The following is a 144,179-nucleotide window of genomic DNA, read 5'->3' on the forward strand; positions in this document are numbered from 1 at the left end:
GGAGCGTGTGTGCCATACACCGTATGTTCACACAGTCCATGACTGTCTCGACAGCGGCGGTAACGTTGGCTCCATTGTCGGTGACAATGAAGCCGCGGGAGAGGTGTGGACACCCGCCAATCCACTCCTCTATCTGGCGGTCGAGTACGGCCGCCACCTCCTCCGCGGTGTGCCTCGTGTCCATCGTCTCCACGTGCAGGACGGCCCACCTGTGCCGTAGTGCAGCGGGAGCCGCGCCGGACCCGGAAGCATCGCCCGCGGAGGTCCCCTCACTCTCCGGTCCCCACCAGTGGGCAGTGAGGGCCAGGAAAGAAGCGTGCATCCCACTGACACTGGTCCAGAGGTCAGTCGTGAAATGCACGCTTGTCCCGGCCGGAGCTGCACGCAGCTCGGCCGACACGAGCTCCCTGCACCGGCGGTACAGGGAGGGGACCACGTTCCGGCTGAACGTGGTCCTTGAGGGGATGACATATTCGGGAGCCAGGTATTGGAGAATCCGGCGGAAGCCGTTGTTCTCGACCACCTGAAACGGCTGGTCATCGGTGGAAATCATCTCCCCTATGAGGCGGGTGAGGTGATGATGGTCCACGCGAACAATACGCTGGCTGCCCGAGGACTGCGTCCACCGCTGGACGGGCAGTGTAGCCTGCCTGCTGGCTGGCACACTGCCGCTGCCCGCCCTAGTGGCAGATGCACAAGGCGCACTAGCGCTGCCAGCCTGTCCCCTGAGACCTGGGTGGTGACGCTCTAGGTGTCTCCACATAGGCGTCGTACCCAGGTGCGCAGGGTCCCTTCCACGGCTGACAAGCATCCTGCAGTGGACACAGCGGGCGTGGAATGGGTAATCTTGAGGGACCTCAAAATGCACCCATGCACCACTGCCCTTGGCCTCCTGCGCCCTGGGCGCCGTCCTAGGCCGTTTCTCGCAGGGTGGCTGCAGTCCTGGGGGGGGGGGCGGCCGCCGCTGCCTGCCCACTGCTGCCACCCAACCCGCCCCTTCCGCCCTCCACAGCGGAGGAAGGGCCCGGCTCAACTGGCATCGGAGAGGCAGGCCTCTCCTCCACCACCTCGCCAGACCGCTCCCCACCAGAGTGTCGGGCTTCACGAGGGGGGCCCCCACTGAGCGGCGAAAGGATAGGGGGAAGGGGCCCCAGAGGGAGGGAGAACCTGGCTGCATCGCTGCCAGCCGCACGGTCCTCACCGCCCTCTACCTGCTCTTCCAACTCCACAGTCTCCTCCACCTCAACAACTGGCGGTAGCTCAGCAGCACCTGGTGCCGCCGGCGAGGAGGGACCCGCCACAGCCCTAACGGTGCCTCTGCCTCTGCCGCGATTGGCGGCAGCAGGCGTGGGGAACTGAATCCTGCGCACCAAAGATGGGGCCGGAGCAAAGAATTCTCCAATGGGGAGAACTGGGGTGTCCTCAGGCTCCCCACGTCCTCTCCCTCCCCGTGCCGCAGGCGCACCCCGCACCTGGCCTCTCCCACCTCTGCCTGCCAGCCTTGAGCGAGCCCTGCCCGCCACACGGCGCTCAGACATGCTGCTAGGTCAGAAGGAGGGAGACTTTAGGAGGAAGGCCAGACAGGGTCAAAAAAATAATTTGGAGGGGCTTAGGGGCCAAAAAAAAGGCAGCTGATTTGGAGGCGGCGGGGGGGAAGTTTGTTTTCAAAAAAGGAAGCCAATTGGGGGGAAAGGAAGACTTTTTGATATGGGGGGGGAAGCCAATCGAAGTGAGGGGGAGGGTGTCCTTAATGAATTTGGGAGTCAACCACCAAGCCAATTGGGGAGATGGGTCTGGGAGGGTTTTTTTTAGAAAAATAGGGGGTTAAAGGGTGGAACCCCGGTGTGGGAGGGTGGCACGGGCAGTTGGGTGGAGTAGTTGTGGTGTGGGTGGCAAGTTTTTAACTTTTTTGGGGGGGGGGAGAGTGGATGGGGGGAGGGCACAGCACCTACCGGGGGTGGGGGAGGGATGCAGTCAACGCTTGGGAACCTGCAGATCAAAGGAGGAAACCCTTATTTAGTGAACTTGAACACAAAGTGTGGGTTCTGGGGGGTGGTTCTCAAGTAATGCTCCTGTGGGGGGAGCATCAAACTCAATGCAGCCTATGTAGTGACTCTAAATTGCACACAACCAAAACCAGAACCCAGTCACACCAACACAGAGGTTGAACCCACCCACTCTGTGACTCTGCCTGCCCAATGCCATGGCAAGCAAGCAGCAGCAAACACTTGATGGCAGCCTCATGGATTGAACATCATGATCATCATCATACGTGTGTATTGGCCCAGCATGTAGTGGCAGCATCAGAGCCCAGCCAGGACCCCACTCAGACTGCCCCAGAGGCAAGGAAGCACTCTGGCATGGCATGGGCCCAGCATGTAGTGGCAGCATCAGAGCCCAGCCAGGACCCCACTCAGACTGCCCCAGAGGCAAGGAAGCACTCTGGCATGGCATTGGCCCAGCATGTAGTGGCAGCATCGCATCAGAACCCTGGACCCCACTCAGACTGCCCCAGAGGCAAGGAAGCACTCTGGAAGGCACCTGTTCAAAAACCACCTGCAAGACGCATGCAATGCAACGCAACACACAGCAGCAATTTCTTTATTGGGCATGGGCATGAAGACACAAGTTTTACAACAGTACATCTCCTCTCCAAGGTTCCCTCCCTGCTCCCCACACCCAAATGCATTTCAGAATAGGGGTGTCCCTATTTAAAACCGCCAGCTAGGGAGAGAAAGGGGCAACAAAAGGTGCACAATCGCACACGCACTAACCCCTCTTCTTCCGGTCCTTCTCCTGCCGCTCACTGCTGGTCACGGATTCGCCGCCGCCAGCCAGCCACCCTGGGCTGAGACACAGCAGGGCGGCTGCACGAGGCACACAGGCAACCGGGGTAGTTCAACAACGATGGAGGGGCAGAAGTGAGGAGACAACACTATTTGTGTCGCTCAACTCACCCCCAAGCAGAGACAAAATCAACCAAAAACTATAAAAAGAAAAAAAAAACCGATGGCAGCCGCCAGGTGGGTAGGCTACTGTGTGCGGCTGCAGCTGTGGGAGAGGAGGTGGAAAGTGAAGGGGAGCAGAGAGAGAAAAGACTAAGAGAGAGAGAAAAGAGGGGGGGGGCAGGGACAAAGAGAAAGAGAGGAGAGAGAGAGAAAAGAAAGAGAGAGAGAGGAGAAATAGAGAGGATAGAGAGAAAGAGGAGAGAGGAGAAGTGCAGCGCAGCAGGGAGGGGGGATTCAGGTGTGGGGGGAGGACACAGCAGTAGCAGCGGTCCAAAGAGGTGGGGGGAGCAGAGAGGGTGTGTGTGGTTGGGGGCTAGTGTGTGGCAGGGGGCCTGGGGTAAGTGGAGAGAGTCAGGGGCAAGGAGAAAAAGAGGTGGGGTGGGGGGAGCAGAGAGGGTGTGTGTGGTTGGGGGCTAGTGTGTGGCAGGGGGCCTGGGGTAAGTGGAGAGAGTCAGGGGCAAGGAGAAAAAGAGGTGGGGTGGGGGGAGCAGAGAGGGTGTGTGTGGTTGGGGGCTAGTGTGTGGCAGAGGGGTGTTGGGGGGAAGGGGAGGGGGCAACAACAAACAGCAAAGGAGAAACTGGAACAACTCGGGCAGCAGCAGCGATTAGGCTGGATGGGGTGGTTGGGGGAGGAGTTGGGCCTGGGCTAGGGTCTGGGAGGAGGGAGGGTGGGGGGGGCAGGCAGGGGGGGGAGGAGGAGGAGGAGGGTAGCAAAATATATAAAGCAATATATATCAAGAGAACACAAGCCAGAAGTTTAAAAAAAAATGAAAAGAAAGACTATAATAACCAGCAGAAAAAACTTGGGGGTGGGGGTGTGGGGAGGGGGAACCAAACACAGACTCTGAGGGGGGCCACTAAGTGAACAGAGACAATGAAACCACAATTGCTGCAAATTAATAATAGCAAATGAATAAGTGGAACCAAGCAAAGAAAACTGGACTCTGTTTGGCAGCAGCAAACTTGGGAGAAGGCTGGATGGGGTGGGGTTGGGGTGGGGTGTGGTTGGACTTGGAGGGGCAAGTTGGGAGCAGGGAACCAAAACTGATTATATGGGACAACAAGAAACAACAACAGAATCCTCTGGGGGTGGGGGGGAGGGATTCAGGGAACCAACTCGCAGGGCAGCAGCAGTCAGCAGAAACAAACAAAATGGTACAATTTAAGCAAAACCAGCAAGCAATATATAAATGAAACCAATGCAATGCAATGTGAAAATCAAAAAGTTGGACAAAAACAAGGCAGGACAAAGAGCAATAATTAATGGAAGAAGTTTTAAAGCAATGAGGATGCAGTGGGTGGGAGTGGGGGAGGGGGAGGGTAGGCCCAAAGGATGAGAAGGGAAAGGGGGGGAGGGGGGGAGAAAAGCAGACAGACAAGGAACAGGGAAAATTGGGGGAAATTAAGAAGAAAGTAAAGTGAAGTAACACACAGTATACAGACAAGAGACAGACAGAGAGAGGAGACACACAGAGAGTCACAAAGGGCAGGTGGACAAAGGATTAGACAGAGCACACACAGAGAGACACAGGACACAGTCAGGACTCACAGAGACACCAGAGCAGCCAGCAAAGGGCAAGCAGGTCTCAGAGATGATCCCACAACTGCAGCCAAGAGAAGTTTCCAGAGAAGAGGCTTGGGTTTATATAGGTTTGAAATTCCCTCCTTTGGGAGCCCCCACCTTTGCACTCCCCCCACGGCCAACAGGGTGCCAGCTCTCAACAGTGCAACAGCCAAGCAGCCTACCAGACCAAAGGACTCATTCTGGCCAATCAAGGATCAATAGCGCAGCCAATACAATGCCTGGAAATAGCATCACAAAATGGATGCAAGGAGGAGCAAAAGTTTCAGGAAGGAGACACAAAATGGAGGACAGACTTGGAACTTTAAAGAGACACTCCAGAGACTCAATTTCATTCCCGAACCGGTTCGGGAAACCCGAGCCGGTTCGGTGCCGAACCGGCTCGAATTCGGTCCGGCTCGGTCCCGGAAGGGCCCGATTCGGTCCGGGATCGAGCCGCCGGATCCGGACCGGTTCGGGACGAACCGGTCCGGATCCGGACCGAACCGCACATCCCTAACGACCAAGTCCGTGACCTCAGTAAGGGATTCTACTGGACAGTGGGGTGATCGGTACACCAACAGAAGTCCCAATCTATCTCTGCTCCCCAAACTCAAGTACACACATTCAATATGGTCTGATACCCTGACAGGGACCCTGGTAAGGGAGATGTTATCCTTATAGACCACAGCCACCCCACCTCCCCACCCACGTCCCCTCACCTGCTCCTCTACAGAATATCCTGGAGGGAGAAGCTGGGACCAAACTGGACCACTAGCCTCCCCCAACCAAGTCTCGGTAATACATACCAGGTCGGCCCCTTCATCCATGATCAAATCATGGATGAGTTTAGATTTATTTTGGACCGACCTGGCATTACAGAGGAGCAGGGAAAAGCTATGTGGGTTGTTGGCAGTGCTCCCTGAGGTCAAAGAGCTGGCAGGATAGCTGGAAGGGGAGACAGCTAATAAATTTCTGACTACCCTTCCCCTGGAACGGCCCACTGACCTGCCAACGTTACTTCTTATATTCCCCACCACCACCGGGATAGCTGCCCCATAGTCAGCGAAGGTGCCTCCTTTCCCCCCATCTCCAAACGAACCCAAACACATTATAGCAACTTCAACCCAAGTCTAAAACAGCTTAAAACTGATTAAATGTAAGCCCTTGCCCTTGTTCTCCCCCAAAGTGGCTCCCCCAAAGGGGCGACCCCCTTTGGTGTTGCCCCACCGGTGGTGGGCCTGCTGCCACAAGGAGCCTTCCTATAAAGCCCAAAACTGAGCAGGTGACCCAAGGAACAGCTGAGTCACTCAGGGGCTGGTCCCAATCCTGCCCCCACTTCCCACAGATGTTAACCTGAGGCTGCAGCCCCACAGGGAAAGCAAAAGCAGGCAGGCAACAGCAGAAGGGACCCCAGCACCCACCTGGTCTCTCACTCCAGGCAGCACTGGGTGGGAGATGGATAGACTCTCCCTTTCCCTCTCTACTGGGCTTCTCATGAGCAGTCCTACCCATGTAGGGCTCTGCAAGCCTGGGAAGGTCTCCTTGTGTGCATGACCTTACCTTTCCCATAAGTGGTAGGCTTCACAGAACACTAGAGGGTCAGCATTTCATGCAAATATTCAGAAGTCATGCAATAGGCCAGGTCAGTGAAGATCTCACCCAGTTTGCTGGCCCACCTCAATAAACCTTGACAATGGTTCTGAACAGAGGTCCTAGATCCTATTTCGATATCTTTTCTTTGCTCCTATTCCAGAACTCTATGAGTAGAGAATATACTGCTAATGTTTTTGCCTTTGTTGTTATTTAGCAGCATTAAGCTACTTTCATTTATTGCAACTCATACTGGAGGAGAGTAATGGGGAATAAAGCATGCACAGTGGAAGAGTGAGCTGCAATATAATACAGGGGAGGTATTTAGCTTAGTAAATACTTTTGGGTGCAGGAGAAGAGCCAACACTGTGTTTGCAGAAGCTAGGTGCCTGCAATCTTTGTAACAATTAGATTTAATGGGACACAAGCGCTTCTTTCCTCCACATCTCCTCCCTCCTCCCCTTTTCTCTCCCTCAGGCTGAAGGAAGGGAGGTGGGCAGAGGGGGATAGGAGAGGGTCTTTGACGTCAGACTTGCCCTATAAAAGCCCAGAAGGAGAAGGGAAAGCAACGCTGCATGCTGAGGCAGAGCACCAGCAAGGATGCCGACCCCCAACTCTTCCAAAGGCTTCCGGCGGGCAGTGTCAGAGCTGGACTCCAAGCAAGCTGAGGCCATCATGGTAAGGAAAGACCCTCTCACCCCTTGAGTCTAGCCACCTTGTAGTGACAGGCAAGAGAGCAGACAGAAGAGAAATCAACGTTGATTTCTAGAGCATCATTCTATTAAAGGAGCTCCTGAGGGCTGGATAAGAACAAGCCATTTGAAATCTTTTAGGAATGGCTACTAGAAATGCATACACAACAACAATATAGCTGTCAAAAGGGGGAAAGCACACATAAAGGCAGAAATAAGATGCTAAAGACATATGTGTTGCAAAGTCAGCTGTTTAAACTAGAACAATAAGAGTTAGGCTCAAGCTACAGTCACAGCGAGGGGCTTTATTTACTACCGTCACTGTCTAAAGCTAAGGAGTTGTGCTGGTTTTTTCCCCTTTCCTAGCACTGAAGTGAGATTTGTTTTATTCCATTGTAATGGAAATGAGTGCCTTTTTTTGTGTATCGAGTCCACAATACAGTGGGAATTCAGACCAACTTGGTTTGGGTAACTATGCAATACTGTAATCCGTTCATTTCTCCCTCCATGACTTGGGGTTCTCATTATCTGAGTTAGGTCACAATTTTGCATACTGCAGCTGGACAAGGAGAAAAGGGGACAAATCCCAAAATTTTTTTGCTACCTGAATTTGGCTGAGCTGAAAGCCCTATCCAGACATTATGCTGTACGAGTGTACAGATATCTGTACACTCATACATGTTCTTGTGTGAATGACCATACTTGTGTTCACTGTAAAGGTGAACATAGGTACAGGCTCCCTGAAGTGTATGGCACAATTAGGAAGTGTACTGCTCTACCTGTGTTCAACATAACATGTGGATAGTGGCACCTGTGTACAGATCTCTGCCTGTGTACATTGTACATGTGCTATACAAGTGCTGAACATAATGTGTGAATGGGGTTGCAAATCTTGCAGACTTTGCTAGTCAGGCTGACAATATATAATTATTGATTTCCACTGCCTTGCTTGCTGGGCACAGATCCTGTAGGCTTCTTAACTCCTGCATTCCTCACAGATGTCAGTGAGACTATGGCCCTACTTGGGCATAGTTTTAAAAATCCTGTATGTGACAGCCATCCCAAAGTGCACCACAAGTCCTGCCCTGGCAAGTCACTCACCCCTCCGTGCCCTTCCCCGTTACAGCAGTGTTTGCCTGAAGAGGCAGACATCATAACCATGATGGCGGACATTTCTGTGATCAGCCAGCTTAGGTGTCCAAACCTGCTGATCATGGAAATGCCCACCATCATGGTTATGATGTTTGCCTTTTCAGATGGACACAAACATAACCATGAAGAGTGCAGTTGGAGGGGTGAGTTTGGGACGGCTGTCCTCCTAGAGAGTCTTTTTTGAAATCTGTATAGGGCTCATGAATTCTTCATCACTTGATGACTGCTCCATCAGACAATGACTTGCATGTGTGAGTGGGTCACACAGATCTAGCACCACTGTTGGAGCTCATCCTAAGTAATGCTTTTTCAACAGACTCTCTGGGACAAACTACCTATTATGAAAAGTGTATGCTTATTTCTTCCATGCTTGTTTTTGTTTTAATGGAAATAGCAGCTGTGCCCCCCACCAATGTTCCCTTTAACAGGGATTCCCAGATGCTGTTGACAACAACTCCCATAATCCTTAAGCAAAAGCCATTGCAGCTGAGGATTCTGAGAGCTATAGTCAACAATGTCTGGAAATCCCTGTTACAGGGAACACTGCCGCCCACCCCATTGATTTGGATTGGGACTGCAGTGTGGGGAAGGGGCTTTAGCTTTTTGTTCCTATTAGCACCAATAGGAGCTTTTCTTCTGGGACTAATAGGTGTGTGTGCTGCAACACCTATTAGTCTCAGAAGAAAAGCTCCTATTGATGCTAATAGGAATTTATTTCTAGGGCAAAGAACAGTTGGGGGTGGGGGTGGAGAATCTGGATCTGGACCATTTTTGGAACAAAAAGGCTGATCTGGACAGGGCAGTGGTGGGAGCAAAGAGTTAAAGCCCCACATGCTTTGGTCCTGATTCCAATGGCCTTCTGCAGCTGTTATTTATGGTAAGAAAAAAACACCAATGTTCTAAGCACATGCGTCTCATAATGTGTAGTTTGATGCTTTATTCACACATTCAAAAGCTGGTCATCAGTTACATTCAAGTGTACAGAAATGAAGTGGCATGTATGCCAGCATGAACCAGCCCTCTGAGCCTGCAGTCTGCAAGTTGCTTAGTATTCACATACATTTCAAGGGGCTGTCAGATAGACTACTCCAGGAGGAGCAGCTTGAGAGTTGGAGGCCATACACATTGTCCTGAAAGGACATACATACATTGTCCTGGAAGGTTTCTTTCTATAGCTTTTCCCACTTTATGTTTGGATAAAGGTCCCTCTAGAGAAGGAAACCAATTGTTCAATGAAATTATTTGTAATTATTCTTATAAGATTCAGACTGCCTTCTTAACAGTTTCTATGTAGCATGGTAGGGCACTTGAGGGACTTCTTATCTTACCACTGGAATGCCTTCTGTATCCCCAAAGGAATGACTAAGTTAGTGAAACTTTGTTCAAAGACATAGATTAGGGTGTGCATGAATGGTTCATGTCGAATCGGTTCACCTCGAACCAGGGCCAGTCTGTTGGTTCAATTGTGGACTGAACTGGGGGCGGTTTGGTCCATGATTGAACCAAACCAGGTTCAGCTTGGGTGACCCCATGATAAAGGGGTCGGGTGGGGGCAGCAAGCAGATAAGTAAGTTGCTTTCCTGGCCGGCACAGCTACCGGTGCTGCTGCTTGCCCTCCTGGCGGCCCCAAGCAGCGTGGCTCCCCCCTCTTTTACCAAGCAGGCAGAGCAGTGAGAGCTCAGTAAAATAGGAGGGTGCGCATTGTTTGGGGCATCTGGGAGGGCAGCTGCGCTGGCCAGGTAAGCAGTTTACTTACTCACTCATTGCCCCCACCCAGCCACTCCTTATCCCTGAAAAGGTCCCCCACCCCCTACACTTGTAAAGGGGAATTCTCACTGGATTTCCCCTTTAGAAGTATATCCTCCAAACTGGTTCAGCCCGGTTTGATGGTTGGACCTGAATGGACCCGATTTTGGTGGACATGGAACCGGGCCGGTTTGGTTCTAATCCAGTTCAGATTTGAACCGAATCAGCCAAACCGGTTCCATGCACACGCCTAGTTTAAATCTCCAAGAATTTTGGACAGGACAAGTTCATGGTGGATTCTGCCTTTGGACTAGTAGCTCAGTGCTGACTGCAGAGCTAAACAAATCGTTTCTGACATGGAAAGTCCCTTCTGTGTAGAAAGTATACAATTTCTGCTGCAGGTAGTGGCATATGACAATCCTGACACATGTAAACTGTAGAATGTATACACCCTGAGAAGCCACAACCAATTGTGGCTGCCCATCATGTGTTGACATGGTAATTTACATGCATTTTGGAACATCACATTGGCATCACTTTTGGAAATCATACAATTTCCTTCATGGAAGTGACATTTTAATAAAGAATTGGTAATGGCTGCAAAGATCAATGCAACTAGTTCTGTGAGCTCAAGAGAGATTTCAATTTGCTTTTCTTGAACAGCTTCCCCTCTTCATGGCAAACTGCACACTGGCAACTGAGGGAAGTTCCAAAAGCAGCTTGCATTATGGCATGAGAGTCGGTTCAAAGACAAAAATCCCACTAGGCTAGCACAAGCCCCTTGAGTGAACTTTCACAGCTCTTTCAAACACAATTTGTACAATCCTAAATCACAGCTGATATTTACCTTTCATGGTTTATGATAAAACAACAGCAAGATGAAAGTTACAAAGGAAATTTTTATTTGCATTTAACTTAAAACAAGATTAAGCTGTATTTTCCCAAATGCACAAGGTATGTCTCAGCACTTTGAGTTTTATTTAATTAAGTGAGGTTTTACTTTCAAAAGCACTCTGGTTTCCTGATTTAATAAGACTTTAGTCCATCTCTACACTGCTGCCTCCCTTCAAAAGAAATCCCTGAATAGTTTTTTCTATTCTAAAAACTACATAAAGAAGGGAAATGCATGAGAGCTATTTGAGGTTATGCTTCAATATGTTTTAAAACTAATATGATCTGTAAAACAGGGGTCAACTTTTAAATTCAGTTTCAGGGAACGAGAAGCTTTGTATTTCATTTCACTCTCTGACTTTTCTTCCTCTTTTGTCACATCTTGGTCAACACTATGCATTTTAGAAAATTACACCCTAGAATAATTTTGTTTTCAATAGCATGGAAAGGTAGGTAGAAGAGAACGGGGGAGTCTAAACATATTGTCATGGGTAGTTTGGAGAGTAGGTTATTACCTAGACTGCATTCACATGTAACCACAGTTGAACAGGCCTGCGGTTCTGAGGACGTTACGTCTGAATGTGGGCAGCCCAGGTTATGCACGGTGACGAAACTGAGGGTTCAGATTTGTAACTCCAATCTGAACCCTTGGGTTGTAATGAGTTTCACTTCTGCAGCCCAAGGTTCCAGGCAGCCTGCAGTATGTCCAAATTCAGAACCACAGGCTGTTTCCCCTGGAACCGGAATTGAGGGAGGAAACTTCTCCCTCAACTCTGGCATGATTGGCTGTGCAGGCTGTCCTTCAGTAAAGCCCATACAGCCAGCTCCCCCACTTCTCTGCAGTCTTTCTGTCTGTAGAAAGACTGCTGTCCAGTATGTCTGAATTCGGAGGGGGTGGTGGTGCAGAATTGGACCTGCAGTTCCATGTTACATCTGAAGGTGGCCCTAGTCTTAGACTTGGAGGTCTAAAACATCCAATAAATGCAAAAACATAAACATATTTAGAAATAAAAATAAATGTTTTCATCTTATAACAACCTTGTGAAGTAAGCTGGGCTAAGAGAAAGTGAATTGTCCAAAGCCATTGTGGGTAAGTGTGAGTTAGAACCCAGATTTCCCAGTTTAAATCTAGTACTCTATCCACTTTACATACAACATGGGCTCTCCAGTCAGGGCCTTTAGCTGTGAGCAGAGTGAACCTCTGCTTCACTGTACCCACTAAAATGACATTCTGTTGATGCAGATGGGAAGCATCTGGGCAGCTATACTGCACTTGCATTCAAAAATGCAACATAATTCTGTGCCAGTGTTAGGTGAATGGGATCATTTGCAAAGTCCTAAGAATGCTAAGAAGTCTAGTAATAGATCAACTTGAATCCAAACATTCTAGATTCAGCGGCTAACATCCTAAAACGTCAACTAGTTTCACTGCTGGCACAGTGATGGGGGCAAATTTTGATGACCTCCCTTTTCCCAGGAAGTACAATGTGCCATCCAAAAATATGTTCCTGAGGAACATATCCTGAGTATTTTCAAGTGACACAGAGGACTCCTTGGGGAAGGGGAGGTGACTGAAATCCCCCCACAACAGACACGGTAGCAATGGTACAGCATTAATTTGAAATGGTCAGACACACTGGTGCTATACCAGTGCGTCTCCTGTTCCATTGGTGCTTCATGAATCAGTATATCAGCCACTGTCTTGAAGAAGAGTTGCTGAAATTATTCTCACTACTTCAGAAGTGAGGACTATTTGCCTTTTGGAATGCAAACATTATTTCACTTGCATTGAACTTAGGGATATAAGCACAATATTAGGAATATTAGGACAATAATTGGTAAAGGTCTTTGGTCCCCAAATGGCTACTACATGACCTTTAGTGGAGTATTATCTTGAAATAATGGTCCTGAAATGTACTACTAGTAACAAAACAAATATACCTTCTGTGTTGCTGTTGAGTTTTTTATTTGAAGCACCTACCTAATAGGGTTGCATTTCAAAAAGATAAAACTGGATTTCTGATGCTGGCATGGTATGAAAAGAGGCATATCTCTATGAGCTGATTTGCATTAGTGATGATACATTTCTGTCTCCAACAGGAAAAACAATATGCCCTCAAACACTAATGGAAGTACAACAGATTTTAGAAGCCATATTTTATGTACAGGGAGGAGTGGTTCAGGTTCTTCAGTTCTGTGATTTTTTTAAAAAAAGCATTTTCATAGGATTTAGCAGTCATCACAGAGTTTAGCAGAAACATGCCGCTATCTGTAGAATATTAAGCATCATTTGGACCCAGTGGCCAGTATATGGAAGGGTGTGTCCATAATTCTCCCTAAATTTGTACCCACAGACATATGTTCACTGAATCAACACTTCCTCCACAGTGCTAGGTTGGGGCTGAAGCTTGGTGAGAGTATATGCAGATGGTCCCAGGTTCAATCCCTGGAATCTCCAAGGAGGGCTGGGAAAAACTCCCATCAGAAATCCTGAAGAACTGCAGCCAGTAAGGATCAATGATACTGAGTTAGATGGATCAGTGTTATAACTTGGTATAATAAGGCAGCTTTCTTCTCTCGCCAGAAACAAGGCAATGCCCCAACTGTAACTAGCATTATGGAAATTATTCTAATTCTTTTGTATGATTCATGTCTATCCTACCTTCCTCCATGTCTGACCCAAGGCAGGTTACAGTTCAATAGACCAATGCTTATAGCAAAATGACACAACCATATGAACATAAGAAGAGCCCCTAGCCTAGCATCCTGTTTCCCACAGTGGCCAATCAGATGCCTCAGGGAAGCCCTGAAGACATACTCCCTCTTCCATCCTTGTTGCCTGAAACTAATATTAAGAAGAGGCATACTGCATCTAAACCTGGCGGTATCATATATCCATCAACGCTAGTAGCCATAGCCAATGATACACTTTTCCTCTGATTTTGTTTTACTGCACTGACTCTTCTGATGGCACCTGCTACATTCCTTGCTGCACTACATTTCTGAGGCATACAGAATCTCGTGGAAGACAAAGACCCTTCATTGAGCTGGAATGCCATGCATCAGCGCTCTTTACGCTGTACGCCTTGCATGGCACTGGAGGGGATGACTTTGTGAGTGTTAAATGGCTTCCTGGTTGCCTGTGGAGAGAAAAGAAATACATGGTAGCGGTAATGAATAACTGGTAGGAGCTGTAACAGGCAAGTCCTATGTCTGGGTGCTCATTTAGGGTTGGCAAGTATGTGTGAGAAAGGGTGCTGCATTAGGTTCTCTTCCACTCTGCATGCCCTACTCTCCACTCTCCCATTGTCAGTCCCCTGTAAAGTCCTGAAGAATCACCTGTTGGGGGAGATACTGTCGTCACTGAGACAATACTCACTTATCCAATAAAGGGTGTTACACTGGAACTCTGTTCGAGTGTGTATTGTGTGTATTCTGTTACATGTGTCCTGGCTGAGATCCTGCAAGCAAGAATCAGTCAGGATTTCTTTGGCTAACAATACATAGAACAGATGTTCAGTGCTAACCAACAGTTTTGTTTGTGCTCCTATTAGCCTGCCCCAGGGCATGGCAGGAGCTTAACTGGAATGGATGGGGTGCGGGGGTGGGAGGTGGGGGGAGTCCATCTGCATAGTGTCTTCTGTGTCTTTTGTGTGAGAGACATTGCTATGACCTGTGGAATGAGGAAGGTTTGTTTAGCCAGAATGCAGATTCCCCATACGGCACTGCGTGAGGAGGCACTCAGCGATCATGGATACTCGAATGTGCTACTCACTTTGGGGAGTTTAGGGGAGAGTTGATGGAAGATGTTCAGAAGTCATACTTTAAAATGTGATCTCCCTTTCAACTGTGGGCCATGCTTTGGAGGGTTCTGGGAGAAGACCAGTGTTGTTCATCTCCCCTTTTCGACTTGCCTGTTTCTTATTGGTGCAAAGTGCTCCCTTTCACTAATGTTCCCCATCATGGAGTTCCTACTTGTGTGCCCACAGTTGTACAGACATGCAGGCACAGTCGTGAAATGCATCTTAATATATGCACTGTCTTTTCTTATTGGAGTTTAGTCTTGCTAATAGTGTGCCATGGATGGCTGTTGTGCTAACCAGACTACCATTCTCCAGGGTGTTTGGGCAGAGCAGAAGCCACGAAGAATGGAGGACTGTCATCAAGGGTTCTCAATTAACTCGAAAGGGCGTTTAAAAAACATGTGCCACCTTCTGCTGGTTCAGCATTGGACCATAGTCAGGGGTGGATCCAGCCTCTGACTGGATATTGAATTCTAACTAAGCTCTGCTCCTTCCTTCACATACCGCTTATCCTATCAGTCATTGCTCCTTGCACTGATGGTATAGCAGTAACTCTGACATTGTGTCTCCCCAGAGGAGTGATAACATTTTGTTCTGCCAGCACAGAGGAATTTAGTAACGATCCTATCCTGGTCCAGTGGGTATAACTCAAGAATAGGCTCACACTGCAAGGCTATGAACTAATGCAATCTTTACTAGTAAGCCCCATTGAATTCCATGGGTGTTACTTTTGAATACATAAGTGTACAGGATCATGCAACATGTGACAAAAACAAGTTGGAATTGTATGTGGTAAAGGTAGTTGATTGACGTGAAACCTAGAGAAGCTTATATCCAGCTCAAGTTCCCATGACCTCATGCTGTTGTTGTTTTATTTCTTAATACCTAAGTCATACCTGAAATCATTTTTCTTATCTACAATGTAACAATAAAATGGCAAATACAGCAAAGACTACAAGCTTAATGTTAGCAGCATGACCGGCATTTTGGCTGAAGGTGAACAATTCTTATTTCTGAGCAGGGGAGGGGCTATCAGACAGGCAGAACTGAGCATGGTTTGTACAGTCATCCCACAACTGTTTCTGTTCACAGCTGGTTTTTATAATATTTCTGAAACCTGTATTTACTTAACTACTTACTTACTTACTTATTTGATTTCTATACCTCCCTTCGAAAAATGGCTCAGGGCAGGTTACATTTTTAAAAAACCCTAAAATCAATTAACTATTAAAATAAAAAACTGGAAAAACAGTTTTTTACAGGGTATAACAAGTGGTGACCATAGGACTGTATACAACTGTATACAATGCAGACAACAATTCCTCCATTGCACCACTTTCAAGTGTCCTAGAAAGCATCGCTTCTAGTTAAATCCTTTCTTTATAATGATTAAAAAGAAGTCTCAACTTACCAAGCAAAATGAGGATCTTTTCAGGTCCACAGAGAAAAGAGCAAAATTGAATTCACTTCCTGTGAAACAACAGTCTTAAACACATCAGCAGTAATCCTTTGCCCTGTACAACAGCAAGTTTTAGAACAGCTGTGATGTCAGTGGCATTTGTGGCTGAATTTCAGCTTAGCATGCCTCACTGAACCAACAAAGCCGAATCTGAATGTATGTTTAGGGAAAGTCCTACCTTGCAAGATGACTGATACATTGATCCTAAGCATATATACTAGAAAGTAAGTTCTACTAAAATGTAATCTACTACTTATTTATTGAGATTATTACGTCATTACTTTGTTATTACTGTTACTTTGGCTACTTACTGCAAAGTTAATTTGGCTTTAGATCCCAGTCTGAAGCAATAATATTTCAGTCAGGATTTTTCTAAGCATATATTCTTGTTACGTATACTTATGGCAGCAACTGTTATTGTATTCTATTTATTTATTATTGTATTTAAAATATTTCTATACTGCCTAAAACTTGCATCTCTGGGCAGTTCACAATTAAAATCATTTAAAACATCAAATCAATTAACAATTAAAATCGTTTAAAAGATTAAAAACATTTAAAACCTATTATTAAAATTATTTAAAAACAATAAATCTAATTAAAAGCCTGGGTGAATAAATGTGTCTTTAGTGCCTTTTTAAAAGTTGCCAGAGATGGGGAGGCTCTTATTTCAACAGGGAGCACATTCCAAAGTCCAGGGGCTGCAATGGAGCAGGCCCGTTCCTCATTAGCCACCAGACGGGTTGGCAGCAGCCACAGGTGAACCTCTCCAGATGATCTTAGCAGGCGGTGGGGCTCATGACAAAGAAGCTGTCTCTTAAATACCCAGGGTCTAAGCTATTTAGGGCTTTATAGGTAATAACCAGCACCTTGTACTTTGCCCAGATATGTATCAGCAGCCAGTGCAATTCCTTCAACACAGGAGTAATATGGTCTCTCTAAGATGACCCAGAGATCAATCTGGCCGCTGTGTTCTGAACAAACTGCAGTTTCCAGACTATGTACAAAGGCAACCCCACACAGAGCGCATTCAAGTAATCCAGCCTAGAGGTTACCAGCAGATGTACCATTGTCTTGAGGCCATTCATCTCAAGAAACAGATGCAGCTGGCGTATCAGCCGAAGCTGATAAAAAGCACCTCTGGCCACCGTCTCAACTTGGGATGCCAGGGAGAGGTTCAGATCCAGAAGCACCCCCAGACTGCGTACCTGTTCCTTCTGGGGGAGCGACCCCATCCAGAACTGGCAGATCAAACTTGTTTTCCGAGTTTTGACCCCGCACAATAAGTACCTCCATCTTATCTGGATTCAGCCTAAGTTTGTTACCCCTCATCCAACCCATTACTGCCTCCAGGCAGGCATTTAAAGAGGTTATGCCTTCTCCTGATGATGTTGACATGGAGAAATAGATTTGGGTGTCATCAATATATTGATAACAGCCTGCATCAAATCCACTATGGGAGCCCAGCCCAGTTTCCACCGTGTGTGTGAACAGCTAGGAGTGGTGCAGCTCTCGGTGGCAAGCCCACTTAATCCCTTGCCCAATGAGGTTAGCAGCATGGCTGCGTGCTGTGGTGACTCATGAGGAGACCCCCAACCGTGAGGCTACAACAAGACTCCCAGCATCAGGGGGCTCCCCAGAATGTCTATGCACTTGCAAGGGACCCCGATCCCCCGATCCCCGCCATCCCAACTGGCTCCATGATGGAGCCGGTAATCATGTGGGTGGCAGATCCAGCCACCCAGGGCTAGCTCCTTGCTCATCTGCAGGGAGAGTGAGTCAAGCCCATTCTCCTGCAGAACCATCTTAGGCTCTTCACACTGCTCGTGTGGAGAGCCTTTAAGACTGTAAAGAACTTGGAAAATTTTGTACGTTCTTTTTATATAGTTAGGGCCATACGTGTGATCTATTTTCATAGTGTATCCTGTAATGTAACTTCTGTTAATAGTGTAACTTATTGTCATACTGAGTAGACTTGCTAAAGAATACACAGAGTGATCATGGCTGGAAAGAAAATCTTGGAAACCAGGTTTTCTCAAATCCATGATCACTGGGCTATACTGGTTCTTTACTTAAGTCCTCCTCAGTTTGTTCCTGGAAGACTTTGAAGTGAAAAGGACGAATAACTGTTTCCCGGGCTGTTATGTAATACTGATGTCTTCCCCTCTTACATTCTCACAGTCCCCACAGTTCATTGGGAGGCGGCAAAGCCTCATTGAAGATGCCAGAAAGGAGAGAGAAGCTGCCGCTGCTGCCGCTGCTGCCGCTGCTGCTTCTGAAGCTGCAGAATCAACTGAAACTCTTGTTTTTGAAGAGAAGGATGGGATGGCCATGTTGAACCTTTTATTCACACTCAAAGGAGCCAAGATTTCAATGCCATCCCGTGCACTAAAAGTATTTGAGGTGAGCAGGTGATGTTGTTCTAGCAAAACTAAGGGCACATGTTTTGGTGGAAAAGGACAGCCTGTTCCATACAATATTAAGCTGCAGGCAAGTCTAGAGATTCGTATGAATGATAAATCCAAAGTCAACATCTCTACTATCAAATTATCTCTTTTCATTTAGAAGGAATCAGAGTATGCTCCACCTATGCAATGCAAAATGTACACAGTGCAGTCTTTGCTGATAACAGAGCGCCATCTAGATGACAGTCCTTTGTATTAATATAGCCTTTTATTCCAGGATATGGAACTAGAAAATGGTTATGGAGCGATATTAGTATTATTATCTATATATATATTTCTTCAGGGTGTGCCAGGGAAAATGCGTCCCGGCAGCCCAGCTGATTGGCTAGGCTGCGAAGGCGCCTGATTGGCTGGCACACCCAGGAGGAGGAGAATTGGCCACTGTGAGCCATGGCCGCTGGTGGGCCCGGCCTGGCGATGGGTGGTGGCTGCGGGCCCGGCCCGGCCGCGGTGAAGTGGTGGCGGGCCCAGCTGAGGTCCGAGGTGGTGAGGCGGCTGGGCGGCGGGCAGCGGGCGGCGGGCGGCGGGCTTTGATACCAGGGCAGAAGGTGGGGGTGGGGGGAGAGGTGGCTGGCCTGCCACTGGCCACAAAGACTGGCAAGCAGCAGCAGCGGGCACAGCAGGCCACAGAGGCAGCATTTAGTGTGGTGGGCCCACCGGCGGGACAGGCTGCGGAGGCAGCACTTGGTGTTGCGGACCCGCCAGCGGGACAGGCCACGGAGACGGCTCTCAGCCAGGCACACTGGCCAGGCCAGGAGGAGCCCGTGTGAGACTGGGGTGGGAGGGAACCGGGCGGTGGGACTTTCCTGTTCGCCACCCGGGAGGAGGAGCGGTGTAATTAGAACTTACTTCTACTTACTTAGAAAGTAAGTAGAACTTTTAAAAATGTGGGGGGGGGTGCAAGGGGGAGGGGGAGTTCAAGGGGGAGGGCAAGAGGGAGGGGAGTGCAAGGGGGAAGGGGAAGGGGAGGGGAAGGCAAGAGAGAGGGGGAGGGGAGGGGAGGGCAAGAAGGAGGGGGCAGGGGGGAGGGCAAGAGAGAGTGGGGCTGGGGGAGGGCAAGAGGAAGTGGGGCAGTGGGGAGAGGGGAGGGCAAGAGGGAGTGGGGCTGGAGGGAGGGCAAGAGGGAGTGGGGCAGGGGGAGGGCAGGAGAGAGGAGCAGGGGGAGGGGAGGGAGGGCAGGAGAGATTGAGGCAGGAGGGTGAGTGGGAGGGGGGTGAGAGAGAGGGGTGGGAGGGGAAGGGAGGGCAAGAGAGAGTGGTGTGGGAGGGAGGGGAAGAGAGGCAAGAGTGTGGGGCAGAAGGGAGGGAAGGAGAGTGGGGCAGGAGAGAGGAGGGAACAGCCAGCTCCAAAGAGCGCACAGATACTCTGTGCGAGTTGGCTAGTTGTTGTTGTTGTTGTTGTTATGCTGCAATGGAAAAAGAATGGGAAAATTGGGAAAATAAACCCCAAAAGGGTTTATGATCTAGAAAACACACAGGAGACACCAGCAACCGCCACTGGGAGGGACACTATGTTGGGCTAAATAGGAACAATTACTCTTCCACTGGCTAAATGATAGCCACCAGTTTAAAAGGTGCCTCTTTGCCCAGTTAGCAGGGAGATCTTGCTTTCCAAGTTCCAGACCTTCTTCAAAGTAACTGATAGCTGTAAGACTGATGGAATAGGTTTACTTCAGGAAGTTCCTGCTTGGTCCATGATTCTAGGGCTTGACAGTTGGCTGTGTATGTCCATAGGTCCTGGGATCCCTTGTTATGCTTTCTTTTGCTCTCTGCTTTTCCACCTGGCTCCAGTCTCCTAGGTACGTTTCTGTATGTAACTTTCCCTGTCAGTCAGGATGAGGGTTTTTCTATACTAAGTTGCTTTCCTGTTCAAGCAGCCTTGGGCTTGCAATCCCTTCACAGTTCAATGCCTTCTCTCCAGGGCTGGTGAGATCAGAAGTTGCTTGAGGAGTGGTGCAAAGTAACTATGCCAGCTGCTTCCAACCTGGGGAGAAGAAATGGGGCTACTAGAAAATGGAGTCTGGTCAGATGTGGCTCGCCACATATTGACCCTTACTTACTTACAGGATGTCCAGAACGTAAATGCCCATAAATAATTATGAGACAGATACTAAAGTAGGGAAAGAATTTTAACAAACTGAGTAGAAAGTTAGAAACAAATCTAAAGCCCTCTGTATCCTACATTAAAAAGGAATGTCCTTAAGGCTATGACTATTATTCTAGAGGAGGAATAACTAGCTGTTTCCATAATTGCCATAGAAAGCTCAGAAATATCTTGGGAGATATATATAACAAGGTCCAAAAGCCATTCATCTCCCACTTTGAAGAATTCTGAATGTTTCCCAGCATGCACCTGCACAACTGAAGACAGGGGGTGGGGGAAGCCTATTTTACATTCTGTTTAAGAGTATTAACTAGAACCATCCAAGAGAGCAATCAGCTTGTGAAGCTTGCAAGAGAACCTTAGAATAGGTTTGTTTGCAAATGGCATTTAGATCTTTCAGGCAAGATTTACATGACTGGAAAAGCTCTGCCCATTTGTCGTGAAGAGAGCTGAGGCCAAGCAAGCACCAAAGCATGTCAGGCTTCCACTGTGAAAGATTCATTTCCCCAGCCCCTTCGGCACTGCAGGTTCAAGATATGAAAACAGACGGGTGTAATGACATTTGCCTCCTGATGAAGCAAGCTGTGGGGAGGCTGGTTTCACTCGGCTGTTTTACATTACATACAACTCAAGCAAAGGTAATGCAATCAGATCTGTCAGATTAATGCTCAGGTATTGATTGTTGTGGGGGGCAATGTTATAGAGATATATTAGAAGACATGGGGCTAAATTGAATTTGTTGGTGACATTGCCTCTGCTTCTCTCTCTCTCTGTAAAAATTGAAGCCTTTCCTTCACAGAATCTTGAAGGAGAGAGCAGATTAACTTCTAAGAAATGGAATCAAAGCACCAGTTTTCAGAACAGAAGAGAAAGGGTTAAGATGCCATCAGGAATTTTGCACTAGAGCTGACTAAAGTTTATTTCAGATAAACTCGGCAATCATGAAAAGTGACAGCTATGGATTTGCAGGGGAGAATCACTGAATGGGAGGAAGGGCATTAAGTAGGGATGTGCATTTCGTTTCGGATACAAAACGTTTTGTGCACAAAACAGGCCATTTTGGCTGTTTTGTAGCCAAAACAAAACACTCAATGCTCAAAACAGAACATTTTGTAGCCAAAACAAAACGGCCCTGTTTCGGATACAAAATGTTTTGTTGTGTTGGCTGATTTGGAACTCAATTTTGCAATTGTGAAAAGTCTTTCTCCTTCAGTCTCCATTTTGAGTTTTGACATCTCTTTGAATTTCCAGCCCTTCCAGCCCGCAGACTGGCCAGCGAAAGCATGGGCTGATCTGCTGGCAACTGCCTCCTTATTCCTTTTAAGCAAATTTAAGGGTAAATTTTACCCTCATTGGCTAGTGGGGCAGTGTGCATTTACCCTCATTGGCCAGTGGGCCAGTGTGCATTTCATTGTTGTTGTTTCACACTGTTGTGTGTAGATCAATTGCAATTCGGGCGGGGGGGGGATGTGGATGTGCATGACCTTTGGAAATCTGCCTGATTTTTTTGCAAAGCTCTGCTGTTGTTGATGTGTGATGTTGATGTTATTTGGGGTAGATTTGGGGCAGAAAGAGGGCTTTGGGGGCAGAAGAGAGGCTCAGATAGTAGTGCCCCAATGGGTGCCTGCTGCTAGCAGTGTGCCCGAACCGGTCCGGCGGCCATTCCAAAGAATGGCCGAACTGCCGGACCGGTCCGGCCCTGCCTGGTCCGGGTCCGGGTGGGGGGTATGCCTTTAAGGGCGGGAGGGCTTGCTTAGCCCTCCCGCCTCCTTGCCCCCGCCAGCGCCCGTATTGAACAGTATAGGGGCGCTGGAAACCAGCCGCCCCCCCCGCGGCGGCGGCGAAATAACCCCCAAAGTCAGCCAGCCAGCCAGCCCTCCCTCCCTCCCAGCTAGCTGCCCTCCCACCCACCCACCCACCCACCCGCTCGCTCACCCGCTCGAATACTGGATAAAAAACGAGAGGAGCTCTGGCACGGAGCTCCTCTCGTTCGGAAGGCCTCCTGAAGAATGGCGGCTTGCGCGCGCGCGCATGCGCGCACCGCAAAGCACACCGTTCTCCGGAGGCCCGGTCTACCCGCCGGGAAAGGGCCGGGTAGACCGGGCCTCCGATCGCTGAGTAGACCGGGCCTCCGATCGCCGGAGGCCCGGTCTACCCAGCGATCGGAGGCCCGGTCTACCCGGCCCTTTCGCGCCGGGTAGACCGGGCCTCCGATCGCTGAGTAGACCGGGCCTCCGGCGATCGGAGGCCCGGTCTACTCAGCAATCGGAGGCCCGGTCTACCCGGCGGGAAAGGGCCGGGTAGACCGGGCCTCCAATCGCTGGGTAGACCGGGCCTCCGGCGATCGGAGGCCCGGTCTACTCAGCGATCGGAGGCCCGGTCTACCCGGCCCTTTCCCGGCGGGTAGACCGGGCCTCCGGAGAACGGTGTGCTTTGCGGCGCGCGCATGCGCGCGCACGCAAGCCGCCATTCTTCAGGAGGCCTTCCGAACGAGAGGAGCTCTGTGCCGGAGCTCCTCTCGTTTTTTATCCAGTATTCGAGCGGGTGAGCGGGTGGGTGGGTGGGTGGGTGGGTGGGCAGCTAGCTGGGAGGGAGGGAGGGCTGGCTGGCTGGCTGACCTTGGGGGTTATTTCGCCGCGGTGGCGGCAGGGGGGGGCGGCTGGTTTCCAGCGCCCCTATACTGTTCAATACGGGCGCTGGCGGGGGCAAGGAGGCGGGAGGGCTAAGCAAGCCCTCCCCGCCCTAGAAACAAGGCCCCCCTTCGGTGCCGGTCCGGACTTCTCCGGACCGTGCACATCACTACCTGCTGCCACCCAGATTCCAAAGGAATTGGGGAAAGGGCTGATTTTCAAAGAATTTATGAAGTTGACATGTCTTTGGGGCAGATTTGGGGCAGAAAGGGGGCCTGAGGGGCAAAACAGTGGGTTGGGTGGCAGTGCCCCAAGGGGTGCCTGCCACAACCCAGATTCCAAAGGAAAAGGGCAAAGGGCTGATTTCTTAGGAATTGCTGAAGTTTACGCTTCTTTAAGGTTTTTTCCACCTAGGGAATAATGGAGGTTTCAGCAGACCCATAACTCCACCTGGGGGGCACTGGGGTGGTCAGGAGCGAGTGGTGGTGTAGTGCACACAGGGTGCCAACCACCCCCATGGGTTGCTAACCAATGGGGTGCTGGGTTCTGTTGTTTCTGAGGTGTTCTGAGTGTAGATTCTCTGGTAGCATATGAGATTTTCAACGATAAAACATGAATCCACTCTCATATGCTACCAAAGAATCTGAATCTACACTCAAACATCTCAGAAACAACAGAACCCAGTACCCCATGGATTAGCAACCCATGGGGGTGGCTGGCACCCTATGTGCTCTACATGACCACTCGCTCTGGGCCACCCTGGTGCCCCCCAAGTGCAGTTATGGGGCAGGAATTATGGAGGTCCATCATTCCCTATGGGGAAGAACTTTACAGACGCGCAAACTCCATTACATCTTTACAAATCAACCCTCTGCCCAATTCCTTTGAAATAATTCTAGCAGCTTCCTTGCCCCCACTGGGCACTACCACCCACCCTACTCTGCTCTGGGCCACCCCTTTCCCCCCATGAAGCTATACTTTTGCTGAAACCTCCATTCTTCCTAATGGGAAAAATCCTATACTTCAAAAATTCACCAAAAATCAGCCCTTTGCCCAATTCCTCTGAAATTTGGGTGGTAGTTTCCACCCATTGGGCACTACCGCTCCCACCCACTAGTTTTTCCTCGGGGCCATTTTTTAAAATCCAAAACGTTTCAGATTTGTATTTTGCAATTTCGAACAAAGAACAAAACTGGGGTGTTTCGGATTGGCTGATTTCGAACAAAGAACAAAATGGGGGTGTTTCGGATTTGGGCGAAAAACAAAACAGAAACAAAACAAAATGCACAACCCTAGCATTAAGCCTTTTCCCACTCAACACTTCCCCCTACAACTTCTCCCCCCGTTTGTTTTCCCCAGCTGAGGTTTAGTCTGAGGGAAAAACCAAGTTCAGCAGTGGAGTTGCAAGGGGAAAGTTTAGCATCCCTCCTCCCTTCCAATAATTGTCCCCTGGTTATCACTCCAAAACTTAGTGCTGTTTTGCTGGGGAGATGCAGCATATGAAGTTTCAAGACACAAGACCGAAGCAGAATGTGTGACCTGATTTTAGCACTTCACTTTAAAGCATTCAGCACCTTGGTCAGAGCATAGCACTGAATCTTTTCAGAAACTATAGAAAAGTTGCCTGCTTTCTCAGAAAATTCCAGACTGTGATTTATCTTGAAAATAGGCCTTTTCTCTGCTTGTAATGCTCAGTTCATATATATTTTCTCTGTAAAGCTGTTTACTTGCTGTTGATGGGGTTGCCAGCTTCATGAAAATTTTGGAAATTTCCCCCCAGTTTTTTCTCCCCCTGCTCCAATATTTTTCACCATATTGAACCATTAAAATCTCCAGAATTACTTTCAATTAGGGATGTGCAAAAAATTTCGGGCACAGAACGATCTGTGCCCGAAACGAACAATTTCGGGTGATTCGGGGCTGAACCGAATCACCCCTGATGTCCTCCCATAGTTTTTGGGCACGAGCCGAATCACCCGAATTTCGGACCCTAAAAATTCGGGTGATTCGGTTCATGGTTGATTTTTGGCGATTTTTAAAGTTTTAGTGACTTTGGGGCAGTTCAGGGGCATAGCATAGGATCTGGGCAAAAGGAGTGGGGTGGGGTGGTAGTGCCTAATGGGTGCAGGCTACCATCTCAATTTCAGGGCGATTGGGCAAAGGGCTGATTTTTTTGGAAATTTCTGAAATTTTCATGTCTTTGGGGCAGATTGGGGCAGATTGGGGCAGAAAGTGGGGCCTGGGGCAGAATAGTGGGGTGGGGTGGTAGTGCCTAATGGGTGGAGGCTACCACCCCAATTTCAGGGGGATTGGGCAGAGGGCTGATTTTTTGGGAATATTTGAAGTTTGGGTGTCTTTGGGGCAGATAGGGGGCAGTAAGTGGATCTGCCCCAAAGGAGTGGGGTGGGCAGGTAGATAGTGCCTAATGGGTGGAGGCTACCACCCGTCCCCAGTTTCAGAGTGACTGGACAGAGGGGTGAATTTTGGTGAATTTATGAGGTTTGTCTTCATAAGGTGAAGTGTGCTAAATTGATTACTTCCTCATATTCATAGTAAGTGTGAAAAAGTGAAAGTGGGGTCATGAGAGTTGTTTAATTGAAAAAAATCTCATTTGCTATGATAGAATGAGAATTCACACCTCAGAAGTTTTTTCTGAGGTGTGAATTCTCATTCTATCATAGCAAATGAGATTTTTTCAATTAAACAACTCTCATGACCCCACTTACACTTTTTCACACCTCAATTACTATGAATAATATGAGGAAGTAATCAATTAGGAAGATTAGGAATATGCAGAATGTTCTGACCGAGAAATGCTCCAACTCGAAATGGGCCATTTCAAATATTTCTCACTTGAAACAGAACATGCTTTAAATAAAGGGTCTGTTTCAAGCTCAGAGCAGAACCACCCCATTTTCATCAAATCATTTCAACGTTCTGAGCACCATTTTGGATGCCTGATTTTCCCTTGCTGATTGGTTTTCTGGCACTGGCTTCTGACTGGCTTGTGATCTTCTTGCTTCTGGTTGGCTTATTATACAAATCAAGTGTTGCCATGGACAAATGTGCCCTCATTGGCCTGGGAGGAAGGAGGGAGGAATATTTTTGGAGGGAACTTCAAAATGTAATCAAAGGGACTGGGAGGCAGAGAGAGTGTTTGTAGTGTCTTGAAGAGGATACATCAGGAGAGGAGGAAGGAATCAAGGGAGCTTTGATTTTGCGATTGCCTTTTCTTAGCTCTGAATATAATATGCTGTGATATTGTTGCTATAACTATCTGGTTTTGCTGGATTTTAGTTTGACAAAGGCAGAACTTGGGTGCTTGCCTTCCTTGAGTTGTGGTTTGTTTTGTTTGTGAGATAGGCCACCTTGGGATGTAATGTGGAATCGTGGGTTCAGTGGACCCATGGGTTCAATGGACCCGTGGGTTCAATGGTCCATGTTCAATGGACACCCTCTCTCTGCTCTCCCATCTCCATTTGGATGAAATGGAGAACTTCCTCTCTGCAGACTCACTGAAGAGAGGGAACTGGCTGTGTGGGCTTCCTTAGAAAAAATAATAATAGTGAAAGACAGCCTGCACAGCCAATAGCAGCTGGAGCAAGGAAAGAGCTTCCTCCCTCAACTCTGGTTGCAGAGAGGGAAACAGCGGTGGTAGTGTTCAGACATAATGCTGGCACTGCAAAACCAGAAGTTGAGGCGGCAAAATAATATTCAAACTTAAGGACCACATTACAATTTGGAGAGGGAAACTGGGTCCATTTCTTGAAAAAACTGTGGTTGCCTGCATTCGGACATACAGTTAATGAAATTGGAGGAGAAGGGACTTCTGGATTCATTTTATGTGTGAAAGCACTCATAGTGTTGTGAGAAATGGACAGTGGCAGCTCTCTGTGTGCTATTTCTTGGTGATTGCTGTGATGAGCTCCATGTCTGGACTTGAGACTAACTTGTGCTTCACTCACTGCTCTGGTCTGCTGTGCAATCCACATTGCAAGGTGTACTCAGTCAAAATGTGGCTGAAGTTGCTCTAGTTGATCTTGCTGCTAATGGTGCTGCTGTGGCAGCTGTTGCAATGCTAGGAAGTCAGAAGTCATAGCTGTGTGAGAGAGCAACTTGTGCCAGTGATGTTACTGCAGCGCAGGCACTGTGCCTGGCAGTGGATTCAGGGCCAGTGATTCTTTTTTGGCCCTTTTTGGACTTTTTTTGAAATGTATGTTCTGCATTGGGAGGGACAGAGTCTTTTTTACTGTGTGCTTCTGCAGTGTTTTTCAAGGCAGATGTAGTAAATCGGTCAGGCTAGCCAAACAAAGCATAACAGAGGCAGAAGCAGAATAGCAAAGTCTAACAGGAATAAATTCTCCAAACCAGGTCCAGTCCGAGTCAATCCAATAAATGCAACAGAGTCCAAAGTGAAATCACAGGCAAGGTCAACACAGTCTAGGGTCCAAACACGGTCAAGGTAATACACAAACACAGCCGATTAGCTCACAGGAAATTGATGTTGCTATCAGCAGGGTAGCTATGTTACAGGTGTCAGAAATAGGCTGATCCCTGGTGCTGTTAATTAAGAGTTGCTGAGTTAGCAGCTTTGCCTGTTGTTCTATGCATGCAGCTCCTTAACTCTTGCTGTCTCTTGGACTGGTGCCTCTCTACAGCTGAGACTGGTCGTGCCTCCTCCACAAGAGCTGCCTCACCTGGCTCTAACTCATCTTCAACTCCCTGTGCATCAGACCCACTCTCCTTTGCAACTTCTGGTCCTTGCCTACCCTGCTCTGCTGTCAGCTCTTTCTCCACTTCCAGCTCCTCCTTGGAGTCTTCCAGCATGCCCATGACTGCAGAGTTGCAAAATACATTGCAAATTGCAAGGCAAAACTTGTGTGTGCATTCTGTGAGTGCAGCTTGTTCTGGCCATAGGGAACAGTGAGGATACTCAAAACACCCCATTGTTCCCCTACCACTCAACCAACCAACCCACAAAAGAAATGGGCAAGTGGGCAATATTTAACACATTTTTAACCTTTCCCCCAAGCCCCTATATAATCCTATTGGGATTTGGGGGAAAGGTTAATTTAAAAAAAAAAAAATCACTTGCTTGCTTGCCAAAATGCAAAAAATAAAAAAATAAAAAAATCACTTGCTTGCCGATTTCTTCCATGGGTTGGGTGGTAGGTAGCAGCCATCATGCCCTACCACACAACCCACGTTGGTGTCCCTAGGAGCTACCCACAGGGAACAATGAGGTGTACTGAATTTACCTATTGTCAAAACACTCAAAACATTTTATTTCATTTAACATATTTATATACCACCCCAAACCTGCATCTCTGGGAGGTGTACAAGAAAAACAATACAAATTAAACAAAACTTTGAATGATTAAAACATTACAATCATTTAAAACCCAGCATTAAATGTATTAAAATTATAAATTGAACTAAAAGCCTCGGTGATCAAATATGTCTTCAGCACCTTTTTAAAAGTTGCATTTGAAGTTGAATCAAATTTTGAATTTGTTCTGTTGAAACAACTGGTCGGACTGGTTGTTTTGACGGAATGATTGGGCTGTTTGTGTTTTGTTTTGAGCTTGAAACAGTACACAAAATTCATCTCGTGCACATCCCTATTGCAGATTGATGCTGAATCCTAGAGACTCTAAGCCAGTCCTGGATGACTAACAGTGACAACCCAACTCACTGGGTGGTTTTAAAATAAATAAATAAATAAATAAAGAGGACTTGCAGAATATATAAAGGACAGTAAAGAAGATGCACTTAAAATGGTCAATAATGCGAAACTATTCAACACCAATGAAAGAAAGCAGGCCTACAAGAAAGAACAAGTCAAGAAGTGAGCAGAAAAATGGAAAAATAAGCCACTGCATGGTCAATATTTGCACAATAGAAGTGGAAAATCAGACATCACCAAGACCTGGCAATGGCTTAAGAATGGCAACTTGAAGAAAGAAACAGAGGGTTTAATACTGGCTGCACAAGAACAGGTACTAAGAACAAATGCAATAAGAGCAAAAGTCAAGAAGTCAACAACAAACAGCAAGTGCCGCCTTTGTAAAGAAGCAGATGAAACCGTGGACCACCTCATCAGCTGTTGTAAAAAGATCGCACAGACTGACTACAAACAAAGGCATGACAAGGTAGCAGGGATGATACACTGGAACATCTGCAAAAAATACAAGCTACCTGTAGCCAAAAATTGGTGGGACAATAAAATTGAAAAAGTGGTCAAAAATGAAGATGCAGAAGAAGACCAAAATAATCCCAGTGGTAATTGGTGCCCTAGGTGCAATTCCAAAAGACCTTGAAGAGCACCTCAACACCATAGGGGCCACAGAAATCACCATCAGCCAATTACAAAAAGCAACTTTACTGGGAGCAGCCTATATTCTGCGACGATATCTATCATAACAGCAAGAACATTGATAATAAAATACAGCCATCTCAGGTCCTTGGGAAGGACTCGATGTCTGGATAAAACAAACCAGTCAATAACACCTGTCTGACTGTGTAAACAAGAAATAATAGCAGCAGCAAAAACATTCAGATATTTATAAAAAAAAGCAATGAGCATGTGGAGTACACAGTTTACAATCAATGGCGAGACACTTGGGCAGGTTAGCATTAGAAGAGGCATTTTCCAAGGGGACTCACTATCCCCTCTCTTGTTTGTAATCACCATGACCCCACTTTCACAAAAACTAAACAAAACAGGCCTCGGATACCAAATATCTAAAACATCAAGTCAAATCAACCATCTGCTGTACATGGATGATTTGAAGTTGTATGGAAAGTCCCAGTCAGAAATCAAATCACTGCTAATCACTGTCCATATATTCAGTAGCGATATAGCAATGGAGTTTGGACTAGACAAGTGTGCTGCATTAATAATGAACAGAGGAAAAATAAGAAAAACAGAAGGAAAAGAACTGCCCAATGGAAGCAAGATCAAGAACCTGGAAGAGAAAGAACATTACAAATACTTGGGCATTCTCCAGGCTGATAACATCGCACACACTGAAGTTAAAAGAAAGATTGGAAGTGAATACATCAGGAGAGTTAGAAAAATCCTCAAGTCCAAACTCAATGGCGGGAACACCATACAAGCCATAAACACCTGGGCTATACCTGTGATCAGATACACTGCAGGAATAATAGACTGGACCCAGGCAGAGCTAGAGACGCTGGATCGTAAGACCAGGAAAATCATGACCATCACTCATGCTCTGCACCCCCGCAGTTGATGTCGATAGGCTATACCTCCCTCGCAGCTCAGCTGGAAGAGGAATGCTGCAAGTCCATCAAACAGTAGAGGAGGAGAAAAGAGGCCTTGAAGAATATATCAAGGACAGTGAAGAAGATGCACTTCAAATGGTCAATAACGTGAAACTATTCAACACCAATGAAACAAAGCAGGCCTACAAGAAAGAACAAGTCAAGAACCGAGCAGAAAAATGGAAAAAGAAACCCCTGCATGGTCAATATTAGCACAATATAAGTGGAAAATCAGACATCAGCAAGACCTGGCAATGGCTTAAGAATGGTTACTTGAAGAAAGAAACAGAGGGTTTAATACTGGCTGCACAAGAACAGGCACTAAGAACAAATGAAATAAGAGCCAAAGTCGAAAAATCCACAACAAAGAGCAAGTGCCGCCTTTGTAAAGAAGCAGATGAAACCGTGGACCACCTCATCAGCTGTTGTAAAAAGATCGCACAGACTGACTACAAACAAAGGCATGACAAGGTAGTAGGGATGATACACTGGAACATCTGCAAAAAATACAAGCTACCTGTAGCCAAAAATTGGTAGGACCATAAAAGTGGTCGAAAATGAAGATGTAAAAATATTATGGGACTTCTGACTACAAAGAGACAAACATCTGCCACACAATACACCAGATATAACTGTAGTCGAGAAGAAAGAAAAACAAGTTAAAATAATCGACATAGCAATACCAGGAGATAGCAGAATAGAAGAAAAAGAAATATAAAAAATAGCCAAATACAAAGATCTACAAGTTGAAATTGAAAGGCTGTGGCAGAAAAAGACCAAAATCCCAGTGGTGGTAATTGGCGCTCTGGTTGCAGTTCCAAAAGACCTTGAAGAGCACCTCAATACCATAGGGGCCACAGAAATCACCATCAGCCAATTACAAAAAGCAGCTTTACTGGGAACAGCCTATATTCTGCGACGATATCTATAACCATTGACAATAAAATTCAGCCATCCCAGGTCCTTGGGAAGGACTCGATGTCTGGATAAGACAAACCAGTCAATAACACCTGTCTGACTGTGTAAACAAGAGAGATAATAATAAAAAGTAGTAGTTAGCATTTATATATTGTTTTGTCCTAAATATATCACTATACATTACAATATACATCTGTGCAACAACCTGTAAGTTAGGCCTGTATTGTTATCCCTGTATTACAGCTTGTGGACGGGGACTAGGGGAGATAGCGGCCTTGCCTAAGGCCGCTGAGTGGACTGATGGCAGAGGTAAGGTCTGAATGGAGGCCTTTCAGCTTGTAGAATTTTTCCCAACCAATGCACTATACTAGCATACATAAATAATGTACCTCCTGCCCAAAAGCACTATCATCACAACAGTTTGCCGTGGACTATAAGGTGAAGGTCCCTTCATTGTGATTAAGGCAATTCAATTTAAGCTCTTCTTTTGTGACTGGGTGGAGGTTCCATGCACTGCCCGTGCATGCAATTGTGAGAGAAAGGAGGACAATACTTGGCTGGGAAAGTGTTGCTTGCAGAACAGCAGCTTTCTGGGATTACAGTTTCCTTTGTGAAGCAGTTCTGACCCTGACATCTTTCCTTATGCTTCCTCTAGCATCCAGAAGTTGCGCTGGCTCTCTGCAATGATTGTTGGCAGAAGGGGAGCAGATAGGGACAGATCAGCTTCCTCTAGCTGCAAGAAGTCTTTTCTAGCTGGACGGACAACTTGCAGAACTATTCTTGGCATCTTGGAATGTGGAGGGAGGGACAAGATGTGCAGGATGAGAGCTGAAGCTGCTACTAGTGCTGCTGTCCTGCTAATGAAGTGTGTGTATGAGGACCTGCAAAAGTGAACATCTGGAGAAGGTGTAGAATTAAAAGGCTTGGAGATTAACTCTTTAATCATGATGATTGATACTCATAATAAATTAAATCAACATTGATGCTTATGGAATGTGTTTTTCTTCAGAAAAATGCAGCCCATTTAAAATGAGACGTACGTGCAAACCTAAATACTCATTTGAACTGCCAATTGATGCCCATTTGACAGTTTGGTGAATTTTTTTCAAATTATGGAAGCAGTGCTTTTGCAGGGGTGGAGCCACCATTGAGCGGACGGGTTCAAAGAACCTGTGCTGCTGCCAACCAGGGGCTATGTATGGCACCCCAGCCACACCCCCTTGCCTGACATCAGATGCAGGGGGCACGGCTTCACTCCAAAATGGGGTTGTGTGGCCCCGTGTGGAAGCGAAGCCACGTACCCTGCATCTGATGTCAGACACAGTAGCGTCTGGTGTCAGATGCAGGGGGCGTGGCGGGCAGGGCACTGGTGGGAGGAACACGGACCACCAGCTGGCTTCCTTTTGCCATTGTGCTTTTGCTCTGTTTAAGGAAATGGCAAGCCAAGGAAAAGGCAGGCATATTTCTTCCCACCATGATGATCAGTGGAGAACAGAAAATAAACCATTGCTTCTGATTTGTTGCTCCTGTTATGTAAATAACCTGCTTACTGTGCTTATAGTGCATTGTAAAAATGCAGTTTATGAAAATGTCATTGTTGCTGTTTTATTTCAAGTTATTGCCTTTCACCTTCTCTTCCTCTAAAGACATTTGAAGCCAAAATCCATCATCTAGAAACAAGGCCTAGCAAGAAGCTGCGAGAAGGATCTGGGGATCTAGAATACTTTGTGCGATGTGAACTCCACAGCTCTGACCTGAGCACCCTTGTCAGTTCTCTCAAAAGGGTTTCAGAAGATGTAAGGAGCACAAAAGAAGACAGCTGTAAGGAATCAGTAGCTTATTTACTGAAACATGACTGGGGATTGTTTCACATAGGACCTTTCCCCCCTGCATGGAAATGGAACTCTGTAAATGAAAAGAAATCTCATGGGTGAAATGTCCTTTTAAGCCTGTGCTTTTCAGATTGCTTTTAAAGATAACTGGAGTGGTACGAAGTAAATGCACCTTTTGGAGTGGTAATCATGAGGGCTGGGGTGAAAATTAAGTAGGAAAGGCAAGTTAAGGACTTTTGAGCAAGCTATTCTGGGTCATATTAACCAAATTACAGGTATCAGGATTCATTTGGATCAGGTTATGATATATTGCTTCACTAATATTAAACAAACAAACAAACAAACAAACAAATAAATATTATGAAGCTTTTCTAACTGACCTCATTGCCCACCCTGCCTCTGCCAGTTGTGACCTAAAAGGAATGGGGGCTATTTAAGGGCACCTATGCTTACTTGCACCACTCCTCAGCCCAGCAGTACAGTATGTGTGTGTGTGTGTGTGTGTGTATGTATGTGTATATACACACACACACACACACACACACACACACCTGCTCCAAGGCTAATGTGGGTTAGGGGGTAAAAATTCTTACTTAGTCTCAAAGGGACTAGCTGTGCTGCACTGCATGACTGGAAGGCATGTTTCAAACTGAGCAGAAAGGTGAGTAAACTAGCTTATATGTCATTCCATTACTGCCCACCACTGGCTGCTAAAACTGCCCACATGTGGCTATCCATAGGGCATATCTCATGTCTCTCCTGCGTGTCCACAAAATTGCTTTTCTGGCCAGCAGCTTCATTGTGGTCAGGATAACAGGCCTTGTATGATTGCTTGCTGGAAGGCTATCCAGTATTGTTTATTCAGGGCAATAAACAATAAACAATTTGCCTGCCCACAAATGCTTAATACCTATATAAATCATTCAAGACAAGAAAACTTGAAGTGCACTGTCTCCAAGGAATGATACTGCCCCCCCCCCGCAAGTTTACAAAAGTATGACTAGATGACTTCTTCTGCACAGGTATACAGCAAGGTCATACAGCAAGGGTACACAATCCCAAAAGAAGGGGAACGTGTAGAAAAACACTTTTTAAAAATTCATAGAAATATGTGGGAACAGACAGGTGGAAATAGTGTCACGGATCATTATTTAAAATATTGATACCACACCTTCTTAAATCTGCACAATGTGGCTTACAACCATATACAAGAAAAACATTAAAATTTAAAAAATTAAAAGCATTAATTATATCACAGACTTATTCAATAGATCTTTGTGGTACTCACTCAATTAGAATAGCAATGAATTTTTCAAGATACAAAATATTGCACTTGGAATACTTGGAAAATGCATCAGTCCCACAGCAGAAGATGTGCAATCCTGAGGGAAAATATGTGGCCTGTAAAGCAAATGCATGTTCAATCTGCATTTCTGATTTTTCAGAAAGGTCTTAACAAATATTAACATATTTCCACCAAATGTGCTCTTTATCTAGATTCTCAGTTCCTTGCAAATGACTACATTCAGAATGCCTCAGTTTAAAAGCCAAATGCTTTTTCTTGCAAACGTGGCAATGCTTTTGAGGCCAACTGCTCTCTTCAGTTCAGTACAGGAGCCTAAATAGGATTTAAAAGATATCCAGATCACCTTCTCTGAAAGCAGAGATTTCATGTTTTCCCATTTGTAAGGGTTTGAATTCTCTCTCTGAAGTCCAAATGCCATACGGTAAGATACACTGTACATGCTGCTCTTACCAGTTAATTCAATAGGCTGCTTTCTGAAAGCTGATCCTTATAGACATTTTATTCATATGTATCTGTAGAGAGCAAATGATGGTCAGAAGTGCTTATAAAACTGTCAGAAGAACTCATAAAGAAGGGAGGAGCATGGAATTCACATGTATGATGAGTTGTACTGAGGGTGACATTATTCCAAAGTAATCTGGAGCTCTTTCCTGTAATCACAGGGGACATTGCAGACTGCAGTTCTGAACGGAGTTCAGAAAGTGGATACGCAAGTGGCCTGTGCCATTGCTTCTTCTAAGTAACATTCAGAGCCAAGTAGTCTGGGTTAGGAGCATGATGCAATTTCTGATTATCTCACCTCATGTCCTCTTCTTCTCTTGGGGCTGCAGTTCATTGGTTTCCAAGAAAAATCTCTGAGCTTGACAGATGCCACCATTTGGAGACCAAATTTGACCCCGATTTGGATCTTGACCACCCGGTGAGTGAATAAGTTTGCTGCCATGAATCCTCAGGCTCTGAAGCATGCTTCCTCTCTCTGTTCAACTCAGACTCCCTTTTAGACACCTCCTTGTGGAATAGTTTGGACTGCTCTTCTTCAGACTAGACTCAAGAGCGGAAGCTGTCATGGCACCTATAGCAAAGATATTGCTCAATGAAAGAGTGTTCAGATTGAGGGAATATGTCATGCTCATCTGTTAAGAGTTTCCATAGAGTCATTTAAATTTGGGCTCCACAAAAGTAAGAAGAGAAGCATCTTGTGTTGACTTGTAGGACATACTAGCTCTGGGTACCAACGTGGGAGACCCATTTTACAAAGAAGCAGCTGCCCAGTGAGTGCATCCTTGCCTCTCCATCTTGAACAACCTAGAATAAGAATTGTCCGTTGCCATTATGAAAACTGTTCAGTGCAAAAAAATGTAAGGTAACAGTCTTGCTCTGTTCTTTCCTCCAAGGGATTCTCTGACCAAGTATATCGGCAACGAAGGAAAATGATAGCAGAAATTGCCTTCCACTATAAGCAGTAAGACTGGCTGCATTGCATAGCATCACTTGCTCAGAAGTCCATGCATACACTTATCTCTCTGCTCTCCATGTGTTGCCCTTTCTTCTCTCTGTTGGTGCTTCTCTTTCACTCTCTTGCTTCATGTTTTCAGTGCGCCAGAGTTGCTAATTCCATAGAGCTGTCACAGTCATCATCACTGAAGAGCCCAATTCAACATAGCTAAGCACCCAAAGACATTAAAGCAGCTCTCATTGAAGGCAACCATTTCAGCAATACTTAATGTGCTTTCATTGTCCTTTGCACTGAATAGCTGTGTGATATCACCATTACCATTACTGCAGCAACAGAAAACTTGCAGATTTAGAACGTTACACACACCAACCAAAATGAAATGAATGCAATTAAATACTGCAAAATGCAGGTTTCAGTGCTGGTTTCTTCTTTTCATATTCAGGATCTAGATTTTGTGGCCAAACTTGAAACTGAAGGATTGAAAACCTAAATTTTATTCTTCTTTTGCACACTTTTCACCCACCATCAATTGCATTTCTGATTTAAAACTGAAATATGTTTTCTACATTCATAATAACTTGTCATACTGTATAATATGTATGAATGGCATTTCCTTATTTTAAATTGGTGGAAGAGACTATAATGCCACCAAAATGACCACAACAAAGATTTAGAATCAGACTAGAAGGATGTTAAATATCATCTTCCTGGTTTTTCAAAAACTATTTTCTTTTAAACAGCAGCTGTGGATGAGCCCCATCTGGATTGGGATTGTGGCATTGGTGCATGGGGGAGGGGATTAATCCTTTCCCCCTGCACCAGTGTGGGCCCCTGAAGCTACTGTTTGCCCCAGGAGGGAAGCTGCTATGGGCTCAAATAGCAGCTTTCATCCTGACCTAGGGCAAATAAAAGCTTTGGGAGCCTGATCCGGTTGGCCTCCCCAGAGCTGCTTTAAAAAAAAAAAAATTGAAAAAATGATGATGCATTTAATGCCTCATCTAGTTTGACCAATGATGGTCAAACTAGATGAGCTTTAGTTTTTTAGCTTTTGTGCAAAATTTGCACTCCTCCAAACACAAACTTCAAGATGACCTCCTCAATGCATAAAAGATATTAAAATAACTTACAAATTTTGCTCAAAACATGTAAGCTAAAACAGAAACAAGCAAACATTTCTGTGTAATGCACCATCCTCAACAGTATTCCCTATATGGCGTGTGCATACTCACACACTTTTTGATGTCTGCTCAGTTAACCTTAGATCCCACTCAGGTTGAATCAGGGAGGGCCCACTCTGAATGCACATGTGCACACATTGCCTTGATAGTGCCACCCAGAACCAAATGCATTCCGCACAGAGATGAAAAAAAAAATAAAAATAGAGGGAGCACTGAGCCTCAGTGCATGCAAACTGATGGCACTTACATACAATAGCTTACATACAAAAGCAGCAAATGGATTATAGACACATGAGGGAAGAGAGAGCTGACCTTTTGCCAAGAAGATATTAACTCTTTCAGAGGCCAATGTATCTCATGGCTTCTCATCCTTAACATTAATATTAGGTTTCAATTGTTCTTTGAACATTGCTTCCTTGATCTTATTAAATTCCCTTCAACTACAAATATTGATACTTTTGTTTTGGTCGCTTTTCCATTGTGTTCTTCCTTCATATGTATTGCCCACAGTTTTGTTCAACTTCTATTATGCTGCATATCAACCAGATGTTCTTCATATCTTTTCATTAGTGGTCTTCCTGTTTCTCCAATACAGAACGCCGCACATTCCACACATTCAACTTTTTACACTACCTGCTTGACCTTACACCAGCCCTTATCCTCCTCACAGACAGAACAATGCCTCCCTTCACATCTGTTACCATACAACCGGGATTTAACTAGATGTTGTTTTAAGGTTTTATTTACTGTACAAACATTAGCCTTCATTCCATGGAGCTCTCCTCATGATTGGTGAGAAGAGCTCTGGGGCGGTCTGTGGGGGAAGGCGGGTTTAATTTACCTTCCCTCCATACAATCTCCGTGCCTTCCCTGGGTGGGCGGATCTCCCACCCAGATGACCGATGGCTCACCTGGCAGCTCCAGGGGTCAGGGTCCGCCATGCATTGCTCCATCCCACCCCCCCCCACGTGTGCAAGCAGTCGCAGCTGACACAAAATAAAAAAAATGAAGGGAGCGCTCACTCCCTTAACCTCATATAGAGGGAAGCTACTTTGGTGGGTTTGCTGCCGTGTAGCCGCTGGGATTGGGCCGGCTCCCGGCACTTCACACATGCACGCAAAACTGGGCTGGGCTCCCTTAGCCTGGTTTTGCCTGCATGTGTGAATAGCCTCCATGTCTACTCAAAATTTTCTGTACTTGCCATGTACATCTGTCTGTTACAAAAGGTATTTTTAAGACTGGCCATCCTTTCACAAACCTTACATTCTTACTCCTGAATAGTGGAAGTTTATAACTTCCACTACTCAGGAGTAGGAGTGTAAAATGTGTGACCTTTATTTCAGGTCAGCTCTCTCCTCCCTCTTTTGTTTTCCGTTTGCTGCTTTCACTTCTTAGCTATTGTATGTAAGTGGCTTCGGTTTGCATGCTAAATGCTGTATTACACGGAGGATGCTGTATTACACCGAAACGTTTGCTCAGTTTTGTTTTAGCTTACATGTTTTGTGCAAATATCTTTTAAGTGTTAAAGAGGTCTTTTTGAAGTTTGTCTTTCATCAGGCACAGGACCAAAGCTCCTTGAGTGGTCACGGAGATTTCTCATGAAACAGAAAATCAGGACTCCTTGAGGGGCTTGAATTGCATAGCATGTGTGTGCAGCAGCAGATACCTATTGATCAGGCACGGCTCGTGAACTCTCCTCCGGGGCAGTGGTGGTGGGCTTCTTTAAGGTAAACAGAGCCAGTGCTCCGTGCCGCCCAGCAGCCCCTGCGGCGGAGAATTGCCTCCGCCACTCACCTGGCTGCTGGTGGGGGCTCACCTCCGCGGGAGCCAGGTGAGTGGCAGAGGCGATTCTCCGCTACAGGGGCTGCTGGGCGGCACAGAGCACCAGCTCAGTTTACCCTTAAAGAAGCTGCTCGCCACCCCCCCAGAGGAGAGTTCATGAGCCGCGCCTGCTATTGATACCTATTGGCTATTGTTGGTGGACAGCTGTTGACAGGCCATGATCCACCTACCAACATAGGAAGCTGCTTTATACAAAGTCAGATCATTGGTTCCATCTAGCTCAGTATGATCTACACTGACTAGCAGGAGCTTCTCCAAGGTTTCAGGCAGAAGTTTTTTGCAGCCCACCCTGGAGATGCCAGGAATTGAACCTGGGACCTTTTGCATGCAAAGCAGATACTCTGTCACTGAGCTATGGCCCTACCCACAAAGGTGGCAAACATGAGTCTCCCATCCAGGCACTGACCACACCAAGACCTGCTTAGCTTCAGCAAGGTTACTGTATCGTATGCCCTTAGACCATGCCCTGGGATCCAAAGAGCCCTGGCATATATAAGGCATAACTTGTTTGGGATTTTTCCTCTCTATTTCTCCTTTTCCTGATAGCATCACCTTATGCGTCACTGGAGACCACTTCGGAAGTTCTCCAAAGTTTTATAGGCACCTTGTTCATGGTTCAGGGACTGCTTCCAGAGAGTAGGAACTCAACACCCTCATAGCTCATGGTGGAGCTTACTGCGTGGCCCTTTGGAATGAGGCCTGAATCAGGTATTGCCCAAAGTATTGCACTGCCTGAGGTGAGGTACCAAATACTGCCTTACCCCACACCCCTGGGGGCCCAGCCCCCTTTCAAAACCAGTCCTTGCAAGTGGCATAGGGGGTCGGGAGGAGGAAAGGGCATTGGCAGACTCCTTTTCTCTCCTCATGCTTCTTGCAAGGTTTGCAAGGATTGTGAAGAGAACTGCTCCTGGCAAAGCTTGCATGGGTCAGATTGGTGCCAGAGCGCTGCTCTGATGGCAGTGCGGGTGAGGGGGTGGCATCCCACTGCCTGAGGCCACACTTCACCTTGCCTCAGGGAAGGACTGCCCTGCCTGAATCTTTGTTAGGTCTTGGAGGTGACCCAAAAATATACCCCCAGATTTAAATAGTACGATTCAATTACTTGTAATTAGATGAGTTTAGAAATCAAATCCATAATGATAATAAACGAGTCTTACTCAATCAGTGGCAAGTACTAGGGATGGGATATTGGGCAGAACTTGAGAGTAAAGGAAGTTTTCTCTCTCTCTTGATGAGTCTTTTTGGCAGGTTTGCTTATTTGTTTTTCATATTTTTATTTTTATTTCCCCTTATATCTTCGATAAGAGAAGTGTAAGTGTGTGTGTGTGTGTGTGTGTGTGTGAGAGAGAGAGAGAGAGAGAGAGAACTGTGTGGACATAGCATGCTTGTTTGAGCTTCCTGTTTAATATGAAAATTAATGTTTGCCCTTCCAGCTTTTCTGATGTTATTTCCATGTGCGAAACATCCTTTTACTAATCTTTAACTATCAGGGTGGTTGAAGCATGTTAAGGGATTAACATGCTGAATAACAGAATCAGAGAATTTTAAAATTGGAAGGGCCCTTGGAGGTTTTCTAATCTAATCCAGTATATTATATGATCCAGATTATATGTCCTAAAACCCACACTTTACACTCTGAATGATGTGGGCACCTGCCTCAGGGCAGGTTTGCTTTCATTGCTACTTTCTTTTAAAAAACTGTTCTGTACTCATACATACTATGCGTAGGTTTCCAAATTTACCTCTGCCACCATGAAGGCTAGAAACTTGAGCTTTAAAAAGTGATATGTGTCCCAAATAAATATGCCTTACAAACTTCCCATCTCTCTAGTAGGCATGGCTTGGTCTACAGTATAATTTTAAACATCGCCTTCTAGATGATGTTTGTTCATTGTTTTAGTGTTGTGATTCTAAATACTATATGCCTTATTTTGTTATATTGTGCTCTGTGCCCATCTCAGGCATGCCTGGATAAAGACTGAACTTAGTTATACATTACAGTGTTGACCCCTAATGCTTGCTTCATTATTACTTTGTATCTTCTTCCTTATCCTTTTCCTTTCTCCTGAATTTCATTTTACAGTGGTGACCCAATTCCTCGAGTGGAATATACAGCAGAGGAGATCACCACCTGGTAAGTGTGGGTGGATCCTTCCTTCCTGTCAAAGTGGATATTCCAGAAGACTCTCAGCTATATTTGTCTCCCACACTTTTGGTGGGAGATTTCATGCATAGGTTTGCTCACACCAGCTCTCAGCCTCATTAATTGTCATCTGTGGTTCAGGAAGGAATTCTCCCCCAGACTGGAGTGGCTTTTTGAAATTGCCTCCTATGATTAGGGCCAGCCCAACCATAAAGGAAAGTTAGGCAAGTGCCTAGAGCACCAAACTTCCAGGGGCACTTGCCTCATCTCTGCAAAATTCCTGGGGACATAGCAGCTGCCTGAACTTTTGGGGGAAGCTCAGTGAGGCAGCTTAGCAGCTTGCCAGCTGGAGAGATCCCTGGTGTTCCAAAGGACATAAGATAGTAACATCTATAAAGGAGAAGAAATAAATAAATGACAGGAGTTTAACATGAATATGATAAAAGTCTTCTCGTTCACTTAATTTACTATTGTTATATTTACTAGTATACTGCTCATCATGCAAACAGGCAAAATGCATGGATGTTTTAATTTGTTTGGACAGGGGGAAAGAAATCCTTGGGTCAGCACTGCCCAGAGTGCACTTCCCTACATCTGGAGCCATATGCCACACCAGCTCCTTTCTGCTTTCTGCTTGTGTGTTGGATGGGCAGGAGGTTGGACTAGAAGAATGTGTATAATCTAAGACCACACGAGACCATGCCTAGCAGCCCCACTCCTCTATCCAGGCATTGAATGGAACATCAGAGGGGGAGCTTACACATGTATGAGTGGAGATGTGTAGGCTCACTAGAGCAGGGGCTCCCAGTGCATTCTAGCTGGGGAACTCCTGCTCTAGAACCTGATCGTTCAGGATTTCAAATCAGGTGTAGAGTCTAATCCAGGGGTGTCAAAGTTATCTGGCCACAAGGGCTATTTAAGTAAAACTGTTCATATGGAGGGCCACAATGTACATCCATCTATCTATCTATCTATCTATCTATCTATCTATCTATCTATCTATCTATCTATCTCAGGGTTTCTTAACTTTGGGCCCCCAGATGTTGTTGGATTACAACTCCCATTATCCCCAGACATGGCCTTTGTGGCCAAGGATGATCCGAGTTGTAGTCCAACAACATCTGGGGGCCCAAGGTTAAGAAACCCTGATCTATCTATCTATCTATCTATTGATAGCTACAATTGTGTTTGATAAGTACATCCTCTTCCCAGCTCTTTCTCTTTCCTTCCCTCCCCTTTCCTTGCCCACGGTCCCATCCCAGAGTCCAGAGATGACACCCTCTTCTCGCCTCCCTCCCTGGGCTCCCCTCACTCCCTGGGGCATGCTCTGCTTGCCCATCCACTCACCACTACTGCTCTTCCTGCAGGAGCATGCTTCCAGCAGTTTCACCCACTCAGTTTGTCTGGCATTGCAGCTCACTCACTTGCCCCATCCCACCCTCACTGCTGCTTATCTCCACAGCACGGTACTTCTCCACTTCCTCTCCTCCATTCAAGCATCCTACAGGAGCTCCAAAGAAAAGACTTACAGAAGAGCTTCAAGGAAAGGACTGACAAAAGTGCAGTGCTAGGGAGACAAGCAACAGTGAGCTACAGAGGGACAGGCAAGCAGCATCAAGAGACAGACTTGATGCTTGAAACAGACATGAAACAGACTCCAAGCAGGGGAAGTAGCTGGATAAACACTGCTACAGTAAAACTCCCCCAGGCAGGAGGCAAAGCACAGCCTGGGAGGAGGAGACTGTTAAGGGAGAAGAGAAGAGAAGAGGGGCATTGCCTGTGGACTGCAGCCCAGGAAGTGAAAAAAGAGGTGGGAGGGAAGCAAGGAGAGGAAAGACCTCTGCCCCATTTCACTCTGTTATGTGTGAATGCAGTCATAGTTTCCTGTTATGTGTGAATGCAGTCATAGTTTCCTTTAAAGGCCAATTCCTTCCATACAGCTCTGATTTCTTATGTTCATATTGAAATCTGAATGGGCATTAAAGGAGAGACTGGGCTATCTGTCCTACTCTAGCTCTTCAAAGAAACTGAGCCTACCCACTTTACTAGGGTTCACTGAATGCAGAGTGTATTGGCTAGGGTTGTGCATTTTGTTTTTTTCTCTGTTTTGTTTTTGGCCCAAATCTGTAACACCCCCATTTTGTTCTTTGTTCAAAACCAGCCAATCCAAAACACCCCAATTTTGTTCTTTGTTTGAAATTGCAAAATCTGAATCTGAAATGTCTTGGATTTTAAAAAATGGCCCCGGGGCAAAACTAGTGGATGGGGGTGGTAGTGCCCAATGGGTGGAAGATACCACCCAAATTTCAGAGGAATTGGGCAAAGGGTTGATTTTTGGTGAATGTTCGAAGTTTAAGATTTTTCCCATAGGGAATAATGGAGGTTTCAGCAAAAGTACAGCTTCATGTTGGGGGCAAAGGGGTGGCCCAGACCAGAGTATGGTGGGTGATAGTGCCCAGTGGGGGCAAGGAAGCTGCCAGAATTATTTCAAAGGAATTGAGCAAAGGGCTGATTTTTAAAGATTTAATGGAGTTTACACATCTTTAAAGTTCTTCCCCATAGGGAATGATGGAGGTTTTCTGCACTTGGGGGGCACCAGGGTGACCCAGAGTGAGTGGTGGTGTAGAGCACATAGGGTGCCAATCACCCCCATGGTTTGCTAACAGAACCCCAGAAACAACAGAACCCAGCACCCCATGGGTTAGCAACCCATGGGGGTGGTTGGCACCCAATGTGCACTTCACCACCACACATTCCTGACCACCTCATTGCCCCCCAAGTGGAGTTATGGGTCTGCTGTAACCTCCATTATTCCTTATGAGGGAAAACCTTAAAGACACATAAACTTCAACAATTCCTAAAAAATCAGCCCTTTGCACTATTCCTTTGGAATCTGCGTTGTGGCAAGGACCCCTTGGGGCACTGCCACCCAACCCACTGTTTTGCCCCTCAGGCCCCCTTTCTGCCCCAAATCTGCCTCAAAGACATGTAAACTTCAGAAATTCTTTTAAAAATCAGCCCTTTCCCCAATTCCTTTGGAATCTGGGTGGCAGCAGGCACCCATTGGGGCACTACTACCTGACCCACTCTTCTGCCCCCAAATCCCCCTTTCTGTCCCAAATCAACCCCAAATAACACCCACATCACACATCATCAACAACAGCAGAGCTTTGCAAAGAACCAGGCAGATTTCCAAAGGTTATGCACATCCAGATCCCACCCAGAAATGCAATTGATCTACACACAACAGTGTGAAACAACAACAGTGAAATGTGCATGGGGCAGTGTGCACACTGGCCAATGAGGGTAAATGCACACTGCCCCACTGGCCAATGAGGGTAAATTTTACCCTTAAATTTCCTTAAAAGGAATAACGAGGCAATTACCAGCAGATCAGCCCATGCTTTCGCAGGCCAATCTGCAGGCTGGAGGTGCCGGAAATTCAAACAGATGTCAAAACTCAAAATGGAGACTGAAGTAGAAAGACTTTTCGTGATTGCAAAATGGAGTTCCAACAGCCAAAACAGAGACGTTTTGTTTTGGCTACAAAATGTTCTGTTTTGAGCATTGGGTGTTTGGCTACAAAACAGCCAAAATGGCCTGTTTTGGGCACAAAACATTTTGTATCTTAAATGAAACACACACCCCTAGTATTGGCTCTCTCCTTTCAATACCAGTAAGAGCCAAATGGCAGAAGATTGTGAGTGATGAAGAAGATACAGTTGCGGTTTGGTCATAAATTTAGATAGTCCTCATGCCTTTCATCTTTCATTTTGAAGGAGGGAAGTGTACAGTACCCTGAAGGGTCTCTATCCCACTCATGCCTGCAAAGAACATCTGGATGCCTTCCATCTCCTGGAAAGATACAGCGGTTACAGTGAAAATAACATCCCTCAACTGGAGGATGTCTCCCGCTTCCTAAAAGGTGGGCTTTCAAGCACTCATAATGGCAGGAGTGGGGCTCTCTGGCAACAATACTCCCATATTAAAGATGGTGGCTGGCTGGGTTGAATGGATCATGCTACCCAAGAGTCACCTTAGTGGAGAATCCTTGCAGGTGGTTCTGCACTTCCCTAGAAGTTAGTCTTTTATCTATTGCAAAATATATGAGATGCTTAGTAATGGAAAAACACCATCAGGATCGCTTGTGCAGACACTGTTGGCTTATATTGCCCAAAAGAATATTTAGAGCATCCTCCAGTACAAACTTGAAAGGGATTCACAGGAGATGCGCAATTCACTTAAGCACATCAATTTGTTTTAAAAGGACTTTATTGTCAAACAAAATGCATCAGAATGTATTTAGAAGCACTAGTATATTTAAAACAGTGTGTTATCAAGCAGTCCTATACAAACAAAAGTACTATCAGTAAAGTGTTACAGTTCTATAAAGTCTACAATTCCAATTAGAGCATATATAAAAATAATTTATACAGTAATCAATATATTTCATCCTGATGGTGTATTTCCAGTGCAGTTTATGTGGTCAAATATAATGGATCCCATAATAGTTGGATTCACCAATTCAAATTCCCCTTGAAAACCTCCCCACAAATATCATCTTCTCATGGCACCTTTCCCTTTGTTAGTGATGATAAAATATCAGCATTTTCAGCTTCTGGAACTAGTGGCCAATTGTCCAAATGATCTAACTCAAGGGAGGGATCATGCACATTGGTATCAGGAGAACTTGTATTAAAAACAGAGTGATAGTAAGATATCCATTTATGCTGTGGAAAATTTTATTTTGGGCATTGCTGATACAGTTAGGCCTCATCTCTGGGCAATAAAAACAATGTGTTTAGAGAAGAGCAGGCAATATTTAGGAGTGGATATTCCACCATGGGTATTTTTGTTTTACACCATATTATAAATAAACTTACACAGCCTAGGAAGCGCAAGTTATTTGCCATTTTTGTTGTATTGAAAGCAACTTTTGACCCCATCAATCAAGAACTACTGTGGTCTAAGCTATCTGCTGTAACACTAATATTGACAAACATCTCTTGCTTTTTAGAACACTTTATTCTAATACTTCTATGAAAGTGAGGCTGTCTTCTTCAGGCTCCCTTGCCACTCCGATCTCAACTAGCAGAGGTGTGAAGCAAGGCTGTGTCCTGGCTCCCTTTCTCTTCAATTTTTTTTTTTAATTAATGACATTGACCAATAATGAAGGACAAAAAATTACTTTTTCCAACAGCCAGTGGTAGAAGTGTACCCCTCCTATTATACACTGAAGACAAGGTCCTTCTTTCTTATACCCAAACAGGACTTAGCAGACTACTGGTCAAATTGGAGATATATTGCTAAAGCAGTAAACTAGCAATTAATTTGGGAAAGACCCAAGTGGTGGTTTTTGGAGATGGTGTCAAAAAACATAGATGGCATATTGGACAAAATGAAATTGAACAGAACTCATCATATTGTTACTTGGGCATATTATCTGCCTCTACTTCATCATGGTTATCTCATATAAAAGTGTTAAATTAAAGGCAGATCAAATAGTGAAAGTGATCCTCAAATTTTGGAATACTTCTGTGGGAAGATTTGATTGATTAAGTGCCATCAAGTCGGCGTCGACTCTTAGCGACCACATTAGAGGGAAGATAGGCACCTCCAATATTGCACCTATTGAAAGCAAAGATTCAGCCCCAGTTATTCTTTGGTTCTGAGATTTGGGGTTTTCAGACTTCCAATGAACTGGACTGTATTCATAATAGAATTCTAAGAACCATACTAAGGACTCCTAGATGCACTTCAGCCTAGTATTTATGCCAAGAAACAGGATCCTATTTGTTCTACTAAGATTTGCCAGCAGGCATTCAGTTATTGGTTAAAATGTAAAGAAATGCCAAAGTCATGCATAGCAAACCAATGTTACCTGGAAACACAAACAAAGAGTTGGCAGAGAAATAACTTTTGGTATCATAATATGATAAGTTTACTTCAGAGAATTGGTTTCTCAGAATTATATTTCTCTCAGAGCACCTGTACTCAGGCAAAGAAGGAATTTAAATTGTGTACCAATGACATGTTGCTTCAGACTGATGTATCATCTCTCAGATCAATAAAGATATCCCCTTGGTATAATCTTTTAAAATACTTTTTAAAAATTGTTCTTTTATCAGAGATAAAAACCAAAAGACAAAAAAAGAAAAGAAAGAAAGAAAAAGTTTTTTAAAAAGTCAAACAAAGCAATTACAATGATTCTCATTACAATCTGTATACATCCAGCTGATTTCTTTCTACCAACATCTCCCACCCCTTCTCTCCCACACTAAAAGATAAATGGCTGCAGAGCTAAAAAAAAAAATTGACAGAATTCACAATAACAAAATTAGTGCTCCTGCTATCCACACAGAGCAATCTGCGCTGAGTTTCTTTACAAGGAAAAACCAAATCTCGGATGAGGTACCAAACTCTGTGATATATTATATTGAATAAATGGCTCCCATTTCTGAGGGGAAAAGTCATCACATATATTCTTAATATATACAGTAATTTTTGCTATTGATGCATATTCCCAGAGTTTGAGTTGCCAATCATCCAAAGTTGGAATCAGATTTGTTTTCCAACAGGAAGCATAAAGAATTTGTGCCCCCCAAGATAATATATAATGAAAGTTCAGTGAACTCTGCAAGAATATACGGTTTAGTAAAGTTTAACATGAAAATTTCTAGAAGAAAAGGAAAATTTATATGCAAGATTTGCTGCAAATGTATTATTTTCTAAAATTTGGGGGCTTTTTAACATGTCCACCACATGTGATAAAAAGTACCCCTCTGCTCCATACACTTCCAGCAGTCCCCAGGGTATTCCTTGTCCATCTTTGAATCATTGCTGGTGTAATATACCAATGTTGGTACATTTTATACCAGTTTTCTCTGGTGTTTTTTTTTTTTTTAATCCTATTAAAATCCTATCCTGGCCCAGAGGATTATTCTTTTAAAATAGATAAATTTTTCTTGAGAAAGGAGCTTACTCTTGCAAGGTTCCAATTAATGCCCTCTTCTATTCTTGAAGATAGGTTAACTAAGACACATTATCACCTATGTTGCTGCCACTGTGGCTTGAAAGAAACAGAGGATCTTCCTCACTATTTTGACAGATTATATTGGTGGGGTGGGACATTTTGTAGATCTGGGAGGGAAATGAGTCACTTGGTCAATCTGTTGGAAGATAGATCATTTTCTTTTTAACAAAGATCCAGAAATACTAAGAGTTGTCATTTTTTTAAAAAAATAGCAAAGGCACAAAAAACCTCTTCTAAGGGAAAAGAGGCAGAGCCTACTGATGCTGACATTGTCCACCTTGGTGTTTGATCCTGTTTGAATGACTGTAAAATAATTGCATTTTCCAGTTACTGCAAAAAGAAGATTATGCTGAGATGTGTTAATTGTAGAAATGGATTTGGAGATTCCAGAATCAGACTTCTCCACTGGAAAATTTTACCAAATGTTTAGCTTTTTTGTATGATGATTCTCAGCTTAATTCATTTTATAATGTGACTTCTCATTTCAAACCAGATATATTTCCAATCTTCATTTTATATTGTTAATCTTTTGTTTTAAATTTTGTAAATGTACTTGTCATTTTATATGTGATGACTTTGGATTTAAGCAATAAAGTTTTATTTGCTTTTAAGCAATAAAGAACGTGAACTGAACTGATATATTTCCATAGCACTTTAAAAAGCTATTTTTTCTTCTTAGCATTAACTGTCACTCCCTGCCCCTGTTTATGAGTAGAAATTATGTTTCTTTGTTTCTACTTAATGGGGCAACAAATGCAGCTTTGTGAATGATGACTCAAATGATGCGGCCTCTTACAAAATGTGCTTTGGATTATTTCAGAGAGAACTGGGTTCCAGCTCCGACCTGTAGCTGGTCTGCTCTCTGCTCGTGACTTCCTCGCCAGTTTGGCTTTCAGGGTATTTCAGTGCACGCAGTACATCCGCCACGCATCCTCTCCTATGCACTCCCCAGAGCCGTGAGTACTATCTAGTGGAGTCGCTGTTTTGTATCATTAGAACACATCATTGAATTCGAGACAGTTAGCATCCGGCCTTCTGCTTCAAACCCGACAGCTGATTGCTTCTCCTTCTTTCCAACCCAAGGGATTGCTGCCATGAGCTTCTGGGCCATGTACCAATGCTGGCAGACAAGACATTTGCACAATTCTCCCAGGTGAGCAAGATGTAAATCTCCTTGTACTGAAAGCACTTGACTAGAAAACCACTTGAACTATTTTTGTGATTCGCCCCACCACCTACTGCCGGTGGGGGGTAGGCACAATTCCTCTAGGGAAGAGCTACAAAAAGACACCAGTTATGTGCGTAGATAATATAGCATCCTGACCTTTCCCAGTGGCACAGTTTAGGGAATAGATTATGCAGGCCTACAAACATGAGGAAACATGAGTGGGGCATGGTGAAGAAAGCTACCAGAGAGGGCTGGAAAGATGGGAACACTCCCAACACTCTGCACTTACGTTGGCCAATTCTAAACTGAATCTAATATGTGAAAAAGCTGTTAGTATGGCACTGTCCATGATCTTGGACAGTGGCATCCTCAGCATGCCCCACTCACAGAAACTGCCACTGCATCCTCTGTCAGTAAGCATCTTAGACATTTTGCTCATGAAAATATTCCCAAAGTGAAGTGCTGCTATTTTACCTTGTAGAAAGGCTATTCGCCCTCCCCCTGCAAATAATTTTTAATGAAAAATTGATATTTTATTTATTTATTTATTTCATTTATATCCTGCCTTTCTTCAATTATGGAAAATGTGAATATAGCATGACAGCCTTTTAATTGGAATCTGAATGATGTTTGCATAGTGCTTAACATATATTCTTACTGGGGTATTTGTAACCCACTAAATCAAGTTATTTGGGTACTCTGCTATAGTCCTAGAAATCATTGGGGACAGTGTGCATGTTCAGATATGATTGATAATCTTTGAATGAGTTACTGTAATGAAAAAGGCTATGCACACGAGCAGCCCTACCGAGGTTAGGGAAGCCCTACCTGGGTAGGGCTGCTCGTGTACATGTTTGGATCCTGGCGCTGCCTCCCCCACAAGCCCAGGTTATGTCCCCAGGCTTTTACCTGGGTTAAAGGGTGCAAGCGCACCCTTAAGCCTAGGTACAGGGTCATGTGTGTGCTTGGGCTGCATGCAGCTCAAGCAGACACAGAGTTGGCTGCCTAGATCGCCTGACTGCCGGGGGAATCCCCCAATGCACCACACTTGTCACACAGTGCACTGTGGGATTCCTGGAGGCCAGGACAATGAGTCCTGGTCTCTAGAGATCCGTGCTGTTCTGTGCAGCATGGATCGGCACACCGAAATGAAATTTAACGATTGTCTGAGGGGAAGGTAGGTGAAACCCTGCATTAACACCCGCCCACCCTGTCTTGAGCATAGCTTCAAAATTTGAATTATGTTCCACACAGCAGCAAGCCCCACCCCCAGCTGTCATACCTTCAGCTGAAGGCCTGTCCAGAGCCAATGAGTATGTGCACATACACATGTGCATAGGCCCTGCGAGCACAATCTGTACTCCTGCAAAAAAACCTCAAAACAAACCAGGTATTCTGAGTACCAATCTGCATCTTTTCTCAGTTTCATCCTTGTTAGGAGGAACTATACAGTATAGAAACAATGAGGCTGTTCTCAAAACTACAGATTCCTGGATAGGAGAAGGTTAACCCTGAAACCTGTGGTCACCTGGGTCAGCAGGAGTCTTCCCAACAGGGCAGTTCCATACCTCATTAGCCCAGATCTGCTACCCAGGTTAAAAGTGAGATAGGATGAAAATGGAACCCATCCTGCCTTTCGTTTTGGTCATCTGTGCAGATGGTGCATTTCAAGCTGTTCCTGGGCTGCTGGCAGCCATGTTAGCCATAGAGTCAAGTGGAAAGTGGGGCCAGAGAGAGGAGAGCTGTTGCTTTTTTAAGGGCTGCCTCTCTGGGGCTCATGCAATGCATTGTGGGCTACTGGCGGACCCAGCTCAGGTTTTTCTTTCCTCCTGGAGTGCCAGCAGCCTGATTGTGTGGGGGGTTGGCTAAATAAATAGCCTGATCATGTGGGGGTTGGCTCCCTTTATCTGGGAGGCACAGGGTAGGGATGTGCCTCCCCTTAAGCCCACCTCCATACGGTCATGAGAACAGGCTCCATGACTATCCTTGTAGATCTGTACTGGTCTAATGCTACCTATTGTCACTCTGTGAACCACCAGCTCTAGTAAGATGTGAAATGCATGTGCAAAACACATCACCATTAGGAAGATTATGTCAGACTTCCAAGTCTGTGTTATACAGTACATGTCCATGAGCTTGGATAGCTGTGTTATTGTATACAATACTCTTCCTTTTGCTCTAGGACATTGGACTTGCATCTTTGGGAGCAACTGATGAGGAGATTGAAAAACTTGCAACAGTAAGGACCTAATCGTGTACATGAATTTATTACAAATTTCTGGGGGTGGGGGTGAGGGGATATTTGCTTCCATTTAAAAATCTAAATATATTTGTCTTGAATACAATTATTTGTATTAAACTCCAGGTGAAAGAGAGAGTGGTCCCTGCAGCTTGCCTGTTCTGCACATGTCTGGTGTTTGCTTTGCCAAACACCTAGCTGGGAACAGCTGGGCCAGAACCAGGCTTCTGGGATCATCCTGCCAGGTTTTAGTCAGGCATACTATGCCAGCTGCCTCTTTCAGGATCAGACAAGGGAAGAGCGTTGTTTTGATAGCAACAGCAGCAACAGCACAGTCGACTCAGGGTTTCCACTGAACGCAGCTCCAGCATATTCCAGGCTGGTGGCAGGACTGGAAAGGGCCAGAGCATGGAGCTGTCTAAAGCACCTTCCTTTCCTCTCCATCCTCTCACCAATGCCAAAACTCCTCTTGCCCCGCTCCATTCCTGGTTGTGCCACATTCAATCCCTGCCCTTCGCCTGCCCTCCCTTTCACAACAAAGATGGGGTGTGCTATGTTATGTGGGCTGTCAAAGGAAACCAGAAGATGGTTTTCACTACAACTATTGGGAAATACCAGAAAATGGATGGTTCTTTAGTCTATCAGAAAATGGTAAAACAAAAAACCCAGTGACTGGCAGTGACTGACATGAGAAGAGAGCTGGTCTGGTGGTAGCAAGCATGACTTGAACCCTTAGCTAAGCAGGGCCTGCCCTGGTTGCATATGAATGGGAGATGACGTGTGAGCACTGTAAGATATTCCCCTCAGGGGATGGAGCCACTCTGGGAAGAGCAGAAGGTTCCAAGTTCCCTCCCTGGCTTCTCCAAGATAGGGCTGAGAGAGATTCCTGCCTGAAACCTTGGAGAAGCCACTGCCAGTCTGGGTAAACAATAATGAGCAAGATAGGCCAATGGTCTGACTCAGTATGTGGCAGCTCCCTATGTTCCTATGATAGACTAAACTTGACATGTTCAGATTAGGAAAAAGAAAAAAACACCGATGACAGCTATTTCTAAAAAATATTCACCAGTTTCCTGACGATTTTAGAAAAAAAGAGTGACTTTTTGTTTTAAAGAAAGATCTTGTGGAAAGCTGCTGAGTTCCATGCCAAAAATGAGATGGAAATGTTTGTCTCTAACGTACATGAGTTTGGGTAACAACATTTGAAGTGGTTTGAATAATGAGTTGACTTCCTTGGGGACATCATTTTCTTTTCTAGCTCTATTGGTTCACCGTGGAGTTTGGCCTCTGCAAACAGAATGGAATCATCAAAGCATATGGTGCTGGGCTCCTCTCCTCCTATGGGGAACTCATGGTAAGTCAACAATAAGAACAAAGGAAATTTATATAACGCTTTTCATCCAAAGTTCCCAAAGCAGTTTACAAAGAGAAATAAAAAATCAATAAAGATGGATCCCTGTCCCCAAAGGGCTCACAATCTAAAAAGACAGATACCAGCAATAGCCACTGGAGGGATGCTGTTCTGGGGCTGGATAGGGCCAGTTGCTCTCCCCCTGCTCAATAAAGAGAATCACCACTTTTAAAAGGTGCATCTTTGCTCAGTTAGCAAGTCCTGGCCTGACCCACCCAGCAATCCTCCTAGCTCAGTTAAAGCATGGCAACGGCCTCTTAGCTTGTGCAGCAGTCCTGTTCCCATTGATCACTGCTCTTGTCACAGTGATCATATTGGGGATTTTCTGTCCTGACCTTCAGCCATTTTCTTTGCTTTGTTTAGCACTCTTTGTCAGAAGAACCAGAGCTGCGGGACTTTGACCCTGACGCTACTGCTGTGCAACCCTATCAAGATCAGACCTACCAACCCGTTTATTTTGTATCAGAGAGCTTCAGTGATGCCAAAGCTAAACTCAGGTAAGAGACCATTGGCTGTATCCATCACAGCAACAGAGATACGTGTGTGGCAGTCACATCTGTATTCGGCGATGGATTTGTAATTAATCCAGTTGTGCAATGGCACAAAGTGACTAAGCATGACGGCTCTCCTTCAGGCCTCCACTTAACTGGTTGCTGCTCAGAGGCATTGAAGTGCTGCATGAAAATTGTTGGAGAAAAGCTGGGAGACTCTGTCTCTCAGTCCAGTGGAGTTCTATCACCTGCCCCCGCTTTCTTCTCAAGAGTGTGTGTGTGTGTGTGTGTGTGTGGATGGGGAGAGTTATGGAGGAGAACCAAAGCACCTCAGGAGAAGGCACTGGGTGATGAGTGCTCTCTCTCTCTCTCTCTCTCTCTCTCTCTCTCTGTTTGTGCAGGGAGCTAGGAGTAAACATGCCCATCTGAGGCATTGTCTTTGCTGATGGCAGCGGGGGCAGGGAACTGCTGCTTTAAGCAAAGATGGCATGGGGACTTACTAAGTCCTTCCAGCAGCACCTGCAGCCTGCCCCATATCTAGCTTCTTTGCCTAGTATCTCTGTTTGGCCCTCACCCCTCAGGCATGTATGCCAGGGGCGTAACTATAATAGGGCAAGGGGAGACAGTTGTCTGGGGGCCCACTGCCTTGGGGGGGCCCTCAGAGGCAAGTCACATGACTGACTCCCCCAGCCACAAACCCGCCCAGGCTTCCTTCAGTTGTATTCATCCTCTGAAATTGATGTGAGTGTTAAGACTTGGAGCTACCAGAACAGCATGTCTTCCTCTAGTACCATTACATGACTTGCATCGTCCAGAATTTACACAACCTTTAAAAAAATAAGTTAGGATGATGTTCTATTGTGGCACATAAGTGTTATATATATCTCCATGTTTTTTGTTACCACTGTTAAGATTTCTTGACTTCATGAGCTGAGATTCAATGAGGGGGGGCATTTTAAAATCTTGTCTCTGGGCCCACTCCAACCTTGTTACGCCTCTGATGTATGCATATACAGGCCCAGGTCATACGTAATGTGGAACCACGGCTCCTTTGGACCCGCGGATCCATGCCCCTCCCCGCTCGTCCATACACGTTTATTTGTTCTGTCAGAGAGACTGCAGAGAGGTGGGGGAGCTGGCTGTGCCGGCTTCCTTCTTTCCTGAAGGACAACCTGCACAGCCAATAAGAGCCAGAACAAGGGAGGAGCTTCTTCTCTTTTCTCCAGTTTTGGAGGGGTGAAACTGCATGCCAGCTTTCATACGTAATGTGGGCATAGGCAAACTGGAGGCCAAGCAGATGAAATTTAGAGAGAACCGAAGGTGACAAAGCACAGTTTGGGGAGGGAAACTGTGGGTCCTTTCATTTATTTTGGGGTAACTGTAAATCCTCGGTTCGTATGTTCAGGTTTGGGAACCAGAGGTGAAGAGACCCCCAGCTTCCCATTATGTATGAACTGGGCCACAGAGTGAGTGAGGGAGAGCAAGATGAACAAGTTCCTCTGGACTGGCAGTTGGTGCTGAAGCCAAGTTTAAGTTGAGACACAAAAGGCAAAAAGGACCCCTTTCTCACATGCTGGCTGACATGCTGAGCAATGTCATACTTGTGGTGGAACATACAGTTTGCACAGTTGTGCAAGAGCACTGTTGTGGAAGCACAACCATTGTGAAAATGGAGTGTATATATAGTAAATATAATGGCCGCACTGTTGCACAACTGCACAATTTTTGCACTTGCAGAACTTGGCTTTCAAGAGAATAGTTATGACTAGCATCCAAAGATAAAATCATTTTAAACTTATAAGCTATAAGAACCAGCAATCAAAGGCACTCACAAGTGCCTGAAGGGAAAGACAGGTGTTTTTCTCCATGTGTTTTGCAGCTGAGTGTCATTAAAATACCACTAGAGGGCACTGCAACACAAGCAATAAGAAAGTGTTAGCAGTAGCAATTCTTTTGAGGGAAATTGATCTATTTGCTGAACCATGGGCTTTTGTGAGCTAGAGGGGGTACTTCATCAGTAAAAGGTAAAGTTTGTCGTTGAGTCGATTTCGACTCCTGGCGCCCACAGAGCCCTGTGGTTTTCTTTGGTAGAATACAGGAGAGGATTGCCACTGCCTCCTCCTGCACAGTATGAGAAGATTCCTTTCAGCATCTTCCTATATCGCTTCTGCCCGATATAGTACCAGTATGGATTCGAACCGGCAACCTTCTGCTTGCTAGTCAAGCATTTCCCCGCGGCACCACTTAAGAGCAACAGGGGGAAAGGGATAGGTTAGTGTGGCTTCAGGATCAATCATTCATAAGGTCTGTATGCTTTCTTATACTAGGACTTATTTATGCCTACTTCTCCACTAGTCCAGTTCCTATTCCCATTACATTAACTTGCTGTCATGCAGCGGGGAAATGACTTGATTAGCAAGTCAGAGGTTGCTGGTTCGAATCCCTGCTGGTATGTTTCCCAGACTGTGATAAACATCTATATCGAGCAGCAGCAATATAGGAAGATGCTAAAAGGCATCATCTCATACTGCGCAGGAGATGGCAATGGTAAACCAAAGAAGACAAGCACAAGGCTCTGTGATTGCCAGGAGTCAAAACTGATTCAACGGCACAACTTTACTTTATGCTATATATTTGTTGTGAACCGCCCTGAGACCTTGGGTTAGGGCGGTATAAAAATGCACCAGATAGATAGATAGATAGATAGATAGATAGATAGATAGATAGATAGATAGATAGGACTAGCATAGCACTGATATTCTGGTGCATTGGGCAGCTTTCCAGCCCAGCTTTCCAACTTGTGTATGATCTACAGACAGCACTTGCTTACTTAGCAGACCATACAGCTGACTTCTTGGGGCCCATCAGTCATATCAAATGGACCTGAATTTGTAGCACAGTAGCTCATCCTAGGCAGTGATTTATTTCCTTCTTCCATACACTAGCCAGCCACTTTTGTCTGCAATAACACATTCCAGGGGCACCAATTCCCCTGGGGGCGAGTGGCCGGGCGGGGTATTCTTCTTTAGACATAAGCCTGTAGTGAGCACAAATGTTCTCATAGAATTTTTTATGAGTTTCAGTGAATGGTGATATTTCAGTGAATTGTCATTTGTGTAGGTCAACTGTTCAGTAGGGCTTATTTAGATTTAATTTAGGAAAACTGTAATATAGTCAAAGGCGCAATAAAACATACCAATAGAAATAGGCTCCATCTAATGCCCAACCAGTATGTTTTTTTAAATAAAGCAAATAATACAGAGACACCAGTTTTTTCCAGTGGTCTCTCCTCCAAAGGGAGTCAGAGTCAGTATTGCAAGGCCGGAAGGAATGTTCCCCAGGGAACACTGTAAGATATTCCCCTCAGGGGGTGGAGAAGGTTCAAGTTCCCTCCCTGCATCTCCAAGACAGGGCTGAGAGAGATTCCTGCCTGCAACCTTGGAGAAGCCGCTACCAGTCTGTGAAGACAATACTGAGCCAGATAGACCAATGGTCTGACTCAGTATATGGCAGCTGCCTGTGTTCCTATGTTCCTAAGTGGGAAACTTGCATAATAATACTGAGAGAAACATGGAATCCTATTTATTTGGTTTTTAATACAAATATGACAGGGAGGGGACATTAACTTCATCCTTAAAAAAAAAACAAAAAAAACCCAAACCCTGCAAAATGAAGGTAGGTACAGAAGTGGTCCAAAGTCAGCTTATCAGATTCTCAGACGGACATGTATCCAGTCTAGACATTGTTGGAAATGTTTCCATCATGTCTTCCCTTGGTTCCTCCATACCTAAGCAATCGTTCTGGCCAGTCTGTGCTGGCTGCCCTTGATGTTTGTACTTTCTCTTGCAGGGCCTATGCAGCACGTATCAAGCGTCCCTTTTCTGTGAAGTATGATCCATACACATACAGCATCGAGCTTCTGGACAACCCACAGATGATCCGGCAATCTCTGGAGAATGTGCGTGACGAGCTTCAGTCATTAATCGATGCACTGAATATTATCAGCTAATCTAAAAATGTAGACAGCCCTTTCTGCACCAAGGCCAATGCCTATTCCTGCAATCATGAAATTGGCTTCCTGCAGTGGCTACTTGCCACTGTTCTACTTGAGCCAATATCTTCAATATGGTTTCTTTTAGGGTTTGTGTTGCTGCCCATTGCCATAGTATCTGCAAATCTATTTACAGAGGGCAGGGGGAGTCATATTTCGGGACATGCTAGACCAAAGAGAAGAAGTGGGGGAGAGTTTAGTCCAGAATCCCTTGAGTGTCCTTTCTACTAACCTCAAGGGATATGACTTGAGCTTGAGTAGTGTCACACTGACAATAAATAAAAGGACTATGCATTCTATTTTCTGTATTAAAGAAAAAGAGAAGAAACAGTTAGGTGTTCCCTAGCCATCTATTTTTTTTAGCAACTAAAGCTGCTTGGGAAATGCACAGAGCAACCCTAAATATGAAGAAGTAGGCTCCACTGAGTTCTATAAGACTGACTCCCTCCTAAATGTGCTTCGTATTGCAGCCGTATTGCCATTTTGCAATATGCCCTGCGTGTCTTCACATAAAGGCCAAACATTCCTTTATACATTCCCTGTTATTGCAAGATTCCTTCCAACCAAGTGAATTCAGACAGGTACAAACCTCAGGATCCCGACCCATGCAAAGACTCTGATGAGCTCTTGCAGTTTCAATAAGATGACTCAGTCAAAACAAGCTCCAGAGTGCTACCACTATCTGGCTGGAACAAGCTTCTCACCAATCCTAGTCCCTCAGTCTAGGAGGCATTCCTTTGGGGTGAAACAAGCTTTTGACTAATAGACTCCTTCTGCAATTCTCTGGTACCTTTTTAGGAATTAGTCCCACAGAACTCCATGTTATTTGTTGCCAAGTAAGTGTGTGGAGAATTGATGCATGCCCTTCTTTAAAAAAAATGGTATCCCACAGGAGAAAATGCTAAAACCTCCTATGACCCTGGTGAAGGAAATATGATACAGGTAAGGGGAAGAGACCTGCTGATCTATCAACAACATGCATTTTTCTTATTAGTTTCCCCATTTTGTAACCTAGAGCTTTATGCCCTGGAACACGATGCCAGCAGTGTTAGGATATTAATAATGGTGGCTACCTGAGTGCTCAAGTCACTGATTATTATTTTTCCATTGACTTCAAAAGTCTCAGACTTATTGTGGTATTTCTCAGATTTTCAAAGCTCAGATGTCATAGTTGTCCTATTTTGTGGACAGCACTAACTTGGTGGAACCTCTTGTAGAAGTGCAAACATTCTGACATTCCTTGGCTCTCAGTTCTCAACACCTTAGAATGTATTTGGCTGTGGATCAGATCAGACAAAACTGTCTTACATGCCATCTTCTCCAGAGTGCTCCAAAGTGCTAATCACAGAGGGGGCAATTCATCCAACATCCCTCATATGCACAGTTCAAATAGTACTACACAGTTAAAAATACTACTACTAAAAGTGGCATTTGAACCAAGAATAAAGGGGTGGTTTGTCAATTAGATAATGGTTTGTCAAGCTGGAGAAGAGACAGGAGAATCCATGCCCCTCCCTGCCATATTGAATTGGCCCAGTCAGGACGTGAACCATCATCATATCATCTGAATCTGCCCCCTTTCTTTGGGCTTGTGATGATTATTAAGAACATAAGAACAGCCCTGCTGGATCAGGCCCAAGGCCCATCTAGTCCAGCATCCTGTTTTGCACGGTGGCCCACCAGATGCCACTGGGAACAGCCCACAGGCAGGAGCTGAGGGCATGCCCTGTCTCCTGCTGTTACTCCCCTACAACTGGTATTCAGAGGCATCCTGCCTTTGAGACTAGAGGTGGCCTATAGCCCTCCAACTAGTAGCTGTTGATAGACTTCTCCTCCATGAAGTTATTCAAACCCCTCTTACAGCCATCCAGATTGTTGGCTGTCACCACATCTTGTGGCAGAAAATTCCACAAGTTGATTATGTGTTGTGTGAAAAAATACTTCCGTTTGCTGGTCCTAAATTTCCCGGCAATGAATTTCATGGGATGACCCCTGGTTCCAGTGTTATGTGAGAGGGAGAAGAATTTCTCTCTATCCACTTTCTCCACACCATGCATCATTTTATAGACCTCTATCATGTCTCCCCGCAGTCACCTTTTAAAAAAACTTAATAGCCCCAGGTGTTGTAGCCTAGCCTCATAAGAAAGGTGCTAGACACCTTCTATGACATCTAAGACATTTAACTATGGTTAGACACTCATCTACACTCTGAGCCTCTTCTCATGATCCATGAGAAGGGCTCCGGGTCAGTCTGTGGGCAGAGCGGGTTACACTTACCCTCCCCACAGACAATCTTCGCCCCTTCCCTGGGCGAAGTATCTGACCATAGTGAAATGGATAAGCCTGCCAAAAAATGGACTGCCTTCTAGTGGCTTCTCTGAGCTTCTTAGGCAGATGCTCTGTGCTTTCTGGCTCAGCTACCAGGAATTCTTGTGTGGGTGGAAGGGAGCACCCTTCCAGGAAAACCACTATGATATTATTATTATTACTACAGTGAAAGAACATCTGAAAAACAACTATTATGGAAAGGGTGAATTACAAGAACATCACAGTACAATGTATTGATATTTGCTAGAAGGCTAGTGTAACGTCGGAAAGCAGCCAGAGTTAAGGGTTCAGGGTTTGTTCAGTACGGCTGTGCACAAAGTAGAGAACTGGGTTGTGTCCTCTTCCAATCTGATTAAGATGCAATTGTATCAGTTCACTGATACAAATGATAAATATTGAATTGATCTGATACAGAGCACCAAATCATATCATCTATATGAAATAATTGGAAATCACAAACATGTGTATTAATTGCTTGCTTTACATTGTAATAGGATGAAATTTGCAGAAATGGTATAACCTTATTAGGACTGGATGCTACCCCAGTTTCAGGCAGATCGGTCAAGGGGTTTCTGAGAAGGTAGCTAAAGTGCATCTCCCCTTATAACCCTTTTGGTTTGCTTGGAAGCATAGTAAAACCACTCTTTGTGAGAGGACTTTGCCCCCCAGGTTGTGATCCAAAATGGTTTCTGAGAGGGAGATACTCTCCTCTTTAACCTTTTTGCTTTACTTGGATGCTTGGAGGCAGAGGAGACAGACAAATCAGATCAATCAATTGAAGCATGCTGTCAGGAGCTACAAAACTTAAAAGCCATTCCCCCATTGGCCAGCTACAGATGTCTATTGGACCGTGGTGATTCTCTTTATTTAGCAGGGTGAGAGTAACTGGCCATATCCACCCCCAGCACAGTACTTCCAGTGACTGTTGCTGGTGTCAATCTTATGTTTCGTTTTAGAATGTGAGCCCTTTGGGGACAGGGAGCCATCTTATTTATTTGTTGTTTCTCTTTGTAAACCGCCCTGAGCTATTTTTGGAAGGGCGGTATAGAAATCGAAATAATAATAATAATAATAATATTGGATAACTCCTCTCTGTATCCCTGCAGTGTCTTCTATGTATGGAAGATCACCCCATTCCTAGACAACTGGGAAAAGATACACAAAGTTTTAGACTATTTTCAAAAATGTGATGCTCTCTTGTGATTGAATTTTGCATCAGTTTGGCTTCGATTGGCCCTGGTGCCACACTGGATCTGATCCAATCCAATCTTTTAAAAAATAATAATATCCCACATCACATTGGATCCGATATTTGCTCTGATGCATCTCACAGCCTTCTGCCTAGTTCAGCAGTATTAAAGTAACAGTATCAAAAAGTCCTGGAGACTGAGAAAGAATCAAGCCACCAGTTCAAATTCTTCATGTCCTAGAATGAGACTCAGAAGAGAAAGAGAGAGACAAAGCTTCCTTTTCTGTCTGCCTTTGGTTTTGTTCATGATGTTTGTGTGTATTAAAGCCACAAGGAATGGATCTCACTGCTATTGCTACTGCTGTGTGGGTGGGTCTGTCTGTCTTGCTGCATAATGGAGACATTTATTTCTCAGTTTTGAGTCATGCTGCTGCTGAGATTATTCATAATAAAATTATATTTCTGGTCTAGCATCTTGGGTTTGGCTTCATGATCTTTTAAGATTTCCAGATTCCAGCTTGGCTCCTTTTGTGTATTGATCATACTTATACCAGGCTTTGCTCTTTAAATGTTCAAAGCATATAGTTCCAAGGTGGCCTCCCATTTACTTACTTACTTACATTTATATCCTGCTCTTTCTCCTAGAGCCCAGAGCAGCGGACATAGTTATCTTTATCCTCACAACAACTCTGTGAGGTAGGTTAGGCTGAGACATAAGTGACTGGCCCAATGTCACCCAGTGAGTTTCATGGCTGAATGGGGATGTGGACATGGGTCTCCCCAGTCCGAATCCAGCACTAAACATGCAGCATCATGCTGACTCTCTCGTCCATGCAGCTTGTCGGGCCACATACGATTCTTTCAGCCAGGTTTGCAGATCCCTGCTAAGCATGTGAGGAATTCCCCCCTCATGTACAGAGAGAGAAGTGCAGACTGCTTTTCAATGCTCTTGCTGCTGGCTGTTTTTGTTAGCCCCACCTCTTCTCCAGGACTGGAACACAAGTAACTCTGTATTTATTCATTCATTTAATTTATATACCACCAGACTCTGAAGGCTCTAGGTGGTTCACAAAAGTAAATACAATAAAAGCAAAATAAAACAACCATTAAAACAACAATTTAAAACATTCACAGATTACTAAAAGCCAGGCTAAAAAGATGTGTCTTAAGGGCTTTTTAAAAGGTGGGTAAAGATTTTGTGTCATGAACGGCTATAGGGAGCACATTCCAGAGCCCAGGAGCAACTACAGAGAAGGCCCTCTCCCGAATCCCCGCCAGACAAGCTGGCGACATCCGGAGATGGACCTCTCTCGATGGCCTTAATGTGTAGTGAGGATCATGCAGAAGAAGGTCCCATTTAAGAACTAAAGTCCCATTCAAAAACTGGCCTGGATCAAGGAATGGATTAACCAAAAACTCCACAAGGAGTTGTTCCTCAAGCTTTCTGAGTCTGTCTGCACCGCCTGGTTCAGCAGAAGAACAACACCAAGTGCCTCTCAGCCTTTCTCTGGTGCCAATGTATGAGCACAGAAGAGATCTGTTGAGACTTCAGTTCAACATCTCACCTCAAAGGGCTGCTGACTTTCCCCTGAGCAATGAGCAGTCTGTGATCTTCCTCAGTCACAGGTGTATTCAGAATTTTGGAGGCTTAGAAAGCATGGCTATCAGACTGCACCATGGAATCCATAGATGTGCTGTGGTGTTATGACTGGTTTATCCTTCAGAGTGGGGAAAACTCATTCAAAGGAGAATGAATCATAGGTCCAGCAAAGCCTGAATAATAATCCTGGCTATCCCTCCCCAGCCCACCCACCATACATGAGCACTCTAATTTGGACATGAACCTGTATGGATAAACAAGACTTGACCTGAACCACCATTGCAAAACTTGCTCCAACCCAAGTTTATCCTTGAAAATAAATAAGAGTTTGTCATGAATTTTTGGTTTATTTTTACATTTCACTATTTTTTAAAAAGAAGGCCAGCTGTTGAATCATTGTATTTGGGTGCCAGAAGCAGAAGTGTCAGATTGTTAGAGAAAGGCTATTTTTTAAATAAGGGATATCAAAAACAGGAAATGTTTTTTTAAAAAAGCACAAAAACCTCAAACACATAAGCTAAGGGATTTTGCAGCCCAATTTTTCTGGTGAATTGGGATCACATTCTGGGTATGCTTTGAGTCCCTGGGACTGCAAAGTCCAAAGAAAGTAATGAGTATTTTCATGTTATAGACATAGTCAAGTAGAATGACTCTCCAGTGGACATTATAAAACCTGCATTGAGTTGTGTACATATCGAACTTAACACTACAATCCTATAGATCACCTTTACTGCTGTAGGGGGCAAGCTTCTGATTCTCTAGGCCAGTGGTTCCCAACCAGGGTTCTCCAGATGTTGCTGAACTACAACTCCCATCACCCCCAGCCATAATAAATTGTAGCTAGGAATGATGGAAGTTGAAGTTCAGCAACATCTGGAGGAACCCTGGTTGGAAACCACTGCTCTAGGCATAACATGATTGAAAGAGGCCTGTGCTCAAGAGTAGTAGTTCTTTTATTGCAGCCATAGGCCAAACAGAAGCAGAAGTGACAATAGCACAGCCATTCAGAATTACAATAAATAGAGTACCTGTGTTCACTAAATGAACAGGGGCCTCTGCCTCTGCCTCCACCTCCTTCACCACCACTGCCACCTCCCTCTCCTGTGCCAGAGCAGCTGGCAGGTGAGGATAGAAAAGGAGGGGCAGTGGGGGTGGGGGGTGCAGGACCAGGCTGCCAGCCGGCTCACCAACTGCTCTGACCACCTGCTCACTTTCTTCCTGCTTCCAGGTGGGAGCCAGAAGAAGGATGCGTGAGCAGCCAGAGCAGCTGGCAGGCCAAAGGAAAAGAGGAGAAAGCAGCAGCAGCGGCAGCAGCACTGGGTGAGACAGGAGGACAGACACCAGCAGTGGTAGCAAGCAGGAGGAGGAGCTACCAGCAAGGGGGCTGGAGAGGGAGGGAGCCCCAGGGATGGAGTGGGCCTGTGTTCCAAGGACACAGTGGAACACTGGTAGCTCCGCCTCTGTCTTTAAGACAATTCAGTGTTTCCAGAGGTTTGAATGTATATCAATAAGAAGGTAACTAACAATCACACTTAGTGGCTGATAAGCTCCACAGGGTTAGGAAAAAAGATGTTGCCCTGTGGAGATGCAAAAAGATGCAAATTTAACTGCTCTATAGTCTTTCCCTGTCCCAGCCAGTGAAGAAAGTGGGGGCGGGCACAATTTTTACTGCTCTCTCCTTCTTCCAGATGGAGTTTTACCTCCAGGAATCTCTCCCTAAGGGGTGTGCAGCCCTCAGAGATGGATTCCTGAGTTTAAGATGCCATCTGGAGGGAGGCAAGGATAGTGAAAAACACCCCTCCCTCTGAACCTGCTGGGGCTTCAAGGGGAAGGGGCAAAAAAACCTATAGAACAGTTAAGCTTGCATCTTTTTGCATCTCCACAGAATTACTTTCAGTTTCATAACCCTGTGGAGAATATCATTTTCATAACCCTGTGGAGAATATCAGCCAGAGTAAGCAGATGTGATATTTTGTACAGGAGGGTTCTCCCTGCCTTTTTGTGCATGTTGCACAAAAGTCTGCTACTTTTTCTTAGCTTTCCCCCTCTGCTACCTTTTTATTTTCATTTCAGCGCTGCTTCCTTTTCTCTCTCTGAACTGGATATTTTGTACATTGTGCCCTTCCATTTTTACTTGCACATTGCCGTGAAATATTTGAATGGACTCACTTCCTTGAGTTGTTTGAATTGCTTTGCTGAACCATTTCTAAGGGAAACTCTTCTGCAGCTGAGTATCTGCTGTTGCTACCTTCCCCACAACAGAGCTTCCTTCAATAGCTGACTAAGAGGCATAAATTCAACAGGTGAAACTTTCCATCTTCATTTTGGGAAAAGCTTCTCCTTTTGAACTTTTCACATGAAGCTATCAAAAGGGATTTTTTTCACTTTATCTCAGTGGTAGATCATCTGCTTTGCATGCAGAATGTCCCAAGTTCAATCCCTGGCATTTCCAGGTAGGGCTGAGAAAGACTCCTGCCTAAACCACGAAGATGCACTGCCTAGATGTTACTGAGATGGAGCAATAGCCTAGATGATATTGGGATGGACCAATAAAGCAGCTTCCTATGTTCATATGTCGCAGCTGCACTAGACCCATTTCTAAGATAGGCCTGCCTTAAGAGCTGAACAATTTTGGAACTGGCCAAACAGCACCCATGGTCCTCAGGAGGTTCAGGGCCAGTTCCTTAAGCCCCCAACAAAGTTTAAATTTCATCTGTGGTTTATGCTGAAACAGACTAACATGGCTATCCCTCTGGAAATCTATTGGAATGAAGAGGCAGTGCTGAACTGAAATTAGGAATGTGACAGCTGGTTCAAAATCAAATTCCTCTTCAATTTGAGCCGAGTCAGGCTCCGGTCCAGAGGGGGGCAAAACAGAACCGGTCCGGTCCAGTTTGAATCCAGTTTGGATTCAAATCAAACTGGAGGGAACGCGGTTTTGTGCACATCCCTAACTGATATTAGGGTTGCCAACTATCTAGTATTGGCCTGGATCTCCCAGGAATCCGCATTAGTCTCCAGGTGAGTATTGAAAGAATTCCTGGAGATTTTAAAGGCTTGATATTGTGAAAATCATTGAAAAAAATATTGGAGGGGGGAATCTCCAGGAATAACTTCTGCCAGAGTTGGCAGCCCAGACTGATACACCTTAGATTTCCAGCTATTATCGCCTTGCACAGCCCCCTGGAACATCAAGGCAGCATTTTAGTGAAGTCCTGTTTCTGCATGTGTCAGCTAAAATAAAAATATCAATTAACATGTGCCCTATATGCTGCGAGCAAGAACACAAGGCCCAGTGATGGCAGGAAGAGGAGGAGGAGGAGGAAATGTTCTTAACAGACATAGCCTGATATATTGTGAAAGATACGCTGATCCCTCTGCATGGGAAAAGGCCCTCTGCATGGCTGTTGCCAAATAGGTCATAAAATGTGATTTTCTAACTGACCCACAGCAAATTTCTAAAAATAAATGTTTTGAAACCACCTGGACAGGTCACTTGATAGTCTGGGTTTAAGTGTGACCAACACATGGGTGGCATGCAACTCTATCTCTCCTTTCCATCTGTTCCACGCTCAGCAATTCAGTCTTTGAGTACCTGCCTGGACTCAGTAATGGGCTGGATGAAGGTGAATAGATTGAAACTCAGTAGGGAGAAGGTGGAGTTACCTTTGGTTGAGGGGCAAGAAATCCAGGAAGTGGTGGGCTGGCCTATTTTAGGATCAAACTACACACTACATTAATATGGTGCTTGGTCATGATGTGCTTGGTTTTCTTCTTCCTCCTCCTCTGAATATTTATATACAACTTTTCAGCAAAAGTTCTCAAAGCAGTTTAAACAGAAAATTATATATTAAATCCCCAAAGGGCTCACAATCTAAAAAGAAACACAGGGAAGACACCAGCAACAACTATTGGAGAGATGCTGTGCTGGAGTTGGACAGAAGCAGTCACTCCCCCTGCCCCTAGATATCAGAGATTCACCACTTTAAAAGGTGTCTCTTTGATCAGTTAGCAAGGGTTATACGACCTGTGGCTATTTGGATAATAATATATATTGTCCAAGCAGCAACCATGGTGTGTGTGTGTGTGTGTGTGTGTGTGTGTGTGTGTGTGTGTGTGAGAGAGAGAGAGAGAGAGAGAGAGAGAGAGAGAGAGAGAGAGATAGATATGGGTTTGGGACCATGGTGTCATGAAGGGAGACTTTAACCCTTTGCCCCCACAATGGCCCTATTCTGGATCGGTCCTCCCCACCATTCTTTGCTCCAGGAGGGAAGCTTCTATTAGCACCAAACTGTTAAGCCTCCGTTCTCCATACTTCAGTCCCAACCTGGCTTGGGCCTCTCCCTGTAGGTGCTGTGTAGATAATAAAACTGTTAATTTTTATTTATTTTATTATTGTTCAGTTTCTATACCGCCTTTCATAAGAAACCCCAAGGTGGTTTACAAAAGTTAACATACAATAAAACTCCATTAAAGCCACACTGAAACCACATTTAAAATAAGTTAAAAAGTAAAAACCATAAAACACACACACAAAAAAATAATAATAATAATAAAAAAAACCAAACCAAAAAAAACACCCAACCATAAAAAAGACAAACAGAAGCAGGAAAGCTGAAAGACCTGGCAGCCCCTAAGGGGTAAAAGCCTGAACAAATAAGAAGGTCTTGAGTTGTTTTTTAAAAGCAGCCACAGCTGTCACAGAGTAAACATTCACTGGGAGAGCATTCCAGAGACTGGGGGCAACAACAGAGAAGACCCTGTTCCACGTGCAGGACAATTTAGCCTTTCTCAGTATTGGCACATGGAGCAAAGGCCCCTCTTGATGACCTTGTTGGGGGGCAGAAACCCTTGGGATCAGGCAGTCCTCCAGGTATCCAGGACTGAAACAGTTAACGGCTTTCAAGATAATAACTGGCATTTTGAATTGGATCCAGAAACAAATTGGCAGCCCATGCAGCTCTTTCAAAATAGGTGTAATATGCTCTGAGCAAGCATATGCAGAAGGCAAGCTCCTAGCAGCTGCATTCTGCACCAACTGAAATTTCCAAATATTCTTCAAGGGCAGACCCATTTAAAGAACATTGCAGTAATCCAGCCATGCCATTATATTCCTATCCCTGCAAAATACAAGGTTCACAACCAGGGGCGTAGATAGGGGAGAGGGGGCCCATGTTCGCCCCTCTCCCTAGCAGCCTCTCAGAGTGAGGGAGATATTGAATAAAATAGGGAGGGGTGGATATGGGGAGGCCCTCTGGAGCTTGGGGGCCCGGGTTCTTTGAACCTATCTGCTCAATTATAGCTATGCCCCTGTTCACAACCTGGCTCTGCTCAGATAACATCTATGGCTAGATGTCTATTTTATGAACTTTTGGTGGGGTGCCAGTTGTACCTCTTTCTGGGTGCAGCTCATTAATTTCATAACTGGCTTCCTGTCATGTGTTATCTGTGTGGGACTGCCTTTGAATGCTGATTCAGAAACTTCAGCTGGTCCTCCTCAGTATTGAAGCCCATTAGTTGTGCAGCAGACATATTCTGCAAGCGCCTCACTGGCTTTCAGTTCGTTTCTGAGGCAAATTCAAAGTGCAGGTTTGTCTTCTAAAACCCTTAATCAGGGGTGGCCAGCCTGAGGCTCTCCAGCTGTTGTGGGACCATCATGCCCAGTCACAACAATAGCTGGAGAGCTTCAGGTTGTTGAGTCTGATATCTGAAGGAATGTCTTCTATCAAATGTCACATCCCCAAGAACGGGATGCTGAGGTCCTACTGTCTTCTGCTAGAAACATAGCCTTCTCAGTGGTGGCTCCTAAAGAACGTTCTTCAAAGAGAAACCCACTGGAACTGCATCCTTGACACTTTAGAAAGACAGTATACACTTGTTTAAATATCTATCTATCTATCTATCTATCTATCTATCTATCTATCTATCTATCTATCTATCTATCCATCTATCTGCCAGGCCTTTTGAGATATTTCTCTCTTTCTTGTATATTTTTATACAGTTCCCTGTTGGTTTTATGTTGTTATTGTTTCATTGCTGATACAGCTTTTATTGTTTTTGCTGTGACCTCTACAATGTAAAAGCAACATATGAATAGAAATAATTAACAACATCCTTATGTGAAAATGCCTTTACCTCACTTCAAACATATGTACCATTTCCACACCTTACTCTTTGGACCTTTAAGAGTCGGGGTGGGGGGTGGGAAGGAAGGAACAGCTAAAACCAGCAAAGAGAGAAGTGAAATTTGAGGCCATGTGCATGATTAACTGTGCGTGACTCCTTCACTCTCTACACCACTTCCTTTCTTCTCCATCATGCTGCATGGTTGAGAAGTAGTCTGAAGTTACCAGGGAAGACTCTGCTTCTGTCAGTCAACTTGGGGTGGTAAAACAGAGAAGAGCTCCTCAATATTTCTCCCTACTGGGGCTCTAGGGAAATTCCTGTGCATATCTCCAAAGGAAACGATCGCCAGGCTGCCTCTGGCTTCATTCCTGTGACCCTTACAATACTAACAGAGCTTATCAAGAGGATTTACACCTCGTTGTCTAGATTCTTGATACATTCATAGTCCAAGTCTACCTATCAGTTATTGGTCTGCCTCCCGGAATCCTCATATATCTCTAAACTGCTCCAAATAATCCACTCATGTGGGGCTTGTTGTTGCTACATGACCTTAGGAGGCTAAAAATTTAAACAGTGGATGGGATGTGAGGGAGGGGAGGAAAGGAAGAGAACCAAGATTGATGCCCTTTGTTGCCTCTAATATTATCCCCTGAATATTGGAGAATTTAGCTTGCGTATGACAGGGGGAAAGGTTTTTTGAAAGCTTGAAAGAGATATGATAGGTCATTCACACATTATCAAAAATTGTGTTCAACCTGGGTTTGGAAGCTGTTTGTGCTCCCAAATTTCAGTTGTGTGGAAGCAAAGTAAGAGAAAATCTAGATAGAAGTGATTGAGTGGAAGCAAAGTAAGAGGAAAATCTGGATAGAAACTATTGTGTGGAAGCAAAGTAAGAAGAAAAGCTACTCAGGTTTTCCTCCTACCTTGCTTCCGCACAATTACTTCTCCCCAGGTTTTCCTCCTATGTTGCTTCCACACAACTGAAAATTGGGAGCTCACACAGATCTCAGACTTGGGTAGTACATAGTTTTTGATTGTATGAATGACCTCCTAGAGTTGTTGCTGGTTAAACCTCCCTTTTTTCTCCTGTATCTCTGTGGTCTCTGATCAGATCTGTTTTGCAAGCTTTTGAATCACCACAAAGAGCTGCTAAAGCCAGTTGACCAGTCTACAGTGGGACAGAAAGTGAATATCCATACCAGTGAGCAACAATAGTTTTAGCATACTGCCTGTCATTGTCCAGAATAGCTATCCAGGATTCTAATGTCCAGGATCCTAATGATTATCCCAAATATGTACTTGAGGGAATGCCAATGTACCTTCATACAAGTAAAGCCAGGAAGGGCATGGAGCTGAGCCTTCACCACAGTGGCCCCTGTTTTGGGAACTTACCACTGAGGCCTGTATGGCTCACGTGTTGATGACCTTCCATAGTCAGCAGAAGTATGGCTATTCTGGAGGGCATTTTTCTGGAATGTGTTTCAAATTTTCTGTGAAATTTGAAGCATTTTTTGATCTGCTGCTAGCTGTGGGGCATTTTGCTTTTTTCCTTGTTAAAATTGTGCAGTTTCATTGGGTTGTATCCTATGGAAGTTAGTATTCATAAGTTTTGCAAATTATATTGTTACAGGATTCCTGCAAGGAATGAGAGGATGTCTTCTGGTTTGTTTGTTTTTTACAATGGAAATACAAAATAGACAAAGCATTGTGCTTTTTTTGAGTTCTGTTGCACTGGAATATGTAAGTTTGGGATGGTGGAGGTTACAAACAGGGGCGTAACTATTATAGGGCAAGGGGAGACAGTTGTCTGGGGGCCATGGCCTTGGGGGTCCCCCAGAGGCAAGTCACATGACTGATGCCCCCAGCCATGCACCCGCCCAGGCTTCCTTCAGTTGTATTCATCCTCCGAAATTGATGTGAGTGTGAAGACCTGGAGCTACCAGAACAGCATGTCTTTCTCTAGTGCCATTAAATGACTTGCATCATCCACAATTTACAAAACCTTTTAAAAAATAATTTAGGATGATGTTCTATTGTGGCACATAGGAGATACACACACACACACACACACACACACACACACACATACATACACCCCATAGTAAAAGCATAGTAAAATTTTTACATCTATATCTATATCTATATCTATATCTATATCTATATCTATATCTATATCTATCTATCTGTGTGTGTGTGTGTGTGTGTGTGTGTGTGTGTGTGTGTATATATATATATATATATATATATATATATATATATATATATACACCACTATTCAGCCTCATTTAAGATTTCTTTACTTCATGAGCTGAGCTGGGGGGGGGGCATTTTAAAATCTTGTCTCTGGGCTCACTCCAACCTTGCTACGCCCCTGGTTACAAAGAATTATTCATCACCTGCCAGAGCGAGTCGTTCTGTGGACTTCAAAACTTTGCTTTTACCTACATTATATACCACCTTCATATTGTATGTTCCATTCTTTGGGATGAACCAGGTAGCCATCCATACTGAATGCAAATACTTTCCCAACTGGACAGAAATTCAGATAACAAAAATTACAGGCCTATCCTACCCCTACCCCCACCCCGCTGTAGAGACAAGAAGGCATCCATTTGCAATGTTGTTGTTTCCTTATCTTTTAACAAGCTCATAACCTCACCCCTCCCATTAAAAATGGAGATAATAGCCAGGGCATCTTGAGATAGCAGTCTGGAAAGATAAGGAAGAAGGGAACATCTATCAAGGGTGCAGACACAGGGCAGGATAGAGCCTTCCTGGCCAAGATACTGAAAGTGCAGCCTGTCCGTTTGCCGACACAGCGTTTGCTCAATGGGAACTGATTCACCTCTGCATTTGACATTTAGTTCTAGGCAGGCAGGCACACATCCATAATGGTTAGCCAAATCGCTCCCTAATAGGCATGTTGTTATTATTTTGGACAAGGTTTGAAAATGCTAGACATACAGTAAAGCTTTTATTGTGTTAGCAACAGACTGTAAAACCTGAGACCATGGCTCTGAGGACTGTCTAACCCATACTCCAATGGAAGGAGATAGATTCTTCTGGAAGACAGTGTCAAGGATGAAGCCAGCTGGCACTCCTCAGAGAGAAGTTTAATGGCCAGACTCCGCCATTCTTCCTAGTGGCGGCAATAAATGCTTAAATGCACACGAGGTTGCCAGCTTCCCTCCACAGCTAATAGCAGCTCAGGGCTGGGGGAGCAGTTTGGAAGGGGGGGTTGCAGTGGAGGGGGGAGGTTTAAAGCCCCCTCATGCTGCAGTACCAATTCAAATCAGGTCCTCCCCACCATGGATGCTGACAGCAAAAACAGAAAAAGTTGGAAGTGGAATCTCCCCTCTCAGGGGAGCAGAGCTGGTCCTGTGGTAGTGAGCAGGAACTTTTGCGAAGCAAGGTCTACCCTGATTTCCACTTGGGTGGGTGACTACATGCAAGCACTGTCCGCTATAAGATATTCGCTTAGGGGATGGGGATGGAGTTCATTAGAAGAGCATCTGTTTGCACACAGAAGATCTACTTGCTATGGGTCCCCTGCTAACTGAAGATCCCCTGCTAACTGAACAAGAGGCACCTTTTTGAAGTGATTATACTCTCATATATAGCAGGGGAAGAGCAACTGACCCTATCTGTCCGCAGCAGCATCCTTCCAGTGGCTGTTGCTGGTATCTGTCTTACGTTTTTTTTTTTAGATTGTGAGCCCTTTGGGGGCAAGGAGCCATTTGGTTTATTTATTTATTTCTATGTAAACTGCTTTGGGAACTTTGGTTGAAAAGAGGTCTATAAATATTCGTTGTATTTGTATTCTAAGGTTAACTCTCTGGCATCCCCAGGTGGGGCTGGGAAAAGACTTCTTCCTGAAATCCTGGCGAGCAGCTGCAAGTCAGTGTAGACAGTACTGAGCTTGATGGACCAATCGTCTGGCTTGGTATAAGCAGCTTCCTATGTTCCTGTTTTTTTTTAGGCAGGGGAAAGAAGAAGCTGCACAGAAAGAAGAAGCCTATCCATGGGGCAGGTGTGGAGTGGGCTGCCATGCTGCCCCTGAGACCTGACCCATAGTTTGCTGCCTGAAGCAACACATTTTACTATGCTTCATAGTAGCCAACCTGAAGGTTACACTGTTCTTCAGCTGAAAATTGCCCCACAGTGGTTAACTGCAGCAAAATATCAGGGGCCAATCCAGATCAGGACTATGTCAGAGGCAAAGGCTCCCCTTCTATCCTCCTTGGTCCTGATCTCAATAGGGACTACCCTGTGGTTGATATATTTGAAAGAAAAGTTCAATCCTCCAGTGCTAATGATGAGCTCAATATACAATGGCGGATTACCACAGAGGCAATAGAGGCAATTGCCTATGGTGGCAAATCTGGAAGGAGCGGCACAAATCTTCTGGGTGGAAGAATGTTTTATCTTTTTAAAAAAACACCTTTATTTTTTACTTTTAAAACTGCCACCGCTGCATGGCAATGACGAGAGATTCAGTATTTTGCTGCTCCAACCAATGCAGCAAGGAGGGTAGAGGTGGTGAGAAGGAAGGAAGACCCCCCCCCATTTTTCTTGTAAATGCCGCCGCAGCGGCGGGATGGGTGGGGGGCATTGCCAGTAGGATGGGGGGGGGGTGAAGGGAAATTCCCTCATCCTTTTACATTAAAATGTGCTGCTGCCTGCATGGCGGAATCAGGTGGCAAGGGTTGTTTTTTGGGGGAGGAAATCTTCCATTTACCTGAAAGCAGCGCCTCCGTCCTCTGCTTGTTGGGGGCGGGGAGTGTAGAGAACAGCGAGGGAGAACTCCTTCCAGCTCTCCTCCTCCCTCTCAAATGAGTGCACGTCCCCGACACAGGGGGACATGATTTGCATCTGATTTGCATGCAGAAGGTCCCAGTTCCAATCTCTAGCAGGTAGGGCTGGGAAAGACTTCTGCTTGATTCCTTGGAGAGATGCTCCAAGAGCATCAGAGTAGACAGTACTGAACTAGATAGACCAATGGTTTGACTCAGTATAGAGGCTGCCCTGAATTTCTTACTGCTCTGGGTAACCCAAAGGTGTGGTTTAATCCTGTCTGGTAATATTCTGCAGTATTATGATGATCAACTATATGGAAATCCTGACCTGCTCTTCAAATAACAGGGAAGAGAGATAAGAGATAAGAAAGTACCCTTTATTTTAACTTTATCAATGTGAATCATGGAACTGTGAAAGCATCATGCCTCAGGGCGCTTAGCTTCAACCAGACCTGTAAAAACGATTAGCTCCAAAATCAGCTATGACAATTACCTAATGTACTTGCTGAGCTAATACAATTGCCCACTGCACATTTCTTTTCGTTCTCTACTTTTCCACCTAGATAATCAAACAGGAAATGGCAAAACCTCATCAAAAGACAGCCCGCGTGCAGTCCATTTGTATCCTGATATTCAGGGATACCAAAAACCACACATCCTCTTAGAGATCAGTTGGAAATCTAGACAACCCATAATCCATCTCGAGATAGGCTGTGTTTCCTGGTCTCAGCATCTGAGCCCAGAGCTTATTGCTGACCCCTCAAAAATTCACACAAAGTTCATCTGCCAATGAGACCCACAGCAAACACTCAAGAAGGTTTCTCTAGCATTTATTTTAATCCAGATTAATTACACTGGAATAAAAGGGTGTGCTGTTATAGAAGAGTCTGGGGTGGCTTTTTACATGCACCTTGATGGATGTAAAGCAAACAGTTGAGGAGCTTTCAGAGGGGCAAACCTTTAGCCCATGCTTAATTAATCTTGAATAAATATCGCTCCCTGCTGCTTTTTTCACAGCTGCAAAATACAAAAGGTCCCAGATGCATTCTCAATCCACTTGATGTGCTAGAAAGTCTGCATATGCTGGAAAGCAGCAATAGTGGCAGCAGGAACACCTGGGGGGCTGGGGAGAGGCCACTGAAGAGTCTCTGTCTGCCTCTCAGCACCAGGTTTTGCTGTCACCATCACCTTTCAGGTGGGCAGAACCATGAGCCACAGCAGCCTGAGTGAAGGAGGCCACATCCTGTAAGGACATAAGGATAGCCCGCCCTGCTGGATCAGGCCTTGAGCCTTTCTAGTCCAGCATCCTGTTCCCCACAGTGGTCAGGGACGCCCACAGGCAACAGATGAAGGCGTGCCCTCTCTCCTCCTGCTGCTGCTGCCTGGCAACCGATGTGCAAAGTATAAGCAGGAGGTATGGGCCACCTACAGCCTATAGCCATCAAGACTAGTAGCCAGTGATAGACCTGTCTATCAGTGAATCTGTCAACATATTCACCCACAGATATTGAAAACATTTGGCTCCTGAGCATAGGCCTTGTGACCTGTTTCACAGAGGCGGGCAGTTCCCCGTGGCCCTGATGTGGAATGCTGAGGCAGCAACACAAACAGGGGAAAGGGCTTTACACAAAGGAAAATAGGAAGCTGCCATATACTGAGTCAGACCAGAGGTCCATCTAGCTCTGTATTGTCTACCCAGACTGGCAGCGGCTTCTCCAAGGTTGTAGGCAGGAATCTCTCTCAGCCCTATCTTGGAGATGCTAAGGAGGGAACTTGGAACCTAGATGCTCTTCCCAGAGTGGCTCCATCCCCTGAGAGGAATATCTTACAGTGCTCACACATCAAGTCTCCCATTCATATGTAACCAAGGCAGACCCTGCTTAGCTTAAGGGGACAAGTCATGCTTGCTACCACAAGACCAGCTCTCTTCCCTGGCCACTATGTGGACCTGAGTGGTTGCTTAGGATGCCAGTTCTTGGAGGTGAAGTCATGCTTTGCCTAGGGTGCAAAAAAACAAAACAAAACCAGGGCCAGCCTTGAGAAAGGTGAACCATCTTTAATCTTCCAAAGAGCAAAAAATGGGAGCAGAATTATCCATGTTATTGATAGGGAAAACACCTGAAATTAAATAATCCAGAGTAAAGACTGCTCCCTTGAACATACATTTGTATGTTTATACATTATACATTATTGAGAGAGTATTATGCTTTCCATGGCTGACATCTAGTGCACAGCATTACATCTCCAAAATGTTGCGCTGCGGGGCTGCTGCACCTTTCAGTGGTGGTATTGGGGATGCATAACCACCCATCTTGCTCAATCCCAACATTGCCTTCCAAGGGCATAGCAGCCCTGCAGCACAATGTTATGGAGATATAATGCTGCGCTGGATGTTGGCCCATAAATTTATTCACATATTCATTTGTTTTACAATATTTGGATACTGCTTTTCAACCTAAATTGTCCTCAAAGTGGTTCACAATATAACAAGATGGGATTTCTAGGCAGATGATATTTCATGTATGTATGTATTTAAACATATTTCTGTGCTGCCCCTCCAGCTCTCTGCTTTTTGGGGAGGCTTACAATGAAAACACAATAAAACAACAATAAATAATAAGAAAGAAAGCATTAAAAAAACAAAACAACAGCAGGATAAAATAACAGACAATGCTAAAAGTGATTAAAATTGGAAACCCAATTAAAATCATTTTCAAAATCCTTCTTTAAAAAGGATATTCTTCTTTAAAATATCCAAGGAAGGAGACTGACAAAGTACCCCTAGGAGGGCAAAGCCAAGGGGCACCACTGAGAAGGCCCTATCCCTGGTCCCCATCAACCAGATCTGTCTCAGCGCTGGGTAGAGAGAAAGTCCTGTGAGGAAGAGCACAGGCCCTTGCCAGATTCACATGGGTGAATGAAGTCTGATAAGTACCCCAGTCCCAAGCCATGTAGGGTGTTGAAGATCAAGACAACATTTTGTTTAAATCTGACCTGGGCAAACACTGGCAGTCAGTGAAGCTGCCACAGTATAGGTTTAATCCTTGTGTTGGAACTAGCACCTACAAGGCTACAAACATCTTTGTGGCAGCATTCTAAACCTCAGTGCCCTCAGATCCAGAATGACAGGTGCTGCTGATGGTATCAAATATGATTAGCCGTTACAGGCTTACAGCTCTCAGAGAGGCAATGGATGTTGGCAGCACTGGGTGGGGGGAAGTCATGGCAGCAGTGGGCGGGGGGAGAGGAGAGCTGGTCTTGTGGTAGCAAGCATGACCTGTCCCCATAGCTAAGCAGGGTCTAGGCTCCAAGATTGGAGGCAGACAATCTAAGATGGTGTTGATGATATCTGAAGGTGGTATACCTTCACCATTGTTTATTGTGCAGCAGATGCAGCATGGGGGTGGTTATGATCCTGTCTCCTGGCCATACTGGAAGTTCCTGGACATAATGGATCCAGAATCTGCAAGAGTTTGGATTTTGGTTGAGTCAGAAACCTGCCCCATCCCCATTCAATGACCTTGCCCTCCTTTGCACCTGGACATCCCAATGAACATGGGAATGTGTACTGTTGAACATTTGTATTCTAAACTAGCTGATGAGACATGCAGACAAAACCACTAGGTCAAGTTGACTTGGTTCACACCTTTTCAGATGAACTTTGGATGACTTTTGCAGACTTCTGCCAGGCACGGCATGACTTATCAGCTGAAACTGTGTGCTGCTATGCAGTGTTTGGTTGGAGGAGCTTTTTAGTAACAAGAGGAAGTGGGGAGATCTTCTCTAAAGGAGCAGTTCAAATAAAAAAATTATGCCCAACCAGTTTTTATAAAACTTAAGCATTTGAAGTCCGCTATAATAGATCACTTTATCGTATGCCAATGTCAAAAATGTGATGTCCTCTAAGATGTCAACAAGTAACCCAGAGCATGGCAAAATATTTGCATTTTTATCACAACAATCCTTGAACAGAAAAAACCTGCAAAGGTCAGAGCAAATGTGACAGACAACCACTGCTGATAGAACCCACTGTGGGATCCTTTACAGTAGAGCTTTCCAACTGTGGAAAGAGGGGAGTGCAAAACTGATCCTTCCCCTTTGATACCTTGAATACATTCATAAGAAAGTTATCCTAGTTTTTTACATGGGATCTTTTTATTCATTCATTCATTATATTTGTATACTACCACAAACATACATCTCTTGGCAGTTTACAACAACATAAAACAAACTAGACAAAAATTAAAACATGAGAAAACACTAGTTTCTCTACTATTTTTGTTTGCAATGGAAAACCAATATCACCTTTTTTAGGGTTGCCAATGTTTCAAGAAGCCATGAGACATGTGCAATAGTTTGATGTTGAACAGGTTTGACATCAAACCTGTTCATTTTGGTGGTCTGGGGTTGAACCAACTCCCCCCCCCCACGCCCATCAGTTTGGCACTGGACCAAATCCCCCCAGCCATTCGGTGGGTGGGGAGGTTCACAAGCTTTTTTGTTAAAAATTTTTTTGGTACTTACCCCCTCTGGGGGGCTTTTCTGAGGCTGCAGCTGGTCTCCAGAGGGGCCCCCCGTGGGCCTCCATTATGCCTCAAATCACCTTGTTTGGATGGTCTCTGGCCCGCTCTGGGCCTCACCCCATCACAGCAGCCATTTTGGAGGTTGCCGTGCATGTCCAATTGGCCTCTGCGTGGCCTGGGTCATGTCCTGGCCACAAAGAGGCCCATTGGGCATGCACAGCAGCCTCAAAAATGGCCACTGTGATGGGGGTGAGGCCTGGAATGGGCTGGAGACTGCCCAAACAGGGTGATTTGAGGTATAATGGAGGCCCGCAGGGGGAAGCCCCCCCCAAGGGGGGTAAGTACAAAAAAAATTAGAAAAACAAAAAAAGCTCATGAACCTCCACCCCCTTAAGTGAGCTGAGCTGGGAGGGTTCAAGGGGGTCTGGTCCAGTTCCCCCTCCCCCACTGGCCTCCCTTAGGCCATAATCTGGCTATTTGACCTACCCATCCCACCGGCAGGGGGAAAGTGGTGGGATGGGTAAGTGCACCCTCCCCCCGCTCTTAAAGGGAGACCCCCACCACCTTTGAACTGGAGGAACCACCGGTTCCGTGCACATCCCTATAACCCTCACCTCAGCACTTCTGAGGCCACTTCATTAGGCTTTGGACAGTAACAGTTGAAGGAAGACAGTTTAAGACTGTGGCCACAGGCAAGTGTCTGCATCCATCTATCTATTTCCTGTACCTCCTCCATAATCCCCCTCCCACTCAGGTGGGGTTGTGGATTTTTTGGTGGCAGCAAAACTGCTGTGCTGTGCTCTTCTTCACTTCCCTCTTCCCCAACCTCTTTCTTCACCACCATCGCCTCTTCTGCCTCCTCATTTAGCCCATTGCTGCTGGGCACAGATTGCAGGGCTGCTGGTGCACTGAAGAAAGTCCACAGCCCCAGCCACTCTGCCTCCTCCTTCTCCACCGTCTCAGCCACCAAGATAGGCTGCAGATCATCAAGGCTGCCATCCCAAGAGAGAGTCCCCATAGGGCCACAGAACCACCTGGACTCGGGTTACCACCCCAAATGAGCCCACAGCCTCAGCAACCCTGTCTCCTCTTTCCAAGTCCAGGAGCACCATAATGAAAAGGGGGAGGGAAAGGTGGAATGCCTTTTCCCCATTTCCTCTGCGGTAGCTCCCCCCTTTTCATTGGAAGGAGGAGGGCAGGACACAGATGGAGAAAGCAGTGACAGGGAGTACTCACTGGCCTGGAATTAAAGATTAAAAATTCCAACCCATAACCCCCTCCACCACCTCTGCCTTGCCTGTAGTCAAAACAAGATTGGTGAGGTGGGGGTTGCTGGAGGTATAGAGCACCCAACAAAACTTCAGGGTACATGCCTCAGAGGTCCAGAGCTAACAATGCCCATGGGAGAGTCCAATGCATGGTGCTCCTGTCCCACCTGTTGCAGTTTCTCTCCGTTTCAGCTGAGAGCTAGAAATGCTGGGCTGTGTATAATTCTCATTTTCCTTGTCTCTGTGCCAGACAATTAACATTGCCATTACTCCTTTCATTTCCTTCCTGGTCTCTCAGAATCCTGTCTGTGGAACCCATCTTAGGGTTTTATATAGTACTTTTTGATATTATAGGTGTCATCGGAAGTAGCATAGTAGCAAGATGGGCAAAAGGAAGAGCCATTATATCCTTGGCAACTCTAGTTCCATCCAGTCTGCAATCTTAGGTGAGCTCTATGCCAAAACATGCTAAAGTACTCTGCCAGACATCCTGTGGTTGCTACAAAGGAATTAAAAAACTAGAGGCATTTGTAGAACTAAACAGGAAAGGAATGAGACAATTGGTTTACACTCTCTAGCATTATTCAGCGTATTATGAGCTTTGCTGGAAGACAGATTCTGGCACAAGACACTGAGCAGAACCCATAGCAGGGACTCAATTTTTTGTTTCATGGGGGTATAGCTCAGTGGTAGAGCATCTGCTTTGCATACAAAAGATCCCAGGTTTTGTATGCAGAAGATCCCAGATGCCAGCACCCCTGGCATCTCCAACTAGGACATTGAAAAACTCCTGCTTGAAACCTTGGAGAGCTGCTGTAGGGATGTGCACAAAAGCAGTTTGCCTGGTTCGGTTTGAATTCGAACTGGTTCAGGCTCAGTTCAGGGGTGCTGGGTGCCATTAGGTGCTGCTGCAGCTGTGGGGAGGATGTCTCCGGCAGCCCCCTTGGCAGCCCCCTGAATCCCCAAAGGCCAAAAATGGCCACCACATGTGCAAGCATGGCCAAAAGAGCCCTCAAAAGGGGCAAAAGGGCCCCCAAATGGGCTCGGGGGGAGGCCAGTGGGGGGAGGGGGAACTGCTGGGCACCCTCCCCCACAAGGCCATCAAAGCCTTCGGCGATAGTAAGTCAAACTTTGTTTACAACATTTAATTGCCAAACCAGCACCCCCACATTGGCCCAGGGGGCTCACACATACCTAAGCTGCTTCCATTAGGGATGTGCACAAAACTGGCTTGGTCTGTTTGGTTTGAATTCAAACCCAATTCGAACCAGGAAGGATAGGTGTGGTTTTGGTTTTGCTCTACCTCACTGCCCCTGGTTCAGTTCAAATTCAAACTGGTTCTAAAAGGTTCTACAGAGGGTATAATGGGGACTTGAACTTGCCCACCATTCCCTATTCAGAGCACCTGGGAGCACAAAACCAGGGTGGTTGGTAGGCACCCAGGGATGCCAACTACCACCCAAACCCCAAAGCAATTTGACGTTCCCATGATATTTAATGAGTTTTTTTGAAGATTTTTCCATTTTTTGCATTTCTCCCATAGGGAATAATGGGGATTTGATGCTGCCCCATTCCCCCTTTTGGGGGTTCCTGGACAGCCCAAAGTGGGTTTGGGGGCACAACAGGTTGTGCCACAACTCCACCCACAAGTCCCAAGCCGATGGGGTATATGTAATTTTTTCAGGAATTCTTTAGTTATTTGCCTCTTTCACAGTCTATCATCAGAGTGGATTCTCTCTCTCTCTCTCTCACTCACTCTCTCTCTCTCTCTCTCTGTATTATTCATAGGGATTCATTAGTAAACTCATACAGCAACCAAGAGTCCACTGTGTGTGTGATAAAACATAAAACATAAAACATATATGGGTGTGTGTGTGTGTGTGTGTGTGTGTGTATGCGTCCAGCAGCTCTGGGGCATCAGCTGGCCGTTATAAGGGAAGGGAAACCAATAATTTAGTAACTGTTTCCACTTCCAGCTGACCTTCTGGCTTTGTGGTCTTGGGGAGCAGTTCCAACTGCCCACACAACCTGGCCTTGCTCCTCTGCAATGCCAGGTCAGTTCAGAAGTAGACCAAAATAATTTGTGACTTGATGAGGATGAGGGAGACAACCTGGCTTGTGTAACTGAGACCTGGATGGGGGAGACTAGTGGCCCAATTTGGGCCCAGCTTTTCCCACTAGGCTACTCTGTTGTGGAGCAGGCTAGGAGAAATGGGTGGGGTGTGTGTGGAGTGGATATGGTCCATAAGAATACCATTTCCCTTACCAGGGCCCCTGTGCGACAGTTGACTTATATTGAGTGTGTATTTCTGAAGCTGTCAACTAGGGATAGATTGGAGATTCTATTGGTGTACCGTCCACCCCACTGCCCAACTGACTCCTTAATTGAGCTGACGGAGCTGGTCTCGGAGTTGGTGTTGGAGTCACTCAGACTTTTAGTGCTGGGGGACCTCAATATCAATTGTGAGGCTGACTTGTCTGGTGCAGTTTAGGAGTTCATAGCAGCCATGACAACTATGAGCCTATCCCAATTAGTTTCAGGACCAACTCATGTTGCCGTCCACACAATCAATTTGGTCTTTTGTTCAGATCAGGGGGTTGTTCTGAGGGTGGGGGATCCTGTGGTTTCCCCATTGTCATGGATGAACCACTACCTGGTTAAGGCTGGTTTCACAGCCACAACCCAGCCCTGCAGGGGTGGAGGATCTATTAAGATGGTCAGCCCGAAATGGCTGCTGGACCCCCTAGGATTCCAAAAAGCCTTGGAGGGTTTTAATGTTGGTCCTGCCAGTGATTTTGTCAGTGCCCTGGTGGGAATCTGGAATAGGGAACTCACCAGGGCAGTAGACATGATTGCTCCTTCTGACCTGCTTTAAAAGTGGCCCCTTGGTATACAGAGGAGTGGCAGGGTCTGAAGCAGCAAGCTGGGCAACTGGAGTGCAAGTGGAGGAGAATTCGGCTTGGAATTGACAGGACACAGCATAGAGCCCATTTGAAGGTTTATGCGGAGGCGGTGTGTGTGGCAAAAAAATAATTCTGGTTCTGCACACATTGCTTCTGCAGGTTCGCATTCAGCAGAGCTGTCATGGGTTGTGAGGAGTTTGATTCAAGCTCCTTTAATTTCAAACTAGTCCCTGGAGACTTTGTTCTGCTGGATGCTTTTAATGGGTTCTTTGCAGACAAAATCTCCTGTATTCTGGCTGACTTGGACTCCACTGTTTTTGCAGAGTCTATTAGGGTGGTGTCCAGGAAACCCTCTTGCAGTATTAGATTGAATCAGTTTCAATCTGTGATGCCTGAGGATGTGGACAAGCTGTTTGGGGCAGTGTGGCCTACCACTTGTTCTCTGGATCCTTGCCCAACTTGGCTGCTTCTGTCTAGCAGGGAAATTGTTGGAAATGGCCTAGTTAATATTATTAACTCATCACTGAGGGAGGGTAGGACGCCTCCTTGTTTGAAGGAGCAATGATTAGACCACTTCTTAAGAAGCCTTCCCTAGATCCCTCAGTGATGGACAGTTATAGGCCAGTCTCCAATCTTCCATGGTTGGGCAAGGTGATTGAGAGAGTGGTGGCTAACCAGCTCCAGGCGGTTTTGGAGGAAACCGGTTATCTAGACCCATTTCTAATTGGCTTTAGAGCAGGCTATGGGGTTGAGATGGCCTTGGTCGACCTGATAGATCACCTTTACAAGGGAATTGACAGAGGGAGTGTGACTCTGTTGGTTCTTTTGGATCTCTTGGCGGCTTTGGTTACCATCGACCATGGTATCCTTCTGGATTGCGTGGGGGAGTTGGGGATAGGAGGCATTGCTTTGCAGAGGTTCTGCTCCTATCTCTCAGGCAGATTCCAGATGGTGGAGCTTGGTGATGGTTGCTCTTCAAAACGATAGCTATTATATATGGAGTCCCTCATGGCTCCATTCTGTCACCAATGCTTTTTAACATCTACATGAAACTTCTGGGTGAGGTCATCAGGAAATTTGGTGAAGGGTGTTATCAGTATGCAAATCTATTTCTCCTTATCATCATCTTCAGGGAATGACATTCACTCCCTAAATGCCTAATGGGCAATAACAAATTGAAGCTGAATCCAAGCAAGACGGAGGTGCTCCTTGGGGGGGATCAGAATTTGAGGGATGAGTTAGATCTTCCTGTGCTGGATGGGGTTACACTCCCCCAGAAGGTACAGGTATGCAGCTTGTGAGTGCTCTTGGATCCAGCCCTCACCCTGGTATCTCAGGTGGAGGCTATGGCCAAGAGCCCTTTGAATCAGCTTCAGCTGATTCGACAGCTGTGCCTATTCCTTGAAGAGGATGACCTCAAAACAGTGGTGCATCAGCTGGTAACTTCCAGGTTTGACTATTGCAATGCGCTCTACGTGGGGCTGTCTTTGTACATAGTTTGGAAACTTCAGTTAGTTCAAAATGCAGCAGCCAGACTGGTCTCTGGGGTAACCCGGAGAGACCATATTATGCCTGTTTAACAACAGTTGCACTGGCTGCTGATATGCTTCAGGGCAAAATACAAAGTGCTGTTTATTACCTTTAAAGCGCTGAACAGCTTGGGTCCAGGTTAACTTAGAGAGCACCTTCTTCTGTATGATTCCTGTTGCACGTTGAGGTCCTCTGGAGGTCCACCTCCAGTTACCACCAGTACATCTGGTGGCAACTCGGAACTGAGCCTTCTCTGTAGCTGCTCCTGGACTACGGAATGCACTCCTGGCAGATATCCAGAGTTTAGGCTCACTGTTGGCCTTTAAGAGAGCCCTGAAAACTTATTTGTTTGGCCTGGCCTTCCAAGGTTTGTAAATTGTTTTGGGGTATTTTAATTGGTTTTAAATGGTTTTGAATTGTTTTAAATTTGTTTTTATATTGTTTTAAGTAGCGTGTTTTAGGTGGTGTTTGTTTTATGTCTTTTTAAACTTGTTGTGCACCGCCCAGAGCCTTTGGATGGGGTGGGCTATAAATGTAATAAATAATAAATATAAACCAAAGAATCCACTCTGATAGGCTGTGAAAGAGGCCAATAACTAACTAATTCCTGTGGCAGGGAACCCATAATCCCCACCGGCTTGTGGATTGTGGGGGGAGTTGTGGCACAACCTGCCGTGCCCCCAAACCCACTTTGGGGTGCCCAGGCACCCCCAAGGGGGGAAGGGTTGGCTGGTCCACCTCAAATCACCATTGTCCCCTTTGGGAGAAATGCAAAACATGGAAAAAATCTCTTTTAAAAAATCATTGAATATCACATCAGTGCACAGTTGCTTTGGGGTTTGGGTGGCAGTTTGCATCCATGGGTACCTACCACCCACCATGGTTTTTTGGCACTAGCAGGCTACAATCCAACAGGCAGTGACAACTAAAAAGACACCAAGCTGAAAACCAAAAAACCACCACAGAGACAGACCTGCTGCTATGCCTGCACAACTGCAAAACCAAGGAAACCAAACAAAACACCAGACTACTACAGCCACAAACAAACATTGCCTTTCATAGTCGTGTCACAGAGACAAGCCAGGACATACTCCTCTCTGCCACCCCACACACCAACCAGCCTGTCAATAACCCCAGTTCTCAGCTGAGCAGCCAGTGCACGGCTCTCTGGCATGACAGTGAAGTCCAGAGTTCACTCAGCAGCTTTTCCAAGAGAATAGCTGCAGGGAGGGCCTGGCTCAGAGGAGCGGCGTCGGCACACAGATATTTTGTTGCTTACAAGAAGGGCTCCAGTGTCAACACCATCTCAGACATAAGCTTCCACTCCGAATTGGAGAGTTTGCACGTGCCCAAGGCCTCATTCTGTGCCAGGTCATCTAAGGCCACCTCCTGCTCCAACAGGCGCTGGAACAAGAGGATGGTGGCGTTCCACCAGGTATCAACATCCTTTGGGATGAGATGGTGAGGAAGGCCATGCTCATGCTGCCACTCTCAGAGCAAGTGCCTGGACTTCTCACTCTCATGGAAGTGAGCTGCAATCTTGCGGGCCTTGTCCACAAGTGCAGCAGTGGCAGCAACAGCATCCTGGATGGGCCGGCCCTGTTCCCTGGATGCCTTTGCCTCCTTGAGGCCAAGGGTATCTCTGACAGACAGTGGAGTGTGTGTGCCATGCAGCAGATGTTCACATACTCCAACACTGACTCTACCGATGTGGTGACATTGGAGCCATTGTCTGTTACAATGAAGCCCCAGGTGAGGTGTGGCAACCCACTTATTCACTCCACAGTTTGGCAGCCAAGTACAGCTGCTACCTCCTCCTTGGTGTGCTTGACATCCAAGGTCTCCATGTGCAAGACAGCCCACCTGAGCTGAAATGTGTTATGTGACACACTGGTGCCAGAGGTAGCACTGGAAGTCCCCTCTCTCTCTGGGCCCCACCAGTGAGCAGAGAGGGCCAGGAAAGCAGTGTTCATTCCACTCACACTGTTCCACGGATCAGTGGTGAAATGCATACTGGTGCCAGCTGGTGCTACATGCAGCGTGGCTTATATGAGCTCCCTGCATCTTGCATACAGGGAGGGATCCATGATCTGGCTGAATGTTGTTCTTGAGGGGATCTTGTAGTATTCATCTTCTGTTAGGAGATTGTGGGTAGCTTGAGTGTGTAGAATCCAAGGGAAAGAGTTATGGTATGCAAGGACAAGGCAGTGGTGTGGCATCAGGAATATTAAAAGCTGGCCGATGCCATGACGTTTATTAGCCTCTGAGAAGAATCAGGTGTTTCCCCCATCTTCCCCACCCCACCCCACCCCACCCCCACCCCCCGCTCATTATCTCTCTGCCAGTCAAGGAACGGTGTATTATGTACAGAGAGGCAAGTGCAGACTGCTTTTCAGTGCTCTTGCTGCTGGCTGTTTCTTAGCCCCACTTCTACTCCAGGGCTGGAATAAAAGTAATTAAAGGCCCATTCAAAAGCTGGCATGGATCAAGCAATGGATTAACCAAAAACACCACAGAGTGGTGAACCTTTTTAGCCTACTTTCCAGTAGGCTTATGAGATCACCCGGCATTCTGTGTGTGTCCGTGTGTCCCCCGCTATCAACTTCACAGTGCCTGAACCAATATGAACCAAATGGTACAGTTGTAGGGATACATAGGGACAAATAGGTGTAAACTTTTGAGGCGCAAGTGGGCTAACTTGTGAACCGCTTAACTGATTTGAACCAAAAGTGCTGCAGCTGTAGGTGCACATAGGGACACCTAAATGGCATGGTATGTGATGATGTCATCCACTCCAATTAAACATGGCAACCGTGTGAACATCTGAGGCGCAAGCAGGCTAATTTGTGGAGTGCCTAACCCATCTGAACCAAACTGGGCACAGTTGCAGTGAGTGACACATAGGGACACCTCAATGGCATAGTTTGTGATGATGGCATCCACACCGATTCAAGATGGCGGGCATGTAAACTTTGGAGGCGCAAGTAGGCTAACTTGTGAGCCACTTAAGCGATTTGAATCAAATTTGCAACATAGGGATGCCCCAACGGTGTAGTTTGTGATGATGTCATCCACCCCAATCCAAGATGGTGGGCGTGTGAACTTTTGAGATGCAAGTGCACTAACTTGAGGACTGTCTAACCAATTTGAACCAAATTATGTACAGTTGTACTGAGTGACACACAGGGACACCTCAACAGTGTAGTTTGTAATGATGTCATCCACCCCAATCCAAGATGGTAGACACATGAACATTTGAGGTGCAAGAGATATAACTTGTGGACCTCTATTTGAACCAAATTTAGTCGGGCTGTAGAGACAGTGAAAGGAAAGTATGCTGATAAGTTCTTACTAGAACTTTATTGTTGATGTTGTTGTTCCCGTTGTCTTTAGAAATAAATAATTGCCACTCAAAAATAAAGCAAGTGACATTTTCCCTGGCATATAAGCTGTATCTGTCTTGGGGCAGGAGCAGAGAAAAGGTGGAGGCTAAGTTACAGAGAACTAATACTTCATCTGCAGCCACTAGGACTACAAGGTGCTACTTAACTCATTGATAACTTTACACAAACCTATCCAGTTACTCAAAAGTTTTCATAAGTATTCTCTTCCCTTTTGAAGGTTTATTGGAAAAACAGGCTGACATGAAGTGCAGTCCAATGAAGCCCCAAGTCTCCATGTGGGGCTGCAACAAAGCCACAGGATGCTTTTAAAAACCCAGTGGCTGCAGTATTGCAGGAAAATCCTCTGGAACCTTGCCCTCCTGTTTAATTCAGCCCCTTGTGATCATCCTTCCATCAGATTGGCAGAGAATGGGGCATCTAACCGAACTAAAGAGGATTAGACAAGGTTCCTGCAATAGAACTCATTGCCTAACAGAGAAATTCTCTTTTTACAAGTCAACTCAACGAGGGTGGTGCTCAAATTAGCTTTTATTCATGATCATGAAGGCAGAGTACAAGTCAGAAAATCTGACAAGCACAGCGCCCTCAAGGTACACAGTTGCCAGTTTATATAAGTTAAAAGCAAGTCAGTACATCCATCGACATACATCATTTGTGTTTAAACATATGTTTTCCTGAGGTGCCAATTAGAGCCTTGGACATGAGTTACTGTTTGGCCTTTCTGCTGACCCTACTCCTTATCAGTATCTCCTGGTGCCAGCTGTGTTTCTTTCTGCTGAGTGAGGAATTTGTCCCATGACCCTGGTTACATATATTGTGTCCTGTCAGTTATGATATTTTTACCTCTTGGCCTCACATCCTTCACTCGAACAATTTCATTCTGGCCCACTGGCCTTACATTCTGTTTAGAAGCCTGAACCAAACTTTTATACACTTATTTGTAGGCCTGGATTAAACATTTCTTTATCAGCAGAAGCAGCATTATCATATTTATCCACACTGTTGCAAATGGGATAAACACGGTATTGCTGCTTCTGCAGTTTCAAAGTGTCCAGCCAGCCAGCCCCAAACCCTAGCTTACCTCAGGGGAGGGAGGGAGGGGGGGAGGGAGGGAGAGCACATGGTGAGGTTGGGTGGGAGGCTGGATGGGAGGTCAGGTGAGGCAGGTGGTGTTTCTGGACTGGCCAGAGGCAGAACAGGTAGCCAAACTGCAGTGGGAAGCCCGAAAGGTCAGATGGCACCCCTGATGGTGTCAGCAGTGCAGCTTCACTGAGAGAGTCAGAGGTTGCCAGGGGGGAGCAGCTGTGCTTGGGAGAGGGAGACAAGAAGGAGGCAGAACTGGGGGACTTAATAAAAGCGCTGGGGGCAGACACAGGAAGGGAGGATCTGGAGTGTTCGGTTTGTGAAGCAGCCTCAAAAGGAGCCAGCCCATGATGATGGGGCAGGAAAACAAGAAGCAGGCTGCAGTCTCCTGGTGGGGAGCCAATACAAATTTCCAAAAGAGCAGGACATGGGTACCAATAACTGCCTCCCCTTTACTCTGAGACTTGGCTTGGTGCTGCAACCGAACCCTGTCCAGGATAGGTCTGGTGGGACATAAGGTTTTAAAGTGTTCGGGCTTATCTTACAGCTTTGCTGCAGCCCTACACAGCCCTGTTAGACTGTGCATCATGGCAGTCACTGTGTCAGATGTTAAAATCTTAACAAAGCAAGAGCAGCATTGTGATAAAGACCATCCCAATCTACTCAGCTGCACAAATCAGCATTATCAGTTTGGGAAAAGCTACAAAACTTTGGGGGAAAATCCTCTACAGTGAACAGCTGAAGTTCCAGGAAAATTCTGAACCATATGTTAACACTGTGCCAAAGGCCAAGGTGTGTTCACATCAATAGTTGCTCTGAGCTTCCCACTGTCATATATTTCAGATTTCTATAACACACAAAAAGGCTATTCTCATGACAACTGGGTGGGTGGGTGGGATCAGGAGTTTACCTGCCTTCCCCCACACAAGCATAGTGGCTATCGTGCTCCACTGCACTGTGCACCCACACAATCAGTGCAGCTTACTACATTTGGGATATGAAGTCCTTCAGTGTCCCATAATGTATTGTACAGGAAGCTCAGAGGCTGCCCATGGCTATGCTGCAGCGCCTGGCTTCTTGGCTGTTCCTCAAGTGGCACTCCATGCTATTTAGGAAGATGGGTTGGCAGGAGCTGAACACACAGCCCTGATCACACGCATGATCAGGGCTGCTACAGTAAGGTGGGGCTTTGTCCCAGTACCTGGGTTAAAGATTGGGCTTCATTGCCAGGTAGTTCTGTTCTGAAGTAGCGGGGTGGGTCCCAAGGCTCCACACAGGGCTTGCTAGCCAGCTTTTCCCTCTCCTGCCCTGATGCAGCTGCTCATGAGAAAAGCCTTAAAGGATAAGTCTACAATCTTTCATTTTAAAAAATGGATGTAGGGACTGTTGGAAGAGAAGGACTCTGCACTGTCTCATGGCTCAATGACAGAGGGGGACAGATTAGTGAGTCAGAGGGCTGGAGGAATCAAAACACTGGTCATCCCTTCTCTACTGCTCTGACACTATCCCTTTGATATGTAGAATACTACTCTTAGGGACTTCCTGCCTGCCTGCCTTCCACTTCCTCTTCCTTTCTTCTCCCTTGCAACACACACAGTCCTCTCTTCCTGCACCATGTGTGCAGAGATGCAGAATCCATCCATCTGCATCCAGCTAGCTAGCTAGCTTAGAGATCCTATCTCTTCACTTTCCTATCTAGAATTGAGTTCACCAATAAAGACTCCTTATATTGCTTTAAAACTATGGACTGGCTCCAAGTTCTTATAATCTCAGCATACACGCATGCCTAGGCAGACTCTGCTGTGTTGTGCCTCAGTGCACTCTGCTGTAATAGAAGGGTATCTTTTACCAGAGAGAATTCCCAACAGGCTATGGACCCAGAGCCTTGAGCTGCGTGTACTGCAACTAAAGAGTTAAGTTTGTTCCCGGAGATCCAGTGAGATCTAGCCATGGGCACTTTGAATTGCTGATCTACAGCTGCTTTTATAGAGCACAGTGAGGATGGCTACCTATCTAGAAGGAAAACTTAGGCTGTCTGTCTTGAACCCAGACAATTACTTGGAATGACTAATTTGACTGTAGCTTGCATTACGAGCTGAAGGACTACAGAAGGTCACTGAGAAGAATGCACCAGCAGATGGAAACATGGCTGTGGAGAAAACTGCTAAGGAGGCGTGGGAACTAAATGATGCAAAGGCGCAAGCTCTCATCACTGCTTCTGTGAGTAAACACTATCTTTCTATCATATGTGATCTTGCTACTACAGAGGAAATGCTGAACAAGCTAGATTCCTTGCATATGAAAAAGGGGTGGGCATACACCTTTAACTTGAGAAAGAAAATGCAGAATCTCCAGTATAAAGACGGGGGCTGTTTTGCCAGCCATGTAGGACAACTACAGGAATTTGAGGGGGGAGAATTTAAAGCTGCAAGAGAGGAATTTACAGAGAATCAGAAATTGGAAGCTCTGTTTCTAAGCATGCCCCCCAGTTACAGTAATATTATTGGGCAATTGGAAACCCACACCGCTCTAACTTCTGAGAGAGCCGTGGAAACTATCTCTGCTGAGGCAAGCAGAAGACAAGTTTTGAATTCCCGCTATGAAGATGAACTGGCAAGTAACTTCGCTCTTAAAGCAACACTTGGCCATGCCAGAGAAAACCCAAGGTGGGAAGGGAATGCTGCAAGAGGAAACTGCATGGGCCCCCTTCTGCATACCAAAAGCTCTGGCTCCATTGCCAAGGGAACTCAGTCCAGAGGGAGAGGTCACATGACCGCCAGCAGGGAGACTGCTCCTAGGATGTCTGGAATGAGGCCAACTGGGACTAATGCCTTTAGAGGTTTTCTGTGCAACCAGTTTGGCCACAAGGTGGCAAACTGTCCCAGGAATCAGACAATAAGAGTTGATTTTACTCAGAGAGATTCAAATAAGAATTATAGTCTTTCCCTGATCCAATAAAATGGAGGATTCATTCTAGATAGCGGTTCCACAATTCATATCTCAAACCACCTGGATTTCTATACTGAACTGTTTGATATTCCTGAAGAGATTGTTCATTTGGGCAATACTACTACAACTAAAGCAAAGAGGAAAGGCGAAGGAATTTTGTATTGCAAGTTACCAGATGGATCCATTAATCAATTTCTAGTGAGAGATGTTTTGTATATCCCTGATTTCCTCAAGCTCCTTGCTTTCATTATCCAAGCTAGAGAAACAAGGCTGTGAACTGTATATTAGAAATGGACAATGTGTTGTTACCCAGAATGGAGAAGTTTTCCTTATAGGCTCTGAATGCAAAGGCCTGTACAATGTGCAGGAGCAACCTGTGTCAAAGACAGACAGAGATAAACCAGCCTGGTCCAAACCTGAAGCATGCCAGCCTAATGAAGTGAACCTTAGTCATGCTCACATGAGAACTGCTTGCAACTGTGGCATAGACGTCTAGGACTCAGGGGCTATGAATCAATCCAGAACATGAAGGAAAGGGGATTAGCTGATGGCATTGATTTTATACCATGTGACATTGTGATTAGCTGTGTTTGTTGTCTTGAGTCCAAAGCAGTTAATAAGCCATTTCCTAAGCAGAGTGAAAGGAAGACCTGAAGACCTCTAGAGCTGATCCACAGCGATATATGCAGACCACTAACAGCGACCATAGGTAATTACAAATACTTAATAACATTTACTGATGATTATTAATGATATATAGTTGTCTTTCCACTAAAGGAGAAATCACAGTTGCTCGAGAAACTCCAGGACTATGTGGCCACGGCAAGCAACAAATTTGAGCAGAAGCCGAAGATCCTGCACACAGACACTGGAGGAGAGTATCAAACCACAGTAGCTTACAACCCATCGCAGAATGGAATGTCAGAGAGAAAGAATAGAAGTCTCCTGGATATGGTAAGATGCATGTTTGCTGCTACCACCCAAATTTCAGAGGAATTGGGCAAAGGGCTGATTTTTGGTGAATTTTTGAAGTTTAAGATTTTTCCTATATAGAATAATGGAGGTTTCAGCAAAAGTATAGCTTCATGTCAGGGGGAAAGGGGTGGCCAAGAGCAATGTAGGGTGGGTGGTAGTGTCCAGTAGGAGCAAGGAAGCTGCCAGAATTATTTCAAAGGAATTGGGCAGAGGGCTGAGTTTTAAAGTAATGGAGTTTACGAATCTTTAAGGTTCTTCCCCACAGGGAATGATGGAGGTTTCAGCAGCCCCATAACTGCACTTGGGGGCACCAGGGTGGCCCACAGCGAGTGGTGGTGTAGAGCACATAGGGTGCCAACCACCCCCATTGTTGCTAACCCATGGGGTACTGGGTCCTGTTTTTTTCTGAGATGTTTTGAGTGTAGATTCTCCGGTAGCATATGAGAGTGGATTCATGGTTTGTCTTTGAAAATCTCATATGCTGCCGGAGAATCTACACTCCAGGGAACACCTCAGAAACAACAGAACCCAGCACCCCATGGGTTAGCAACCCATTGGGATGGTTGGCACCCTGGGTGCACTACACCACCACTCACTCCTGGCCACCCCAGTGCCCCCCAGGTGGAGTTATGGGTCTGCTGAAACCTCCATTATTCCCTGGGGGGGAGGGACCTTAAAGATGCATAAACTTCAACAGTTCCTAAGAAATCAGCCCTTTGCCCTATTCCTTTGGAATCTGGGTGGCAGCAGGCACCCATTGGGGCACTACCACCTGACCCACTCTTCTGCCCCCAACGCCCCCTTTCTGCCCTGAATTCACCCCAAATAATATCAACATCGCACATCAACAATAACAACAACAGCAGAGCTATGCAAAGAACCAGGCAGATTTCCAAAGGTCATGCACATCCACATCTCCCCTCAGAAATGCAATTGTTGTTTCACACAACAGAGTGAAACAACAATGAAATGCACACTGTTCCACACTGTGTGCACACTGCCCCACTGGCCAATGGGGGTAAATTTTACCCTTAAATTTCCTTAAGAGGAATAAAGAGACAATTGCCAGCAGATCAGCCCATGCTTTCACTGGCCAATCTGCAGGCTGGAAGGGCCGGAAATTCAAACAGATGCCAAAACTCAAAATGGAGACTGAAGGAGAAAGACTTTTCATGATTGCAAAATGGAGTTCCAGCCAAAACAACACAACATTTTGTATCTGAAACAGGGACGTTTTGTTTCGGCTACAAAATCTTCTGTTTTGAGCATTGTGTGTTTTGTTTCAGCTACAAAACAGCCCAAACAGCCTGTTTTGGGCACAAAACATTTTGTATCTGAAACAAAATGCACACCCCTAAAACTGAAACATTTAACTTTGGATAAATTTCAGGCATGTTATAATAGATGAACCACCTATACTCAAAATAACAATTATGTAGATGAAAAACATGAGTTGTGTTGGTCTAGTAATAAAGAAACTAGGGCAGCAAGTAAAATTTTGAGGAATTTGAAGACAATCCTAAATGTGAAACTACTTAGACAGTGGCTTTCTAAAAATACCCTTTTGTGATTAATATACAGTGTCATATATGTTATCAGCATCCCTTCCCAATATGTAAATGGTACCCAAGCTGCCTAAATCAGATGCAAAGAAGAATCTGAAATATTTCAATTTTATCATTGTAGCCAATTCTGAGTGTAAATTATTAACAAGAGCTGTATCTATTATTTGAGTACCAAATGTGATCATATTGTCCTGTAGTTGAGTACACTGAGTTGCCACTAACAAATTAAACACTGTATCACTAACCACATTTAAAGTTTTATAAATAACATCTTGTTCTTTGTGAACCCAATGTGATTATAACTGAGCCAAATTATTATTTCCCATAGACACTTGTAAGTGGATCAGATATTCCCCCCGTGACCATTTCAATATGTGCTCCTATAAAGAATAATATGTGAGCTATCGCTTCCACAGGCATAGCATTCAACTCCAATCCCACAGTACTCCCAAAACCTCCCCAAGTTCGCTCCTCCTCCTCCTCCAGAATGTCTTGCTGGAGATGGAAACACTGGATGCCATAAGAGAGAGAGCCAATGAGACTTGTCATGGACTGAAAACCTTGGGTGTTGTGCCACAGTCCATTTAGCATTTTAATACTCCCAAGCAGCTCATGTAGTTGACAAAAATGGTGCAAAAATGTGAAACTTCAATGTCAGACATCTTAAGCACTAAGTTCATGGTAATAGTTTGATATGGTAAAGCCAATGGGATAGGCATGTCCTTCCTACACGGGAATGTCGTTCATACAACCATACTGGGGTAAGCTGGGGGGAGGCAGACTGCCTTCTCCCAGATGACCAGAGGCTCTTCTTTGGTCTGCCGATTGCATGCCCAGATGACCAGTGTGCCAGCAATCAGCAGAGTTGGCATCTGGAGGAGAAAGTCCTCTGGTATCTCACAGTGCACCATGCAGGGATATATTGGGCGAGTTGCACACCACTAGTCGCTCCTTCTGCCTGGCTCTATGAAAGCTCAGGCTCCTGGCAGTCTGAATTTGCACATGACCGGCAGTGAGGTAGGAGATGTACATACACCCTCCTCCCTCATTTTTAGCCTGGGTACAAAGCCTGGCCTACTCGGAGAAGGAGCACCAAGATCAAGACTGATCCTAGTGGTTCTCACAACCAGCCGTACTAGCCGAGGCCCTGTACCTGGGCTAGCACTGCCCTACCTGAGTAGGGCTGGATGTGAGAATGGCCTCATTGTTGCCTATATAGAAAAATGGGTAGTGAATTTTTTTAGTTGGCTGCTTTCCTGTTGGTATGGCCATTGGTTGGGGCTTGGAAACTGCTAGCATAGGTGAAGACTTGGTTGGGGCTTTGGTGGGACAAAGCTTATTTATTTCATCACATGGAACTTGGCACCAGGAAGTCACAATGTCTCTGGATGCCCAGGAACATGGTTGCACTATGTATACAGTCCATTGGAATCTAGGTTGTCCAATAGATCCCCAAATATCCACAGAAGTTATGTTGTCATTCCCACTTGCTAATCCCATCCCTCTTCTGTCTTGTGTGCGCTCTCTCCCGATTGAGAATGGAATTCAACATTTCAAATGCACAGAATATATGTAAACTGTGCAACTCTGGCTAACAAAAACAATTTGTTCAACTAACAGCCTTTCAGGCAAGGTTCAGCAGTAGTCCAGGCCATGCAACTGGCCAGCTGTACAGGCTTCATAGCAGAAGCTCTGTAGCACTGCAATGCAACGTTTCCAATGGTGTTTGGTTTTGCAAATTCCAATCAATTCCATGGTTAAGAGACTTCCATTGACATAGGGCAGTCCATCAAATGTCAGGAGTCATTTGCATTACAACCACTTGCCCTCGAGAATGTATTAGTGACCAGTATCTTTTTAAACACAGTCCCAGAACACTGCAGTAGTCCAAATGAAAAGTGTGGTCGCTTTGTTTCAATCTGATGAACTTGGAGGGGTGAGTCTGCCAAACCTTTCTTCCTGAAGAATTTGCTGGATCAATAAAAACCATTCAGTCCTTTTGTGATTGACCATTACCAATTTACTTTTGCATAGTCCCAAAGTCTGCCATTCTATAATATATTTCCAATGCACGCTTTCAAAGGGTTTTCCATTGTGTTGACTGTACACTCTCACACCTGTCCTTCATCCTAGATACTAGGAGTCACAATAATAGTTGCACAGACCTTGAATGAACTTCTCCAGCACTTGGAGTCACCTTGCAGAAAAGCAAACCTCTCATATCCCATTTCTCCCTTTGCTACAATTTTAATTTTACAACTCCTGCGATGTTTACAACTCACCCACCCATCATTTTCCAATGGGCTGACTTTCAACAGATTGCAGCAAGGGAGCAGCTCTGCTGCGTACAGAAACCCTGACCCAGAATTAGGTCATCTATAAATGACTTAGCATCAGGTTCCCCATGAACGTGTGGCGTGCTATGGAAGAATCTTGGAAGTCAGTAAATAGCCTAGGAGGAGCCTATCTTCTGAACCAGTGTCTCTGCTGAGGTTGTGGCCAAGTCCACTTAAATTATTTCAAAAATTATAAGCTGGCTCATATTATGTTAATTTTTCATATTACATATTATCACATTAAAGGATGATGTTTGGCCATGTCTGAGTGGCCATAATCCATCATGAATTTCTGTGAGAACAATCTGGTTAACTCTAAGGGGGTCTATTTTTGTGCTGAATGACATAAACACTGCTGATGAGCATTTCCTTGCATACACAGTTCTTGTTTGGTTTTTGTTTGGGGTAGGTTCATTATAAATGTACTTTGATTTTCATTCCTTTTTGTATTTGGATACTCTAAAGGCTTATGGCCAAGACGACTGAACTGATGGTTCATATTAGACTGAACATTTCAAACTCTCTTTCATGACGTGTTTTGGAAACAACTGTAAAAATAAAACTGCTACTCAGCAAAAAAAATAGTTCAGTGTATCTTTGCTATGTTGGGTCCACAAAGTGAGACCCAGAACAGTTCAGATATAGGGTGGTTGTTTTGTTTTGCAGGGGCGGGGCAATGTGTTAGTGCCCTCCCCTAAACATTAGGGATGTGCGTTTCGTTTCGGATACAAAACGTTTTGTGCACAAAACAGGCCATATCGGCTGTTTTGTAGCCAAAACAAAACACCCAATGCTCAAAAGAGAACATTTTGTAGCCAAAACAAAACATCCCTGTTTCGGATACAAAACATTTGTTGTTTCGGCTGTTTTGGAACTCCATTTTGAAATTGCTTGTTATTCCTTTTAAGGAAATTTAAAGGTAAAATTTACCCTCATTGGCCAGTGGGGCAGTGTGCACAATGCATGGGACAGTGTGCATTTCATTGTTGTTGTTTCACACTGTTGTGTGTAGATCAATTGCATTTCTGCGGGGGGTGGGGGGGTGGATGTGCATGACCTTTGGAAATCTGCCTGGTTCTTTGCAAACCTCTGCTGTTGTTCATGTGTGATGTTGATGTTATTTGGGGTGGATTCAGGGCAGAAAGGGGGCTTTGGGGGCAGAAGAGTGGGACCGTGGACCTAATGGCTTATGGGGTGGGGGAGAGCCTTGAAAGATAAGCATCTGCTCCCTATACATGCTCTCTCCCCCCCAAATGCTCAGGGAAAGGTTGAATTTTTAAAAATTATATTTGGAAGACATTCTGAACAACATACTTCTCACTGAACTGCAGTGCAGATACCAAATTTTGCATGGATAATCCTGCCACTTAAATTAACTGAATCCACTACTTTTCACATCAGAATACACTCAGGGAAAAATTGATTTTTTTTTAAAGAAGCAAATCTGAAAAACATACTTATAAATACCAGGTTTTGCATGTACAATCCTGTCAATCTCCCTTTTTCCTCTCTCCCTTGCAGAGGCGTTGCTAGGTACTTAAAAGATCCAGGGCCTGAACCAACAGGGTCAGGGTGAGACTCACAGCCTCCTTGCATTTTGACAAATAAACCACAAATAAACCACTTCATGCTCTCTAAAGCTATCCAACACTCTTTCCCCCACTAATTTGCTTCACAGCTAAAAATGAGGATTTGAATCTCCTTTTTCTCCTGTATAAGATTTCTCCTGCAATCAATACCCACACAGTTAAGAACCAGTGTGAAGTAGTGGTAAGAGTGTTACTAGTATTTGGGACTTGTGTTCAAATCTGTTCCCATTCAGTCATGAAGCTCACTGTGGGACTTAAGGTAAGACACACAGAGGCTATTCACACGTGCGCAGGGGAAACCAGGCTAAGGGAGCCCAGCCCGGTTTCCCCCACATGTGTGAACCACTGGGAGCCACGTGGCTGCCGGCCGTTAGCCCGCTTAATGGCCTCTTCCCTTAAATGAGCTTAGTGGAACGAGCGCTCCGCTAACCCCATTTTGGTGATCATGAGTCACCACAGTGTGGCTCCACACAGCAGCAACTCATGAGCAGACCCCTGACCGGGAGGCTACAACAAGCCTCCTGGCCTCGGGGGTCTCCCCAGAATGCCCCGCACACTCATGCGGGGCATCCTGGGACTTCTGGGTGCCAGGCATCCCCCGATCCCCACTGCCCCTACCAGCTCCATGACAGAGCCGAGAGTTATGTGGGCGGCTGATCCAGCCAACCAGGGTAAGCTCCCTGCTCGTCTGTGGGGAAAGTGGGCTAAGCCCACTCTCTCCATAGAGCCCGGTTAGGCCCTCCACATGGATTGTGTGTAGAGCCTCACACTCTCTCCTCCAGACCTGTTTCACGGGATTGTTGTGAGGATAAAAGTGGGAAGAAAGAACATGTACACTACCCTGGACTCTTTGGTGGAAGAACAGGATATGTGTCATAATAAAGAATATGTATATGTGTCTATAACATACACATGTGTATGTTGACTTTTAGCTTCATGCTCTCCAAACCTAAGCATATAAGCTCAGAAGCAAATTCAACTAGGGTTTATTTATTTTTTTTACACCACTCACAGCAGGAAACAGCCCAGTTTGATCCCTTCTATGAACTATATTTAAGCAGAAAGCATATGTGACTATAGTGTATAGTAAACAGAAAGAAAAGCCGCAAAATTGATATCACTTTAGGTCTATTATCCACCAATCTGATTTCAAATAGGACAGCAGAATGGCATACATGGGGTTACCCCAATTTCTTAGGTTTTAAAGATAAGCAAGGATTTCCAGGCCAAGGAGCTTTTAAAATGAGTGTCCTGTGATCTGATTTGCAAAGCCTTATTGGGAAGAAAGTGTATTAAGAAGATGTACTTTTGGTGATGGAGGAGGGGAAAATTCTTAATGATCATTTTAGCAATTTGTGAAGCTACTTTTGAGAAGTTGGGGTATTTTAGTCCACTACATGCTTATAAAAATGCCCCATCCTCATGCCTCATGCCAGGGGCATAGGTCTCTCTCCCACCCTCTCACCAGACAGCCTCTAGAAGAGCCCTGATTGGTCGGTTCTTATTGCATGGGTGGCCCCCCACCTCTGACCTTCAGTTTGCTTTTGACTGGCTTTGGGTAGGGAGCTTGCTGCGGTGTCTCCATCCCAGCCACACAGCAGTTTGGGCCTCTCAGCATTCCAGCGGGACAGCATTGTGAGGGCCAGAGCACGGGCTGAACGAGGCCCAGTCTTAGAGAGGCCTTCACCACAGTAGTTCTGGTGATGTTGGGGGAACAACGGGGGATCGAAAGACACCGGGGTGCGATGGGACTCTTGTGGCGTCAGCTGTAACCGTTTGGTCAGGGCGGCGGCCCCGCGTGGGAAGGTTTTTTTTCCACCAGGCAGCTGAGTGTGGTGGGGCCGATAGGAGCTTTTGCCTTTGGGGCGTTTGGGAGCATGGGGACCCGCGGCTATAGGGGGTGATTGGGTGGTGCATGCTGGTTTTTGTGGCCCTGCTTATGAGGTACTGAAGGGGTTCAGGGTGTTGTCAGCTACCACTTTGGGCTACCAAAGCGGTAGCTGACAACACCCTTTCCTTTGCAGGGGCAGGTGTGCAGCTGCACTTGCACCATTCTAAGACCGACAAATGGGGCAGGGGCCAGTTGATAGAACTGGCTGTGGCAGAGAGGGACACCTTGTGCCAGGTAAGAGCATAAGAACATAAGAAAAGTCCTGCTGGATCAGGCCCAAGGCCCATCTAGTCCAGCATCCTGTTTCTCACAGTGGCCCACCAGATGTGGCTGGAAGCCATAGGCAGTAGTTGAGGGCATGCCCTCTCTCCTGCTGTTACTCCCTTGCAACTGGTACTCAGAGGCATCCTGCCTTTGAGGCTGGAGGTGGCCTATAGCCTTCCGACTAGTAGCCACTGATAGACCTCTCCTCCATAATGTTGTCCAAACCCTTCTTAAAGCCATCCAGGTTGCTGGCTGTCACCACACCTTGTGGCAGAGAATTCCACAAGTTAATTATGCGTTGTGGGAAAAAGAACTTCTGTTTGTTGGTCCTAGATTTCCCGGAAATTAATTTCATGAGATGACCCCTGGTTCTAGTGAGCCTTGCGGCAGTATATTGCACTTCAGCCTTGTTCCCCTGGGTGCTTGTTTGTGCACGCCAACAGCATGCCCCTGATACTGTACCAGCTGTAGGCTGTTTTACGAAAAGCGCTCGTTAGTTGGGCGAGCTGGCCCACCTCTTTAGTCTTCAATCCTTCCAAATTGGAGCTGCGATGAACACTTGTTTGCTGGGTTTTCAGGATGCCAAAATTAAGCATATTGGGTGATGGAGGTCTAAAGTGTTCTTGGGTTATATGTGTTAGGCACATTTGTTTTATTTCAGCTGGTTGCTGGCTGTTCACCATGTTGGAGATGGAGTTCCAGTGCATCAACCTTTTGCACCAACTATCCTAATGACCACTAGGGGCATTGGGAGTAGAGATAGTGAGTGAGGGTCTCCTTAACTGTTCTACCAGTCTCTACTCTATGATCCCTGATCTGACTCTTCTGCACTTCCTGTGCTGGGTCACAATACTTCCTTTCCTCCTAGAGAGAGGATGGAAACATCTCTCTCCCTCCTTACCTATTCATTATGTAGTCCTTTAGATTAGGTTTAGGACTTTCCTATCCAAGTGTACTTAACGAATAAATACTTAGTATTTAGTTCTACAAGGAACTCCATGTGTTTTCTCTAAATAGCTGCAACTAAACCATCCTCTGCTACCTACTCTGTAACTGGAGTTTGTGCTCATTCCTTAGTGCTCTGCTGTTTTACCTACTGGGGGTAAAAATTAACAACCTCAAACACACCATTGTTGTTCTTTTGGCAGGTGCTGGTGGAGCAGCAGCTCCTGTACATGTGCTCATGTGCGGCAGCTCTCTGGTCTTCTGGGCTTTCAAGTGAGCCAGCACCTTGCAGATTGGTACCCAACTTGGTTTGGGAAGGGTTGCTAGCGTCTGCTGGCTGAGGATTCAGGGGATGCTGTGGAGCTAGTTGCTTCTAGCTGTTTGGGAGTATTTAGCTGTTAGTCCCCCGTCCCCCCGGTTATAGCTGTACATCTGGGTAAGAATGATCTGCGTAAACGAACTGGGCCTTCTCTGATTCAGCAAGCCACCTCCAACTTTTCTATCCTTTGTTGTTGGATTCCTGGGGTGATCATAAATAGGGCTGAATGGCAGCGGGTTCAGAATTCACAGGGGGTTGAAAGGGCCAGAAGGAAGGTCAATACGACCATGGGTAAGCAGGCAGTGGCGCAAGGTGGTACATTTATCCCGCAACCGGATACCCTGCATTTTTTGCCTCACCTTTTTCACTCTGATGGGGTACACTTTTCCACAGTTGGTTGTAATTTGTATTTGGCTAATCTTCGGAGGGGGCTTGCTGCATTCTTGGAGAGTAGTGGAGCAGGAAGTCCAAGCTAGGCTAACTTCCCTTGGTGGAAGGTACATTGTGGGCTGGGTAGAGGTTTACTAGGGTTTTGAGATCAGTGAGCCCCCTTGGTCAGTTAAAATGGGTGGATTGGTCAATCTCTCCTTTGCGGCTTTGCTGCACAGGGATTTTGATTTGCCATCACCATGAAGCCTGCTTCAAGGCTTCACAAACCTTAAAGACCCCGTGGCTGGGGTGGGGGTGAAACCCTAGAAATTGCCCTAACCCCTTGGGGTTGGCAATGAAGGGGATGAAGTGGGTTTAACCTGCTTCTATTCTGTGTCAGAGTGTGTCGCCCATTTAAGACATGGGGGAGGACATTATTGTTTGAACCCAGCTTTGTTAGGCCCAAACTGTTGCGTGTGGTGGAGTTTTATCTACACACACACATCCACACACACACAGTTTGCTAATTTGATCAATTAATAAAATTGTGGCCCTTTTATCCAACCTATGTTTGTCTGTGTCTTCCCTGAGGCTGGGGTGTGGGAACAAAGACAATATGTAAGTTATTTATATATGGGCTACTGTTGCATGCACAAAGCACAATTTATATATGGGCTACTGTTGCATGCACAATTGTCAGTAAATATTGTAAGGAGAAACATGTTGGGATAGAGAACCATTTTCTCATACATTTTGCTGTGTAAGCCATCTTGAGAACTTTGCTGCTAAAAAAACCAGTATATTAATATTTTAAAAATATAAGCCAAAGACACAAGGGGAAAACCACACACAACACAGATTAGGGCTATAAGAAGTTTACTATCTTTAAACCCAACAACCAGTACATGGTAAACCCATTGAGATAATCAGGAGAGGTCTGTCTGAAGTTGCCACCGGCTTGTTTGGTGGCTACTCGGGGACGGGCCTTCTCCATTGCTGCCCCAGAGCTGAAATAAGAGCCTCCCCATCTCTGACAACTTCTTAAAAGTCTTTAAAGACGCACCAATTCACCCATGTTTCTATTTAAATATTGTTTTAACAGTTTTATCATCATTTTAAAATGTTGTTCTAAAAAATTTAAATTGTAATGTTTTAACTTTTACTATGTCATTTATTTTGTTTTAACTACTGTTTTAAGTTTTTTGTTGCCATTTATTTTAACTAATATTTTAACTTTTTGTTTGCTTGTTGTAAACTGGGGCAGTATAGAAGTGTGTTAAATAGATAAATAGATAAATAAATAAATAAATAATAAGGCTGTGGCAGAAGACGAAAATAATACCAGTAGTAACTGGCGCCCTAGGTGCAATCCCAAAACACCTTGAAGAGCACCTCAACACCATAGGGGCCACAGAAATCACCATCAGCCAATTATAAAAAGCAGCTTTACTGGGAACAGCCTATATTCTGCGACCATATCTATAATAATAACAGCAACAACACTGATAATAAAATTCAGCCATCCCAGGTCCTTGGGAAGGACTCGATGTCTGGATAAAACAAACCAGTCATTAACACCTGTCTGACTGTGTAAACAACAACAACAACAGTAGTAGTAGTAGTAATAATAATAATAACAACTAAAAGGCAAGCGAGGTGGGAGGGAACAGAACCATTTTGTTAGAGCATTTTTCTAGGGGTGTGTGTGGAACCCCTTCTAATGGTTTGGTCCAAATTCGAATTGAATTTGGAGCAGACGGCAGTCCTCAAACTGGTTCAGTTTGACTGACCAGCCAGTTCATCTAACCGCACCCATTTGAAATGGTTTGCCAGTTGGAGCGGCTGTACAGGGATTCCCCTTTGCTTCTGAAGTAAAAAAGACATTTTTGTAAAGGGTGGTGGGTGAGCAGCGAGAGAGTCAAATAGAAGGAGCTTACTGGGAGGTAAAATACATCTTTCTCACTTCATTTTTGGAGAGCAAAGCACTTAATGCCCATCCTGCCATTCTGTCCCCCTGATTGTCTGGGCGGGGGGCAAGGGACAGAGTGGGAAGAGGGCGTGCTCCAACTTTGACTTTGCCATTTGACAGGCTAACAAGCTTGGAATGGGATGACACAATGTCCCTGTTGCTGGGCAACTGCTTTGTTGGACCAGAGACAGGGGGGCAGGGCAAGTGCTTGGAGAGGCAGCCAGAGAGAAGTGCCACAGGCATGGAGCGGGCGCAGTCCTGGGGGGTCTGAGGTTATGGCCAGAACTGGCACAAAACCTCCAGAAACTGCATGAAACTGCAGTTGTGGCACCATCAGCATTTGGACATAACACTGCCATTAAAAAAAACAAAACCCAGGCTATGGCAGCAAAATTCACTATAAACTGAAAGTTCAAACTGGAGTTTGGCAGGGCAAACTGCAGGTTGCTTTTGCTGCAAAACCATGGTTGCATGCATTCAGACGTAATGGAGTTCCAGCCTCTCCCCCATTTAACTATGGGTTCATGTTACGTGCAAATGCAGCCAATGTTCTTTCTTTTAAAAAGACACCAGGGTTTTGAAATGCCCATCTTGAGGGCAGCCTTTATCTGGAAAATATTCCGCCTCAGATGTGCATTCTCCTCCACTTAAGCATGTGTGTCAAACTGCTGGTGTGCAGGCCCAAAGGTGCAATGGAGAGGTCTGGCCCTCCACCCAACTGAGTTTGACATCCCTGCTCTAAAGTCTTCACCTGGATGGAGAAGAGTCTCCATCTCCTCCCATGAAGAGGGAAGAAGAAGAAAAGAAGGTTCACATGCCAGGCTGTAAATAAACCCAGGAACACCTGGCACAATGTGAACCACAATCCATTACTGGGATACACACTCTTGGGACCTGAAGTCCACACTGTTTTCAAATGTCTATTACTCAGGGACATTGTACTGGTACATGGTGATATCAGTGGACAATTGGGTATCATGGTTTCTCAATAGCCCCAAAGATAGAGTCACTTGTGCTTATGTTCCCCTTCCTCTGCTTGTATGTGGGCTTCCATCCCATTGCAAATTTTGGGTCACCTTCATGGGGGGGGGGGAATGGTTTGAGCCCAAGTAAAGAAAGTACAGAGTACCAACAGAGTTCAAAAACATAAGCCAAAAAATACAAATACACAACAGAACATATATATTTGAAAGGTGAAATCAGAGCTTTTCCAGTCCCCTCACCTCTCTTTCTCTCTCGGCTCCCTCAGAACTTACTGATGGGCTTTTGCGCAAGATCCAGACATTGTTGGCTTCTGCAGAATCCTGTCCTTCCTACTTGGAAGCTTTGGCAGGATGGTGGCAGGAGATAGGAAACAGTAGGGCAGGCGCCAACACCCACTATATTCTTCAGTGTTCTGCCAGAGACGTGAAGGGGGTAAATCAAGCAAGAAAAGGTGCATGTGGACCATCCACATTGGCACTGCCTCAGGCTCCTTGCATGAGCCCAAATCAGCTTGTGCAAAAAAAGCCCTCTGTCTGGAAGAACCCATGGCCAACCAGTTGTTCCTATCTGGCTGATGTAAATCTTGGGAGCCCCTGTTGCAGGGAAAGAGTTAGTGGAGGGGAGCCATTAGATGACTCCTTTTCCATTGCTAAATATTTTATGGTAGTCAGTGACTGTTGCTGGTGTCTATCTTATGTTTCTTTTTAGATTGTGAGCCCTTTGGGGACAGGGATCCATCCATCTTATTTATTCTTGGTGTAAACCGCCCTGAGCCATTTTTGGAAGGGCGGTATAGAAATCAAATAAATAAATAAATAAATAAATAAATAAATAAATAAATAAAATCTGGGTTAGTGATCTTTACTATTTTTCAAGCAGGGGCCACTTGGGGGGGGGGGACCTTCAGTGTGAGAGGCATTTCCTATCGTGCAGTCCTCTGTACAGCATTGTACTTTCTCATAGCTGGGAGAGCCCTTAAGAGAGATTGAGACCTCTCTTAAGAGCTCTATGTCAGAGCTGATCAATTTCAGCCCTCCTGCAGATGTTGGCCTACATCTTCCATAATCCCTGGCTATTGGCCACTGTCACAGAGGATTATGGGAGTTGTAGTCAAAAATAGCTGGGGGCCAAAGTTTAACAGGCTTGCTCCGTGGTGAAAGAGCTGGGGCGGGTTACACTTCCCAGCACTCTGTGGAAACCTCCCAAGAGGGCTCAGTCTCCCTTAAAGGAGCCCACTGGCATTAGGCAAAGTACAGCACTGCACAGTGAGAATGGTCATCTCCACATAGTGCCAGGGGGAGTGTGCAGAGTATTCCACTTTGGCCAAAGCTTCACAGGGGACCAATAAACAATTAGGCAGAGGGCTGCACTCCACCATTGGCCTCCAGATGCTTCAATGAAGAACACTGATCTAGGTAACTCTTAACCAGGCTGATAAGCTACTATCTATAGCAATTCTTCCCATACTTGTTCTTATAGGTATACTTCACTAGTAGGCCTGCCACCTATTTTCATGCATACATATTAAAGGCTTTCCCAAACAAACACAGTTGATAGCTTCACAGCTGGAGATGACAAATATACCCTTCCCACATGCTGACAGAGGATGCGGCCAATACAGCCACATATGCCTTTGTCCACCTTGCTCTGTGCAACAGAACTCTCATTTGCCCTACAGCATGAAGCAGAAACATGAGAGAATTGAGGAGGAAAGGTAGTAGGACTAGGAGAGGCACAGCAGCTGCACTGATCTCTCTCAGAGTATGTAAAGGTTTGGACACCAACACCACATTCACGCATAATGAAAAACCCGAGTTGAAGGGGCCAGATGTTGCCAAACTTGTACATCTGAATGCAGGACACCGCACCAAAACTCCAGTTGTGCATGAGAGCGACTGGAGGTTTTACTCTCCAAACTCCAACTTGAACCCTCAGGTTGTAGTAAGTTTTGCCACTCCAACCCGAGGTTAGCCGCAGCCTGCGTTACTTGCCAATGAGGGAAGTTTTGGAAGTTAAGGACTTTGCGCTCTCTTGTCTCAGACAGTGGGGGACAGACTAGTGAGTCAGAGGGCTAGAGGGTCAAGACATTGGTCATCCCTTCTCTACTGCTCTGACACTATCCTTTTGGAATGTAGATTGCTAATCTCAGGGACTTCCTTCCTTCCAGCAATTCACTTCCTCTCTCTCTTCCCTACCTGTCCTTCTACCTTGCAACATGGCAAGTTCCTCTCCCTGCACCATGTGTGCAGAGAAGCTGCAGAATCCATCTGCATCCAGCTAGATAGATAGATTAGAGATCCTAACTCCTCACTTTCCTATCTAGAATGGAGTTCTTTAATAAATGCCATATATATAGATTTGAAACTATGAACTGGCTCCAAGTTACTTTACTCTCAGCATACACACATGCCTGAGTAAATTCCACTGTGTTGTGCCTCTGTGCACTCTGCTATAATGAAAAAAGGGATTCTCTCACCAAAGAGAATTCCCAGCAGGTTATGGGAGCCCAGTATTTTGAGCTGCGTGTACTACAACTAGAGAGTTAGGTTTGTTCCAGGAGATCCAGTGAGATCTAGCATGGACACTTTGAATTGCTAATCTACAACTGCCTTTTTGGAGCCAGTGAGGATGGCTACTTACCTAGAGGGAAAGCTCAGGCTGACTATCCTGAGCAAAGAAAATTATTTGGAATGGAAAACCCGACTGAGGCTTGCATTGCACGCTGAAGGACTCGAGAAAGTAACTGAGGAGGACCCCCCCCCCCCGCAGAAAGAACTACAGCTGCTGAGAAAACTGTTAGAGAGAAATGGCTGCTCATGGATGCAAAAGCTGGAGCGTTAATCGCAGCTTCTCAGTTAACAAGCCATTTCCTAAGCAGAGTGAAAGGAAGACCAGAAGACCCCTGGAGCTGATCCACAGTGATATATCTGGACCACTACCAGCAACCATAGGTAATCAAAAATATTTCTTAACAATCACAGATGATTTCTCACAATATTCAGTTGTGTTTCTACTAAAGAAGAAATCACAGATGCTCGAGAAACTCCAGGACTACGGGGCCATGGCAAGCAACAAATTTGGGTGGAAGCCAAAGATCCTGCGCACAGACAATGGAGGAAAATATATGTCCAGCGCCACACAGCAGTTCCTGAGAGAACATGGAATCGTGGATCAATCCATGGTAGCTTACAGCCCATCCCAAAATGGAGTCTCAGAAAGAAAGAACAGAAGTCTACTGGATATGGTAAGATGCATGCTGGCTGACGCACACCTCCCACAGAAACTCTGTGGAGAAGGCATCATGACTGCTGCATACATACAAAACAGAATGCACACAAAGCCTATAGAAACAACACCATATGAACTCTGGCATGGTCATAAGCCGTCCATGACGCATCTGCGTGTCTTTGGAAGCACGGCTTACTCATACATCCCAAAGGAAAAAAAGGACTAAGTTAGGGGCTAGGGCCACAAAAGGGATTTTTGTAGGCTATTCAGCGCAATCCAAAGGCTACAGAATTCTGGATCCTGACACCAACAAGATAACCATAAGCAGATCAGTGTATTTTGATGAGAATGAAAGAGCTACACCTTCAGAGGGGGCCTACACCGAAGCAAGCAACCAGACCAAACACCCTGATGACTAGATTATGCTTCCTGATCTCAGAGGAATTGAGGAGGAGGAGACAGCAGATCCAGATCCAACCACACTTGACACAGAGACCCCCAGCGATCCACCAGATGCACCTGAGATAATGGAAGAGACCACAGAGGGTGAGGTGAGGTGATCAGCGCTAGGGATGTGCATGAAAAATCTTCGGCACGGCGGAGGTAGTACTTTAAGGGCGGAGGAGAGACTTCCGTTCACAACTTCCGGCCACTTCCGGCCGACGGGGGGAACAGGGCGGCAGGGAGGAATGCTGCCACCCCCGAGGGGCTTGAAGTTTACAGAGCGCTGGCGGGGGAAATGCGGCGGGGGGGTGAGTACACTCTCCCCCACCCTTAAAGTACTACCCCCACCGTGCCGAAACGCCGAATACTGCCCCAGCGCCGAAACGTTTCGGAGGCCTTTACAATGGCCTCCGAAACGTTTCGGGCACATGCCTAATCAACGCGCTCAGAGGCGTTCCAGCTCCGAGACTGTCCTACCTTGCAAGTACGGTGGAACAACCAGAACCTTCATCATGGGAGGAAATATCTCAGCTACCACAACAAGAAGCCCAGAAGTGGAAACAAGCTGCAATTGAAGAGCTTGAGGCTCTACAGAAAAACAAAACCTGGACTCTTACTAAGTTACCTCAAGGAAGGAAAGTTATAGGATGCAAATGTGTTTTCAAACTCAAACATGATGCTGATGGTGAGATTCAGCACTACAAAGCCAGTTTAGTAGCAAAAGGGTATTCACAGAAATATGAAGAAGATTATGATGAAACCTTTGCACCAGTGGTTAAACATACCACAGTAAGGACTCTGTTAAGTATTGCTGCTAGCAAAGGAATGCATGTTGAACACCTAGACGTGAAAACTGCATCCTTGCATGGCAAACTAGAAGAGGACATTTACATGCAACAACCACTAGGTTTCTTAGAGAAAGGCAAAGAGGACTATGTATGCAAACTGCAAAAGAGCATTTATGGTTTAAAACAGGCTGCCAGAGCATGGGACATAAAACTAAATGATATGATTCTTCAAGCAAACTTCAAAAGAAGTGAAGCGGATCCCTGCCTGTACATGAGATGCATAGATGGGAAGTGGACCTACATTTTGGCATATGTTGATGATTTGATTCTTGCCTATGAAATCCAGATGACAGCAAGGATATAGTGCATCGTCTGAACAGAAATGTGGAAGTCAAGCGACTTGGCAACATTGCACACTACTTGGGCATTCAAGTACAAAGAGAGAAAGACGGAAGTTTTCTCATCAACCAAGAACAGAAAATTAAAGACTTGATAAACCTGCTCAGACTGGAAAATGCGAATCCTACACCAACTCCAATGGAAGTGAACTACATAAAGCAGGAAGATCAAACTGAGCCACTAACTGACAACCACAGATATTGTGAAGCATTGGGTAAGCTTCTATACATTGGTACACTCACTAGGCCATATATTAGTACAGCAGTTGGCTTACTTTGCAGAAAGACTGCATCACCAACAGTCAAGGACTGGGATGCAATTAAGAGACTTGTTAAGTATCTAAAGGGTACTGCACACTTTAAGCTCAAGCTACCAGCTAACACTGAACCAAAATTAGAAGCATATGTAGATGCAGACTGGGGTGGAGACCTAACAGAAAGGAAATCCACCAGTGGTCACATAATTTTCTATGGAGATGGAGCCATAAGGAGCCCCTGGTGGTGCAGTGGTAAAACTGCCGCCCTGTAACCAGAAGGTTACAAGTTCGATCCTGACCAGGGGCTCAAGGTTGACTCAGCCTTCCATCCTTCCGAGGTCAGTAAAATGAGTACCCAGAATGTTGGGGGCAATATGCTAAATCATTGTAAACCGCTTAGAGAGCTCTGGCTATAGAGCGGTATATAAATGTAAGTGCTATTGCTATTGCTATAAGCTGGTCAAGCACCAAGCAAGACACAATAGCATCATCAACCACTGAAGTGGAATATGTATCAGCTGCATAGGGCTGTCATGAGATGCAATGGCTGTGTCAACTACTGAAAGATCTAGGTACAGATGTACCACAGCCCATACCAGTGTATGAAGACAACCAACCAAAGCTTCATTCAACTCTCCAAACAAGAAGATGTAAAGAGGCGTACCAAGCATATTGATGTGAAATACCATGTACTGAGAAGTCTGCAAAAGGATGGACTAGTCGAGCTGATCTACTGCCCAACAAATGAAATGCTCGCAGACATACTCACTAAGCCACTACCAAGACCCTGCTTTGAAAAGCTGAAAGAGAAAATAAATCTTGTGAACTGAGTCACGAGACATTGAGATGGGGTGTTGGAAGTTAAGGACTTCGCGCTGTCTCTTGTCTCAGACAGTGGGGGACAGACTAGTAGTGAGTCAGAGGGCTAGAGGGTCAAGACATTGGTCATCCCTTCTCTACTGCTCTGACACTATCCTTTTGGAATGTAGATTGCTAATCTCAGGGACTTCCTTCCAACAACACACTTCCTCTCTCTCTTCCCTACCTGTCCTTCTACCTTGCAACATGGCAAGTTCCTCTCCCTGCACCATGTGTGCAGAGAAGCTGCAGAATCCATCTGCATCCAGCTAGATAGATAGATTAGAGATCCTAACTCCTCACTTTCCTATCGAGAATGGAGTTCCTTAATAAATGCCTTATTTATTGATTTGAAACTATGAATTGGCTCCAAGTTACTTTACTCTCAGCATACACGCATGCCTAAGTAAATTCCGCTGTGTTGTGCCTTTGTGCACTCTGCTATAATGAAAAAGGGATTCTTTCACCAAAGAGAATTCCCAACAGGAAGAAGCTCCTCCCTCTCTTTGTCTGTGATTGGCTGTGTCAGCTGTCCTTCATGCAAGACAGAAGCCCACACAGCCAGTTCCCCCTCCACTCTCCACTCTCCCTTACTGCAGAGAGTCTACTCTCTGTTACTTCTGAGTTCGAGCAGGAGAGTGGGAGATGGGGAGGGGAGCAGAACTGTAGGTCCATTGGACCCACGGTTCTGTGCTATGTGTGAATGTGGCCCAGCTCTGTCTGTGAGAGGACCTTGTAGCTTTATCAACATATGAAGTTCCTTTACACTGAGACAAGCTCAGTACTATCTGCACAGACTGGCAGTGGTTCTGTAGGGTTTAGACAAGGCTCTTTCTTCCAGGCCTACCTGGAGATGCCAGGGATTGAAGCTGGGATCTTCAGCATGCAGAGAAGGTGCTCTACCACTGAACTGCAGCCCACTCCATCAAAGCTCTGTCTCCACTGCCCCTCTTGCCTCCCTGCCTGTTGGATGGCTGATAAAGTGTAGAAGCCCCGGACAGAAAAAATGGATTTTTTAAGAGGCCATTTTATCCTTGAAATTGCACCAGGGAGCACCTGGTGTCAGCCATTTATTTTTGTTTTTACACTAGTTTCCTAAGGGAAAATATCCCTAGGTCCATTGCAGATTACTCTCACTTCTCTTCTTGGATAGGTGTTGGATGCCATGCCCATGTTCCCACTCCTATCTTCTTCTCCCCACCCCCACCCATCATACATTTTCAGCTGCAGAATATAAACATTTACAAGAAAAGGCACTTAGTCTTTGTGGTTATTTGCCAAGGGCTGTTGGCTCCCCACCTTCGTTATGATTATGAGAGAAACAGTGTTGTGTTTAAAGGGAGAAACAAATCATTCATCCTGCCTCCATTCTCTAAGCACAACCTGTTCAAATGGCACAGGTTGCTTCTTCACCCACTACGAGAACATTTTTGACTTTAAATGCAAGTGGAAGCTTCCAGGGCTCCTTTGGCTGGTCAAGAGGACATGTATCCAATTTAAAGTTAAAAGGTCAAAGCACCCAGAATCTGCCTCAGTGCTTTCTTTCATGGGTGTCTGCGCTTGCTCCCTGAAATTCTAAATTTACTGAACATTTGAAACCGAAATTCTAATTTTACTGATCAAACAAACAAACAAACACAGAAGTCACACCAGTTTCAAATCTGATGCCTGGCATTCCATACCATAGATTCAGCATAAAACATGTAAAATTTGAGACTTGTGGGCAAGGGTTGGATGTGGTCTAATTTCTGTTTTAATCTTTGCCACTTTAGTCCTACTGTATTGTTGCTAAATGGAAAAATTAAAACTGTTTGTTAGTTCCAAAAATCTACCTATATATTTAATTCTCTAAGGCTTACCAGTGGCTAATCCCACGTGTGGCAGCTATTGGGAGAGTTCAGAGAGCTACCGGATAAGTTAGCCACAGGATAGGTGGGAGAGGGAAAAATGGCTGCGGCAGCGGCGGCCAAAGAAAACTGCGGTGGGCAGGTGAGTGGCTGGTGGCAGGACGAGCGGGAGGACAAAACGGCACCAGGCCATACACCGCGCAGGCTGGCAAAATGGCGGGGGATGGGTGGGAGGACAAGCAGGCAAAACAGCAGTGATGGCAGCCGGGGAAGAAGGTGGTGATGGCAGCCGGCTAGCAGGTGGGTCAGCAGGCAGGGGAAGGAAGAAGCTGGGTGGGCGGAGACAGGGGAAACGGTGGCGGTGGGCAGATGGGTGGAGGGCAGTGGCAGGGCAGGCAGCTAGAGGCGCAGATGCTCTACGCCCGGCCCAGCTAGTACAATATAATGCAGTAAAGCACCATATTGGCATAGACCAAGCTTCTGTGGCCATCATTGTTTCCTCTTAGCAATGCGAATGGGGCAGGATCCAGGCCAGTGATTTTTTGTTATAATTTTAATTTTGTGGGCCCCCCACCTCAGAATTAGATGGGAATATAAGAACCTGCCTGATACCAAGTCAGAGCATTGGTCCATATAGCTTAGTATTGTCTACTCTGACTGGCAGCAGATCTCCAAGGTATCAGGCTGGAATACTTCCTAGCCCTGACTGAAGATGCCAGAGATTGAACCTGGGGCCTTCTGCATCCCAAGCAGACACTGCTCCATGCCCATTTGTTTCTGTGGACAATCTTGGAAGCTTTTCAGAGATTTTACTCTTAGAGAACATTCTTTTCCACATTGATTTATCTGCCCTGGATGTTACAGTGTTCTGGGGTGCATTCTACTACAGTGTCAGATTAGTGCATGTGGGCTGCTGCTGGTTCGAGCTGTTAGGCTCCAGAGTTACCCCACACATAACAGAAATACATAACAGTGGAAGAAAATATCTTACAGATGCATACCTGGAATTCCAGAGCTCTTCAGAGGTATTTCATCTGAGTCAAGATGCTCTCTTTTTTAAAAGCCATTAATTTCACAACCCAGATGTATCTCTAGACACCCATCCTGCTTATAAGGCCAAAAAAAAATGATATTTTGAATGTATTCCATAAAATGCATCAACCTCTCAAAGATCTGTAAAATATTAGTTATCCCCCCCCCGAGATATTCCCTGAATGTCCTGTTAGAAAATCCAACATATATTTGTACTGAATTACTAAAACACATGGTCTTTTTTCATGATAGTGCCTCAATAAAGCACAACTCTGGTCCACATACAGAGGATTTCTGTATGTCTGCACAGAGTTCTCAGCAAGCAGTTACAGTCCTGTTCTTCCTTATAAGCTGACGAAAGAGCCACAAATAAAGCTGAATTCCCATGGAAGCTGCTTTGTGTGGTAAGCCATTTTTCTGAAGCTGCTCACCAATAGATGCAGGGGCGTAGCAAAGTCGAAGTGGGTCCTGGGACAAAGAGGGAAGATGGGCCCTGTTGTGTTCTATTCAGTATATTTTACAGTTTGTTGTTTAGAAGTTTGTCCCAGTGGGGATCCTGAAGAAAGTGGGCGGTGGGGGGGACAGGGGGGTGGAGTCAGAAAGGAAAAGAGAGGGAAAGGAGAAGGAGAAAATGGAGGTTTTTTTCTAAATAAACTCTTAGTAAAATCTATAGAAGATTACCTTGTGTTTGTGAGGGAAGCAGCTATAAAAGGCCCCTGTCCCCACTTCTTCAAAGAGGCATGAGGGAGAGAGTGGAGATCAAACTGTTAGTCAACTGGTGGACCCCTTCTCCCTTGGGGGCCATGGACAATTGCCCCTCCTCTTGCTTAAGTACAGCTATGTCACTGCTTGGATGAATATATTTATCAGGGAGACTCTGGTGAGACTGCTTGCCAGTGATCGCAAAACAGGTCCGAATGTCTTCCCGAAATACAAAGCTTTGTTTACAAAATATGGTCATTTCGTGTCAGGTACAAAAATCTTTATTTTGTCATTTTTGATTTTCATTAAGTGTACAAAATGTCCAAAAGTGCCATTTTTGGACACAAAACGTTTTGTACCCGAATCGAAATGCACATCCCTATTTATCACACTAGACCCCTTCAGATGTTATACAAAGGTGTATGATGTACACAAGTAGAGCATCTACAACAGGGCAAGAAGTTACCACCCGGCCCTGTCAATCATCCCTCTCAGTGTCCAACTCATGGTTAGAGCGGTGTTTCTATGAAGAGGTGACAGCGGGTGCTTATTTATTTCTTTATTTCTTTAACATATTTTTATACCACCCAAAACTTATGTCTCTGGGCGGTTTACAACAAAATAAAAACAAAAGTTAAAAACAAAAACAAGAAATTTAAAGTATGACAATTTAAATTTTTTAAAAAACAATATTCTAAAACAACATTAAAAACAATCAGAACAGAATCAGTTAAAAGCCTGGGTGAACAGGTGCGTCTTTAAAGATTTTTTGAAAATTGTCAGAGATGGGAAGGCTCTTATTTTACTAGGCAGAGCATTCCAAAGCCTCGGGGCAGCAACGGAGAAGGCTTATGTGATCGGGAGCTGCATAACTTATCCCAACTGTATAACATCTGAAGAGGGCTACTCGTATCTCACCCTTCTTCCCGAGACCTCAGGGTGGGATACTTGGCATTATCTCACTGTATGCTAGTAGAACTCCTATCCTCAACATCAAACAATTTCAGATTAGTTTTAACTTGAATGTCACCGCATCCAACAAAGCTGAATGATTTTATTGTTAGTGTAGCTCGTGGGCTTGAAGATTGCTGATCACTGGACATTACACCCATTAGATAAAAAGACCATGTAGGTTGGTCCTAAATATATGTTGTTTTCATTTAAAATAGCTGTAGGTGTGAAGACATTCAGGTTTCAATAGCACATGGACTAACCCTTTCTTTGTGCACCACAGGAACGGGGGTTACATTAACCCTTTCTTTGTGTACCATACTTCCATTGCCCCTTTCTCCCTGAAGCTTTTCCCCAGTATTTTGGGACTTTTTCACCTGATTGTTGTCCAGCCAGTAACAGTGGCAATGTTTGAGTAGGAAAGACCCACATGATTAGCCCCACTCATGTGATTCTGCCATTCATATTTCTATCACAGCAGGATAAGACCTTATGGCAGAGGGGCCGTAGTGATAAAGCACATGTAGGGGCAGAGTCTGTGCATGCAGACACTTCAGTCTTGCCACTTGTTAAAAGATGTTAAGATAGCACTAGCAGGCTTGGAAGTGAAAACCTCTGCCTAGCCAATGCATGGTGAGCTTCTCCCAGTTAAACAATATTGGGCTAGATGGAATATAAGGAGAGCCCTGTTGGAGCAGATGAAATGTCCAGCCAGATACCTCTAAAGAATCCACAAGCAGGATCTGTTTGCCTCAGACAATTAATATTGTCTGAGTGGCATACAGTTCATTGAATGTGTATGACTCAGTATTAGAGAGGTGCACAAAATAAATTTTTCTATTCATTTCAAATTTGAATCAAATTTGAATCTGGTCCTCAAATTTAATTTGAATTTGAATCTAATTTGAATCAATTTTACCCTGTTTTGACACCCTTTTTTTAAACCAATCGGGGGCCTGAATTGTTTTTAAAAGGTGCCAAATGGCTCTCAAATTGAATTCAAATCAAATTTCAAAAATTCAATACAAATTAGAATCAAATTGCCCTTTTAAGGGGTGATTCAAATTCCAATCAAATCGATTCAAATTTCAATTGATTTGCATATCCCTTCTCAATATAAGACAAATTAGTGTATTCCTGGGGAAAATGGCTCCCTCACTACTAATGGTATAGAACTACAGACAGCAGATGAAGTCTTTAATTCCTCCGATACATATAGGAGGAACTTTTTTCCTAACCTGAAGAGTGATATATTAATAGCAAACAGAAAAGACTGTAGCCATTATGATATATTTTACCAACTGATGTGTGGAACTCAATGACAGTTGATACAGTAATAACATATATAGTATTTGGTTTATGTTCAAGAGTAAAGTAAATTGAGGTGTCATGTCTTCTAGAAATGCAAGGATAGAAAAAACACATTGAGTAACAAGGGTGGCAGCTAGTCCATTCAGAGCTAAGCCAAATAAAGCGTGGAACATAATTTACAAACGTATCTGTTAGGCCTTTGCACATTCAGAAAAGTTGGATTCGGATTCATCCTGGTCCAACTTCAACAATGTTGGATTCAGAATCTATGGCCTCTTTCAGATGTTAGATATCAGTTTGGAGTCAGAAATCAAATCTGAATTCCAGCTTAAATTCTGATCCCCCCCCCCGCATAGCGGACAATGGGGAAACCAGAAAAAAAAATCACCAAAAACCATGGTATGGCCCTTGAGATTAGATATTGGGCACATATATGAGGATGGGTGACAGGAAGCAACCTCTGCAATTTGAAGCAGATTAGGTGACCCTGTGATTTTTCATGATTTTTTTTTTAAAAAGTCTAAGAATTGCCAAAACTGGCTTGTTTAAAGGAAGAGAACTAAAAATCCTTCTAGAATTGAAGCCCCGCTCTTGGATCCTCATTTCTTTCCCATTTGGAGAAGTCTGGAATGTGCCTTCAACAAAAGGGTAACTGCACCCCTTATTATGCCAACTCTTATATTTCTGAAATGGCTCAGGATAGAGCCATGAAATTGGGCACAGAGATAGCCCTTGATGACAGGACTCTGTGGTTCTTTCCCCATGGAAATCAGCCAAACCATTAAAAGATTATTTGAAATCATTTGGAAAACTGTCAAAGAAAAAGATTGCAAGATTGCACAGCGCATGGAGCACCTCTCTGCTTTTCAGTGCAACTTTCAATATTTTAGGAAAGGCTGGCTGGGCATAGAGTGCTGGAACTGAGCAGAGCAGAGCACCCCGGTGGAGCCACTCAGATCTGGCCAACAGAGCCCAGGCAGGCAGAGAGCGGTGGTGGCGATATGTAGTGGTGTTGGTGGGTGGGTGGAGCTTGGCTTCAGGCAGGCGGGTGGGCAGGCAGGCAAGTGGGCAGAGAGTCAGAGGTCCTTTGGCTTGGCACCATGCTGCATGTGGGAAACATGGCACTCTGTGTTGGCGCGTACTCAGAGTTGGTCAGCGGAGCCCAGGGAGGTGGAAAACGGTCGTGGTAGTGGTGTTGGTGGTTGGCTTCAGGCAGGCCAGTGGACAGACTGGCAGAGACTCAGAGGCATTTGGTTTGGCACCATGCTGCAGGTGGCTAGCATAGCACCTTGTATTGGAGCACACTCAGAGTTGGTCAGCGGAACCCAGGCAGGTGGAGAGCAGTGGTGGAAGTAGTGTTGGTGGTAGACTCCAGTCAAGGAAAACATAGGCTCTAGAATGGCAGGAACAGTCTTGGGGCCCAGAGAGTGTGCAAAGACTGGGAAGGTGGGCAAGAAGACACTTTCAGTGAGCTGTTGAAAGAAGCAGCAGTGGGACCAGTGCCCTCACACTGCCACCAGTGGGCTATCAGGGAGACATAGGCATGCTCTCCACCTTGGCTCATCCAGATGTCAGACATGCTGCAGGCCTGCCTCCTGCAGACTTGCCTCAACCCTATCCCTGCATGCATGGCACCCCCTGGTAGCTAAAGGTTGTGCATGAGGGCACCTGGTAATGGGGAACCACCAGTTTCATGAAGGGTCTGAAAGCCATGCACTCCACCACTGCAAAGGGCTGGTTGTCCATGGCTCCCTGATGCAGCTGGTGATGTCATCAGTCCTTAGACTGCCACCAAACCTTCTGCCCCACTGCCCAAGTGTCACCTGCTTACTCTTGGGCTGCTGCTTGGTCACTGGGGGGCTTTGGAGGAGCTGAAGGAGGAAGAGAAACCCTGGCCAAGGGCCTTCCCCGCAGCCTCCAGAGTCCAGAGGTGGTGCTTCCTGAGGTGAAGGAGGAAGTACCGTGCTGATTAGGAGGGCTGCCCTGCCTGAAGGTGGATGGTGAAGATGCCATGCCACCCAACTCCATCGCAACAACTTCTGCGCCAGCCCCTGCAGAAGTGACAGAGGGAGATGGGCTGACAGATGCCTCTTCAACTGCAACTGGTGGCGGCATAGGAGATTTACATATCAGGCGATATAAAAATATGATAGATAGATAGATAGATAGATAGATAGATAGATAGATAGATAGATAGATAGATAGATAGGCTGAGTTTGGGCTCCAGAGGGGCCTGCCACACCCCCTCCTTCACCCAATCCCTCCACTCCCCTACCATAGGGAGGGAACAGTCTAAGCCTGAGTTTAATGGGGGAGGGGGACACAGAAACCACACCTGCACTGCTGCCCTGGCCTCTGGCACAAGCTCTGCCTCTGCCTGGAACTGCCTTCTGCATAATGGCAAACAACTGTTTGGCTGGCTGCACAAATGCTTAATGATGAGCACAATGAGCACTGCACTGACTGATAAAAATGAAAATTCAAATGATAATATTGATCATACTCAAATAACGATGCTATGAAATTAAAATAATGGTAAGGCAGGATCAGGCAGAAAATATAGATCAGCGGATATGGATGAAAAGGGTGTGCGTGTTGCTTTGCTGCACAGAATAGTGAAGGGATGGGGGATCTAAAATGGGATGAAAAGTTAAAAAAATAGTTTTATTATACATTTGTGGCACTGAGAAGCACAGCAACAAACAACACTCAATACAGAGACACAGGGAATAGAACAAGGAGGAACACAGATGGTGTGTGTGTGTGTGTATTAAAGGGAGGTAGAGAAGAAGTGTGGAGGGAACTGAGGGGAGGCTGCAACAAACAAACAAACAAACAAACAAAATGGGAAAGGGAGTGGCAGTAAAGCCACAGTAATAAAATTAAGTGAGAAAACAAAGACATTAACACAGAACATAAAAAATGTAAAATTAAGGACCCCAAAGAATAACCAGACAGGTCAAGAAGAAAGCAAACTACCCATGGATCAACAAACAACAAGCAAAAAAGCAAAGCAACAGGCCAAACTAAGGCACCACCACCAACTGCAATCCTTTACACACAACGGTTCACAGGGATTCAGAAACTAACAAAGGAGAGGAGAGCTGGTCTTGTGGTAGCAAGCATGACTTGTCCCCATAGCTAAGCAGGGTCTGCCCTGGTTGCATATGAATGAGAGACTAGAAGTGTGAGCACTGTAAGATATTCCCCTCAGGGGATGGAGCTGCTCTGGGGAGAGCAGAAGGTTCCAAGTTCCCTCCCTGGCTTCTCCAAGATAGGGCTGAGAGAGATTCCTGCCTGCAACCTTGGAGAAGCCTCTGCCAGTCTGTGAAGACAATACTGAGCTAGATGGACCAATGGTCTGACTCAGTATATGGCAGCTTCCTATGTTCCTATGACACAGAGATTGAATTTAACTTTTGTCAGTCCTGACAGTGAAGTGGCTTGCATACGTTTAGCAGAATAACCACAGAGAAGAGGAAATATTCATAGCCAGGTAACAAATGAAAGCTATTTGACAAGTCATTCCAGCAGTTTGACAGGTTTTTGTCTCCCACCATTCCCCATAGACTTTGCTGGGGTTGGACTTTTTGAAATGTGGGTGGGGAACAATGTGAAAATCCTGTAACTGTTACTACTACCTTACCCAGCACACAGATTGTTCTTACAGAATCGGACATGATCCACAGCACCCCACAGGGCATAGGATCTGTTAGCATATTTAAAACAAGAATGTCAATAACCCCTCTCTTCAAGTTTGTAGATAATATTGCAAGATTTTATCGTCTCATCTCTATTTCAAAATAATCATGGAACACCCTGAAACTGACATCGTCTACAGTGAGAAGTTTCAAAATCAATCTGTCAAGCTGTTTTCTAACTATAGGCTGTAGCAAATCCTGCCCCTTTGATTTCTGAAGTAAAACAGCAGAATGCAGTTTGTCTATTTCAGACAAAACTGACCCTTCATACAGGGTCGAGACTGTGATCCTATAATAAATTATTTCAAGTTCATGTTTGCTTTGAATTTGGAGGATTGCCCATCTTCATACTAAATATTTCTATGACTTTATATATTTGCTACTGTTATATTCTGCTCTTCCAACAAGAAGCCCCTGCTAACTGAGCAAAGAGGCACCTTTTAAAGTGGCGGTTCTCTAGGATTTAGCCGGGAGAGAGCAACTGGCCTTATCCAGCCCCAGTGTCTGTTGCTGGTGTCTCCTGTGGCTGTTGCTGGTGTCTCCCTTATGTTTCTTTTTAGATTGTGAGCCCTTTAGGGACAGGAGGCCATCATTTATATATTTTTTATTTTTCTATGTCAACCGCTTTGAGAATTTTGTTGAAGAGCAGTATATAAATATCAGTAGTAGTATACGTGGTTATGTTTATACTCATGACAACCCTGTGAAGTAGGTTAGGTGGAGAGATAAGTGACGAGCCCAGAATCAACCTGTGAGTTTCATGGCTGAATAGAGATTTGAACTCGGGTTTCCCTGAGGAGACATGATAGAGGTCTAGAAAATCATGTCTGGTGTGGAGAAGGTTGATAGAGAGAATTCTCCCCCCCCCCCGCTTGCATAACACTAGAAACAGGGGTCATCCTATAAGGCTGATTGCCAAGAAGTTTAGGACCAACAAAAGGAAATACTTTTTCACACAACACATAAACAACCTATGGAATTCTCTGCCACAAGATCAGGTGACTGCCAACACTTTGAATGGCTTTAAGAGGTGTTTAGATAAATTCATGGAGATCTTTCAATGGCTACTAGTCTGGCTATAGGCCACTTTCAGCCTCAGAGGCAAGATGCCCCTAAATACCAGTTGCAGGGGAGCAACAGCAGGAAAAAGGGCATGCCTTCAGCTCTTGCCTGTGAGCTTCCCAGAGGCATCTGGTAAGCCACTGTGCAAAACAGGATGCTGGACTAGATGGGCCTTGGGCCTGATCCAGCAGGGCTGTCCTTATGTTCTTATGGTCCTAGTTGAACACTCTAACCACTGTACCACAATGACTGTCAAACTTCACAGCTTTAGTTGTAAGTGGGGAGCCATTTACCCAGGAAACCAGGCTTCTTACTTCTAGGCCACATGAAATGAAAGTTATGATGATCTTGATAAGCATAAGCAACTCACGGGCTCAGGGCTGGCTTAGAGGGGCATCACCCTGCTCACCATATGAAAATCTCCACTTCTTGATGTCAGTCCCTTTTGCTTCCAAGAGGCAGGAAATGTGGCCTGAGTTATTCTTTGCTCTAATGAAGTGTTTTCTTTCCTCTTTAACACCAGGCTATAGCAGTGTCCTATCAACAGCCCCATCACTAGTTACCCAGCAAGCCTGGAATAAACCTAACATGTTAACATGTTTACTTTTCCTTAATTCTGTACTTCAGAAACAGCTGCTAGGACCGGCACCTTGGTGGACACCCTAGTTCCAGCACTGCCAATTGCTCAGCATTAGTGTAATCACAGAGCTTTAACAGCCCCATTATCACTCTTGCTAAAAGGGTCACAGCAACTGTGAAGGTTCTGTGAAGCAAATGCAGGTGAAATGAGATGGAAACTGCAAACTGTTGTTTCTGCCTTTCTTTATCCTTAAGAACTGTTGACAATGTGCAGAGAAGACTTAATTTGCCCAGGCAGCAAAAAAAGGATGGCCAGGACCAGACTGAGAAGGTGGAGCTCTGACCATCTCTTGTGTCACTGGGACTCGCCCAAGAGCTATAAAAATGGAAGGGAGACCAGGCGGAAATCATTTCAACTCATCCTCTTTTTTTCTCTGAGTAACCTTCAAGCCTTCCCTTGTTATCAACTTGCATAGGTAAGTCTGTTTTCTCCACCATCTCTTGGTTTATGTAGTGCAGTGCACAGGGTCTAAGGCTGTAGTTCAGTGGGAGAGCATCTGCTTTGCATGAAGAAGGTCCCAGGTTCGATCCCTGGTGTCTCCAAGAAGGATTGGGGAAGAACCCTTCCTAAAACCTTGGAGAGCCTTGTAGACAGTACTGAGCTGGATGGACCAATGGTCTGCCTCAGGATAAGGCAACTCCCTATGTTCCTAGGAGTTGAACCATGGAAGGTTAAAGTCCTGCTCAGGTGTTCTGCTTATGTGGTGGCACTACACAAGTCTTGTGGGTTAGGTTCAAAAATGACTGAAGAGCACCATCTTAAAGTAGCCAGTAGGAGGCATAGCCAACTGACTACACTTCTTCTGTCTTTTACAAAGCTACTGGCAGCGGATCCTGATCTTGGATGCATGGAAGAAAGACTTCTGAATATTTTGTGCCCTGAAAAGTGCTACACAAATGGTGAAAAGCATTTAGGAAAGCACCAGTTTCCTCAAATATATGGGCAGCTTTTGCCTGTCTTCCAGCACAATTCATTGGTCCACACAAACAGAGGGGTTTCCCTGCCACTGGCTATGGGATGGGAAAGTTCCATACACTCACTGAACATTTCCTTCCTGCCATAGTTGTCAATGAACAATGACCTTAGAACAACAGGGCAAAAGCTAAAAGGCATGTGCAGCATGTGTGATCCATAATTAATAGTGGGTTCCATTTTGAGAGGCAGCAGGACTGAGACCAGTGCTTGGTAACAAAATGGGACCACCTCACCCTTTTCTAATTGTCCATGAATTGCATGACCTTTAAGTACATTCAGCAGCAATTTGGGTGTAAGTCCCATTAAAGACTTCCAGGCAGACATCTCTAGAATCAGTTTGTTATATTGGAGTAACCTCTAAGGATTTGTTTCATGTGTTATGTGCCAGCAAACATGTGCCTTCCTCCATATGGTGGGCTAAGACTATCCCAGCCCTCTGGCATGAACACAACACCCAACATGCACACAGAAAGCTGGGTGATCTCATAAGCTTACTTTCCTTAAGGAAAATAGGCTAAAAATGTGCAGTGCAGGAGTTTTATTGTCATTAGCATCTTACCTTTTGAATCTGCAATATTTCATAAGAGAGAGGGGGGTGAGGGACTGACCTTGAAGGATTGTCAAGCTTCAGAGTGATGGATGTCTAGCAGCAGCCTGCTCTCTAACCCCATTTTCTCACCCCTCTCTTTCCAAGGTCTCATCTCTGATACCCACCATGGCTCTCTTGATCAGATCTCTGCCTCTCCTGGCACTGCTTGCTGTTTTGGCTCCTCCTGCCAGTTATGCTGACCCATCTGAGCATCTATGTGGCACCCACCTGGTAGAGGCACTCTTCCTTGTCTGTGGAGACCGGGGCTTTTACTATAATCCCAAAGAACGACGGAGCATTGAAGAGCCCCAAGGTAATATTATTTTACATCTTTAACAGCACAGACCACAGAATCTTAGCCTGTGATTTCTGGCACTGAACTCATAACTTCAGAGATACACAGTCTTGTTTTAGAAAGAAATGTGATTTGCATGGTAATGCAAATGTCCTCCATGCATGCATGGAGATCCTAAAAATGGCCTCCACACATGTGGGGAGGCCCAAACTGGGCTGTTCTTCAGGAGACTGGTGGGTGGTTTGGAGGAGCTCCCACCGCTGCCTCCAATGTCTCCACCACCTCCGATAAGGAAAAAGGTATGAAGTACCCTTTCTCTCCCCATGCCCCAGCCTTACTATAGGGAAGGCTCCTCTTTACTTGTAAAGGGAATCCTCACCAGATGCCCCTTTAAAAGTATATCCCTCAACTCACCCAAAAACCAGTTCTTTTAACATAAACATAAGAACATAAGAACATAAAAACATAAGAACAGCCCTGCTGGATCAGGCACAAGGACCATCTAGTCCAGCATCCCGTTTCACACAGTGGCCCACCAGGTGCCTCTGGGGAGCCCACAGGCAAGAATTAGAACTGGAACCAGTCGGGTTCGAACTCAGACTGCCCAAACCGGGCTGGTTTGATTTGAACCATGGTTTGAATCAAGCCAGCTCACACATTCCTACATTGTTTTTGCTACATCTATTGACATATTGCTGATTGAAGGAGTGTGTTACACAGAGCCCTCACAAGCTCACATTAAGGGTGGCATGCATTTGGGATTTTTGGAAATGACCACAAGTCATATTTAAAATTTTTGTTTTGTGGAAGGCCGGACCTCCCCATCAGATGCAAATGCCGGTCCCAAAGAAGCAGAAACCACATATTTTATTTTATTTATTTATTTAACACATTTGTATACCACCCAAAACTCACGTCTCTGCATTTTGCAGAAGTCATATGTGTTTGCAGCCACAAAATCCTTGAGTGAAAGTTCCAAGTGGAGGTTCTTCTCCTGTCAATTAACAGGGCAGAACCAGGGGCAGAGCCACCATTGGGCAAACGGGTTCAAAGAACCCAGGCTGCACCCAATCAGGGACTGCACCTCGTGTCCCCGACACACCCCCTACACTGATGTCAGATACGGGGGTGCTGGTTTAGCTCCCAAGTGGGAGCCACACAGCCCCCGTTTGGGAGTTAAATGGCCGCTGCGTTCACAGTGTGACCAGGAGTGGCTCTTCCCTGCATTTAAGGCAGGGAAGAGCTGCTCCTGGCTGCACTGCGAATGCAGTGCCAGCCCAAGTCTAGTTCCCGAAAGGGCCGTGCAGCTCTTTCAGGAGTTGAATGGCCGGCGCTGTGTTAGTGGCTCTTCCCTCCCTTCGGGAACTAAATGGCAGGCGCTGCAAATGCTCTGCGGCTCCACAGAGCCAGACCATGCCCCCCGCGTCTGACATCAGACGCGGGGGCAGGGTGAGCAGGGCCACTGTCACGGCCGCACACGGGCTGCTAGCAGTCAGGCTCCACACCTGGGCACAACAAGTAACACTGGACTGCTGTGACCTTTTGGTCACAAGTTTCACTTGTCATTGGCTTCGTGTAAAAATGGTTTCTCCTACTGAGTCACAACTAGTGAAGCAGAGAGAGAACAGTGGCAGTTGAACAAAGGACAAAGACCCACCAGCAGCCTTACTTTCTATCTGTCTTCCTAGCTCCTGGAAGAGGGCCAATTAGGAATCCAGCCTATTACCCCTGCTATATGACTAATGCATAGATAAATCACTTACTAGAGATCTCACAAGTGAGTAAGCTAATGTAGTGGCTTATGCAGAGGTGTAACTCTGTGCCCTGGGGCTGCTGTGGACTCAGAAGCCTCCCTGGCCCAAGCAGTAACACTAGCTCAGTTTTCCACATTCATGGAAAATGGAGAAAATTGCTGTAATACTTCTTGCACAGCCACTCATTCAGAATAGTGTCGGGGCTGCTTCTGAATCTGCAGCAACCCCGAGGCACAACATTTCATAGGCATAACTGCACATCATGTAAACCACCAGTTTGCATAGCAATACATAATTTGCATTGTGTGTGCATTATCATTTTTCATGATAGCTATGAATAACTAATAATGCATTTCTTCCAAATCCTCTGATAGGGCAATCTATTTGTTTATAACACATCTTATGCTAAACACAGGTAGTAACAAAATTAAAATGTTATAGAACATCAATGTGTCAAAACATAACAAGCCCCAAGGCTACAATCCTGGCCCTAGATAGTTACAGAGTAGATGGTGCAGGAGCACACAAGAAGCCAGAAGTGTTTTGAATACTTTTCATTGCAGTTGATTGCAGAATAGGAAAACCACTTTTTTGCATTTAAAATTGCTTAGCTGTTCAGTTGGTAAAACCTGTCAAAACACTCAGAGGGTGCACATGTCTTTCCCCAGCTGTCATGCTACAGTTGTCAGAGGCTGCTGCCTAAAACTCTTAAACCTCTGTTGACTTAGCCATGCCAACCCCCAAAGTAAGCTCAAAGGGGGGTGGGATTGTTTAGCATTTTCTGAGAAATGCTCAAGCAAGAGTGGAACTCCAAGCTTCATATCCTATACAGCATACATTTCAAAGATGCATTAATGTGGATATTTTCTCCATCTGGCAGTGAATGGGCATTTTCAGAACGGTGAGCGACAAATGTCAATTCTGGAAAAGACAAAGAGAGGAATTGTGCAACAATGTTGTGAAAACACCTGCTCCCTATATGAACTGGAGAGCTACTGCAACATTGAATCCTAGAAGAGGAAAACCTGCCCCTGCATGGGAGGAAAGAAAAGCACTTTGCTATTGCACCTTCAGGGGCATTGAATAAAATCCTGTGAATCTATTTAAGCAGTCTGGGTATTGATTTTTGGGGGGGAAATAGCACAGAGGTAATTGCTATTATGCCAACAGTGGTGCAGCCAGGTAATTTTGGACCCTATACCTAATAAGCTTACAAGAGATCCCTGCAAAATAAGCCTTCTCTCCGTGTATATACATTTCAACACAAACCCATAGGTCTGGGCCAGAGTGCATCTATGCAGGGGGTGGGGTGGGGTGGAGACTACACAACCCCTAAAGGACCCATACATGTTCTTGATCATTCACCTCAAGCTCACAGATCTGGGCCAGAGTACCTTTGCCAATTTTTTTTTAAGACTACACAAGCCCCAATAGATTCACACAGCTTCTTGACCATTCACAAACTAACTGGGACACAACATGTGTCCTTTGCTCCACAGTTTAAATGCAAAAGCAGCTTGGACATATAGTGCATTTGTAAGGGGAAAAATTATAACCACAGCACATGCCCCTTGCTGCATAGTTCTCTCACAGACAGAGGCGTAACTAGGGAAAACGGCGCCCGGGGCAAGCACTGAAATGGCGCCCCCCATGCCCCCCCACGCCCCCAACATACTACATTATACTTAGGTTTTTCCTCACAAGTGCCCACCGCCGCCAAGCCAGGCCACTGACTCGCCACCAGGCGCCAGCAAAGCAATGGGGGGGGCGCAGGCGGCGTGGAAGGGACCACTCGTGGGGGAGGGGGCACCGACACGCTCCCTTGACTGCTGCAGCGCTGCTGCACTGAGCAGGAAACATTTGTATTAACAAAAAATTTAAAAAAAAAAATTTGTCATGGCGGCGCCCCCCACGTGACCAGAAAAGATGGCGCCTGGGGCACGTGCCCCCCCTGCCCCCCCTATAGTTACACCTCTGCTCACAGAACTTTTGGATCACAAACCAACTTGAGCATAGTGCATTTGTAAAATAAAGTTTTTTTGTTTATTCAGATGTATCACTTAGTTCTGTTTTCACAAGGTGTGAAGTATTCTATGGATAGCAATAACTGTTTCTGGTAGCTTTACTGCAGTATGGGAAAGATTATTTAAAAATCACAGGACTGAACAATTTCCTTAAAATAAAAATGTGCAGAGACCTGCCATCTTGAGCTACATGAGTGGCCAATTTCTGAAATATTAGAAATTATTATTATTATTATTATTATTATTATTATTATTATTATTATTATTATTGATTTACACAGTCAGACAGGTGTTATTGACTGGTTTGTATTATCCAGACATTGAGTCCTTACCAAGGACCTGGGATGCCAGAATTTTATTGTCAATGTTGTTGCTGTTGTTATAGATATCATTGCAGAATATAGGCTGTTCCCAGTAAAGTTGCTTTTTGTAATTGGCTGATGGTGATTTCTATGGCCCCTATGGTGTTGAGGTGCTCTTCAAGGTCTTTTGGAACTGCACCCAGGGCGCCAATTACCACTGGGATTATTTTGGTCTTCTTCTGCCACAGCCTTTCAATTTCACTTTGTAGATCTTTGTATTTTGTGATTTTTTTTCTATTTCTTTTTCTTCTATTCTGCTATCCCCTGGTATTGCTATGTCGATTATTTTGACTTGTTTTTCTTTCTTCTCGACTATAGTTATATCTGGTGTATTGTGTGGCAGATGTTTGTCTGTTTGTAGTCGGAAGTCCCATAATATTTTTACATCTTCATTTTCTTCAGCTTTTTCAATCTTATGGTCCCACCAATTTTTGCCTACAGGTAGCTTGTATTTTTTGCAGATGTTCCAGTGTCTCATCCCTGCTACCTTGTCATGCCTTTGTTTGTAGTCAGTCTGTGCGATCTTTTTACAACAGCGGATTACGTGGTCCACTGTTTCACCTGCCTCTTTACAAAAGCAGCACTTGCTGTTTGTTGTTGATTTTTTGACTTTTGCTCTTATTGCATTTGTTCTTAGTGCCTGTTCTTGTGCAGCCAGTGTTAAACCCTCTGTTTCTTTCTTCAAGTTGCCATTCTTAAGCCATTGCCAGGTCTTGGTGATGTCTGATTTTCCACTTATATTGTGCAAATATTGACCATGCAGGGGCTTAATAACGACAACAACAACAACAGAAGGAATAGAACTGCCCAATGGAAGCAAGATCAAGAACCTTGAAGAGAAAGAACATTACAAATACTTGGACATTCTCCCGGCTGATAACATTGCACACACTGAAGTTAAAAGAAAAATTGGAAGTGAATACATCAGGAGAATTAGAAAAATCCTCAAGTCCAAACTCAATGGTGGGAACACCATACAAGCCATAAACACCTGGGCTATACCTGTTAGCAGATACACTGCAGGAATAATAGACTGGACCCAGGCTGAGCTAGAGACGCTAGATCGTAAGACCAGGAAAATCATGACCATCAATCATGCTCTGCACCCCCACAGTGATGTCGATAGGCTATACCTCCCTCGCAGCTCAGGTGGAAGAGGAATGCTGCAAGTCCATCAAGCTGTAGAGAAGTTTGGACATGAGGATTTTTCGAACTCTCCTGATGTATTCACTTCCAATTTTTCTTTTAACTTCAGTGTGTGCTATGTTATCAGCCTGGAGAATGCCCAAGTATTTGTAAGGTTCTTTCTCTTCCAGGTTCTTGATCTTGCTTCCATTGGGCAGTTCTATTCCTTCTGTTTTTGTTATTTTCCCTCTGTTCATTATTAATGCAGCACACTTGTCTAGTCCAAACTCCATTGCTATATCGCTACTGAATATACGGACAGTGTTTAGCAGTGATTCAATTTCTGACTGGACTTTCCATACAGCTTCAGATCATCCATGTACAGCAGATGGTTGATTTTACTTGATGTTTTAGATGTTTGGTACCTGAGGCCTGTTTTGTTTAGTATTTGTGAAAGTGGGGTCATGGCGATTACAAACAACAGAGGGGATAGTGAGTCCCCTTGGAAAATGCCTCTTCTAATGCTAACCTGTCCAAGTGTCTTGCCATTGATTGTTAACTGTGTACTCCACATGCTCATTGCTTTTTTAATGAATATCTGAATGTTTTTGCTGACACCAGTTGTTTCTAAACATTTTAGTATCCATGTGTGAGGCAATGAATCGAAGGCTTTCTTGTAGTCAATCCATGCAACACTTAGATTGGTTTTTCTTCTCTTGCAATTTTCTAAAATCATTTTGTCAATCAGCAGCTGGTCTTTTGTGCCTCTGGTGTTCGGGCAATTTCCTTTCTGTTCAACTGGAAGCTGTTTGTTAGTTAATAAGTGTTGCATCACTTCATCTGCTATTATTCCAGTTAATAATTTGAAGATGGTTGGCAGACAGGTTATCGGTCTATAATTACTTGGAAGTGCACTTTTTGCTGGGTCTTTCATTATGAGATGAGTTTTCCCAGTTGTTAGCCATTGTTCAATATCACCTCCTTGCAAAATGTGATTGAACTGTTTTGATAGTTGTTTATGAAGGCTTGTTAGGTGTTTAAGCCAAAAGCCATGCAGTTCATCGTCGCCTGGAGCAGTCCAATTTTTAATTTTCTTTGCTCTTTCACTTATTAATTCTGGTGTTATTATTAGATCTTGCATTTGTTGGTTACATTTTTTGACCTCTTTCATCCAGCCTGCTTTTTAATTATAATCTATTGGATTGTCCCATAGTTTTCCCCCAGAATTGCACTGTTTCTTCTTTATTTTGTGTTTCTCTGTTTCTTGCAGTTTCTCCTTCTATGTTTTGGTAGAAACGTCTCTGATTCGACTGGAATTGGAGATTCTGCCTGTGTTGTGTAGTTCTGGCTTCATACCTGCTAATCTTCTTTGACACTGCTGTTATTTGCTGCTTTATTATTTCCAGGACTTCTCTAATTTTCCTTGAATCTAGGTGGTATTTTTGGATCAGATACTGTTTGGTGTTTTCATTCTTCAGCTTCTTGTCTTTCATATCTTTCAATTTACTAGCATCTGATCTAAGGCTGGAGATTTTATTTTCTAATCTAATCTTCCATTTAGGTGATGTAGTACTTTCTTTTTTTACAGGTCCATTGATCTTATATCCGAGCTCTTGTGTTGTTATTGTTGCTGCACTGTACATTAGTTGGTTTGTTTCTTGCATTATTTATTATTATTATTAGTTCAATTTCTATACCACCCTTCCAAAAATGGCTCAGGGCAGTTTACACAGAGAAATAATAAGTAAATAATATGGCTCCCTGTCCCCAAAGGGCTCACATTCTAAAAAGAAACACAAGATAGACACCAGCAACAGTCACTGGAGGTACTGTGCTGGGGGTGGATAGGGCCAGTTACTCTCCCCCTGCTAAATAAAGAGAATCACCACGGTAAAAGGTGCCTCTTTGCCCAGTTAGCAGGGGCATGTAAAGGTGTCAGGGAATCCCTGACATGGGACTGCTGGCTGCAGAGAAACGTGGCCTGCTCCATGTCAAGTCTTCCACACCCAAGCCCCTCAGGGATTACTTGATTGGGTGGGGAAACAAAAGACAAACAATCACCCACCTGGTAATAGCAGCACTGACCCTGGCAGGAAATCCTAGTCTCACCAGCACACTTTGGTGAGATCTCATAAGACCAGGGAAGCTCTCACAAGACTTACCCCAACTGTCAGAGCCTATATAAAGAATGACTGGCCAGTAATGAGGGGTCCGTCCATGAAGAGGACTCACCTTGGCAAAAGCCCTGGGACTCCAACTGAGCAAAGGGGCAGCAGCACAGGGATAGGGTTAGTGAAAGGAAGAAGCCCATGGCTAGGAACACTTCCCTAGCCAAATGATTCTGAGGTCTTGTCAACTCCCCAGGAGAAAGGCACACAGCTGGCAAGACTGAGGGCATGACAAAAGGGTTGAGCAAAAAGGAGAGCATGTTACACTTTTTTAATAAGGGAAAGGGCATAATCCTTCACATTAGGGTGGAATGATAGTCCAAGGTGGGGGGGGGGCTTTAATTACATAAGGTTTTTTTTTTTAAATTTTCTTCCATGAAACAAGTCATTTAGATTTCTAAAGGTTTTTTAAAAAATCAAAAAGTCACTAAAAACCAATGGGTTGACTAATCTGTTTCAAAATCAACACATAGAGTCCCAATAACAGGTCCTACATCTGTGCCCAATTTCAGAACTCTTGGCCAAGCCATTCTGGAAATATAAAGGGATGTGAAGGCCTGGGGGGAAACCTGAAAAAACCCAGGGGTGTTTCAATCCCCCCGGGAAAGCTCCCCCCCCCTCAGTTTCCCCCAAGGTCTTCTTCACATCTCTTTATATTTCCAGTCAGGTTGTCCTCCAGTGATATCAGGGAGGGCAGGCATGCTCTCAGTGTGACTGTGGCTCCATCCTGATCACATATTGCAGTTGGCGTCTCATCTATCCCTTGTGAGACTGAATACAGAAGAGACTTTTACCTCCTAGAGGCTGCCAGTTTTCTCCGCTTTCTTGCTTCTGTTTCTTTTTTGTTTCTTGAAGTTTAATAGTTTTAATGTTTAATTGATTTTTAGGTTTTAAATGTAACTTTTACACAATTTTATTGTATTTAAAAAAGTGAATATACATTTAAACAGTAGCCACTGAATAGATTTTACATTTGTATTGCAGACCCACTTCAGAAAAAACTGATTTACGCTTCATATTAAGGATGTGCATAAAACCGGCTTGGCTTGTTTGGTTCAAATTCAAATCAGCTTCGAACCAGGATGGGTAGCTTTGGTTTTGGTTTTGTTCAAAATCCACCCCCCTGGTTTGGTTTGAATTCAAACCCAATTCGAACCAGTTCTAAAAGGTTCTACATAGGGTATAATGGGGACTCGAACGGGCCCATTATTCCATATGCATAGCACCTAGGGGCACTAAACCAGGGTGGGTGGTAGGCACCAAAAGGTGCCAACTACCACCCAAACCCCAAAGCAATTGAATAGTCCTGTGATTTTTAAATATTTTTTCTGAAGATATTTCCAATTTCTGCATTTCTCCCATAGGGAATAATAGGGATTTGAGGCAGTCCTATTTCCCCCATGGGAGGTGCCTGGGTACCCCAAAGTGGGTTTGGGGGCATGGCAGATTGTGCCATAACTCCCCGCTGGGAGCCCCAAGCCGGTGGGATTTATGGTCTCCCTCCAAGGAATTTTTTAGTTTCTGGCCTCTTTCAGTCTATTAGAGTGGATTCTTATAGATAGATAGATAGATAGATAGATAGATAGATAGATAGATCTCATATAGCAACCAATAATCCAATTTGTGTTTGGGTTTGCTGCTGTATGAGTTCTCTCAATGAAGCCCTATGAAGAACTTTTCACACACACACACACACACACACACACACACACACACACACACACACCCCTAAGAATGCACTTTGATGGACTGTGAAAGAGGTCAGAAACTAAAAAAAAATTCCTGGGGGAAAAACTATAACCCCTACCAACTTGGGGCTTCTGGAAGGAGCTGTGGCACAACCTAACATGCTTCCAAACCCACTTTGGGGTGCCCAGAAACCCTGCAAGGGGCAACAAGGGCCATCTGGGCCACCTCAAATCCCCATTCTCCCTTATGGGAGAAATGGAAAAAATATCTTTTAAAAAATCATTAATATCACAGGCGTGCCTGATTGCTTTGTGGTTTGGGTGATAGTCTACACCCCTTGGTGCCTACCACCCACCCTGGTTTTTTGCCCCTAGCAGGCCACAATCCAACAGGCAGTGACACAACCAAAAAAACACCTAGCTGAAAACCAAAAAACCACCACAGAGACAGCTCTGCTGGGGCAGGGGAGGGCGGGGAGCTGGGGCAGGGGAGGGCAGAATGAGCAGCCTTCCAGCTGCCCACCCAAACAATCAAACAAATTAAAATAACTACTGAATGAAATAAAAAGCTGCTGGTGGGGAAGGGCTGTGAGGTATAGGTTGGAGGGAAGGGAGAGAAAGAGGACAGAGGGGAGACACTATTGGAATACTTGGAGCAGGCTGTGTGCTAAGCACAGCAAGAAAAGTGTTTTTAAAAAAATAAAAGCACCTGATCCAGAGAAAACAAGACCCCCACCCCCCAAAAAACCCAAATCCCAAAATAAAATAAAGCAACTGGCAGCTGCTGAGCTGAGGAGTCTAATCTCAACTCAGCACAGAATTAAAACCAGCAGCCACCACAGAAGCAAAAAAAGGTGGGGGGACAGTGGGGGTTAGGGAAATCAGCCAGAGGGGGCCCCCTGGCTCACTCACTCACTCACTCTCTGGGAAGGGGACCAGAGAGGCCTCTCAGACCAAAGGGCCTGCCCCCCCCCTGGCCCACAGCAGGAGGGGGGGGAGACACACTCACTCACTCATTCACTCTCAGGCGGGAGGACCAGCAGCAGAAGCACACACACATTCTCACACCGGGGGGGTGGGGGCGGGGGAGTTTAAAGCAGAGGGGAGTGGGGAGGGGGACAGAAAAGAGGTGGTTGAAGTAACTGACTTTTGCCTGGAGGTGGAAATGAGCTGGATGTGGACCTATAAATTGAAACTGAATCCAGATAGGTTGGAGGTGCTGTGTGTCAGGGGCTCTCAAGTCCATAAAGTGAGGAGATATTGGAACAGGTGCGTAGCTTGGGGGTACTCCTGGATTCGTCATTGTCACTGGAGGCCCAGGTGGCAGTGGTAACCAGGAGTGCCTATTTTCAACTTAGTCTTGTCCACTAGCTATGGCCCTTTCTGAACAGAGATAGCTTGGCCACAGTGATCCATGCTCTGGTAACCTCCAGACTGGACTATTGTAATTCACTTCTTGTGGGGCTGCCAAAGGTGGTCTGGAGGCTGCAACTAGTGCAGAATGCAGCAGCAAGACTTCTGAAGCGCACTTCTGGTCAGATACACATCACGCCGGTCTTCAAGGAACTGCACTGGTTGCCAATTTGCCACTGAGCCTGATTCAAGGTTTTAACACTGAATTATAAAGCCCTGTACAACCTGGGCTCCAAATACCTGAAGGAACACCTTCTTCCATATAGACCTGCCCATCAGTTAAGATTTGTAGGAGAGGCCCTCTTGGTAGTGCCACCATTGTCAGCAGTTAAAGGGGTAGGGGCACATGAGAGGACTTTTTCTGTGGTGGTCCCTAGGTTGTGGAATGCCTTCCCCTCTGAGGTGCGCCAAGCTCTGACATTGTGTACATTTAGGAGAATGGTGAAGATGTACCTCTTTACCCTGACCTTTGACTAGAGATGTAGTGGTTCTTCCCTTCTCAGGCACTGTATTTTTTTTTACTGTATTTTTTATTTTATGGTACTGAATTTTAACTATGTTTTATATTGGTTTTATTGTAACCTGCTCAGAGACCTTTGAGTATAGGGCAGTTTAGAGATGTAAATAAATAAATAAATAAATAAAACAGGCAGGCAGAGGGGGGCTGAAGGGAAGGAACAAACAGAGCACAAGCCTGTAGGCATACTCTCACCAGCAGAAGCAGCAGCCAGCATTCAGAAAGCCAAGAACTGCAGCAAGAGTGATTCATTTTGCAAGGCCAGAGGCTTGCCTTTAAATAAAACTTGAAACTCCCTCCTTTAGGGGCCACCCCCTGGCTAATAGGGTGCCAGTTCTCAAGGAGTGGCACCACTGCAGAGCCTACCAGAGAGCCAGACTCATCTGGCCAATCAGCGAAGCATGAGCTTGGCAACTGAAATCAAGCAAGTGACATAAAATGGAGGATAGCACCTAAAATGGAGGATTGAGCCTTCGAACCAGTTTGAATAGAGCCAGGCTCAATTGGTTTGAACTCAGACCAGCACTGCCAATGCAATGCCTGGCTTGGTTCAAATTTGAACTTGGTTCAAATTTGAAATTCAAACTGGTTCAAACTTGAACCTGTTTGCACAGCCCTAATTTGTATATCAAAATGTCCATAACCATCTATTCTTATTGGAAATATCTATTTAATTATTTAAGATTTGTTATAAGCCGCTTTTTATGTTAAGCAATATGCAAAGTGACATACAGTTGTAACAATACAAGTAATAAAAAATAGTTAAAATAGCAAAAGACAACACATTTGATTAAAATGGTGGTACCCAAAGGAAAGCCTCTGAAGATTACCTCATGTCACAGGTAGGAGAGGGGCATTTCCTGACACTGCCAATATTTTGTTGTGGGCTGGTTCACACATGGTGAAAAGCCTCCAAGTGATCATATCAGCCACCTACTAGTTGTGAAAGCTGCAACCACCACCTGCAGACAGTTCCTCCCTTCCAGATTTTCCCCAGGAGCAATGTCACTTGGCTTCTTCTTACAGAAAAGATGAATAATCATGAAATCACTGTGCCTAGGGGTGTGCACAGAACCATTATGGGCATAATGGAGGCATCTGGGCAGTACGGTTCAAATTCAAACAAATTTGCATGATGATGCAAATGGCCTCTGCACATGCACATACTGTAGGTCATGCAAATGGCCTCTGCCAGCCCACGCTGCTTGGGGGGTTGCTGGGGAGCTGGCGCTGCCACTGCCAAGGGTCTTCCATGTCACTGACAGTAAGGTGCCCTCTCAACCATCCCCTGCCTTCCCTTTCAACCCCTTTAGAGTTAGGGATCCCCTTTAGAGTTAGGGATCCCCTTAGGTCAAACCAGGCCTAACTGGTTCAGTCCAAGCCAGGCCCGGTTCAGTTTGAACTTGGACCAGCCGGCTTTTTTGAGGGCCGATCTGGTTCGAACTCAAACCAGTCGAACCAGGCTACTTCAAATCAAATCTGTTCTGCATACCCCTAACTATGATACCCCTCTTACTGTGACACCCTTGTTTTGTTCTGCTGTAAGTAGAAGTAGCCAGATGCTGCTGCAGGGGGGAATGACTGAGCAGGTGGCAAAGGTACCAAGAGAGACAAGAAAGGGGCTTTCTATGGGTGGCTGGCTATAGAAAATTCTGTAGTTAAAACTAGTAGCTGCTATAGTCACCAGTGAGGTTCTCACCACCTGGACCTTTTTCTTCTGGTTCCTATGTGAACTAGCCCTAAGTCAGCTATGCTACAATTGGTTTCCAAGATGAAAACATGTAGAGGAAAGTAAACCGCGTATTTCTGATTAAATGCAACAAATCCTTACTCAGGATTTCCTTACTAATCCTTACTCAGGATTTGTTAGAAATAATGTTGACAGGAACCAGGATGTGCTGTTGTTCTTTAGCACCCATTTGTACGTTTTCACCAAGGGAGCTGGTATTCATGTGAGAGCTTCAAACCCTTAGGTAACACTCCTGGGCACAGCTTATTCACATGCATGTGGTCAATTTGCATGCTTACAAATAATTAGAATTAAGGAGAAAGACAAGACCAGCAGCTGTCAGACACTTTGGGTTACATTCCTAGTGTATTTAAAGCATTCAGATACCACAGGGATGAGTGTGATATTAATGCAAGGATAGGAACGTTTTAAAGTTGGCATCAGGATCACACAAGAATATTTGGGGCAGCTGCATTTTAATTCCATTCTCGAGGGCACCAAATAGCTCCATCGTTCCTGACCACACTTGTCATTCACACAGCTAATTTAATCTAAAAAACAACATAACAAAGATTCTGTATTATTACCAAGCTTATATTAGTGTTCAAAGGCCTATGAACAAAAAGACACAGTGGGATATTTCTTCCTTTCTGAAGTGGAAAGGCTTGCAAGAATCCAGAGAGAGAGAGAGAGAGAGAGAGAGAGGTGTGTGTGTGTGTGTGTGTGTGTGTGTGTGTGTGTGTGTGTGTGAAATAACATGGCTATGTCTTATGTTCATGTCAACAAGCCAGCAAATCCAGCCTGCTTTTGAAGAAAGTTTTCAGTGTTTTTGTGATAATTCACATATAAAAGGGAAAAGTGTGAAAAATAAAAACCATTTTCTTGTGGAAGTTCTGGATGCAAGCAACTCTAAATGTTGGAAAGTTCAGATAGCTATTAACTACACATGCTTGAGCATCCCTATGTTGCAGTTTTGTTTCTTTGAACAAAGCCTGAATCCTTCTCTGGTGATCAAAGGAATGGTTCAGAACAAAAAAGAGGATTTCAGTGATAATATTTCACCTTTTCAAACATACACAGAAACACTTAGCAATCAGGGAGGCAAGTGGTTTGCCTGTCATCCTTACATTTTTGTCTGTATCTGTGGTTGACCGACTCCACTCTGTCTGGAGAAGGTAAGCTGAAACAGTTGATACCCTCACTGTGAGGAAAGACAAAAAATGATGGCAGTCTCTTTTGGCTACAGAATTGCAGCCATTTTCTTAATCTCAGTCAGCTGTACAGATCCTAAAGCACAGCAGGCACAACAGGTGGTTGGTCACTGTTAGTAGGCAATATCTTCTCCCCCACAAACATAATAGAGCAGACATATGAGTGAGGACCATCCCATTGACATCTACAATAGTTATCTTGCCAGTTTCTCCCGGTCTGACCAGGAACACCCTTTAGGGAGATGGGGAGAGAAGAAATCACTTTATTCCCCCTACTACCCCAAAATTACAACCCATTCATGGTTAGGCTGAAGGTGTACCTGCATCTCTGGACAACTCACAGTTCTACAACAATAGAGGTTCTTCTCCTTCTTCAGACGGTGGACATGTATACATTTGAGGCACAAGTGGGCTAACTTGTGAACTGCCTAATGGATTTGAACCAAATTTGGTACATTTGTAGGGACACAGAGGGACACCCTAATGGTGTAGTTTGTAATGATGGCTTCTACCCCAATTCAAGATGGCAGATGCATGAACATTTGAGGTGAAAGTGGACTAACTTGTGAACCACCTACCCCCATCCACCATAGGGAGAATTGGACCCAGATACTTATTGCCAAGATTTTCCCCACAATGACCCTGACATAGTGGCATTTCAGGGCACTGTCTGGAAAAAATGGCAGCCACCAGTGGAGGAAGTGTGCAATTTCCCCCCACAATGTCCCAGAACAATGCTACAATGTGGGCATTGTGGGGGGAAATTGCAGATGGTGGGCACCAAGAAGATTATAACTGCTACGAAGGTATCCCCTGAACCTTAGCAGGGCTCACCAGCTGAGGAGGGGCCCACCAGGACACACTCTGATGATGGACCCCCTCAAGCCTGGAGCTAGCTTTGCTTGAGTGCATTTAAAATATTCAAAAGCAGGGTCCTGATCCTATCCAGGATGCTAATCTAAACACCTGAAAGGGACTCGTGCTGAATTTTACATATAAATGCTATCCCACATTTTGTACTTGAATGTTTATATCAAAGTACAAAATGTAACATGCAAATCCGCCTGCAGCTGTCAACGGTATTTTCAAACCCTAGATCCTCTCCACTGACGAAAGACACATCAACATTTCTATCATGTTCAAGGAGGAGATTAGGAACATTCCAGCTTCGGGATTTCCCTGCTACTAGGAATAGGGCATGAGTCAGACTAACTGTAACCTTTCCCTGTAATTTCACTTTTCTTTGCTCTTTGGAGAGGCAGATGACTATTTTCTTCCCACTTTGATACATACTAGCTATAAATATATAGTGGACAGAGATGATGGAAAGCAACAGGGAAACAACAGTGTGCAAGAAAAGAACCCATCCAGACGACTACTGCTGCATTAGCCAGCTAGGAAATGGTGATGGATAGTGGAGGGAATAGCAACAGCCATGACAGGGAGCAGTGAGCAGTAAGGCAGGTGAGGTGGTGACCCTAAGCATTGAGGGCATGAGGCCACAATTTGCCATCTAGCCAACTATGGAGATATTGGGGCTATTCACATGACCACATGGGTGGAGGGGGGGGAAGGCTAGGCCAATTCACCTCCCCCCCCCCGCCCCACAGACGAGAGAACAAATGTTCCTTGGAGCATAGATTGCACTCCCAGATGGTCTGCGCTGCGCCATGCACCACAGAGTTCTAGGGGCTGGGACCAAGCATCTTGGCCTCTAGATATCCCACAATCCACCATGTAATGTGTGTGGTACATTGGGGGATTCACCCAGGAGACAGGTGCTCTACACTACAACTACAACACATATTTATATACCGCTCTTCAACCAAAGTTATCAAAGCAGTTTACATAAATAAATAAATGAATAAATAAATAAATAAATAAATAAGATGGCACCCTGTCCCCAGAGGGCTCACAATTTTTAAAAGAAACATAAAGGTAGACACCAGCAACAGTCACTGAAGGAATGCTGAGCTGGGGTTGGATAGGGCCAGTTGCTCTCCCCCTGCTAAATGAATAGAAGCACCACGGCACTTTTAAAAAGGTGCCTCTTTGCTCAATTAGCAGGGGTAACTCTAGGCGTTCATCTGTGTCCGATTGGGCTAAGCACAGCCCAAGTGAACAAACGATCCTTGAGCCAGGGATAAGGATGCACTCGCACCTTTAACCCCAGCTAAAAGCCAGGTTAAAAAGCTGGGCTAGGCTGACTTACTGAGATCAGGCCTGATCCCAACTGTTCTCATGCACCGCCTCACCCAGGCTGCTCTTCCCTGCAGGTGAGAGCAGCCTGATCATGTTCTATGCTGAGGTGATTGTCTGGAGCCAAGAAAACCACTCAGGAAAAGACATGAGGAGCCATGTGTCAGAAGCCAGGAGTCAATACAAAGGAGCCCATGGGCAATCCAACACCAGCTTCAGCAGAGGGAAGAGGAGAGAGGAAGGGAGAGTTCCACCTGACCTGTGTCATCCTGTCCTGGAAGGTGGTGAGTAGAGCTTGTGGTAAGTGCCAGCAGCTGACCCCCTGCTTTTCTGAGTCTCTCTCTCTTTGAGAACAACCTTGTTGTAGCCCTCTGTTTCCAAACAGCCTGTAGGTATCTGGGAATCCCTGGGACCACACACACTCCCGCATGCTCACCACCCGCTGCTGTTGGTGGCAGCCCAGGTGGAGGGCCCAGAGAGTGCGAGCTAGGGGTTCTTCAATTTGAGTGATTACAGGTAAGGGGAGGTATGGCATGGGGTATCACATCAGAAGAGGGGAAGGGTGGCTCGACATCTTATTTGTAGCCCTTTTTCTGGTTGTTCCCATAATGGAAAGGTTTCTGGCTGCTTTACCAGCCTGTCCTTGGCCTGCTGATGCTGCTGTTTAATGCCAGGTCAGTCCAGAATAAGATCTCCATTATCCATGATTTAATTGTGGAAGGAGGGTCTGACCTGGTTTGTATTACAGAGACCTGGGTGTGGGAGCTCGGAGAGATTAGTCTTTCCAGCTGTGTCCACCTGGATATTTAGTCCAGCATCAGGCTGGAGGGCCCAGGAGGGGGAGGAGTCATTGTAATTTATAAAAGATCTATTTTCCTCTCTAGGCCTCGTGTCCAAGTGAGTGCCAGTTCAGAGTGTTTGTACCTGGTGTTGGGTTCTTGGAACAGAGTGTGGATTCTGTTTGTGTACCGCCCACCCCACTACTCAGCTGTCTCCCTGCCTGAGCTCACGGAGGTGGTCTCGGATTTGGTGGTGAGGACTCCCAGAATGATTGTTCTGGGTAACTTCAACATCAATGTTGAGGCTGCCCTGTCTGGGATGGCTCAGGATTTCATGGCTGCCATGACAACCATGGGGCTATCCCAACATGCTGTGGGCCCAACACATGAATTGGGGCACACTCTGGATCTGTCCCCCCCACCCTGACTGGACAGGAGGATGGTGATTTGAAAGTGGGGGATATGTAATCTGTGACCTTGTAATGATCAGATCACTTCCTTCTGAGGTTTATAACAGCTACACCTCCCTGCAAGGGTGGGGGACCTAAAAAATAGTCCACCCCCAGAGACTGATGGACTCCAATTCCTGAGGGCTCCAGGGGATTTTCCAGCTGATTTGGCCGGCACTCCTGCCGTAGCTCTAGTTGCTTTCTGGAATGGAGAGGTGGCTTGGGCAGTTGACACAATTGCTCCCAAATGCCCTCTCCTGAATAGCAGAGCCCATGCAGCACTTTGGTATACACCTGAGCTGAGGGCAATGAAGCAAGCTGGGAAATGGCTGGAGGAAATGCCTGGAGGAAAACTCAGGGTGAGTCTGAGCGAATTGGATACTATGGCTGATGCAGGATCATTGAGAGAGGTGCCCAGAGTAAAACCTGGCATATTTTTGCTAGAGGAGTTTCAATTGGACAAGGTGTTTAGTGGGGTTCAGCTGACCACATGCATGCTCGACCCTTGCCCTTCATGGCTTATTAAATCTAGTAAGGAGGGAATTTTTAGCTGGTTCCAGCAGGTTCTTAACAGCTCATTGAGAGAGGGAGTGGTCCCAGATTCAGTGAAGCAAGCTATTATTTGACCATTCCTAAAGAAACCCAGTCTGGACTCAGAGGATGTAAACAACTATAGGCCTGTGGCCAATATTTCCTTCCTGGGTAAGGTGCTTGAGTGTGTTGTGGCTGACAAGCTCCAGACACTCTTGGATGAAATGGACTATCTAGATCCATTTCAATCAGGCTTCAGGCCTGACTTTGAAAGGAAATTGCTTTGGTTACCCCGTGGGATGACCTACAGGTGAAACTCGGAAAATTAGAATATCGTGCAAAAGTCCATTAATTTCAGTAATGCAAATTAAAAGGTGAAACTGATATATGAGACAGACGCATTACATGCAAAGCGAGATAAGTCAAGCCTTAATTTGTTATAATTGTGATGATCATGGCGTACAGCTCATGAAAACCCCAAATCCACAATCCCAGAAAATTAGAATATTACATGGAACCAATAAGACAAGGATTGAAGAATAGAACAATATCGGACCTCTGAAAAGTATACAGTGTACTGTGCTTGATTGGCCAGCAAACTCGCCTGACCTGACCCCATAGAGAATCTATGGGGCATTGCCAAGAGAAGGATGAGAGACATGAGACCAAACAATGCAGAAGAGCTGAAGGCTGCTAATGAAGCATCCTGGTCTTCCATAATACCTCATCAGTGCCACAGGCTGATAGCATCCATGCCACGCCGCACTGAGGCAGTAATTGCTGCAAAAGGGGCCCAAACCAAGTACTGAATACATATGCATGCTTATACTTTTCAGAGGTCCGATACTCTGTCTCTCTGAGCTTCTCCAGATCTGCCACCTTGGTCTCAAGGGAACAAATTTGTTCCCTGAGAGCCAGGAGCTCCTTGTTCTGAGCACACACCCATGACTTCTGCCCATGGGGCAAATAATAGTACATGTGGCATTCTGTGCAATACACTGGGAAGTGCCCCCTCCCCTGCTGACCTTCCATCTTCATACTGGGTTTGTTGGCTGTTTACCGTATTTAGAGATAGTTTATTCGTAGGTTAGGTCTCAGCTGTAATGGTCAGCTATTTAACTGTCCAAACAGCCTTTCTCAAGAATATGAGAGAGGGATTTGTACTTATGTTCTCTTCTCCACCAGGCTCCTTGTGATCACAGGGGCTTGTTCCAGGCTCCCCCGCACGCTTCCCACTAAACTCCTACAAAATTCCAACGTCCTGTTTACTATCCCTGTTCATAATGCTCTGTTCGCTATGCTCTCGGGCCTTCACCTCTTATGTAGAGAGTAGGCTTCCAACTGAGACACAGGATGTGGGTCAAAGGAATGTGGTGCCTCCCACAGCCCTAGAGGACTCCACCCCCTCCAGGCAGGAAACAGAAACACTGGCGTTTTCTAGCCCTGGCAAACAACAGAGAGAGAGAGAGAGACTTAAAGAGAAACGAGCCCCTCAAAATCTCCCCTCTTCCTGTTAGTTAGTTTGAAGGGGAGAAAGGTAGGGCACCCTAGCTGGTTTGATTTTCTGTGGAGTTTTACAAGAAATACATTAGTTTCCTAGCACAACTTTACTGGAGATATACAATGAAGCTTTATAAAATAAGCACCTCCCCCCTCCTTTTAATGCAGCTCATATCACTGTTCTCCTTAAGCTTAATAAAGACTCTGGATTATGGACTAGCTATAGCCCTATCTCCTTTTTAAACATTGATTCTAAGATATTAACAGCCATGTTGGCATGCATGGTACAGACTATGCTTCCTACTGTTATTCATCCTGTTCAGACCGGATTTATATCTGGCTGTCAAGGATCAGATAACATTACATTGTTTATTTTATTTATTTATTATTTATTACTAAATTTGTATACCACCCTTCCAAAAGGCTCAGGGTGGTTTACATTAAAACAACACCATTAAAATCAAATAACAATTAAAACAGAAATTATGAAACAGCATAAAACAATAATTAACAATTAAACCTTCATAAAACAACAATTAAATAGCCAAAACAATTTGAAAACAAGTTTTTAAAAGCTGAGAAAGCTTGGTTGAAGAGAAGTTTTTTCAAAAGATGTGTTTAAAAATTGCCAGAGATGGGGAGGCTTGTATCTTAGTAGGGAGCGCATTCCACAATCTTGGGGCAGCAGCTGAGAAGACAACAAGTTGGCGCCAACTGGAGATGGACCTCCTCAAGTGGCCTCAATGGGCGGTGTGAGTCATAGTGAAGAAGACGCTCTCTTAAATACCCAGGACCTAAGCCGTTTAGGGCTTTATATGTTATAACTAGCACTTTGTATTTTGCCCGGAAATCTATTGGCAGCCAGTATAACTCCACCAATAGACTGATGTATTATCTCTATCCACAGAGAAGCAAGACCAAGCCGCTATAATTTCTTTAGATGCAAAGAAGGCATTTGATATGGTTCATATGGGGTTTCTGAAACACAATTTGATCAAATTTGGATTTCCTCTATGCTTTTTTTACTTGGACTACTATACTATACAGGTCTCCCTATTCATGAGTTATCACCAATAGAATATTACCCCCTTTACTTAGGCTAGAACTGGGCACATATCAGGGATGTCCCCTATCTCCTCTTTTTTTCAATATGGTGTTAGAACCCCTGGCTTGTGCTGTTAGAGACTCGGATAACATAAAGGGTATTATGCTAGGTGGGATTGAGCACAAGCTGATGTTATATGCAGATGATATTTTATGTTTTTATTGATAAACCAGAGGTCTCAAT

General features: G+C 45.2%; 2 protein-coding genes across 2 annotated transcripts; both read left to right on the plus strand.

Annotated features, from left to right (window-relative positions):
* Positions 1-6,746: 6,746 nt before the first annotated feature.
* On the plus strand, positions 6,747-61,448 carry TH (tyrosine hydroxylase). Its single transcript, XM_053286957.1, has 14 exons — positions 6,747-6,840; positions 18,087-18,308; positions 32,955-33,129; positions 35,277-35,365; positions 35,841-35,908; positions 41,006-41,056; positions 44,845-44,990; positions 48,919-49,054; positions 49,182-49,251; positions 51,449-51,505; positions 52,764-52,859; positions 53,280-53,413; positions 57,257-57,365; positions 60,893-61,448. The coding sequence occupies exons 1-14, from the start codon at positions 6,763-6,765 to the stop codon at positions 60,974-60,976; spliced, it is 1,515 nt and encodes a 504-aa protein (XP_053142932.1). The 5' UTR covers positions 6,747-6,762; the 3' UTR covers positions 60,977-61,448.
* Positions 61,449-123,273: 61,825 nt separating this feature from the next.
* Positions 123,274-126,210, plus strand: INS (insulin). Its single transcript, XM_053247773.1, has 2 exons — positions 123,274-123,460; positions 126,077-126,210. Exons 1-2 carry the CDS (start codon positions 123,274-123,276, stop codon positions 126,208-126,210), a joined length of 321 nt encoding a protein of 106 aa, XP_053103748.1.
* The last annotated feature ends 17,969 nt before the right edge of the window (positions 126,211-144,179 follow it).

This window comes from Hemicordylus capensis, chromosome 1 (genome assembly GCF_027244095.1).
Source record: "Hemicordylus capensis ecotype Gifberg chromosome 1, rHemCap1.1.pri, whole genome shotgun sequence".
Taxonomy (NCBI): Eukaryota; Metazoa; Chordata; class Lepidosauria; order Squamata; family Cordylidae; genus Hemicordylus; species Hemicordylus capensis.

What these genes read in the sequence shown, in the direction of transcription:
- TH (XM_053286957.1), top strand. Translation starts at nt 6,763, where the DNA reads ATGCCGACCCCCAACTCTTCCAAAGGCTTCCGGCGGGCAGTGTCAGAG. An exon ending in TGTCTCCCGCTTCCTAAAAG is followed by an intron (nt 44,991 to 48,918) that starts GTGGGCTTTCAA and finishes GGATTATTTCAG; the next exon opens with AGAGAACTGGGTTCCAGCTC. An exon ending in AGATTGAAAAACTTGCAACA is followed by an intron (nt 51,506 to 52,763) that starts GTAAGGACCTAA and finishes TTTCTTTTCTAG; the next exon opens with CTCTATTGGTTCACCGTGGA.
- INS (XM_053247773.1), top strand. Translation starts at nt 123,274, where the DNA reads ATGGCTCTCTTGATCAGATCTCTGCCTCTCCTGGCACTGCTTGCTGTT. An exon ending in GAGCATTGAAGAGCCCCAAG is followed by an intron (nt 123,461 to 126,076) that starts GTAATATTATTT and finishes TCCATCTGGCAG; the next exon opens with TGAATGGGCATTTTCAGAAC.